Genomic DNA, 138712 nt, shown 5'->3' with positions numbered 1-138712 from the left:
CTGCTGAGAATTCAAGTGAGGTAAGGACTACAAGATATCCACTAGATTTGAGGGGAGGTGGCTAACAGCACTAGCAGTTATAGCTGAGTGATGGAAATGGAAAGAACATTGAAATGGGTGGAAAAGTAGTAGAAACACAAATATGGGCTCTTCATTTATGACAGGTGACACATACACCAATGGAGGAAGGACAGACTTTTTACTATACAGTGCTAAGACTATTGGCTATCCAAGGAAAAAAGTGAAATTAGACCCCTGCCTCACTATACACGTAATCAATTGCAGGTAAATTGAAGACCTAAATGTGAAAGACAGAAATATAAAGCATTTAAAAGAATATCTTCATGACCTTGGAATAGGAAGAAATTTCTAAAGAAACTAAAAACCCTAACCAAAAAGGGAAAGATTGATTAAATTCAAAAACATCCATTCATCAAAAGAACTAAAGGACGGGCTATAAACGTGAGAAGACTTGCAACACTTGAGCAACAGAGACAAGTGTCTAGAGCAGCACCGTGTGGTAGAATCGGCTGTGCAGTGGAAATGTTCTCTGGTTCTGTCCTGTCCTATCAAACGTTCTGTGAGCAGGGAAGTGTACTGTAGTTCCCTGCTGTTCAATAAGGTAGCTGCTAGCCACATGTGGCTATTGAGTATTTGAAATATGCATAGTGTAATTGAGGAACTGAATTTTTTTTATTTTATTAATTTAAATAACCACCTGAGACTGGTGGCTAACGTATTAGACTGCAGAATTCTAAAATATGTGAAGAATTCCTACAAATCAGTGAGAAGAAAGTGTATAGTCAATGGGGAAAAAAGGCAAAGTCTTGGAGAGAAACATTCATGAAAGAAATCCAAATGGCCAATAAACCAATTAAAAATTACCCAACCTTGTATTACTCAGGGAAATGCAAATTTAAAACAATGAGATACCATTCTACACCCATTAGACTGACAATGTTGTAAAAGCCTCACAATGCCGAGTGTTAGTGGATCGGGACCCTCCTCTCCTACAATGGTGAGGATGTAAATTTGTAACCTATCTGAGAAGCCATATGGGATTACATAGCCAAGTTGAAGAAAGGCATACTCTTATTACCAGCAATCCCACCCCAGGGTCTGGAAGTGCTTACATCTACCAGGATACATGTACGAAAATGTCCATGGCAACATTGTCAGTCATTTCCCAAAGCTGGAAACAAACTAAATGCCCATGAATAGAAAGGATAAATACATTATTGAATAGTCATATAATGATAAACTCTACAACAAGAAAAATGGACAGATAAGAGCGGCAAGCAATGACATGGATGTCCTTACAGTATTGAGTGAAGAGAAAGATAAATTATTCCTACAAAATGATTCCATCTACGTAGAGTTCAAATCAGACAAAACTAACTATATATTTTAGCATGTATACAAAGACAACAAAACTGTAAGAGGGGGTGGAAAGGTCCTGATCGGAAAGGGACGGTCGAGTGTCAGGGAGGTTCTATTTCTTATGTGGTGGTTACCCCAGTGTGCACTGGAGAACTGTTCATTATGTGGTACAAAGAAGTTTTATTTCATTACGTTTAAAACATTTCTAAAAGAGTAAAAAGGAGATGAGGAAGTGGAGAGTGGCACTAGGGGTACAGACAGCTCTTGAGACACTTGAAGGGAGGAGAGATTGAGACGTGGAAGAAAGAAAGAATTGTTTTGTGTGCTTGCTTGTTTTAATGAAAGTTCCTAAAGCAGGGGCTTTCCAACTTTTAGTCCTCAACCCACAATAACAAACGTTATTTTATACTGTGACCTAGTATGCACATATACTGGGTTTTATTGAACCTAAGACTCCATTGACTAGAAGAGGCACCATTATTTTATGTACCATTTTTTTAAACAGTCAATCAAATGATGAACCATGCTTTCTTATCACTTAGAAGTTTTATTTTATTTTATGTTTATTTAAAGCACTTTTAGACTTACATAGTTTTTATAACATAAGTGAAATACGTTGGTGTTGGTGTTCTTAAAACTTCTTCACCCTGCGTCCAACTTTTTTGTGTCAAATGTCAGTATCTAAATTTCCCCCTTTGTGCCCTCAGCTACTTGTTTGATGGAACATCTTAAAAGAGTGCACCACTGGAGTCTCCTGGATTTTCTTCCAAGCCACTAACATCCATTCTGCAAGGTTTGATGTTAGCACTTTCTTTATCTTATGTGTCAACAGAAGCCTTTCAGAAAACAACCAGGCTTCTTATTCCTTCCTTAAATTGTCCTTAAATATTTTGCTGACTGAAATGAGTAGTTGCAGTGATGCAGTCCTGGCACCCGGACTAACAACCCAGTTCACATGTCACAACTACCACCTGGCTGAGAGCAGTTGTAAGGTACCATTCAACTGTAAGTCCTATCCTCTCCTGATTCCAGAAATGTTCAAAAAAAGTTTTTTAAATTACATCTGAGACTCAACAGAGTGTAGTGCATTCAAAAAACATTCCATGCATGATGTACTGTGATATATAATTTTTAGTACTGGTCACAACCCAGTAATTCATTTCATGGCCCACTAATGAGGCCATTGCATGCAAACTGGACAGTGCTGCCCTGGGGCTCATCTGAATGCTGGTGAGAGGAGTCCTGAGTGGGGAGGGGTAGGGACAGGGGCGTTGGCAGGGGAGAGGAGAAGGTGGGAGGGCTGCGGTCAGAAGTCCTGGGGGCTGGCGCTTCCTCAGTGCTTACGAGTGGGAAGAAGGAAAGGAAAGGGAGAGGGAGGGAGGTTGTAAATAAAAGAATGAGCTTCTGAACCAATATGATTTATTTTGATTCACTCAGATTAATATTTCTGCATTAGGTTTTATTCACAACACTCAGTTTTAACAATATGCTAACCAGAGCAAGCTGCTTAACCTCTCTGGACTTGAAATTGGTTTTTCAAAACATGAAGGAAAAAAAAACTAGAGAGTTCAGCCCATGCTGGCCATTCTGTCTGGGTACAGTCCCAGGAATTCTGACCCTTTCAGCCCGAACTTGGTCCTCACGTAGCCCAGCGGCATTCCTCTCCATGGGGTTTCCAGGAGAAGCCGTAGGATGTACAGTTTCCTCCCTGCAGCAATGCAGACACTGAATTCAGGTGCTATGAAATATGCCTATCTGTGAGAAAGAAATCTGGGCTTTTGGGGGGAATGAAGGATATTTTAGTTGGCTTGCTGAGTTTGGGCTGGTGCAGGGGGAAGGCCCAGGGTTTATTTGCAGAGTGTGGAACGCTGAGGCCTGAAGAGATGAAGCGTGCTGTTGAATCCCAGCACGCTTTAATATTAAATATTAAATTTTAATAGTCAAATGGTGCCATAATATGTACTTACAAATATTAAGTGAAAAATCTAGCGTATTTCTTACCAAAAATATGGAAAAGCTAACAAGTTTGCCTAGAGAAATCAAAATTTAAAAAATCAAAAGGTACGGGGCCGGACTGGTGGCACAGTGGTTAAGTGTGTGCGCTCCGCTTCAGCGACCCGGGTTCGGAGCCGGGCGAGCACCGACGCACCAGTTGTCAAGCCATGCTGTGGCGGTGTCCCATATAAAGTAGAGGAAGATGGGCACAGATGTTAGCCCAGGGCCAATCTTCCTCAGTAAAAAAGAGGAGGATTGACATCCAATGTTAGCTCAGGGCTAGTCTTCCTCACAAAAAAAATAAATAAATAAAAAATATAAAAATTAGATAAAAAATAGAAAGGTAAAATGAAGTGATGAAAATTGATGGTGGCGATAGCTGCATAGCTCTGTGAGTACACTAAAAACCATTGAGTGGTCACTTTAAATGGGGTGAATTGTGTGGTATGCAAATTAAATCTCAATAAAGCTGTCACCAAAAAAAATTCAAAAGGTAAGATACTGCCTCCCAATGGTGTAACTGGCCTGTAATTAGCACTTGAATGCTTTTTGAATGAATAAGTAAATGAATGCATAGCAAATGATGGCTGCACAGTCCCGGGAGAAAACGTTTAGTCAGGGCTCCTTTTGACTTTGAGAAGACTTCAACTCAACTACCTGCAGGACTTTAAGGCTGACTTCTTCACTGGAGGAGAGTCACAAATATTAACTCCATGTATCAAGTTTTGTATTTTGAATTGTTCTGGGGTTTTTTTTGCTATTTTTGAAAAAGGGATTTGTGCTTCCTAAAAGTGTCTATAAAATTTTTTTGAAATGTTTCTTAATTAAGCCAATATTACTGGGTTTATCAACATTTCTAATTTTGCCTCAATCTATAAAACAAAGTTCAGACTTGAATTAACCCACAAGTTGTTCTCATGGCTCATTGAGTTTATGTTGGTAAAATCTTTCAGCCTCTCAGAATAAAGCCATAGGTAAATATAACGAGAGACAAGATACTGCAATTCCTACGTGAGCTAAGAAGAATAAAATGAAGCGATCTGGGGAGATCAAGTGCCCAGAAATGCACTGGAGTGTGCCGTACACTTAACCTACTTCACAGTCGTCATCTTTGTTATATAAAACAGAGAAGTCGAAAAAACCGCCTCTTAAAGGACAGAAAACTAATGTCTCCTTAATTAGAAACATTTCGCTTTAAACTTTTTTTTTTTTTATTGGTGAGGAAAATTGGCCCTGAGCTAAGACCTGTTGCTAATCTTCCTCTTTTTGCTTGAGGAAGAGTGGCCCTGAGCTAACGTCTGTGCCCATCTTCCTCTATTTTGGATGTGGGTCACCACTACAGCATGGCTTGATGAGTGATGTATGTCTGCACCCAGGATCCGAACCGTGAACCCGGGCTGCCGAAGTGGAGCACGCCAAACTTAACCACTACACCGCTGGGCTCGCCCCTAAACTTTTTTTTTTTTAATCCTCAAAAAAGAATGAGATCCCTAGATTCCAGTGCTATTGAGAATCTGTCACCTCCAAAGTTTAGCTCACTCTTTGGAGAGCTGCCTTCATTTCTTCCTCTCTCTTTTCTCAGTCAGTTCCCACGTCGTTTTCAAACCTCATGCCTTTTCTGTCCTTGCTAACAGTTCCCCAAACATGATCATCACTCAGTATCTGACTTGAGACTGTGAAGGGTGGGATCCTACCACCTGAGGACAAAGCACAGGCCGGACTCCAGCGTGTGGCTCCCAGCGTGGGCTCTAAAGACAACTCTTCCTCTGCGTTCTGCCGTAGCACAGTGCACCATGAGTCCTGAACAGTAAGGACAGAGCTGCTGCGGGCTCCCTTCCAGCCGCATCCAGAGCACACAGAGGGCCTGCTGACTGCAGCTGGGGAGTCCCGAAATGGCCTATTTGTGTGCAGTGCCCATCCGCAACACGATCCAAAACAGCACCATTATGAGGACGCCTGAGATTCTCTCATCAGCTGCAGCACAGCCTCCTGCTGATGCCTCTCCTCCTGCTCTGCTGAGCTCTGAGCAATATTTAAATGAATTGGAGACGGGCCAGGAGTTAATTTCCCTTCTCCTTTTCTCTATTTTTGGACTTATTCTCCCAGGGCCTTATGTTCTGGTGACATAGTTCTTACAACCAGTAGTTAGTACATTCCTTTTTGAAGGTTCTGTAGCTCTTCCCTCACTCCCTCCATCCTTTCACCTTCTTGTGAATGATGAAGAAGGTGAAATGGGAAGGGTGATTCCCTTGAGGGGGAGGAAGTAGTTTCTCCCTCTCTCTGCCAGGCGTTTATTCTCTGTGGGTCCCACGGTGTTGCAGCAGGATTGGCACTTAGGTTATAATCAATGTTAAATGAAAACAAATTATGGTAAAATATTAAGGGACTCTTTGGGGCAATATTCTTTTGAGGTCTGGGACATTTGAGGTGGGCAGGGGAGGAGGGGAGTAGATGGAAGAAAGAAGTAGAGGATAATAATAAAATTTACCACTTATAGAATATATACTGTGTACCAGGCATTGTGCTAGATGCCAGAGATTCGGTGATAAATTAGAGCTGGTGGGGCTGGCCCGGTGGCGCAAGCAGTTAAGTGCGCACGCTCCACTGTAGCAGCCCGGCGTTCGCCAGTTCAGATCCCAGGCGCGCACTGATGCACTGCTTGTCAAGCCATGCTTTGGCAGCGTCCCATATAAAGTGGAGGAAGATGGGCACGGATGTTAGCCCAGGACCAGTCTTCCTCAGCAAAAAGAGGAGGATTGGCAAATGTCAGCTCAGGGCCGCTTTCCTTAAAAACAAAACAAAACAAACAAACAAAATAGAGATGGTGTTCAACTGGTATCTCCATTTTTCAGTTAACAGAGAGGCCTTGCTCACAGTAGCTACTCAGAATTGAATTGAAATGAATTGAAATGTTTGCTTGGAGGTTGAATGTCAGCATTGTTTGCTTAAGATCTGCCTGCTTCTTGTGTGCACAGCAGTTGAAGAAATTCCTATAACAGTAATACCATGGATCAAGCCTATTAATGAAAACCAAATACCTAAAATGTTTCTAGCAGCTCAGCTGGGGTGATGTAGCAAACACCCTGTCTACTGATGCGGTATTCTATATGTTCAAAGAGGAAATGTTAGGTGTGGTCCAGGAATTTTAAGATAATGTAAAATATTTCATTACATTTAGCACTACTTCAACTAAACCCTCTAAATATTCATAGGTGGCACCCACTTCTAGAAGAAGTTATCACCACTGTTTGATGTAGGGTGAATAGTTCATACTTCCAGATTTGTTCACCTGGGACCTCCATTTTCCAGTTAACAGAGAGGCCAGCCTTGTGAATAGTAAGTACTCAGACATCTGAAATGTTTGCATGTTGGTTGTAGACTAACAATGTTTGCTAAGCCTGCCTGATAAGTTGTTTTGTTTTTTTCTTGGTAAATGTGCCCAACAGTTCAAGAAATTCCTGTGAATATTAATGCCCTGGATCTAGCTGTTATGAGAGGTTCGGGGATTTGATCGGAGACGTAAAAGACACTTTCCGCTCCAAACAAATGGACTGAAGGTATATTTTATTATATAGAGGATAGTAAAGGCGATAGTCTGCAAACAGATCTGAATAGGTCAAATATTAAGAGGGAAAAAACATCAGCCCAACTGGAAAGGGAAAACACCCACATTGGCTGAAGAGAAATGACACAAATCAACCGGAAAGAGAAATACCAGGTTGACCGAAAAGAGAACACATCAAATCAATTACTTCATATCAAATCAATTACTTCACATCAAATCAGTTACTCACAACATCCACGCCCCACTGCCGGGAGAGCCCTGTCAATCGACGCGGCTGGGCAAGGATCACACGTCCTGGGCAAGGTGTCCCTTCCACAGGTGGAACTCTCACCGGGGCTCAGTTTCCAGCAGTTTTTATACCATCAGTAATGTTCAGAGTAAGCAATTACAGAGTTTGCAGAGCAAGCATTTAGTGTTTCCATGCACAAATGGTTATCAGTGGCGTACGTGCACTGAGCCCCCTGGCTAACGTCCCAGCCCAGTAGTTGTGTACGTGCATTGTTCTCTTTGGTTATCGTCTCAGCCCGGCATAGATGGCCAGTCCATCCCGTGCTACGACGCTCCAAGAGCCTTGAAATGTTACAACTTGTAACTCTCTCCGTGGGAGAAGGGCCAGTTCCCACCACGCAGAAAGCAGCTTTTATATTTCTTTTTGTGCTGGTGGCTGTAGGTCAACGGAGCGGCCAAACATGGCTGTACTCATGTCAAGACACTAGCCTATTAAGGAAAAACAAATTTCTTCTCTCTTAAACTCAGTTTATTTAAAACAATGCTCAAAATCAAGTTTTATAGCAAATTTCAGCACTTTGTCTAAAACTTAACTTTTATTTTTGTCATGCTATACATTATCTGATCTGATGATCTCTACCCAAACAAAGCCAGAAAATTGGCATGGCAAAATATTTTCCTTAATCATTCTTGTACTGCTTTAAGACCACATATTTTTATATTGGAGATATATGTCATGTTTTTCTGCCACTTTATGTGCCTGACCCAACCAATGGGAAAGTAGCTGAACTTCCCAGCTATGTATAATATACAATTCTGACATCATGCTGATCCAGCAGGATAAGCGAAAATTGGCTGGCGTGCCGGAGGCTCAGTAAGACATGATCTTCAGAGGCTAAGAGATAAACCATACAGAGACTCACCCCATCAGCCTAGTGTTTAGGGGTACAGAGGTCAGGGGCATGCTAGAATACTCCTGCAAGGTAAAAAAAAAAATTTACTACATCTGACATCCCTCACCACAAAGAAAGAAACCTCTTTGGATTCTGGAGGTGACACATTCCACCCCCAGGACTACCCCTCCAGGTGACACAAAAGTCTCCCCTGTTTGAATGGGGCCTGGAGCAGGAAGGAGCTTTTCAGCAGGCTCAAGCTGCAGGCAAAGCAGCCCTGCTTGGGCCATATGGTTCAGCAGGCCTGAAGCTATGGAGGTGTCAGTGGTGGGGAAGATGCAGTAAGGAGCTCCAGGACTCTCCAGAGGGAGAGTCACAATGCAGGCTCAGGGTCTGGAACAAGTCTGTCCTATCTGCTACTTGAAAAATAGCTCCTGGGGCCAGCCCCATGGCATAGTGGTTAAGCATACACGCTCCGCTGCTGGCAGCCCGGGTTCAGATCCCGGGCGCGCACCGAGCCACCGCTTGTCAGGCCATGCTGTGGTGGCGTCCCATATAAAGTGGAGGAAGATGGGCACAGATGTTAGCCCAGGGGCCAGTCTTCCTCAGCAAAAAGAGGAGGATTGGCATGGATGTTAGCTCGGGGCTGATCTTCCTCACAAAAAAAAAACAAGAAAAAGAAAAATAGCCCCTGACATGCTACAGTGCTCTGGAAGAGACTGAATGTTTGTCCATGGACAAGTGGCCATGCATCCAGAACTGCCTGTCATGACCTGGGTTCTGTCAGACTCATCAAATCATAGGATCAGGTGAGCCCAGAGACAATCTATCATAAAATGGAAATGGTACATTTGGATCGACCCCAAGCAGGAAAAGAGGGTACAAGTAAGCCACCCCCTGCCACCTACCATGATTGCACCAGTACCCCTCTCTCAATTTACGTGAATAGCCATATGGCTGGGGGTGGTATGTCCCATACGACCAGGTGAAGCAGAAAGAAAATGCCCAAACTTGATTTATGATGGTTTGGCTCAGTGAGTAAGGTCAAGCCAAAAAGTGGATGGCAGCTGCATTGTAGCCACACTCAGGAGTGACCTTGAAAGACAGTGGAAAGGGCAAATCTTCCCAGGGGGCAGAACACTGGGCAGTGCACCTGATTATGTGCATTGTATGGAAGGAAAAGCAGCCCAAGATGAAAATATATACGAACTCATGGGCAATGATGAATGACCTGGCTGGTTGTGTCAGGGAACTGGAAGATCACGAACAAGGAGGTCTGGGATACAGGAATGTGGATGGACATAGGGGATGGGTACAAAGTGGGAAGATCACTGAAGTGCATGTTATACTCAACAGAAAGCATCTACCTCGGAAGAAACACCAATCAACTACATAGAAAAAATGAGTCAGCCCATTGATCTTAGCCAGCCTTTTTATCAGCTATCCCAGAACTGGAAAAATGGACATACAAATGGGGTGGCTATAGTGCCAGAGATGGATGCCTAACATGGGCCCAATCGCATGAACTCCCACTTACCAAGGCTGATCTAGCTCCCACTGCCTCTAAATGTCCAGCCTGCTGGTGATTGAAACCATCCCTGAGCCCCCAATGTGGTGGTATTTTTTTATGAAACCAACCAGCCACTTAGTGGCAAGTTTACAGCATTGGGTCTCTTCCATCCTGAAAGGGTCCACAATTTGTCCTCACAGGAATAAACACTATTCAGGGAAGGATTGCCTTTCCTGCCCACAAAGTCTCAGCCAGCACTACGTTTGGGGGCTTATGAAATGCATGATCCACATAGCATCCAACCAGGAGACCCACTTCACCATATGACACCATCCCGAAGCAGGCACAATAGAGAACTGGAAGGCCTGCCCCTGGCACAGCTGAAGATTCAGTTTGGAAATATACTCTGCAAGAATGAGTTGCCATCTTCCAGGTTATATGCACTGAATCTAAGGCCTCTTAGTGTCTTCAATAGAAAGGATTCAAGGGTCCAAGAACCAAAGGGCAGAAGTGGGAGTGGCCTGCTTACTATCATTCTCCATGACCCACTGGGGGACTCTGTGCTTCCCATCCCTTCTCCTTTGTGCTCTGCAGAGTCAGAGGTCCCAAAAGGAGCACACCCTTGCCAGGGGACACAACAAGGCCCCATTGAACTACAGGCTATGGCTTTGTAGTCCATGTGTCCAGAGACCCACAGGCAAGGCAACAAGTCCCCATCTTGGCAGGAGTAATTGGCTCTGAGCATCAGGAGGAGGCAGAGCTGCTGTCCACAGTGAGAGCGGTGGTCACTCAGGTGGTCCACTTGGGCACCTGTTGATACTCCCTAATTGTGACCATGAATGGTCAACTGCAGCAACCCAACCTGAGAAGGTTACAATTACCAGAGAATAAGACCCCTCAGAAATGAGGGTTGAGGCCGCACCACCAAGTCAGCCACCAAGACTAGCAGAAGTGACAGTTGAGAGCAAGAGGAATTTAGAATAGATAGTGGAGGAGGGAGCCAGTGTGTGTGAGTTGTGGCCCTGAGACCAACAGCAGCAACGGGCTGTGGTTTGTCTCACTGACTTCCCTGTTTCAGACACCCCTTTGAGGTGAACATACACAGGCACCCTGGAGGAGCTGCTTCCCAAACAATATGTAAAGTGGAGACTGGTGGTGCAGGAGACAGACTGGGCTGCTAGGGTGCATCCACTTGCACCTCCCTCCAAGAGAGAACTTGCCATTCAGTTGTAAGCAGGGCAGTTAGCTGACCTTGACATTCGAGCCATATTGTCTTCTGATCCATCTTAGCTTCCGATCTGAGGCCATGCTCTGGCAGAGCAGCCCCCAGCCAATGACTGGGCATGACCGTGTTTGCCCAAAGTGAGACTCCTTTAGCTGACTGTCTTGGCTTTGGAGCTCCCATTGAGTTGACCAAGACTTTATCAGATTTATATCATATTTGAGGGCTCTCCCTGCCCAATCCTGCTTCCTTCCTCCTTTCCTTCCATATGTGTCCGGCCTGCATTATGATCTGAAAGCTTTCTCTGCTCAATTTTGCTTCCTCTCCTTAAATCTTTCACAAGCTTTACCCCTTGTATTTGTTTCCTAGGGCTGCCATAATAAAGTACCACAAACTGGGTGGCTTACCACAGCGGCAACTTATTGTCTCACAGTTCTGGAGGCTAGAAGTCTGAATCAAGGTGTCAGTAGAGCCATGCTTTCTCTAAAGGGAGTGATCCGTTCCATGCCTCTCTCCTAACTTCTGGTGGCTCCAGCTGTCCTAGTATTCCTTGGCTTGTAGCCACATCACTGCAGTCTCTGCCTCCATCGTCAACAGGGCATCTCTTCTTGTGTCTCTTCTTCTCATAAGGACACCAGTCATACTGGATTAAGGGCCCACCCTGCTCCAGTGTGACCTCTTCTCAATTTACATCTTAATTACTTCTGCAAAGACTGTATTTCCAAATAAGGTCACATTCACAGATACTAGGGGTTAGGACTTCAACATATATTTTGAGGGGGACACAGTTCAACCCACATCCCCCCAACGACCCACTTGTACTCAGTATCTGCTTCTCAGAGGCCCCAACTAATGTAAAAGGTAAAAAGGTGGGTGATGTGGTCAATTCATTTTACACAGAGAATTATTTACTCATCTAGAGGAATGCATCATGTTTGACTTTGTTATTTATTATTTCATTAAAGCCCAGATACTGTTGTGGGAGATCAAGATTTGGCTACCCTGAAATATATCTCTTTACCTTGATTGTTTTCTCTGAGGGACATTTGACCTCCCCGACTACCTGCTAAAGAATTTGACATAGTAACTCCTTCCTGGAACAGATCTTCTATCTGATGGCTGTAATATAATGTAAAATAGATGTTACAATAGAAAAGGCACCAACAAGCCCATGTTATGTCTCTCTGGCCACATTCTCTGGATGGCCCTGCGAGGAGTTGCCAGAAAAACATTTACGTTTATAAGGGAAATCTCCATTTGTAAAGGTATCTCCCTCTCTGTATTGGGGAAAGGGGGGGATGGCCTCATTTCTAGAGACTTATCAATGTGGAAGGTGAGGCCTTAAATCTGCATAATAACCTTACTCTTGTTTACTGTGCTTTAGTGGTAATCTCCTGTAACTGACTCCCCCCACCCCCAACATCCTCCTTTGTCATTGGCTGAACATGGTATTTAAGACGAGAATTCTGCTATTGTGTTGAGAAATGCAGTGTCCCTGCTTTCTCCCATGTATACATGTTATTAAACTTGGTATTATTTTCTCCTGCTAACCTGTCTTGTTAATTATTTGGCCAGCCATAAGAACCTTAAAGAAAAGGGCAGAGGGAGATTCTCCCTCTCTCCCAACACTGTGAAGCACTTTCATGCATAAATTTCTATCAGATAGAAAAGATAGAAGAGGTCACAATTTTATTGCCCTGTAGGACATTAACCAGTTTTGTATTGTAGGGGGGGAAGATAAATCCTCTACCCTCTCTAGGTCCTTCTGGCTGGCCTAAGAATTAAATTGACATGAGACAGAATAACAAGAAAATCAAACAAAGCTTTATAACATTGTATACATGGGAGAAACCTGGGAAAACTGAGCAACTCGCCAAAATGGCCGAGCTGCCAGCTTAAATATCATCATCAGCTAAAGACAAAGGAGGATGTTGGGGGTAGTGGTTTGGGACTTCAAAGAGGAGAAAGGCAATTCACATGGAAATGGAAAAGCGAATGTTTGGTAAACAGAACTTTGATAAGAGTGGGCTTAGCAAGGATCCTCCCAAGCTACTGATACCCAGAGTTATCTATGGTGATGGCCTGTCCCGGGGACTGGCCTTTTATCTTAAATTCTTTCAGGCAGTTAGGGGGAAGGTCAAAGTTTCTGTCAGAGTCTTTTGTTCTTGAAAATAATCAAGACAAAGAGACATATTTTAATGTGGCCAATGCTGGTCTCTCACAGGATCTACTAGCAAATTCATTTCAGTATTCCTTGGACTAGCTATGTTAATCTTATTCCTCGAATTCTCCTTTGAATCAGATTTGTCATCTTACTGGTTGCCCCATTAATGACCAAGTTGAATAAAATCTTTGACATGTGTTTATTTTATATTTGTTTGAGAGTCATATTTTCAACTTACTGAAAATCGTACTTTAACATCCCTAGACCAGGAGCTCACCTCCTGCCCCCTTCATCCCTTCTCCCAGGAGCCTTTGGCATTCTACACTGAAAGAACAAATGTCTGTAGGCTAGCCTGTCAGAAAAACACTAGCCCATAATCCTGACACTGTAAATGCTTTATGCTCAAAGATGACAAATGTGTTTTATCATCTGCTAAATCTATGAAGTTGACGACTAGTAGGAAATTAAAGAAGGCGACTTACAGATTTGTTCAAATTCATAGATTTTGCATGCTAGAATAATGAGCTACCTACATTTTGAAAAGGCTCTACTTTCTAATTCAGGCCTCCCTGTGACAGGTAGTATACCCATTTTTACAGATGAGGAAATTGAGTCTCAAAGACATCTAAGCAGTTTAGCCAGTCTCAGAGCTATCAACTGGTACAGCAGGGACTCACGTCCATATTTCTAGCCTCTATATTAGCCATCTTCACACCTCAACTGCTGAATAGTGTTCTCTTCCTAAAATTTGTGACACACACATGTGTCACACACGTGCACACATGTTGCAATTATGTGTGAATCTAATAATTATACATATACAGAAATAATGTGACATCTACCAGGAATTTCTAAAGTAAATACCACCATTATTTCTCTATATCTTAGCACAACATAAAGATTTTAAACTGTAAAGTGAATCATGTTTCTTTATAAAAGGGTAAAATATTCTCATCACCACCAGCTTTTCATTCTGCGAATATATGGCGTGGCAGTTAATGAGCCTGGAACGCATGCCCTGCAATTGGAGACGTGGAAGACCAGCACCTGACTCAACCTAAAAAGCTGAAGCGGGCTGTGTGCACAAGATGAGAGTGGCTGTGTTGGGATCAGCCTGCAATCCCAGACTTTGACAGGGCAGGGGTGCATAAATGCTTCCTGTGGACTAAGTGTGGGTCATGCCAGAGAGAGAGCTCTCATGTGGTCATCTCGAGCCCTATAGATAGGCTGCAAGATGCTGGAGGCCAAAGCTGGATTCCTGAGGGCGGAGGAAGGAGGACCAAGTGAGCATCCTGAATAGAAATGCACCAGGGGCCGGCCCCGTGGCGCAAGCGGTTAAGTGCACTCCCTTAGCTTCATCAGCCCGTGGTTCGCGGGTTCAGGTCCTGGGCGCGCACGGATGCACCGCTTGTCACGCCATCCTGTGGCAGTGTCCTGTATAAAGTGGAGGAAGATGGGCAGAGGAAGATGGGCATGGATGTTAGCTCAGGGCCGATCTTCCTCACACACACGAAAAAAGAAAGAAATGCACCAGCCTGGATCAGGGGAACTAGGGTCCTCAGCAGTAGGACTCTCTGAGGATCCCGAGGTATCAACCACTGAGGGTAACTGACTCATTAGTCAGTTCCAAATATCTGCCCCATCCAGAAGGTAGAAACCAGCCTGAAGACCATACCAGTTCAAATAAGAGCTTTCTTGGGGCCAGCCCTGTGGTGCAAGTGGTTAAGTGTGCGCGCTCTGCTGCGGCAGCCCGGGGTTCGCTGGTTCGGATCCCAGGCGCGCACGGACCCACTGCTTGGCAAGCCATGCTGTGGCGGCATCCCATATAAAGTGGAGGAAGATGGGCATGGATGTTAGCCCAGGGCCAATCTTCCTCAGCAAAAAAAAAAAAGAGGAGGATTGGCAGATGTTAGCACAGGGCTGATCCCCTCACAAAAAAAAAAAAAAAAAAAAAAAAGAGCTTTCCTACTCCTCCCTCTCCCCTTTACCAGCACTGGAGGGGGTCCAAGAAACTGCATGGTGATGGGGGTGCAGGAAGACTGAGAGAGAAGAAGAAGCCAAAGGCAAGACAGAGAAATAGCAAAGAAGTCAACCACATGCCCTGATACACTTTGGGAAAGGGAAGAAGATTTGGTGCCGAATCAGAACTGTTTGTTACCTAAGAAAAGTAGAAAATCTCTGCACCTACCTGACTTTTTTTCCAGGAAGAAGGGAAGATTATTTCTGCTCAATAAACTTTATAAGGGCTGTGGGAGACAAAAATGAAATTTAATTTTGAGTATTTTACAAGAACTGCTTGTTTAACATACCAGTTATATGCATATTATACATAATATGTACACATATATACATAGTAACTGAAGACATCCAGTAGGAAAGAAACCTGTTTAGCTTTGCCTTAACTTGCTTAAGAAAAATTATCCAAAATTTGGAAACAAGCAAAAGGGGTTACTGGGTGTTATTTCAGTGTCCAGCTCAAAGTTTCTAACAAGCTTGCTAGAAACCTTTGTTTGACTTGCTACTTAATATTGATTAGGATACTTTACAACTCTAAAGGAGATTAATTTGAAGAAAGCTGATAGCGCAGCAAATGATATTTGTCTTAGAATAAAGATAACCCCCCAAATTATCATTTACTGCCCTGTGGGAAATTAACCATGTTTGTATCTAATGTAGTAATCTCATTCTACATTTTAAAAAAAGTCTTTCCTGATTAACAGGTGGACTCTTGTTCCTCAAATGCTCCTTGAACCAGCTTTACCATCCTGCCGGTTCTCTCATTAATAATGACTTAGTTAATAAATCTTTGATATTTTGATTTTATATTTGTATAAGATAGTCACGCTTTGTAACTTTTTGAAAATTATACTTTAACAACTGTTTCCAAAATTTATTTAGCTGGAGAAAAACCGCTAGCTTTTTTTCTAACCTCATTTAAGCCCATTGACATCCGTTGGAACTATATTTCAAGGAATCTGCTTTGGAAATCTGCTGCCTAGGCTGTCTTTTAGACAGGAGAAATAAGGAAGTGCATGGTTTGTAAATAGGTATGATGATCCTTATGATTAAGCCAAAGGAAGATTTCATGCAGTCCAAAAAAAGACTAAAAAGTGAGACAGTTTCTTAATTCACATATTCCTCCCAACCCCTAATCATCCCTGAGAGTAGAATGAGGTACTGCTGTTTAGGAAAATACAACTAACATACACATCCTAATTTCAAATATTTAATTAGGTATTTGAACCTTGGTATGGATACATGTAGGAATATATGAAGTTTTTTTTTTAATTAAAAGATTAAATTAAATTAAATTTAATTTAATTAAAAAAATTTTTAATTAAAAATTTAAATTGGAGCCTACTTGGAAAAGACCAATAATCAAACAGATTAATATTAAAATTATAGGTAAGCACATCATCCAATAAGAATCGCCCAATGTTCAGCTGGTGAGCCAACTGTTTTCATTTGCAAAACTGGGATCATACTGAAGATGCTCTTAATGTCATCTCCTTTTTTCATTTAATAATATATCATTAATATTTTCTCTTGTCATGAAATACTCTTCTGCATGATTTTTGTGTGTGTGTGTGAGGAAGATCAGCCCTGAGCTAACATCCATGCCAATCTTCCTCTTTTTGCTGAGGAAGACCGGCCGTGAGCTAACCTCCATTGCCAATCCTCCTCCTTTTTTTCCCTTTTTCTCCCCAAAGCCCTAGTAGATAGTTGTAGGTAGTAGTTGCACATCCTGCTAAGTTGCTGTATGTGGGACGCCGCCTCAGCATGGCTGGAGAAGCAGTGCGTCGGTGCGTGCCCGGGATCCGAACCCCAGCCGCCAGCAGCAGAGCTCAAGCACTTAACTGCTAAGCCACAGGGCCGGCCCCTTCTGCATGATTTTTAATAGCCTCAAAGTAGTCCATTGTAGGGAGGCAACATTATTTTATGCATCTCCAACTGTGGGCCGTTGAAGTTGCTGCGCATTCCTAACACTTTCTTTAGGCTAAGTTCCCAGAAGTGGAACATTAAAAGGAAGTATATTTTTCAAGTGTCTTTTTTTTTTTAAAAAAACATGTTGCCAAATAGTCCTCCAAAATGATTGTACAATTAAGAATTCCACCAATAGGTGTGTGAGTGTGCTATTTCATTACGTTCTCCACAATACTAGGTATTGTATTTTTAATATGTTGGTTCATTTAATATATTGGTTAATTTAATAGAGAGAGATTGGTATCTCATGGTTTTAATTAGCACTTAATTGCTAGTAAGGTCGATACTTTTTTATATTTTTTGGCCATGTTTTCCTAGTTGCATGTTTACTTTTCCATATAAACTTTAGTATCAAATTGTTTAGTTCCACAGAAAAGATTATTGGTATTTTTATTGAGATTGTTTTAAATTCATAAATTAACTTACAGAGAATTGATGTGTTTATGATACTGAGATGCTCTATCCAAGAACACTGGATGTATTTCCATTTGTTTAAAATCCATTTTTGTATCTTTTAGAAATGTTTTAAAGTATCCTCCTATAAATTTTGCACATTATTTTTATGTTTCTTCCTAAATATATTTTCTATATTATATTGTCTAAATGGTAATTCTTATGTATCTGTAGACTTTTAATTTTCATGTGTTGTTATTATATTTTGCTACCTTATGAAACTTTTTTTTGAGTCAGCTTTATCATTGATTCTCTGACGCTTTCTAGGGATACTCTCATATTGTCTGCAATAGAGATAGTTTTACTTCTCTTTTACCAATCCTCTTGCCTCTAATTGATTTCCTTTTCTAATTTGCATTGGTTAATACCTCCAGTATAATGTTAAATAGTGACATAGATACTGGGATCCTTTCCTGTTCCTGATCTTAAAAGAAATGCCTCTAGTGTTTCCCCTTTAAGTAAGATGGTGGTTTAGAGCTAAGATAGATAGATAGATAGATTTTTTATCACATTAAGAAAGTATCCATAGTGCCGGCCCCATGGCTTAGCGGTTAAGTGCGCGTGCTCTGCTACTGGCGGCCCCGGGTTCGGATCCCGGGCGCACACCGACACACCGCTTCTCTGGCCATGCTGAGGCCGTGTCCCACATACAGCAACTAGAAGGATGTGCAGCTATGACATACAACTATCTACTGGGGCTTTGGGGGAAAAAAAAGGAGGAGGATTGGCAATAGATGTTAGCTCAGAGCCGTTCTTCCTCAGCAAAAAGAGGAGGATTGGCATGGATGTTAGCTCAGGGCTGATCTTCCTCACAAAAAAAAAAAAGTATCCGTAAATTTTTATTTCCTTGGTGCTTTTTAAAATCAGGAATAAGAGTTGAATTTTGTCAATGATTTTTCAGATTCTATGAAAATAATATTATTTTTCTCCTTAAATCTGTTAGTATGATATATTATATTAATGCATTTCCCAATATTGAACCAACCTTGCATTTCAGGATTAAATTTTATTTGGACATGATGCATTGTTTTCTTAATGTGGTATTAGATTCTGTTTACTAATATTTTGTTTAGTATCTGTTATGGGCTGAATCGTGTCCCCCTAAAATTCATATGTTGAAGTACTAACCCTACTGGGGGTACTGGCCTCAAAATGGGACTATATTTGGAGATAAGATCTTTAAAGAGGTAATTAAGTTAAAATGAGATCTTTAGAGTGGGTCTTGTAGTCAAGTAGACCCTTGATCCAACATGACTTTTGTCATCAGATAAGAGGATATTTGGACAGACATGCAGTCAGAGGAAAGACCATGTGAGGACACAGGGAGAAGGTGGCCATCTGCAAACCAAGGAGAGAGGCTTCAGAAGAAACCAAACCTGCCGACACCTTGATCTTGGACTTCTATCCTCCAGAACTGTGAGAAAATAAATTTCTGTTGTTTAAGCCACCCAGGCTGTGGTATTTTGCTATGGCAGCCCTAGCAAACTAATATGGTATCTTAGCCTTGATAACCATAAGTGACATTGGTCTGTAATTTTTTTTGTATTATTTTTAACAGGAATAGGTATCAATGTTATACTGGCTTTATAAAAAGAACAAAAGTTTTTCTTCATTTTCTATGTTATGGAACAATTTATGTAGAATTATAGCTATTAGGTCTTTAAAGGTTTGATAGAATTTCTCTGTGGAACTATTTGAGCCTGCTGCTTTTTTGTGGGGAATTTCCTTGATAATTTTCTGTATTTCTCCTATGAAATTGGCCTAAGTTGACTAGAAAGTTCTGGTGAAGAGTAGTTTTTTATAAAATTATCTATTTCATCAATGTTTTCAAATTTATGTGCATAGAGGTCTACAAAGTAGTCTCATGGTTTTATAAATTTCTTCTCAATAGATGTTTCCCCTTTGTCATTTTTAATTTTGTATATTTGTTGGCTTGCTACTTTTTTTCCTCTTGATTAAGTTAGTGGTTTGAACACTTTATTGATTTTTACCCCCAAAACCAGTATTTTTAAAGTTAACTATATCTGTGTATTTTGTTTCTCTATTCTCCATATCATCAGTTTCTGCTTTTATTTTTATCATTTCTTCCTTCTGCTTTCTTTTGCTTCACTTTTTGGTTCTTTTTCTAGTTTTTTGAGTTGAGAATTTAATTCATTAACTTTTATTGTTTTACTTATATTGATGTGTTTAAGGCCATTGATTTTCTTCTGATGACTGCTCTAAATGCATCCTGTAGATTCTGATATGTGGTGTTTTAATTAATTAATTTAAATAATTTAATTAATAAATTAAATTAATTAAATTCTGTGATTTCTCTTTATAATTTCCCTTTTACTCAAGTGTTATTTAATAGAAAGGTTTTTTTTTTAATTTCTGATAAAAGCTTCCTTTTATCTTCTGATTTTGTTATTAATTATGAATTTTATTGCATTGTAATCATAGAGTGTGGTTTGTCATAATTCTATTTTATAGAACTTATGCTTTTTTGTGACATAATATATGATATATATTTTGTGAATATTGTTTGGGCGCTTGAGAGGGACTCTATTGTTAGGATGTGAAGTTCGGTATATTTCCATAATATCTCCCTTATTGATTTTGTTGTTTCGCTTTTCTGTATCCTTATTTAATTTTAGTCCATCTTGATCTATCTTCTACTAAGAGAGATGTGTTCAGGTATGCTCTTGTTAGTGTGCTTCTGTTTCTCCTTGCATTTCCTGCTTCTTTTGCCTTCCAAGAGTGTCTGATGTTATATCATCATTGGTAATTGTGGCTTTTATTTATTTATTTTATTATTATTATTTTTTGGTACTTTCAAAGTTTTTCTTTGTTTTATTGAGGCAACATTGGTTTATAACGTTATATAAATTTCAGGTGTACATCATTATATTTCGATTTCTGTGTAGGCTACAACAGGTTCGCCAGCCAAAGACTAATTACCATCCATCACCATACACATGTGCCCAGTCACCCCTTTCCCCCTCCTCCCACCAATCTTCCCTTCTGGTGACCACCAATCTAATCTCCGTATCTGTGTCTTTGTTTGTTATTGTTATCTTCTATTTATGAGTGAGATCATACAGTATTAGACTTTCTCCCTCTGACTTATTTCGCTTAGCGTAATACCCTCAAGGTCCATCCATGTTGTCACAGATGGCAAGATTTCATCTTTTTTATGGCCGAGTAGTATTCCATTGTGTATATATACCACGTCTTCTTTATCCATTCATCCATTGATGGGCACTTAGATTGTTTCCAAGTCGGGGGCCGTTGTGAATAATGCTGCAATGCACATAGGGGTGCATATATCTTTACTTGTTTGTGTTTTCATGTTCTTTGGATAAACGCCTAGCAGTGGAGTAGCTAGATTGTATGATAGTTCTATTCTTAATTTTTTGAGGAATCTCCATACTGTTTTCCATAGTGGCTGCACCAGTTTGCACTCCCACCAGCCGTGTATGAGAGTTCCCTTTTCTCCACATCCTCTCCAACACTTGTTATTTCTTGTCTTGTTAATTATAGCCATTCTGATGGGCATGAGGTGATATCTCATTGTAGTTTTGATTTGCATTGTCCCAATAATTAGTGATGTTGAACATCTTTTCATGTGCCTACTGCCATCTGTATATCTTCTTTGGAAAAATGTCTGTTCATATCTTTTACTCATTTTTTAATTGAGTTGTTAATTTTTTTGTTGTTGAGATATATGAGTTCTTTATATATTTTGGGTATTAACTCCTTTTCAGATATATGGTTTGCAAATACTTTCTCCCAATTGTTAAGTTATCTTTTCATTTTGTTGATGGTTTCCTTTGCTGTGCAGAAGCTTTTTAGTTTGATGTAGTCCAAGTGGCTTTTATTTTAAAATGTGTACTTCTTTATGTTTAGTGCTTTTTTGGCTTGAATTCTACTTGGCTGATATCAAGATCACAGAACTTGTTTTCTCTTGTTTCCATTTTGCCATCCCTTTATTTTTAGCCTTTCTTTTACAGACAGAGTAGAGTTGATCTTGTTTTGTTAGACAGATGGGAAATCTTTTTATTTCATAGATTAATGAAATCCATTCACATTTATTTATTTTTAAATTTTCTTTTGGTATTTAGGAAACTCTGTGTCTTTATTCTAGAGCTTACTTTTGGACTGCTGTCTTTTCTGATTGTAGTTCCCTTTTGCTTTTTGATTTGTCTGTTTGCATTTGTGTCCTTTGATCCCTGTTACGAGACAACAATCAATGAGCTTGTTTTGCTTTTTCTTTCCCTCTCCCTTCTCCTCCTATTTCAGTTGCTTAAATTTTTACTTAGAACATATTACATTTATATATTACTATTTCAGTCTCATTCTCCAGTTGGTTTGGTCTTAAGTTGAAACTAAGTATTGTTCAGTGCTCACCATCAGTCCTTGTGCTAAAGGTTTCTCAATCATCTCTCAGTTGAAGTTCATCCTCTAATACACTCCTCAAGAAGAGGTCATAAATTCAGTATTTCCCAAGCTTTTGCATGTTCAAATCAATTTTCTAGGGCCGGCCCTGTGGCTTAGCGGTTGGGTGCTCGTGCTCCACTGCTGGTGGCCCTGGTTCGGATCCCGGGCGCGCACCAACGCACTGCTTCTCCAGCCATGCTGAGGCCGCGTCCCACATACAGCGACTAGAAGGATGTGCAGCTATGACATACAACTACCTACTGGGGCTTTGGGTGAAAAATAAATAAATAAAATTATTAAAAAAAAACAAACAATTATCTATAGTCTTGATACTTGAAGGACAATGTAGTGAGTTAAATAGTGTCCCACAAAAAGAGATGTTCAAATCCTAACCCCTAATACCTGTGAATATCAACTTATTTGGAAATAGGGTCTTTGTAGACGTAATTAAGAATCTTGGGATTATGATTATTATGATTATTATTTATTATGATTTTTAATCAATCTTCACATCCAGGAAAATATTTTATTTCTCCATTTTATTTGAGTCTTCTTATTTCTCCCTGAGTAAAGTTTTATTATTATCTTCACATTTGTCTTGCACATTCCTTTTAATTTGATTCCAGATGTTTCATATTTTTATTGCAATTATTAATGCCATTTTTTGGCAGTGTATTCTCTCCCTTCATACACAGGAAAACTATTGTTTTTGTCAATTTTGGATTCAGCTACCTTGTAGAATTCTCTTATTGCTTCATTATTTGTTCACTTGACTTTCTTTGGTTTTTTAGCTAGACAAGACTATCATTTGCCTGTACTGATGATTTTATCTTTTTCTTGTGGATAACTACATCTTATTTATTTTTCTTGTCTCTTCTATTGGCTAGGACCTCTAGCACAACATGTAACAATAGCAGTGATGACTGGCATTTTCATTGTATTTCTGTTTTAGATAAGAATGTTTCTAGTGGTCCACTGTTAAATATGATGTTAGCTGATGTTTTGATATAGATGTTCTTTTTCAGGGTATTGCATTGTGTAACGTGACCATTTTATTCTTATCATGTTAGTTTAGTAATAATATGGTTTTTTAAGGCTTTTAATATTCTGCTGGATATGATTTGCTGTTGTTGTATTAAGAAATTTTGCATTTATATGTTGATATTTGTATTTGCTTTTGTGGATATCTTTGTTAGACTTAAATATCAGGGATATTGAATTTTATAAAATGAATTAAGAAGTCTATCTTTTTATATGCTTTGGAATAGTTTATAGACCATGGGAATTATTTGTTCTTTAAAAATTTGAAAGAACTTGCCAAGTGCATTTTTCTCTTAGGTATCTTTAAATTTTTCTTCTTTCTTTTTTTTCCTACATAGAAGTTTATCTTTTCTTGTTTTCTTAATTTTTATCAATAATTTTAACTTATTTGTGAATAGATGGTGAAAAATCCAAAAGTTACGCAAAGATACATACCGTTACACCCCAGTCATTCTCTTCTCCCCAGAAGCAACCACTATTCCTTGTGTATCCTTCCAAAGATATTGTGAATATATAAGTGCATATGAGTGTGTCTATTTTTATTTTTATTTTTTACACAAATATAGCAGACTATACACACAGTCCTGCACCTTGCTTTTTTCATTGTACATCTTAGGGTATGGTTTCAAATTGGTTTATGTAGAACTGCCTCATCTTTTCTCTTCCATTTCCTGGATGTACCCTAATTTATTTAACTAATGCCCTACTGCTAGACTGTAGTTTCCAGTCTTTTGCTATTATAAACAATACTGCAATGGACATCTTTGCATATATTTATCATTCCACGCATGTGGGAGTATATATAGAGCTTAAATTCCTAGAAGTGACATACCTATTAGAATGACTAAAATCCAAAACACCGACAACATCAAATGCTGGCAAGGATGTGGAGCAACAGGAACTCTCATTCATTGCTGGTGGGAATGCAAAACAATACAGTGACTTTGGAAGACAGTTTGGCAGTTTCCTACAAAATTAAACATACTCTTACCATGTGATACAGCAGTGGTGCTCCTTTGTGTTTACTCAAAGGAGTTGAAAACCTATGTCCACAGAAAAACCTGCACATGGAATGTTTACAGCAGCTTTGTTCATCATTGCCAAAACTTGAAAGCAACCAAGATGTCCTTCAGTGGGTGAATGGATAAATAAACTATGGTACATCCAGGCAATAGACTATTATTCAACACTAAAAAGAAATGAGCTATCAAGCCATGAAAAGACATGGAGGAACCTTGAATGCATATTGCTAAGTGAAAGAAGCCAATCTGAAAGGCTACATACTATATGATCCCCACTATATGACATTCTGGAAAAGGCAAAACTATGGAGACAGTAAAAGGACCATTGGTTGCCAGGGGTTAAGGGGGAGGGAGAGATGAATAGGCAGAGCACAGAGGATTTTTAGGACAGCGAAAATACTCTGTATGATTCTATAATGGTGGATACGTGTCATTATACTTTTGTCCAACCCATAGAATGTACAACACCAAGAGTGAGCCCTAATGTAAACTTTGGACTTTGGATGATGGTGATGTGTCAATGTAGGTTCACTGGTTGTAACAATGCACCACCCTGGTGGGGATGTTGATAGTGCAGGAGGCTATGCATGTATGGGGGCAAGGTATATGGGAGCTCTGTACCTTCCTCTCAATTTTGTTGTGAACCTAAAACTGCTCTAAAAAATAAAGTCTATTTTCAAAAATCCTAGAATGATATTGCAAGACTAGAGGATATATGCATTTAAAATTTTATTAGATACAACAAGTGCTTTCCATAAAAATCGCAACAATCTACATTCTCATCAGCATTGCCTATGTTTACACCTCCCCCTCTTCAAGACAATGTAGTCAAACTTTTTGATCTTTGCTAAACTGATAAAGGAAAAGTGTGTCTGCTTGCCATTTTAGTTTTTATATCTCCTATTATAAATTAGAACACCTCTCTCCTTTTTTCTTTTAATATGTTTGAGCCATTTGAATTTCCTTTTGAGTGACCTGCCAGTTGATTTTCTTTGCACATTTTTCTATTAGGTCTGCACAGAATTTCATAGTTAGAAAATCACAAATTGGGGTGGGAATAATGGTGTTGAAGTCTCATACTTTGAATTAAAAAATATAGTTGTCACACACCTCCTAGTCAACCTTAAATCTGTAAGCATGAGCTGAAACTAGAACAGAATGAGAAAAGTGCTAGGATATAGGTAATTTTTCTATATGCCTGGGTCCAACCTCAGACTCTCTTTTCTTTTTTTGGTGAGGAACATCAGCCCTGAGCTAACATCCATGCTAATCCTCCTCTTTTTTTTTTTTTTTTTTTTTGCTGAGGAAAACTGGCCCTGGGCTAACATCTGTGCCTATCTTCCTCCACTTCATATGGGACGCCGCCACAGCATGGCCTGACAAGCAGTGCCTCGGTGCGCACCCAGGATCCGAACTTGGGCTGCCAGCAGCGGAGCGCACTCACTTAACTGCTTGGCCACAGGGCCGGCCCCCAACCTCAGACTCTTAACATAAGAAAAAATACTGTACCTAAATATTATAAAAAGCATAGAATCAGGCTCACTGTCTAGTTTCATTTATTTTGTTTTTGCAGAGTAGTCCTGAGCTACATACATTTCATTAGGTTCTTTGTGTAGCCTAAAATCTGGACAGCTGTTGAACGTACCTCTGGTAAAATAAAGTGTTGTAGCAGATATGATCTGCAAACTGACTGTTTAGAGTAGCCTGAACAACTCAGTTGCTTTTGTGGCCAAACATGAGTAAATGGACAAATACTGATCATCTATTGAGGTATTATTATACAAGACATGAATGTTAGGCATTTGTAATGCTTTCCTACAGCTGCCTCAATAAAATACCACAAACTGGGTGACTTAAAACAAAAGCAACATGTTGTCTCATGGTTCTGGAGGCTAGAAGTCTGAGATCAAGGTGTGGCAGGGCCATGCTCCGTCTGAAACCTGTAGGGGAATCCTTCCTTGCTTCACCGTAGCTCCTGGTGATTTGTTGGCTATCTTTGGCATTCCTTGGCTTGCAGCTGCATAACTCCCGTGTCTCTGTTTGTCATCACATGGCATTTTCCCCATGTGTCTCTGTCTTCACATGGTGATCTTCTTATAAGGATACCCTACTCCTACTCCAATATGACCTCATCTTTTTGTGTGTGTGTGTGAGGAAGATCAGCCCTGAGCTAACATCCGATGCCAATCCTCCTCTTTTTTGCTGAGGAAGATTGGCCCTGGGCTAACATCCATGCCCATCTTCCTCTACTTTATATGGCTCACTGCCACAGCATGGCTTGGCAAGCGGTGCATCAGTGCGTGCCCGGGATCCCAACCTGCGAACCCTCGTGCTGCCGAAGCAGAGCACACGCATTTAACTGCTGCGCCACTGGGCCAGGACCATAAAGGGAAATTTTTTTTTTTTTTTTTTGGTGAGTAAAATTGTCCCTGAGCTAACATCTATTGCCAATCTTCCTGTTTTTTTTTACTCGAGGAAGATTCACTCTGAGCTAACATCCATGCCAATCTTACTCTATTTTGTATGTGGGTCACCCCTACAGCATGATTTGATGCGCAGTGTATAGGTCCACACCTGGGATCTGAACCCCTGAACCTCAGGCTGCCAGAAGCAGAGCACACGTACTTAACCACTAGGCCACTGGGCTGGCCAATATGACCTCATCTTAACTAATTATATCTGCAACAACTCTATTTCCAAGTAAAGTCAACATTCTGAGGTACTGGGGGTTAGGATTTCAACATATGGACTGTTTCTTTGGTGGGGGGGGCGGGGACCCAATTCAACCCACAACAATCTTTCTCTGGAATCTTTTGGGAGAAGGTGAGAGAGAGAATGTAAAAGCCAAAGATGCTGAAACCTTGTACACACATTGCATTCAGCTTGCCAAGAGATAAAGTTACAGCCTCGCATTCACTGTAAGCACACAGTGCAGACAAGTTACTGCAGAGGCTCTTACAAAGCACTTCTGCCTCATGTGGATTCTGCCCCTTTCCTGGTTTACACTTCCCTGGATTGCATGCTCCCCCTTCAGCCATTGCCCTGCCACCCTGCCCTTGACAGGATGAGCTGCAAGCTTGAGTTAAGAGAAAGAGAAATGTTCAAAGAAGGGTCAAATGACACCCCCGTCAGATCACAGACTGCAGGCTGGGGAGACCTTTGTTTGCTTCTGTGCCGTTGTGGTCCATGGGCCCCTCCCGCTGTCCATGGGAGCTCCCTTGTCACCCTTTGAGAGGGACAAGAACCCACAGGTGGAACTGTTCTTGAAGTAATCCCAAGTGCTCTCAAGTTTCAGCCAAAAGACGTCCTTTTTGAATTTGACACCTCCTGGCTCTAAACCTAAGAGTCTATTCACTGAGGGCCAGATTTTACCACTTGGTTCAATCACACCTCCACCGAGATCCCTTTCTTTCTTTCTGAGGGCGGGATTTGAACTTTTGCTTGTTGTCTCAGAACTAATGTGCAGCCTTTCCTTGCTCTTTTGTGGTATTTGGTACTATTAATCCATTCACATCTAAGTGGTTTACTTCCTTCTTTCCCAAACACACCTTAGAGCGTCTCTTGCCCTTTTCAGCAGCCAAGGAATTTCAGCCTAATTTCTAAAAAGGCAGTGAGAAGTTATCCTTATTTTCAAATAGGAAGGGAAAGCTCATAGTAATGCAAAGCAGTAACATATATATATATTACATGTATACATATAGATATATAAAAAATATATATTTATTGCTTTGAATTACTATGACCTTCTCTTCCCATTTGAATATATATATTGAATATATATATATCCACACACACATATATCCACACACACATATATTTAGAGTAGTCATGCTTTTTTTGGGGGTGTGATGACTATGTAAATCCAGGTGATCTTTCTGCCAATATTTATTCCCTTTTCCATGCCCCTATTGTATTTTTTTAAAAGAGCCATGCACATTTTCTTTAGATTCTATCTTAGTAAATAATTCTTGCCTTGTATATTATATGATAGCTGGGTGGGATTTTTTTTAAGCATGACATTTTTGTCGGAGATAATTATTTTCAGATTATTATCTGACTGAGTTTTAGAAATGCGAACACACAGAGTTTTGTTTTTTTTATCGGCTACACTTGAGTTATTTTTCTGTTGACTCTAGGCCCCAAAGAGTGCGGCTGAAAAAGCCTGGTGAACCTCACACTGGTGAAGGCAGAAAGCAAAGGCCAGTCCTGCCTTCCCCAGCCCTTGCAGCAGCAATCATTCCCTGGAAAGTGGGAAAGAGAAAGTAAGAGGAAGGTTAGGTTTGAGCTGAAATTGTCACTTTCTCTCCAACTGGGAGAAGGTGAGTCTTCGACATTGCTTCAGCTGGGCCTAGAGGAGAGGAAGCAGACGCATGATGTGGGGTATGAGGCACTATCTCCGTTCTTTTCAGAAATCACCTAACAAAATCTTTCCCAAAAGAAACATGCCTACTCATAAATCGGTGGAGTCGACTTCAGTCTACACCCTGCATTCTAGAACTTAGACACCAGTGGAGTCCCCCCAGGTTACCGCTAACCTAAGTCTAGTAATCTGGGGGGACTCCATTACCCCCTGGGTCTAAGAGGTTGGAATTTAAAGGATGGCATGCTTCCTATTCACAGGGGCATTTAAGGCATGATTTTATCCCGTACTATCTATTTCTATTATCTTCCCCTCAAAAGTCCTACACTCCTTACTTAACCTATAAGGGCCCCCAGTAGGGTGAGATAAGTGAGGAACTCTCCTAGGAGTGCACTTGAACGGGGCCCTAAAAAGTCTCAGTAACCAAAATAAATAATATTTTAATGCAAAAATTTAAAAAACCAAATTGGCAAACTAGGCCAGCTGCTAACTGCCTGCTTTTGTAAAGAAGGTTTTCAGGTCTGGGATGAGAGTGAGAAGGGAGCGGCAGGATCGTGCAAGTGCAGGGATGGATCCTGCATTTGAAATTTTGATATATTGTTCATCATGGATTTTTTGCATTAATTTTGATTTTTAAAAGTACTGCACTAAAGTGTTTAGCTTGATTAATGAGGTTTTTGTTTTGGTCTTTTTCCGAATCCGTAAATTTTGCAACTGAAGCGAGTGCCTCTCACTAGCCTCACCCTAGTCCCGGCCCCGTAAAAATATTTACGAGTCAACAAAAATCCATCCACCTTCCTCAACCTCGACTCTCACAGAAGAACCAGGCTGGTCCCCTCACCGTCCTCGAGCGTACAGATGCCCCCACTACGAAGTGTCCTCGTCGCCTGTTGGGTTTTAAGACCCTCCCCTCCGGCTTTCCTTGCACGTGTATTAAAGTACATCGCACTCTTATTGGTCCTCTGCACTATAAGCAGCTTGAGTGCCTAGGTCTGCTTTTGCACTGAGGCTCACGTTGGGAAATGAAGTCTTCCCCTTCTCAAAGTTATCCAAATTTCACTATTCGCCAACCACCTCCTCCACAACGCCTTCCAGAACTGCACTGACCCGCAGCGACGTCCTCCTCCAGCAGTGTTCCTACGCCTCAGCCCTGTGCTGGACACCGGGACGTTGGGTAACAAAACCCGCCCCAGGCTGGGTGGCCCCGGCCGCAGACCTCGCCCCACGCCCTCTCCCGCTCTGTCCTCCAGCGGCATCCTTACGCCGGGCATCGTGTGATCGCGTCTGCGCGCTCCGCCCTGTCTGCCGGCGTAAGAAAGGGCTCGCCTCGCGTCTAGGTTCTTACTGGAGGGGACTGAAAAGCGCGAAAAAGCTCCCCGCGCGGCAGTGCGCAGGCTCAGCGGCACTTCTGCTCTGCTCCGCCGGGACCCTGGCAACTCGGGGCGCGCGCGGCTGCCGGGTGGTGGCGCTGGGGAGAAGGCTCCCGAGGGTGTGGGGGCTGCGGGGGGTGATGCAGGGCCCGGCGGGCTGAGGGGCGCGGCGCTGGACGGCATGGGGCGGGCGTGGCGGGGCGTGCGCGAGGGGCGCCGGCCCGCGGGGAAGGGTGACGGGAGTGACAGCGGGCGGGGCGCGGGCGGCCTCGCGTGCACGCCTTCCGCTCGGCCAGGCGGGGGTGGTGGACGGGCTCGGAGCGCCGGGCGGGCGGGCTGAGGCGCTCCGGTCGGACGCGGCGCCATGCGTGGCCCCCCTGCCTGGCCGCTGCTTCTGCTCGTGCGGCGGGGCCCGGCTGTCTGCGCCCCGCTCTCCCGGCCGCAGCCGGCGGGCCTGAGGACGGCGCGGCCCTGGGGCGCGGGGCCGGGGCTCCTGGGCGGTGCCAGAGCCGCGCGCCGCTGGGCCAGCAGCTGCCCGGGTGGGGGTCCCGACGGCCTGGGAGGCGGAGCGGGCCTGGCGCGGCTTTTGGGGCTGTGGACGCGGTCCCCCGGCGCCGGCAGGTGCAGGCTGCTGGCCGGGCTCGGTGCTCCCGGGCTTCCGCGCACGGGGCTCCCGGGCGGCCCAGCCGGCGCGGTCCGGGAGGGAGGCGAGGCCTGGCGGCGTGGGCCGGCGTTGCCTGCGGCCGCGGCGACTCCCAAGGACGACTCTCGGCTGCGGCCCGCGGCGGCCGGGCGCTCGGAGGCCCGGAAGCTCCTGGGGCTGACTTACCCCGAGCGCCGGAGGCTGGCAGGTAGGACCGTCTTCCCCTGCTGGCTGGCGCACCTTACGGAGCGCGTGGTCCCGGGTTACCAGAGGGGACACTGCGGGGGCGGCGGAGAGACTCAGGGCCAGCTGCAGCACCCGGAGGAGGGACGGGGTGGCCTTCTACCTGGGGAGTTCAACAGAGAAGTGCTGGACAGAGCGCTCAGCTCGCTGTAGCATTGTCAAGCCTTTCAGCTTAACGGAGAGTCTGTTCGCATGTGTGTTTTATGTTTTGTTTTCTTAGCTTGACACACGTTATACAAGTGGAGCAGTATCTCATTTTGAGAATCTTTGGGTCTTTCCTGCTTTGGCTTTGCCAGCATTCTCAGAATGAGCTGGGGGTTTTGTTCCCTCTCTTTTTAAAATTCATTCTAGCCAAAAAACACCCATTTTGTATTATGCACCTAGACTATTTTTTAAAAACGTTGTTTGCTTTAGGCAAGTTTATTAAACAGTCAACAGTATTTTTGCTATGTGAACGAAGTCTAAAACCCTTAGATGTGGCTCGTGTTTTTGCCTTCCTGTGTGGTGAGCAGGAAGTTACTAGGCACTTTTTGGAACAGTCAACAGTGGTCATGATCAGTGATCTGTGACCCCCCAGCAGCTTTGAGAGACTGTAGATCATAACCCATCTAAATCGTAGTTGAGGAGCCGCCCGGTGGCTCAAGCGGTTTAAGTGCGTGCGCTCTGCTGCGGTGGCCCGGGGTTCGCGGGTTCGGATCCGGAGCGCGCGCCGACGCACTGCTTGTTGAGCCGTGCTGTGGCGGTGTCCCAGATAAAGTAGAGGAAGATGGGCACACAGGTTTGCTCAGAGCCAGTCTTCCTCAGAAAAAAGAGGAGGATTGGCATCAGATGTTAGCTCAGGGCTGATCTACCTCACACACGAAAAATAAATAAAACATCATAGTTGAGTAACTTTTTAAAGAAATCAAAAAGAATTGTTTTAGAAACAAAATCCAGATAAACAGAAAGATTTTCTATGGTTCCTCAAATTTAGCTGTAAGTGGAGAAATGTTTAAATGCAAGGGCCTTGTAAGATCTAAAAGTTTTTGAGATTTTTCTAAATTTTCATTTCTTTAATAAATATTTATTGAACCCTCATTGTGTGCTAGGCCCTGGGGTTACTGTGGTGAACAGAAAGAAAGGTGGTTCCTGCTCCTCTTGGGGCTTCTAGCTTATGAAGGGAGAAACATTAATGAAATGATCATATGGCTGGAGATAGAACTGCAGCTGTGATGAGGGTGGAATGAGGGCCTGTGAGGTTGTCAGGTGCAACGGTTAAAACAGGAGACTCCTACATTCTCCGCTCTAAATCCATTGCTCCTGGAGAGTGCTCTGTGGTTTGGGCAGGTTGGTGCTGTGGAGGAGGGCAGTTAGAGTGGGAACATTTTACCTCTCACTGACTGTTAGAGCTTAGGGGGATTCTTGGTATCACTGAGGTATGAAGAAGACTATTTTGTCGCTCAGTTGGTTGTATGTAGATTTTCATGGAAATAAAGATCTTTTCCTGTCTTAAAATTTTGAGCCTAGGAGCTCTCCCTGGACTATGAGCTGCTTGAGACAGGGGCTGTGTCTGATTCATTCCTCTTTCTGTCTCTAATTCTTAGCATGTGTGTGGCACAGAGCAGGGGCTCAGGGTGCCTTCGAAGAAAGAATAAATGATGGTATGACCAGGCCCAGATCAAGGCCTAAATTTAGAGACCCCCAAGCACTGGAGGGTGTGTCCACCATTCCCATATGCAACTCAAAACATGAGGAAATCCAGTTTCATTTTGTTTCTGAAATATTAGATGTCAACAAGGTTTTTTAGATGTCAGGCTTTGCTGGTACCTGCACGTGCTCAGCCGTGTTGGGTAGCCCTGCCCTGCCTCTCCCATAACCATCGTCCCGGCTATGACCATCGTCCTGGTACTCTCTTGCCCTGTTCCCACATGTCCTGTCATGCTAGTATGTTGAGAAGACAGCCTAACACAAGGCAGGAGCTGTGCCTCCTTTTATTTAAGAAGGGGAGCTGTTTTGATCTGCTGCATTGAATAATTGTGAACATCTAATTTGAGGAGGTAAGTCTGGGGTTGGTACACTATTTTTTATTTTTACCTTTTAAATAGATCATAAATACATATTATATATTATGAGGAAATCTGATGAAAAACGCTTATTAGGACATATGGTTTCCTCAGAAGTCATTTTATATGATATATTGAAGCCAGTCTGGATGTTGGCATTTGTGGGAATAAGAGGAAGTGGGGTCCATCATTAATTTGTAATTTATCATCATAAGAGCAGCCTCAGAGGTTGGCACATCTCTTTGAAATGCAAGAGATAAAGAGCAGGTGTGTGCGTGTGTGTGTGTGTGTGTGTGTGTGTGTGTGTATTTTTTAGTCAAGAGACCAGAAAGACCAGAAAACTTTGATGTGAAGTGATTTGTAACAGAAACTTTAAAGACAGGGTCTACCATTTGAAATGTTCACAGACGTGTACTGAGAACAGTTTTAGCATTCTTTCCATTCCTCTTCTACAGGAACTGTGGTCCTCTAAGCTGTCCCTTTGCCCCTCTTCCCTGAGTCTTACTTTGTGTAGGAATTTGCAACTATCTTCCTACAGCTATGCCTACAAAGTTGCTCTCTAGTCTTTGTTTGCTGATAATTCTTCATCTTATCACCTTGGCCAGAGGAGTCGTAAAGGATGCAGGAGCTCACTGAGGAGCCCTGTGTGGACTGATGGATAAGAAGTAATTTGTCAGACCCCTCTTGCTGCACCTGGCAGATAGAAGAGACTACTGAGGGCTCGAACCATCCCAATGAGTTAGGGGCAGAAACATTGCATAAAGTTGGGTCTTAGGAGTGAGCTGTGGGCCCTTAGGGTGCTGTGAGGTTATAATGATGATGCCAGCCTGGAGATCATTTGTGTGGTGGGCCTCGGCATGCAGTGGCAGCTTGCCTTCCCCACGCTTCCCAGGCAGTTTCCTAGTTCAGCTGTGGAAGGTACACATCCACCTCTCCACACCCGTGTTTTCAGTTGGGGCCTCTGTGGAGGACTTGGGAGGGCGTCTCTCACTTAAATTACTGATAAAGGCTTCTGAGGTTTGAGATTAGGGCCCTTCTTAGAACCTGAGGCCTTCCGGGAGCTTTTGCTGAATTCGTAGTTATATTTTATGAAGATAGTCCGTGGAGTGACCAGAATGAACAAAGTGATAAAACCAGTGGATGCAGTAAGCGAGGAGAGGGCAAGTAGTGCTTAGAATGGCTGTTTCCTGAAGCCCAAGTCAGGACAGAGGTTCTGACAAGGACAATACTGATGGGACAGTGAGGTGAACCTTTGAGATTGAGACTGCTCCAGAGAGCCAGGGATGTTTGCCTGCTATGGAAATGCCATATTTCAGAGAAAACATTAACATTCTATAGCCATGCTGAGAAATGTGCTAGTCAGGTTGACTGAAGTGGGAAATACACTTAATGTATTCTAGATACACCAGATTTTGAAAGGACTTAGTATGAAAAAAAATGTAAGATATCATTTTTTATGTTGATTACATGTTGATTTTGGATATGTTGGATCAAATAAAATATGTTATTAAAATTAATTTTACCTGTTCCTTTTTAGTCTTTTTAATGTGGCAACTAGAAAATTTTAAATTACATAGGTGGCTCGCATCGTATGTCTACTGCTCAGCACTGTGGTTAAAGGCAGGCCTCCATGTTGTTAGTATGGCTCAGATGCCTAACTCTTCAGCACACACTGACAGCCTGGCCTTGCACCCAGAGTGCCAGTGCTCAGATCTTTGTTCTACAGATTACTCCGTGAACCCGAGAAGTTTCCCAAACTCTCTGCTTCCTGCTAGTCTGTAAGCCCCTCGTGTCCCCACTTCCTTCCCTGACCAGCTTGGATGCCAGGTTCCTTCTCCTCAGCCTCTTACCTGCACATTCCTCTACTCCTTGTTCCGTATGGTAACCACCTGCATCCACAAAAATGTCCTCTAGATGTCTAGAAACCAAAGTTACCTTCCCTTCCAAAGCTGCCTTTCCTCTCGTCACTTCTCTCAGAGAGTAGGACCGTTGTATGAACCCCTTTGCTGAAGCCAGAGACACGGGTCAGTCTTGACTCCCTGTGATGACAACAGTAATAAATAGCTAATATCTGTTGTTTACTGCATACTGGGCACTGTGCCAGATGCTTTACCTGTGTGTTTAATTTACTCGTCACAATGTTTCCATGAGGGAGGTATTATTTTTCTTGCCATTTTACAGGTGAAGAAGCTGAGGTGCAGAGAGCTTGAGTGACTCACGCAAGGTCAAACAGCCAGATGGCAGAGCTAGATGGTACTGACCCTGTCAGTCCCAACTTCAGAACCGGCCCTCCTCACATGCTTCCCAAATCCAACCAGTCACCACACCCTGTAGACGTGTAAAAATATCTTCAATTCTTCTCACCCTCCTTTATCCACTCTACCCTCACCCTAGTTCACCATAGTTCCCCTCTCGCCTTGAGCACCAAACAGCGTTCTAACTGTCTCTCTATCTGTGGTCGTGCTGGCCTCTAGTCCTCTCCTTTCACTCTGTGGCTGGAGTGGATCATTGAAAAACGCAAATCTGACCATAGCACTCCCCAACCTAAAGCCCTCTTAAACCTGCCTTGCTGCCAAGTCCCTATTCTACTTTGTAATCTAGATCCTGCTACCTCTCCACTGTGTTTCTCAGCACTCCTTCCTCTGCTCCACGAGGTCCCTGCTCCAGCGATGTCCTGCAGCCCTTCTGCTCCCTGGCCTGCCCTAAGCCCCAGGCCAGGCCCAGGCTGTTTTCTCTTCTTGGAATGTGGGAAGGTGAGGAAGATAGGTTTTGTCCCAGAATGTGGTTCTGCATTCTATGAACTAGGTGACTTTTGCAGCTCCCTTCCCTCTCTGTGCTTGAGTTTCCGCTCTGCAAAACCTAGAATGGGAGGGTTATTGGGAGGACTCAAGGAGATAATGCATATCAATCGCTTCAGGTGGTGGGGACTCACTGTTAGTGCTGCATCTTTGACAGTGGGGATGACAAGGGGGATAGCTGTACCTGCCTAACTTCAGATGAATCCTTAGAAGATCTGTCCCTTGTCCAGCAGGTAGTGGGCATGCTCCATGGCTTCCTCCACCCGCCCCAAACCTCTGTCCTCCCATGAGCTATCTTCCACAGCCCTTCTACCAGCAATCTACATTGTAGGTTTTCTTTCCCCTTTCTTTTGAAGGATGTTTCTTTCACTCTTTGACTGCCATGATTCAGTAGACTGAGGGTAACCAAAAGACACTTTAAGCTCTCTGTCAAGACACAGATAACAGAAGTTGCTGGGATCCCATCAGGCAAGAATCAGAGCAAGCAGAAGGCTTACCCCCGGAGAAAAGGTGGAGAGAATTTCAGGATTACAATGTGCTCAGCAAGTTGGGTTTAGGGAGGAATCTGAAACAATAGTTATAGTGCAAGTCTAAATTATTCATTAATGTCGAAGACAGTAATATATAATAAAACCTTGATTAACAAGAATCCAACTAACTGAAAGCTGAAAAAATCTTTTATTTTACTCTTGTCCACATTCAACTTGTAGGAGAAAGAGGCAAATGGCAATAAAACAAGATGATAATCTTTTTTTTTTTTTAATTAAAAGGATAAAGGGGATATCCTGGAATGAGTTTGGATTTAGTTAAATTCCTTCCTCTTTGTGATCATCCTCATTACTATGTAAGAACTAGTGTTCAGAATCAAAATCATGGGACATTTCATTCATGAAATAGAGATTCTTATTTTGGAATCATAACTTTGACTTAGAACTGGAGGAGGGAGGAGAAATGGACCTTTACAGCACTTGACGTACAGACTAGAGAGATTAGCTACCAGTGAAAGATGAAACAGAGGCTTTTTGGATTAACCTCTAGTTCCCCAGGACGCCTGTTTCTGGATGATGCTGCCGTATTGCTCTGTGTCCTGCAGAGCCCTGAGTTAGACGCTTCCCTGCCCTCTGGATGCTCAGTCCCTCTTGGCATTTTAAAACAAGACCCCGGTCTTACATCAGAAAGAAATGGCCCTTGGCCTGGTTCACATTATTCAGTTAAGTTGTGATTATGGGATTTGAAACCAGGCATGTGGACTTTCTGGCTCTGTGCAAAGGAGTCATTTCCACGTGGACCTTCTGAGCCGCCAGATCTTACGTTCCTGTTTAGGCTATCGAAGAACTTGGATACCCTTTTTTTAATGAATTTTTTTATTGAGGTCACATTGGTTTATAACATTATATAAATTTCAGGTGTACAACATTATATTTCGATTTGTGTATAGACTACGTGGTGTTCATCACCAAAAGTCTAGTTGCCATCCGTCACTGGACGTATCTGCCCCTTGATCCCCTTCGCCTTCCTCCCTTCCCCTCTGGTAACCACCAGTCTGTTCTCTGTCTATGTGTTTGTTTGATGGTGTTGTTTTTTTATCTTCCACATATGAGTAAAGTCATACAATATTTGACTTTCTCCATCTGATTTATTTCGCTTGGCATAATACTCTCAAGGTCCATCCATGTTGTCACAAATGGCAAGATTTCATCTTTTTTATGGCTGAGTAGTGTAGATATATACCACATCTTCTTTATCCATTCACCCATTGATGAGTGGTCTGATACACTTTTATGCCTCCTTTGCCAAAATTCAATTTACTCATTCACTCAACAAATATTTATTAAGCTTTTACTCTACGTGTCTGTCCCTGTAGACGGTGGGGATATAGCAGTGAACCGAACAGACAGCAGTCGTTTGTGTCCTAATGGAGAGAGAGACAGTAAACAAGTGAAGCATTTAGAGTACCGGAAGGGGGGAAGTGCTGGGAGGAGAATGGAGAGGGAGTGAGGCAGGCAGTGTTAGGTATGTGTATTTTACATTAGGTGGTCAGAGCAGACCATCTTGAGAAGAGGATATTAGATGATCTCAAGGAGGCAACAAGAGAGCGATGGTGTGAAATGTTGCCTACTTCAAAGGCTCATGTTTCTCCCAGAGCTCTTTGCCAACTAAATAACCAGTTGGCACTGAGTTGTTCTCTGCTCTTTTTATTAGGTTACATAAAAGTAATACCTTTAACTGAAGTGTTCGCATCAGGTAAAACACAAGGAGAGAAGCAGCTGCTGTTTGCAGGATGCTGGGAGCTCCCACCTCTCGGGGCTCAGTCCCATGCTGTGTTCCCCTGGGAGCCTCGCCAGTGACTCTAATGGTGGCACTAGCTGGTTCCTAACAAGACCAAACTCAAAAGGTACACAGTGGCACGCCTGCCCCTAGCCACCCAGTGCCACTCTTCAGAGGAACCTGTGTTACCTGTTTCTTTAACTCTCCCCGAGACGTTCTGTGCATATGCAGACTTGAAAGACCAACGGGTACTAACAGTGTATCTTGGTGGATTGCTTCACGTCGTCAGTACCTATAGAGTCACCTCATTCTTTTTTTTTTTTTGAGGAAGACCAGCGCTGAGCTAACATCCGATGCCAATCCTCCTCTTTTTGCTGAGAAAGATTGGCTCTGGGCTGACATTCTTGTCCATCTTCCTCTACTTTATATGGGATGCCACCACAGCATGGCTTGACAAGCGGTGCATCAGTGCGCACCTGGGATCTGAACCTGTGAACCCAGAGCCACCCAAGCGGAGCACGCACACTTAACTGCTACACCACCAGGCCAGCCTCTTGCCTCATTCTTTTTAATCACTGCACAATATTTATAAAATAAATGCTCCATGATTGATTTGACTTGCTCCCCATTGATGGATGTGTGGGATATTTTGAATCTTTCGCTGGTATAAGCAATGCCGCAGTGAACATCCTTAAATGTACGTGTTTGCACGCACATGTGGGAGAGTATGGTGTAAGTTAAGTTCATAGAGGTGGAATTGCTAGATCACAGGCAATGTGCATTTACATTTTGACTAGTGATCAAATTGCTTTCGGTTGCAATTGTACCAGTTTGCACACCCACTAATAGTGTAAGTGCCTCTTTTCTCCTAGCTCATCAACACGGTGTGTTATCAAACTCTGATCTTTGCCAATCCAGTAGATGAAAAATGTCATATCTTTGTAGTTTAAATTTGCATTCCTCCTATTATGAGTGTGGTTATCTGTGATGTGTGTTGTTCCTAATTGGACTTTCTCAGTATTTTCTTTTCTGATAAGACTCTATCCTCTATCCCCTCTCTCTGTTTTCTAGGTGTGTGAATAATTGTGTTCTTATTTTCATATCATGCTGATATTCTGGTGGTTTATTCCTCAAAGCAATAATATTAAGAAATAACATATCCCATGTATAATGGATGCCCATAACTGCTTTCCACAGGTTATTTAAAGTGTTTTGGAATACCAGACATCATCAAGGGCTTTACCTGCATAGTTTGATCTTCAAGCTAAGATGTAGTCAGATGCCAAGGAATAACAATGTATAGCACGGATGTAGGAAAATATCATGTGAGATGAACACCCAGACCAAGAGGCCGGGAGGGAGGCCAGAATGGATTTTCGTAGTTAGCTTTCAGTTATTCCTAACAAGGAAGAAATGATCAGACCAGGGTAATGCAATAAGTCCTCTTATCTGGATACTTGGATGTAGTCAGTCCCTCCCTGCAGTCAACCTGCTTGTTCTGACCCTAGGACCCATTGGGTTCTTCCGCTTAGTCAGGAGTCCAAGAGCTAAAGGGAGGAAACTCCTAGTACCTAAGAGCGACATGTACTCTGAAAAGCTTATCAGGAAAAGAAGCCTGGTGAACTCAGCACCCTGCGCCTTTGCTGAACCATCAATGAACCTGAGAGCTGCTTGTGTTTTCTAGCTGCGGTTGGGTTTCTGGCTGTGTCCAGTGTCATCACCATGTCTGCGCCCTTCTTCCTGGGGAAGATAATCGACGTCATTTACACAAACCCCACCGTGGACTTCAGGTATGACCTGACCCGCCTCTGCATGGCGCTCAGCGGTGTGTTCCTGTGTGGTGCTGCTGCAAACGCTGTTCGTGTCTACCTCATGCAAACCTCGGGTAAGAAAGCCCCTCGTCTTGGCTGAGTGCGCCATCCCAGAGGACACATACGGGAGTCATGTGGGTTTGTTTGGGCCTTGAGTTTCATGTGCTCCAGGCCCCAGTCTTTTCCTCTCTTCCTAACATCACAGTGGGGACAAAGCCTAGCATCTGGCCAGATGTTGGAGCTATGAATTGCTTTAGATCATGCGCTCTCTTCTCAACTCTCCTTTCACAGGGACTGGAGTTGAGCTGAGGGGGAAATAAGCTATTTGTCTTATGGGAGGTTAAAGAACAGGGCCCTTGGTCAGGAGGCTGGAGATCTGGGCCTTGTTCAGGGAGCCGCAGAAACTGTTTATCTACTCCATGCTTGTGTTTCCCTGTAGGAGGAGCTGGGATGATACCTTTACGGTGTCTCCATGTTGAGGCCTAGTTGTTAACACTGAGGTGACCACCACAACGATGATGGGGCCTGGATGCCCGACTCTAAGTTGGTTACTCACCATTTGCCTAATAAAATACTCTGTGGATAATTATCCAGGTCTTGCCATTTGAAAGTTCAATACAGAAAAGGATTGCCAAGGAGGAGCAAAATTAGCTTTTGAGAAGTTAATGTAGTAAAACTTTTTTGTAAATAATACTGTTTAAAAATCTCTCGGTCATGTTTATATTTATTTCATCACTGTGTCCTCCCCTCAACATCCGCAGTCTGTAGTTACTAAGAGAGAGTTAGTGCTTGTTCCTCGTACATACCTTTCAGTGTGCCAGGGCTCCAGTGAGTCTGTTCCCACGAGATCGACACAGGGCACCAGACGTGCCTCAGAGGCTGCAGCGCTCAGAAGGGGTGCTGACATTGGGCCAAGCTGCTGTCCCCAAGCTGACGCTGTTCCTGTTTGCTTTTGCAGGTCAGCGCATTGTGAATAGGTTGAGAGCTTCCTTATTCTCCTCCATTCTGAGGCAGGAGCTTGCTTTCTTTGACAAGACTCGCACAGGAGAATTGATTAACCGCCTCTCCTCAGACACTGCACTCCTGGGGCGCTCGGTGACTGAAAACCTCTCAGATGGGCTCAGGGCCGGGGCCCAAGCTTCCGTCGGCATTGGCATGATGGTATGTCTGCCCAGCTTCCGTTGGTACCTTCTGGTCAGGGCTTGGCCTGCGCCAGGTCTCTCAGGCATGAGATGAGCTCAAGGTGAGCTGTTCTCATCACTCTGTAAGCCTGTTAGCCAAGAGCACTGCCACAGAGGCTGCAGGGATGTGGAGATTGCTTCTTCCTGTGTGGCCTCCTACACCTTCATTTCTCCAGAATGAATTCTTATCTGGAGAGTGGACCATTGCATTTGGAAAAGATTACCCTCTTGCCTGGGTTTTCTGAGAATGTGTGAAGACAGAAAAGAGCAACAGGTGGAAGGAGCCCTGTGGGTGCTGAGCAGCAGGTTAGAGGAAAGACAGGAAGTTACACCCCCCGAAAAAGGCAGTGAAGCTACCATTGCTATCGTGACAGCACCAGGGGATCATTTCCTTTCCTCTTCTTGTAAGAAGGAGAATCAATTCCATCCTCCGTACATGTGAGTAGATCTGTACTCCTTTGAAGTGAGCTCTCTCCACTCCCACAGCCTTGTTCCTTCCTTGACTGAGTGGCGTAAGCACTGTCATGTCTGCTTGCCTCGCTTCTTCTAACTGCGTTTCCCTTCAGACCAGTGGTGCTGCCCAGGAGAAATGTCATGCAAGCAACACGTATAATTTTAAATTTTCTAGTAGCCACATTTTAAAAAGCAAAAAGAAAGATGAGATGAGATTAATTTTAATAATATATTTTACTTAACCTAATATAAGAAAAATATTATCTGTTCAACATATAATTAATATAAAAATTATTAATCAGATATTTTATATTATTTTTTCATAGTAAGATTTCAAAATCTGGTGTATGTTTACACTTATGCAACATCCCAATCCACGTGCTAAATTTTCAATGGAAATACTTTATCTATATTTAGACTTCATAAAATTTGCAGTTGAAAAAGTAGATGGCCAAACCAAGTTTTCCAGACATACCTAAAAGTTTACCAATCACTGAATGGAAATGGAGTATCGGTTTTTAAATTTGAATTTTAATTAATTAAAACTAAATAAAATTTAAAATTCAGTTCCTCAGTCGCACATTTCAAGTGCTCAATAGCTATCTATATGAGACTGTCATTTTAGACAGTGCAGTTCCAGACCCCTAGAATGAGGACTGCAGCTAATCCTTTCTCACAGGTGGAAAAGCTTAGGTTTTCATCCTCTCTGTGTCCCATGTAGCATTCAGTCTAGCGCAGAAGGGCATGTCAGCCTGTAAGATCTGACTTATGAAATGGAAAACACCTTTGAAATCTCATATATTCCTAGCCAAGAGAGGAGCAAAGCCCTAGAAGAAGACCTCTCCTGCACTAAAGCACCGTTTCCAAATATTAATGGTTCTGGGGCTCAGGAATTGTTGGAAGACTCTTTTTGTAACAGTTAAAGAGAGTTCAGTGTAGGTCAGATGGCTAATCAGAGGGGGCCTGTCTTAGTCAGCTTGCACTGCTGTAACGAAGTACCACAGACTAGGGTGCTTATTTCTTACAGTTCTGGAGGGTGGAAGTCCAAGATCAAGGTGCTGACAAAGTAGATTCATTCCAAGCCCTCTTCTCTTGTCTTGTAGGTAGCCGCCATCTTGCTGTGTGCTCACATGGCCTTTCCTTGGTGCTTGTGTGGAAAGAGCGGGTTCTTTGATGTCTCCTCTTACAAGGACACTAATGCTATCAGATCAGGGCCCCACCTTTATAACCTCATTTCACCTTAATTACTTCCTTAGAGGCCCCGTCTACAAATATAGCCACACTGGGGTTAAGGCTTCAGCATATGAATATGGGGGAGACACAAATATTCAACCCATAACAGGGCCTCATGAGGTGGCACCACTCGGGACCTGGTCATTAGCTCTGGAGGAACAGACATATTCTTTGTTTTTCATAAGCTCCCTGGACCTGACTTGTAGTAGGCCTACTCACAAGAACCTAATAATCTATATTATTAGTCTATACCATACTGCTAGTTTAGTAATTTACGTTGTAGGATCTTCCTTCCTACCCTTATGATGAGTTCCTGCTATTCCAGCACTCCTCTCTGGTGACAGGGCCCTGAATTAGTCTTCAGAAAGTGATTCCTAATCAGGGAACCAGAGCGCAGGGAGATGGATGGTTCTGAGACAGTCCACCCAGGTCCTAGGGAACCCGTTGGATGTTCCTCCCCACCACAGAGGACACCCCATGTGATAGTTTACTTGAGCTGTGTTGTATTCAGGTCCCAGAATGTAGGCCTGCCTTTATTGCATCGTTGCCCTGCATGTGTCCTGCTGGTGACCATCATCCAGTGCCCTGGACTACATGGGTTGTCTGCTCAGGGAGGATTGTTCCATAAGCCGAAGGGGCCAAGTTCATTCCTGCCTCAGGGCCTTTGTGCACTTGCTCTTGCAAGACCACGTCACACCTGAGGTTATTCTCTCTCTCTTTTACCTGTTTGCTGTCTAACTCCCACCTCTCCTCTCCTCTGGGGTGAAACTGCACAGGGGTCAGTGATCTCCCCTGTGCCTAGAATAGTGTTTGCTGCATTGGGGCATTCAGGAACGAGTGATTGAATGAGTAAATGAGTGAATGATTGGTTGCTTCATCCATTACTTTGCATTTCAGTCTGCAACTTTTCCTCAGCATTTTAGGAGAGCCTCGTACTGATTATACTATTTTCTGTGCAAATGAGATTTGGCAGATTTTAATATGTTGAAGAGATGCTTATACCATTTAAAATACAATCACCAAATTGCAAGATTGACAGGAAAACCCCACTATGTTACTTCTGGAAGTTGCTTTTTTCCTCTTGGAGCAGCTCCAAGTGTTAGGAGCCTCCTGCTTATGTTGAGTCCAGATCCTTCCTCTGGGACTTCAGTTCTCTGAGCCATGCAGACAGCTCCAGCTCTTCTTCCACTTGTTAGTTATGCCGCACCTCTGCCAAGTCCTCTTTCAGCTATTTGTGTTATGATGTGGGGTTTTTTGGTCTCTTTGCCATCTTGGTCATTTCGTTGGGACACATTACTCTGGTTGTTCAGTGCCCCTGAGGTGATCCAGGCTTGAATACAGAATTCCTGGTGTGGTCTGGCCAGTGTGGAGCAGAATGGGCCTTCTTCCTTCACACCTCTCCAACCTCCCCCTTCTCTGTTGTTGAACAGCCTGGTCTGACGTGCACAGCATTGGTAAATCATGGTACTAGCAATGGTATAGCGTTGGAGGGTAAAATATTTCCACCCCTTCGTCAGCCACTCTCTGTCACATTGCTCCTGTGTAGCATGCTGAATATTCATGGAGTTTTATGAAGATTGAAGATATCTGAAAAGTTCCACCAAAACAGGATGTGCAGCTTTGAGACAGCACCTTCAAGCCAGCCTATTAATTTAAACACACACACACCTTGACAATAGGTAAGGAGAATTTCTTGCTACTCTGTGTAACAAACACCTTTTGGCTTTTGTTTTTGACAGTTTTTTGTCTCACCTCATCTGGCTACTTTCGTTTTGAGCGTGGTACCTCCAATATCCATCCTCGCTGTGATTTATGGACGATATCTACGAAAACTGACCAAAGTCACACAGGATTCCCTGGCACAAGCCGCTCAGGTAAAGGCCCCTCCCCACCCTCATGGTCTCTACTAGACTGAGCTCAGAGCCGAGGTACCAGTGGGCAGACCCTGAGGATGTGCTTAGGCTTTTCAAAAAGTACCTACTTTTCCTTACATTAGACTGCAAGATCCTAGAAACCTAAAATACTCTGCCTTCTAGACTAGGTTACTACTCACACCTCTGAGTAGATCTAACCTGACTGAACATTGTATGAACTTCTTACTTTTTATCATTGCTGTTTCTAATTTTTTTTTTTTTTTTTTTTGGTGAGGAGATCAGCCCTGAGCTAACATCCGCCAATCCTCCTCTTTTTTTTGCTGAGGAAGACGGCCCTGGGCTAACATCGGTGCCCATCTTCCTCCACTTTATATGGGACGCCGCCACAGCATGGCCCACCAAGCAGTACATCGGTGCGCGCCCGGGATCCGAACCAGCGAACCCCGGGCCGCCGCAGCGGAGCGCGCGCACTTAACCGCTTGCGCCACCGGGCCGGCCCCCATTGCTGTTTCTTATAGGATGAAAAAGCTAATTATATTTTGAAAATAGTTTCAGGATGACACTTTAGCTTTCATTAATTAATAAAGGTAGCTTTGCAATGCTGTCCAATATTGTCTTTTTAAAAATTAAAAATAATTGTTATATTTTCATGTTACAGAAACCATACATGTTTATAATTGAAAATTTGAATATATTAAAAAAAAAACACGCATAATCCTGTCTTAGAATTAACGTTATTAACATTTTGGAGTCTGTCCTTTTTATCTATCTGTTTTTTCTGCATAAAAATTTGTTTCTGGGGGCCGGCCTGGTGGCATAGTGGTTAAGTTCGTGTGGTCTGCTTTGGCAGTCCAGGGTTTGCAGGTTTGGATCCCGGGCGCAGACCTACCCCCTGCTTATCAAGCCATGCTGTGGCAGGCATCCCACATATAAAATAGAAGAAGATGGGCACAGATGTTAACTCAGGGCCAATCTTCCTCAGCAAAAGGAGGAGGATTGGCAATGGATGTTAGCTCAGGGCCAATCTTCCTTCCTTCCTTCCAAAAAAAAAAAAATGTATATATTTCTGCATCTATCTACCTACCGTTCTGTTTATCTTTCTATCTACATATACATATATATATATATATGTGTGTGTGTGTGTGTGTATTCTGTGTGTATAGACAGATATTTGTTTCCATAAATCGGATAGTTCTGCATATTCTGTAACCTGTTTTTGACTTAGTCATGTATCACGAGCCCATTTCCATTGACAGTGTCTTAAAAATGAGAACCACATTTTAATTTTGCCTTTGGAAATCTTGAAATGTGACCTGGGGCTGGCCCAGTGGCGCAAGCGGTTAAGTGCACGCATTCCACTGTGGCTGCCCAGGGTTCACTGGCCCGGATCCTGGGCGTGCACCGACGCACTGCTTGGCAAGCCATGCTGTGGCAGTGTCCCATATAAAGTGGAAGAAGATGGGCACGGATGTTAGCCCAGGGCCAGTCTTCCTCAGCAAAAAAAATGGGGAGAATTGGCAGATGTTAGCACAGGGCTGATCTTCCTCACAAAAAAAAAAAAAAAAGAAATCTTGACATGTGACCTTCCTCCTCCTGAAATGTATTTACTATTCTCCCAGCTAGCTGAGGAACGTATTGGAAATATAAGAACTGTTCGAGCTTTTGGGAAAGAAATGACTGAAATAGAAAAGTACACCAGCAAAGTGGACCAGGTGATGCAATTAGCAAGGAAAGAGGCCTTTGCTCGGGCTGGCTTCTTCGGAGCAGTAAGTAGATCATTTTGGAAAGAGTGAAAAGGGTAAATGTTATGATTGGGAGAGATTTTTATTCTGTGACTGTTGCTATAAATAGAAAATAATTCTGTTCTACTTCAAGACTAAGAATTACCTCCCTTAAAATATTTTTGTGAAAGAGGAGGAAACAAGTAAATGTAATTAAAGAAAAGACTGTGGGTGGTGAGACCAAAACAGTATGGGATGAGGCACTGATTCCAGACCACCTGCCTCTGCTTCACCTGGGAGCTGGTTAGACAGGCCAGTTCTCAGCTCCCCTCCAGACCTGCTAAACTGGAGACCCTGGGGTGGGGCCAGCAATCTGAGTTTTAACAGGCCTTCCAGGTCATTCTGATGCAGGCAGTTTGAGACCCATTGAGGATTAACTGAAATACTCAGTGTATTTCAAGAAGGAAGTATAAAAAATTGATCACAATGAACTCAAATAGGACACTGAACTAGAAAATCACCACAAGGGCAAATTCATAATATGTTCAAACTGGAAAGAGCTGTAGAGGTGATTCGATAATGGCCATGATTATTGAATGGGTGAACTGTGTATGTTTTTTTTTTTAGTTTAAATAAACTAAATAAAAATTTTAAAAAAAGAGAGAGAAAAGAAAAACATGGCTGCGCAGTGCATAGGAACCACGAACGTTTTTCTCTGAAAGAGGCTGGGAGATGGCAAGCATTCAGAGATTGTTAGACTTCTCTCCAAAAACAATGTTAGTGACCTCAGAGTTTGGGAAATAATTTTTTACTTCCTGATTTTTAAAACTGGGATGTCTATAGGTGCTTGTTACAAATGGGTTTTAGTTACCATTCACAAAGTATTCTTAAGAGAAAAAAAATTATGAAATGTCCAAAAATAAAGAAAGAAACTTTGGGAAGTTGTAGGCTGGTCATGATGGCCTGTAGTCTAATCATAGACACTAAGTACAGACAAGGATATGCAAATCACTGAAGGAAAGTCTTCAAGGCCAGAGGCCTTTATGGTACTTCCAGTTATGTAAAGCAACACACTGCAATTCCCAAGCCTTGAGCCATCCATGAAAATTAGCCTGCGTAGCTTCCAGGACACTGAGTTGAATTCAGAAACCATTAGATAAATGTTTACTCTCTTTCATAGAGAGAGGAGATCTAGAAAAGGAGAAGTCCTCTGTAGTGTAGCACAGACACAAACTGACTTCTCTTTAATGGGAGGCAAAGAGCCTGTTACACTGTGTATTTTTTGATTATGTCAGATAATCATAGGTTCGGCCACTGGATTAGTCATAGCATGAGTTTCATAATCGCCGAGCAATTGACACAGAGCTTTAAACGGTCCTTTCTCCCTGGAAGCCAGTTTATTGCCAGAATTAAGTGAACTGTCACTTTCAAAATAATAATAATAATAATGGCCATGATTTAACAAATAAGGAAACAGAGGCCCAGAGAAGACAGCACTTACCAGAGACCACGCACCTAACAAAGGTCAAAGCAGATAGAGATATAAGGCTTTAACTTCTCACTCCAGTCTCTGCTCAGTGCGTCACATTAGAATATATAAACACAGGGGCCGGCCCCATGGCTTAGCGGTTAAGTGCGAGCGCTCCGCTGCTGGCGGCCCGGGTTCGGATCCCGGGTGCGCACCGACGCACCGCGTCTCTGGCCGTGCTGAGGCCGCGTCCCACATACAGCAACTAGAAGGATGTGCAGCTATGACATACAACTATCTACTGGGGCTTTGGGGGGAAAAAAAAAACAATATATAAACACATATACCAGATATATATCTGTTTCCTCTAGTTAGAGAAGGAATCCTTAATATTATTTTTCTCCATTGCAAACTGAGTAGATTGAGTAAAATAGGAATCTGATGGGTGACTTAGCTTCTAGGTTTTCATGTTGATGAGATTATTTCCTTCAATATTGCAATATTTCAAAAGTATTTTTTTATTTTAAATTTAGATTAAAACTTAATATTTTAGAGAAATCTTGCTGTGATAGTTAAATGCGCAAAGGAAATTATAGGCCATGTTAATGCTTTTTGCGTTTTGGGACTTTTGTTCCCACCTAACTTCTGTGTTTTCTTCATTTGACAGACTGGGCTCTCCGGGAACCTAATTGTGCTTTCCGTCCTGTACAAAGGAGGGCTGCTGATGGGCAGTGCCCACATGACAGTGGGTGAACTCTCTTCCTTCCTCATGTATGCTTTCTGGGTTGGAGTAAGCATCGGAGGTATATAATTTAAATAGGCTGAAAACTGAACTTTCGCATTACTCCACCTCTCATCAGTTAACTTCAACTGAAAAAACATTTCCTAGAATGTTATTCCAACCTGACTTTGAAAGAAAAAATAAAGGCATGAGTGTGATCCTCCCGCATAGGTGAGCAGTTTCTTGGTTGGGAAGTTGAGGATTTTTGCAGGCCTCTTGTAGCTCGCTGAGCTCAGGGTCATGCTGGAGCAGTATTTTCCAACCTGCATGTTAAGGCAGCTTGTTCCTTCTGGTCATAGAATGGATGCAGGGAGGAGGAAGGATGGTGCCTAGCAGGTGCATACAGGAAACCCGCAGTCCCATGGTGGGGATAGTTCCATGATTGACAAATCACTGGGGAATGAAATTCCTTTTGTACAAAGTCAATCATGCTCAAAACTAGTGAACAATCAAGGAGTATTTATTATAAAGTGCATGAAATAGAGTTGCTTGCTTTTGTCAGTAATCTCTCAGAGTTCAGCTTTTATTGTCCATTCCTGGATGAAGGGAAGCAGGGTCCATGGAGGCAAGGCTGTGTGAAGTCTGTGGAGTTCTCTTTTCTGTACCTTTCCTGTGGCCTAGCCAACAAGGGGCAAATGATTTCCTGCTTTTTGTTATCCTCCCTTTTGAAAATTGAGACACAAAGGTTAGATAAATAGCTTGAAATCTGATGAACGGAACTTGGAACTCAGGTATCCCACGGTGTCACCTCAACCCGAGATTTTTATTTTCAGGGTTATGTGTCTACTGGTTAAAGGCAGAGGCATTTCCTTAGACATCTGCAGGCAAACGACAGTATTTTCTGCACTGAGATTTCCAGAGATCCCTAAAAATAGCACTTTAGTTCTGCTGGCTGGTCTTGAAGAACAACCTGAGAGGACCCCACGATGACGGTGTTGCTCTTTTCTGTCCGTGCCCTGGGTTGAGGCTGCTGGGCTGTAGGGTCCCACACCTGTGTGGTCATGTTCCTTTAGGTCTTCTGTCCTGCCTCTGAGTGGACTTGCCTGCCACCACTTTCCTTTCTGGCCTTTCTGTTCACATTCCACGCTTGACCAGTCAGCTCTCCTCCCTGGCCTCCCCTAATCTTGTGTTTTCTGCCACAGTTGACTTGATCTTGCTTAGTCCCTCCTCTCCCCCACCTGCTTTTTTCCATACTCCTTGACCTGAAAGAAGCCACCTCTGTCTGCCCTCGCTTTTGTCCTGACAGGTTCGCAACTGTGTCTTGCACAGAAATAGGTTGGAAACACAGTTCTAGTCCTCTGGTTACAGAAGGTGCTGCTGAGGCCTTCTGTGTGCAAGATTTTGGGGTAACTCGACTTTCTTAGCCACAGGCTCTCGTACAACTCTGGGCAACTGTCTTTACCATACCTGCCTTGTGGTAATGGAGGGAGGAGTACAAGTGTGGGTAGATCTGTAGGGACTGTTAGCACCAGAGTTTACACCATCACGTTTACAACCTACACAGGTACCTGAGGCTGTGGGAATTTATTTCAACAAGTTGAGTTGGATTTTAAATGCTGCTGTGAAGCTGTTTAATTCTGTGATAAATCTGCAAGCAAGAAATCCTATTTTGGGGCCGGCCCTGTGGCGTAGCGGTTAAGTGCTCGAGCTCCGCTGCTGAGGGCCCGGGTTCGGATCCCGGGCGCGCACCAAGGCACTGCTCGGGCCATGCTGTGGTGGCGTCCCATATAAAGTGGAGGAAGATAGGCACAGATGTTAGCCCAGGGCCAGTCTTCTTCAGCAAAAAGAGGAGGATTGGCATGGATGTTAGCTCAGGGCTGATCTTCCTCACACACACAAAAAAAGAAATCCTATTGTATTTATTAAATAAATAAGAATTTTTATAGGTTGGTCTCTGCTTAGAACAACATACTGAAAAAAATTCTATGTACATTCTCTCCTGAGAGACGGTCAGAAGTGCTGTTTGAAAAAAAGCACACTTAGTTACTTTGTACCAGAGAATGCTCTTACATCTTCCTGTTGAACCCCCTTGTCTTTTTTTCTTATTTTTTTATTAAGGAGAAATTCACATAACATGAAAGTAACCATTTAAAGGTAACATTTATAGTGTTGTGCAACCACTACCTCTATTTATGTTCATTATCCCAAAAGAAAACCCCATAATTGTCAAGCAGTCTATCTCCATTACCCCTCCCTCCTCCAGCCCCTAGCAATCACAATTTGCTTTCTGTCTCTGTGTACTTATTCCAAGTATTTCATATAAGTGGAACCATATAATATAAGGCTTTTGTGTGTTTGGCTTCTTTCATTTAGCGTGTTTTAAAAGTTCACCCACGTTGTAACATGAATTGGTACTTCATTCCTTTTTATGGCTGAATAATATTCCATTGTATAAATAGGCCACATTTTGTTAATTCAGGGCCATTTTGTTTTTGTTTTTCGGAGTCTAAACGCTTTACTATGTTGAACTGCCTCTAATTCTTTCCCATCCCTTTACTTCTTTCTTTCTTTTTTAAATTAATAGACTTTTTTTTTGAAGAGGAATTTTAGGTTCACAACAAAATTGAGCAGAAAGCACAGATTTCCCACATACTCCATGCCCCTACACGAGCATAGCTTCCCCCACTATCAACATCCTCACCACAATGGTGCATTTGTTACACTTGATGAACCTACACTAACACATCATCACCCGGAGTCCATAGTTTACATTAGGGCGCACTCTAGTGTTGTATATTCTATGGGTTTGGACACATGTATGACAGGTATCCACCATTATAGTATCATACAGAAGAGTTTCACTGCCCTAAAAATGTTCAGTACTCTGCCTATTCATCCTTCCCTCCCCTTAACTCCCAGCAACCAATGATCTTTTTCACTGTCTCCATAGTTTTGACTTTTCCCGAATGTCATATAATGGGGATCATATAGTATGTAGCCTTGCAGATGGGCTTCTTTCACTTAGTAATATATTCAAGGTTCCTCCATGTCTTTTCATCACTTGATAGCTCATTTGTTTTTGGCACCAATATTCCATTGTCTGATGTACCACAGTTTATTTATCCATTCACCTAGTGAAGGACATCTTGGTTGCTTCCAAGTTTTGACAATTATGAATAAAGCTGCTGTAAACATCCATATGCAGGTTTTTGTCTGAACATACATTTCAGCTCCTTTGTATAAACACAAAGGAGCGAGATTGCTGGATCATATGGTAAGAGTATGTTTAGTTTTGTAGGAAATTGCCAAACTGTCTTCCAAAGTGGCTGTACTGTTTTGCATTCCCACCATCAATGAATGAGGGTGCTTGTTGCTCCCACATCCTTACCAGCTTTTCGTGTTGTCAGGGTTTTGGATTTTTGTTGTTGTAATAGGTGTGTAGTGGTATCTTGTTGTTTTAATTTGCAGTTCCCTAAGGACATACGATGCAGAGCTTCTTTTCATATGCTGTTTGCCATCTATATATCTTCTTTGGTGAGGTGTCTGTTCAGGTCTTTTGCCCATTTTGTAATCAGATTGTTTTCTTATTGTTCAGTTTTCAGAATTCTTTGTATATTTTAGATACCAGTCTCTTATCAAACATCTTTTGCAAATATTTTCTCCCGGTCTGTGTCTTGCCTTCTTATTCTCTTGACAGTGTCTTTCGCAGAGCAGAAGTTTTTAAATGTAATGAAGTCTAATTTATCAGTTTTTCCTTTCATGGATCGTGCTTTCGTTATTATGTCTAAAAAGTCATCACTGAACCCACGGTCATTTAGGTTTTCTCCTATGTTGTCTTCTAGGAGTTTTATAGTTCTGTGTTGTACATTTAAGTCTATGATTCATTTTGAGTTAGTTTTTGAGAAGGGTGTAAGATCTGTGTCTAGATTCATTTTTCGCCTGTGGCTGTCCAGTTCTTCCAGCTCCGTTTGTTGAAAAGACTGTCCTTGCTCCATTGTGTTGCCTTTTGTCAAAGGCCTTTTGTCAAAGGCAACACAATGTGTTTGCTCTTTTGTCAAAGATCAGTTGATTATATTTATGTGGGTCTGTCCCTGCCCAATGCATTTTTAATTCAATCTGAAGGTTTCAGTCCACTGTATCTTGCACAAATATCCATGAATATATGCACAAATATACCTTAGAAAGAATATTTGAATTGTATTGTTTCAGCTTCCTCACTGACGGAAAGTGTTATAAATGTATGTTCTGACAGTTGATATGGACCAGTGTACTTGGAGTTTGTTTGTTTTAAGTCATTAATTAAATCACAGTTCAAAGGTGACTTTAAGAAGAGATTGTTGGAATATTTAACATTACCAAATTCCTTTTCAGTTTTTAGGATAGTGAAAGTTTTATTTGTTGAGTGCCTGAAAGGGAGGTTTGATTTTGTGGATATGAATTTAAAATGAATATTGGGATATTTTATATTCCTTTAAAGTATGGAATGAGCATTATATTTTATTTGTATTGCTATGTTTTTGACTAGGTAGACTTTCTCTGTAACACTGTGATTTTAATTCAGTGGTTGATTAGTATGACTATATGCATTTGTAAATTCCCTGATCAAACATTAAATCCTTATTAGAAATCAATGAAATTGGAGGAGGAGAAGCTAGAGGAAAATAAGGGTATGAGACAGAAGGAATTCTGAATATGGATTCCCAGGTAGCTGCCTCAAATCCTTTTTTGGAAATAACCGATTTTATATTAAAAGCAAGTTATTGTTACTGTTCCCAGAGGGATGGGAGCGCCAGGTGGCAGTTCCCTGGTACTAGTGATGGATGTGTTTATGGCTTTGCTTCTTGTTCTCAGGTCTGAGCTCTTTCTACTCGGAGCTGATGAAAGGATTGGGTGCTGGGGGACGCCTCTGGGAGCTCCTTGAGAGAGAGCCTGAGGTTCCTTTTAATGGTAGGTCTGAAATGGGTTTGTTCTTTGCTGGGATTAAACAAATGTGGCTTTGGACAGGTAGACCAGCTCCCTGCCCTACCTGTGAAGGACGAAAATGACAAGGATGTCATCCCTGCCACATGGCAGGGACAGGGTCATCAGAGGGGCAGGCAGTGAGGGAGGAAAGACAGTTTCCGGGCGCTGCTGCAGGGCCTGAGGATGTCCCTGGAAGCGTGGAGGCTGACCACACGGTGTGCTGTCCACTGTTTACCCCCTGCAGGTGATTTGTTACCACCGATGGCAGGAGGGAAGCGAATGCAGTCCAGGGGTGCAAATAGGAAGGGTCCGGCCAGTGCACCAGCTTTGTCTTCCTTAGTGACCCTGATGTTTTTGGTTAGGAGGGAGTGTGGCAGGAGGAAAGAAAGAGGGATCACACATATCAAAGCCTCTAAATTTCTTGGCTTTTGGGGGTGGGGTGAGGGAGGCTGGTACTAACCGGCTAGAGCTGGCTCCTTTATCAACAGCTTCCCTGGAAGGTAGTAGTCGGAGCTGTGTGGCCTGGGCCAAGGAGTGCAGGCTCAGGAGAAGTGGCTGTGAGCAGCGACCACTCCCAGCCACTCACTGACTCCCAGGACATTGTCGGTCAGCCCAGGTCAATAAGTGAACACCCAGTATTCTCCAGTATGATAGGCTGGAGGAAATAAGCCCAACTGAGAGAGATTGAGCAGCTTCTTGCCAAGTCAGTAGTGAGGTGACACTGGGACAGAACAGACCTCTGACCCCCTCTAGCTCCGTGGCAGTTGTGCAACGCCCACCTGTTTATCATCATTCTCTGAGGACATTTATTTAGAGTAGATAAGATAAACCCTGGACCAAGGGAGTTACAGAGGCAGTGGCATAGGGAGAAGGCGATTGGGTTTGAAGCCTGGCTGCTCCAAGGGTGGAAGCTGCCTCCACTGCTCGTCAGCTTAGGCAGGTTGTTGTCTCTGAGCCTCAGTGTCCTGTCAGTAAAATGTGGACAGTCACTTCTACCTCTCAGGTCTGGGAGAATCAAACAAGACCGCTTAGGTACAGTGCCTTGTACAGAGTTGGGGCAGGGCAGGCCCCGGTAAGTGTTAGACAGAGGCCGCTTCCTGACTTTCCCGTGAAGAGCTCATACTCCAGGACTAGCTGTGCTGGGGCCGTCACCTATGGTCAGACAAGTGGGAGAACTGAGTTCAGCTGGGAGTTTGATCTTTGTCTTAAGTAATAAGGGTTCTGTCTTGTTTCAGAGGGGGTCATTTTGAACAAGAAGAGTTTCCAGGGTTCTTTGGAGTTTAAGAATGTGCACTTCGCCTATCCAGCTCGCCCGGAGGTACCCATATTCCAGGATTTCAGCCTTTCTATCCCATCGGGATCCGTCACAGCACTGGTTGGCCCGAGTGGTTCTGGCAAGTCAACAGTGGTTTCCCTCCTGCTGAGACTGTATGACCCCATTTCTGGTGAGTGGTTCACCACATGGTAGGATGGGAGGACTCCCCTGAGCCCTTTTCCTCCTGTGTCCTGAGAGAGTATCATATTAGGCCAAGACCTTGTAATGCGAGAGTTCTGCGTGCCTGAGGGTTTCTTCCCAGGAAAGAAATCCCTTAAACAAGTGTCACCTTTAGGGGTATGACAGCTCGTACAGAAGCCCCGTCAGGCATTTTGTATATTTCATGTCTGACCTCTTCAAGTCCAGAGTGACTTCCTGAATTCTACCTACTCATCTCCCATGCTGGTGTCTCCTTCTGATGCGCCCCCGTCCTGGGATGGGGCGGGGGAGGCTGCTCAGCAACTACAAGAAGGTGCCTCCTGTGGAATAAGGACCCCTCTGTGCCCACTACCAAGCTTGTGTGGGACCCGAGGAGCTCCCTAGAAGCCCTCTGACTGCTTCTGCCCATGAGCTGCTCGGGCGTCTGTGCACAAACGGGTCATTTGATGGTCAGTGATTCACTTCCGTGTGACTGCTCCATTGAAGCTACTTTGAGGTAGTGGAGATTTTCTTAATGGATTTTCCTCATTCTGGTTTTTATTTTATTTTTAATTGGATTATAGCATCTTTTTAGAGCAAAGAACATATTATTTTACTTCTTTATATCCTCTTTTTTATTGAGATATAATTATTATATTAGTTATATATATAGTTATATTGAGATATAAATATTATATTAGTTTCAAATTGTACAACATAATGATTCGATATTTGTATATATTGAGAAATGATCACCACGGTTTGTTAACAGCCGTTACCACACGTAGATACAAAGTTTATATCCTTCTTTATATCAGAGCCTGGAGTAGATATTCCATATATATTGATTTAATTTTGGATTGAGAAAACAATGATGTTCCTCAGAAAGAAAACAACTGTTAATAAAAATCAAATCATGAATTTAAAAAGAATATGTCTTTTGGTCTTTGTACCTGTGCTTTTTGGTTAAAACAATATGAGAGCTGGTTATGTGCTGGATAATTATTTGACTCACAGATTCTGACCCTCAGAATCACCAGCTGTGTTAAAATGGATGTTATTACACTGCCTCTGGAGTCACTGTATTGGTTCACTCTCTACTTTCTAGAAAATTCTGAGTTTAGAAAAATCCTAGTGAGGAGGATGCAAATCAGGTCCCACTATTGAGTCTGTAGTTTCTTCATCACAGTGAATAGATCAAGGAGGAAAGAAATGACACGTCAATTCCTGCCTGTAAGGCACTTGCACATTTAAGTCAAAGACCTCAAGTTTTTGCCAGTTTATGAAAATCTACAACTGGCTTGTATAATTCCACACTGATAACTGAAAAGAAATGGCATTTCCTATGTTAGTCACTATCGTCATCGTCACCAAGCATTACTGAGTTCCCTCAGTGTGTAGAATTATTTCTGTTACCTAAGGTCACAGTTACATCTGGTTATTTAAAAGCTCTGCCGCAGTATCAGTCAGATTCTTGGTTGCAAGTAACAGATTCTCCACCTAAGTTTATGCAGGAAGGGATATTTTAAGGAGTAATAAAAGAGCTCAGAAATCACTGGCAGGGTTGAACTTCCAGGACACCTCCCAGAACTTCACCGCAGAACCAAGCCTTCAAGGTAGCTGCTGATGCTGACATGATCAGGATGCTGCCGAATTAGGCAGCCACCGTCATGGGCACCAGCTTCAGAACTGTGACACCTCTGCCGATGTTTGTGCCAGCAAATGGACACCTCCCCTCATTTTGCCCCTCTCTCACCTCTCTTCCGAGTCAAAGCTTTGCACAGGTGCATCTTCTTGTGGAGCCTGAGTCACTCTAGGGACACTCTCTGCGACCTCTGCAGGAAGGGGATCTGGGTGGGTGAACCCGAGGGCTGGTCAGCTCGCCACTGCAGGGAGAGTAGACATGGACGATCCAGAAAGTCCCTTTTAGCTCTGAAATTCTGTGGAATATGTTGGTTTTAGATTCTGTTTAGAGATTTTGAGTATACTTTTATTCTTTAAAGAACTGAGTCTGGAATTTTCCCACCAGATCCTCTCTATGTTTACATTAGTCATTGGCCCCATGATGCTCAGTGACTCTCTCCTTTCCTCTCTCTAAGGAACTATCAGTCTCGATGGCCATGATATCCGTCAGCTAAATCCAGTCTGGCTGAGATCCAAGATTGGGACAGTGAATCAGGTAGGAGGAGAGGGCACCATTTCCGTGTTACTCTTTCTCTTAAAATTGTTTTTGTCATTTGTTTTGTTCTTGGTCTTGAACCTCTCAAAAAAAAAAGGAATGAGAATTTTCCAGATGTATTAAACCAATCTCACATGGCAGGTTGTTTAGGTTTGTAAATAGTGCTGTTTCCCAAAGACCTTAAACACTTGAACCAGGTGAAGCACTGACTTTTTATCAAAAGCTGGGGACCAACATGATTTTGTAATGCAGGTAGTCTAGAGGATGGGGAGAAAATGATATAACTTGTTAGCTTCTACTGACTCTTCCCCAGTTCCCATTTTCATTACCAGCACAGTCTACTGTTTTGCATAATAGGTTTCAGGGACAAGTGAGCAAAGACTATGGCAAGAGCCAGAGTCTCCTTGCAAAGAGGTTGTGGATTTCAAGGCAGAATATCGATGTAATATGGTCGCTTTGATGAGGCTGTTTTCATAAGACCAGTTGGTGCAGCGAAATTTTGACACGGCTGTTTATATTTTTCTTACCAGGCTATGTGCACAGCAGAGAAACCTGAACTCCCCTCATTTCTGAGCCTCTCCCTCTAATGAACTTCCCCTCAGACCCTACCCTCCCCCCACTCCACTGGGTGAGGGGCCAGCGGGGCAGTGTTGGGGGTTGCTTCGTAGTGTAAGGATATCAGTGGTGCATATTATTTAGGGATGGAGAAAAGAAGCTGGAAGTTTATTTGCTTTTTAGGACCATTCCACAAGGTTCTGTCAGATGTCATGTTCTCATCTGGTTTGTGTCTATTTCAAAAAGTAATGGATAGAGTTGCATTCCCCCTTTGTCCTAAGTGGGAGGCAGGCAGCTGGAAAATGCAGATGGGCTTGGGGTCTTCCAGTGCCTTTCAATTCCTCAGGGAGGGAACTCGAATTACAAAGTGCCTACTGTATGCCAGGCACTGTGTGGGTACCTGCTGTGGGATCTCATGTCCTTCAGTGTGGTGGGAACTACAGATGAAGTCAATCCTGTTTGTGGTAAAATATGAATTTTTTAAAAATCTACTGGGTGAATTTATGGAGAATGAGGAAGTAGAACCAAGAAAATAGTATATATTCTTTGGGAGCAATTTAATAGTTTCTTAGATGTAAGAACAGTACTAAGCTCCACTGTATTTATTAGACATACTTGAAGTCTGTTTTGAAATTTGCAATGAATATTTTTTTTTTTTTTTTTTTTTTGTGAGGAGATCAGCGCTGAGCTAACATCAGCCAATCCTCCTCTTTTTTTGCTGAGGAAGACGGCCCTGGGCTAACATCTGTGCCTATCTTCCTCCACTTTATATGGGACGCCGCCACAGCATGGCTTACCAAGCAGTGCGTCGGTGCGCGCCCGGGATCCGAACCAGCGAACCCCGGGCCGCCGCAGCGGAGCGCGCGCACTTAACCACTTGCGCCACCGGGCCGGCCCCTGCAATGAATATTTTTTATTTCCAATTTGTAGGAACCAATTTTGTTTTCTTGCTCGATTGCTGAGAACATTGCTTATGGTGCAGACGACCCTTCTTTGGTGACTGCTGAGCAGGTAGAGAAAGTGGCTGATGTAGCCAACGCCGCTGCTTTCATCCGAAATTTCCCTCAGGGATTCCATACGGTGGTTGGAGAAAAGGGCGTGCTCCTTTCAGGTACCTTTTTGTTACAGTTTTTTAGCAAAAACTCTGTACTCCAAAGAACTCTCCAAACATTTCATATTGCAGTATTATTTTCTAATTAGGCTCTTATCTCTAGAGTCGATGAAATTAGCCTTTCCCCTTTCTAAAATCCCTTTTGTGTGTGGACAGCTCTCCAGGTTCCTTCACTTTCTACCCTAGAAGTGTTCCCAGATTCCCGCTGAGTGTCCCGCTGAGTCATACTCAGCCACAGCAGCTTTTTTCTCGTCTGAGAAAAGATGTGTTTGGCAACTCGAGATTGTCAAAAGTTGTAGAAAATGAGGCAGATACAAGGCGGCAGGATGATTTGTCCAGGGAGGCAAGGACTGTGATTCAGGAACAGAATCAGGAACAGAGCTTGAAAGAGTGCCTTATTCCCCACGTTGACTTTATATGTTAGACCGTGGGTCAACAGACTTTTTCTATAAAGGGCCAGAGAGTAAGTATTTTAGGTTTTATGGGCCACATGTGGTCTCTGTCACATATTCTTTGTTGGGTGTTTTTTAACAACCCTTTCCAAGTACAAGAAGCCCTCTCAGCTTGAGGGCCATGACAAACAGCCCTGGTCCAGAGTGGCCCACAGCGTCGTTTGCCGTGCCCGGTACTAGACGAATGGAGGACGCACAGTCGAGGCACAGTCACTATTCCCTGTGACATCAGAGCACATCTAGTGGATGGTAGTGCATTATGGGTGCCGCATTTTTGGGAGGGAAAGAGAAAACTTATTTTCTATTGCTTTAGAGTGCAAAAGTGGGACCAATGAGTAGAACATAAAGAGAAATAGATTTTTGGTTAACAAAGACGTTTTTTCAATACAAATGTTGAAATGTGCTCCCTTCCACGATGAGCTCTGTGTCACTGGAAGTGTCTGAGCAGAGGAAGTCAGAGTGAAGGCTGCCAGGCTGGACAAGAGCAATAGTCCCTTCCAACTCCAAACTTTTTGCTTGAAGTTAGACCACAGAAAATTTAACACAAAAAGTGTTTTAAGTTTATTGTGTATGATTTTTTTAAACTATAGGCACTAGAGGAGAAAATGTTTTTGATAGATTTGGAAAGTTGCAGGGGTAGAGTCGCACATTGCTGTGGAAAAGTGAACTGCTCCCACATCTCTGAAACACGTCCTTGGGCAGAGAACCAGCTTAAGCTGCTCCTGCTGAAGTTCTTGAGCACTGAGGCGAGGGCCTGGGAGCCACCTGCACTCTGTCCGACGAGCACATCACCTTCCCCCTCGGAACAGATTCCACGTGTCCTTCCCTCTACCGGGATTCTCACGCTCCATTTCAGAGTGAAATAACCAAAGGTTTCAATCCACACATGCTTTCTGGGAGACAGAAGGACATCTAGCATAGATTCCCAGTGCACTGATTGGCACCGAGGATTCTCAGAGCTGACCAGAGCCCTCAGCTGGCTCTGCCCACCTCCCTCAGAGCACTCAGGCCCCCTCAGCACGCGATGTTCGGAGAGAAAGGGCCTTCCCTGCTTCCCCCATTGTGAGCACGGGGTTGCGTGTTTGAGGACAGCTTTTAGCAGCACCGCACATTTCAGCTGTAAATGACGGACTTCTTTTAGATGAAATGATATGATGTCTAGCAATTACTGTCAATAAGGATGTTCAGCCAATAAAATCAACTGAAAAGGAGTGTTTTCACCACCAAAAATAGAACTAAGTTTTCTAAACTGACTAAGTTGGAAGGAGCGAGTCCTGAGTACCGCTGAGACTTGAGCAGTTCTAAGTTAGTAACGAGTTGTGCCCCTGAGGAAAGGGGACGGGAGGTGAGACAGAGCCGAGGCGGGGGAGTGTCACAGACTTGCTGCTTACCTCCGTCTGTCCTGTCTACATTGCCCCCACTCCCACCCCCTAGTTGGCTCCCTTGCTTTTAGTAGAATTTGAGTTTCAAAAAGCTGGGGTTAGAGTGGCCTACTCTATTTGTTACCCCAGTTTCATACATATACAAGAACTACTATATGTGCCAGTTGTTCCCTGGGGCAGGGCAAAGAAGAGAATGAGACGGGAATGGAAGGTGTCAAGAGCAGTGGTCTGAGGTTCAACAGTAGAATCACAAATCCCAGCATCACTGATGCCCTTTGCTCCCATCCGTTTCATGTATGTTCAGAAACCTGTACATATCTTGCGTGTCTGGTTTCCTTGCTACATTGGTTATTCTGTTAGGGGGGCAGTATGTGTAATGGTTAAAAGCATAGCCCTTCACACTGTGTAGGGTCAGACCTCAGCTCTGCCACTTACCAACTGTGGGACCTTGGACAGGTTATTCTGTGCCTCAGTTTTTCTTCTATAAAAAGGGAATAATGACAGTATCTACTGTATAGGATTTTTTTTTAAGATTAAATGTGATAATACATGTAATGCATTTAGAAAATGCCTGGTGCATAGAAACTCCTCAATAAACGTTAGCTATGATAATAATTGTTGTTTTTGTTAATTTTGAGGTCAGTGAGGAGACAGTATATTTAAAAAACAGGTTTCTGTTCTACCATCTGTCCCAGCTATGACTAACTGGAAGAAGCTACCTTCAGATTGCCACATGGCTTGTCAGAAAAGCCTATTACCAAGAATCTTTGTTAAGACTTTCAATTTAAAAAATATATTGTCATTGTCAGGTGGGCAGAAACAGCGGATTGCAATTGCCCGTGCTCTGCTTAAGGTAAGCCTGAAGCCACTTGGCTGGGTTTTTTTGTTATTGTTTTTAATTAGGGTCCTTGCAATTTTAATTTACTATTTTTTTCTGCCCCTTCCCTTTTTTTTTTTGGAGGGCACAGTAGGTATATGGTTGATAGTTATGGTGAAAGATGAGTTGAGAGTTCCACTGAGTGCATGTCTTGCAAATTTAACAAGTATATCTTGGATATTAGGATCCCAGTACTGTGCTAGGGTTGTCAGAGGAGAAAAGCTTAACACATGGACCTCGCATCAAGAAGCATACAGTCTTAACCAGTGAAACAGTGATTATGTCAAAGTATCAAAACAATAAGTACACTTACTTGTATAATCTGTAATCAACTGCTAAACTGAATAGTACGGATTTGACATACTGGACTCCTCAGAGGAGAGGGAAAAGCCATTTCAGCTGAAAGTCGTAGACATTGGGTTTTTTAGGAAATGATAACCTTCCCCTTTGTCATATAACTACTCTCCTCAGATTTATAGGTGATTTTTTAAAAAACAGCTTTGTTGAAGCACAACTTACATACCATAAAATTCACCAGTTTTAAATGTACTTTTCAGTGATTTTTAGTAAATTTGCAGAGTTGTTCTCAACCATTGCACAATTCAATTTTGGAACAATTCTATCACAGCTGTTAATAAAAAGATTCCTTGCAGCCATTTTCAGTCTTTCCGCATTCCCACCCCAAGCCCACCACTGATCTACTTTCAAATGTCTGTCCATATTTGCCTTTCTGCACATTTGAGGTAGATAGAATCAGACAAGTTGTGGCCTTTTCCCTCTGGCATCTTCTACTAGTGTAAGGTCTTTGCAGTTCCTCCTTGTTGAGGCCCGTGTTAGTACTTTATCCCTTTCTGTTGCTGAGTAGTAGTCCTTTGTATGGATATACCACAGTTTATCTGTTCACCAGTTGATGACCATTTGGGTTGTTTCCAGCTTGGGGCTATTGTGACTAGTACTGCTCTGAATGAATGGTGTATAAGTTTTTGTGTGGACATATGTTTCATTTCTTGTGGACGGATTCCTAGGGAAAGCTAGAATTTAATGTTATGTACATCAGCTAACTCTTATTTTTTCTCAGTTTTAAGGGATACTCCTAACTAAACTATAAGCAGGACCTTGAGAGTCTAATCTCTATCTCACTCGCTTTAGATCCCCGCCTCGCACTGTTAGTTGACTGACCAGCAGGGTAAAACTACTATAAACAATACCCAGTCCGATGATTACTGTGATAATGGTTTACAATCATCTCTAACTCTTCCATGTATGTACTTATCTCAGACACTTATGAGTTTGTGTTTTTCTCTTTCTGTAGCAGCTTTATTGTGATATAATCCTCATCCTATATAATTCACCCACTTAAAGAGTACAATTCAGTGGGTTTTAGTGTATTCATAGTTGCACATCCGTCACCATAATCAATTTTAGAACATTTTCATCACCGCAGAAAGAGACCCTATTCCCTTTAGCAGTCACGCACACACCCCTCCCTATTTCCCCATTGATCACAGCCCCACTAATCTACTCCTGTCTCTATAGATGTGCCTATTCTGGACATTTCATATGAAGTCATACAATATGTGGCATTTTGTGTCTGGCTTCTTTCACATAGCAGGATGTTTTCAAGGTTCATTCATGTTGTTTCATGTACCAGTACTTCATTTCTTTTTATTACTGAGAGTTTGTGTTTTTCTAATAAAATTATGTTTTCTTTTTAATGTTTTTCCTTCTTCAGAATCCCAAAATTCTTCTACTAGATGAAGCAACCAGGTGAGGATATCTTAATACTATGTGTAATTGTATTAAGCCAAATTCTTCCTTTACCAAAAACGTATTATTCTGTACTTCAAAGTGATACAGCTTAAAAATGCCTTTTTCCCCCTTACACTTTAAAGTGACCAAGTCTGAATTAATAATGGGAGGCAGTGGGAGGCAGTAGATAGGCTAAGTCATGAATTGAGGGTCCTAGTTTCAATCCAGATACGTTTGTGATGACTCCCTGATCACTCTAATCAGCAGCTGTGCAGAATGCTGTTCTGCTTACGTGACAGTAGTTCTATGGAAGTCAAAGGTCCCAAGCTTCTTTTTAATAGTATCTTTATAATATAAAATGTATATAGTAGACCCAAGAAGTTGCAATTTTGATCATAATAAAAAGTCACTGCTGGGGCTGGCCCCGTGGCGTAGCGGTCAAGTGCATGCTCTCTGCTGCTGGCAGCTGGGGTTCGGATCCCGGGCACGCACCAACACACTGCTTGTCAGGCCATGCTGTGGCAGCGTCCCATATAAAGTGGAGGAAGATGGGCACGGATGTTAGCTCAGGGCCAGTCTTCCTCAGCAAAAAGAAGAGGATTGGCATGGATGTTAGCTCAGGGCTGATCTTCCTCTCACACACACACACACACACACACTCTAAATAAATAAATATTAAAAAAAAAAAGTCACTGCTATTGAAGGGCCACTGTATGTATAACAGGAAATATATGAGTATACAGTATGTGTGGCACTGACATCTTTGCTTTCTCACATGGGTTTCCCTTTTAAGTGCACTGGATGCTGAAAATGAGTACCTTGTACAAGAAGCTCTAGATCGACTAATGGAAGGAAGAACAGTGTTAATTATTGCCCATCGTTTGTCTACCATTAAGAATGCTAATATGGTGGCTGTTCTTGACCAAGGAAAAATTACTGAATGTGGGAAACATGAAGAACTGCTTTCAAAACCAGATGGGATATACAGAAAATTAATGAACAAACAAAGTTTTATTTTAGCATAAAGAAGCAATTACTGGTAAACCGAATACAAAGACTTTAAAGCAAAACAGCATTGCAGGAAAAAAAAAACTTGACACAGTATGAAACCTGTAAATCATACAAGTTATTTGAAATATGCCTGTTTTTTCCAAAGTGTAAAATATTGTTTTGAGATGTACCTATTCTCAAGACCTTTTTATTCAGTTTTAATGATTGTAACTTTCTAAATGTCTATAGCACTGAAGTTATTTTCAGGTTTTGTACTTTCTTTTATCTTGGAATATTTTAATTAATATAGCATGGAACCTCATTTTTTTTTTTAACCTGCTGTAATAAATTGAAGCTGTTGTCAAATGACAACTTTTAAAAGGGAATTATAAATAAAAAGCCTAATTATTTTAGGCCAGTTTGCCAATCACTGTGTAATTCTCTTGGTAGTATTCTACCTACTTTGGGTCTGATTTTACTAGGTAATGTAATAGAAGATGAAAATCTAACTCTTTTTTTGTCCCAATAATCTCATGAGGCAAACCTGACTAATATGCATACAGAAATAGTTAATGTCACATGGCCAGAAGGGGACATTTATATTACCCATCTCCTGTGTCTTCAAAGGTGTGAGAGTTTAGGAGTGTGTTCCTCTGGGATGAGACTGTGTTTGGATGTGTGCAGTTTTCAACATTTTGGCACATGAGAGCTTGATGAGTTTTAAAAAGGGGAGAAGCCCCATCCTTTGAATAGGAAAACTTCTATTTTCATTATTCACATATTTGTTTTCTGTGAATACTTTGGAAAGTGAGGCATGAAATGCCAAGTATTATCAAGAAAGGTGGAAAAATTAATTTTATATTTAAGTTGTCTAAAGGCATGTATTTTGAAAATTATCTTTTAAAAATATAGAATTCTTAGCCAAATTTTACAGCTTTTTATTAGGTAAATACTTTTGAAATTTCATTCAATGAGGCTAAAATCCAAATAATATAACTGTAATTTTCGACCTTAAAACATCTGAAGAAAGTTTAGAATTCTTGCTATTCTACAGAATATCAAGAAACCTTAAGAACTTGTCACTCTTCTGAAAAGAGCACAATAACGCTTTTTCTTTTATTCCATAAATTCCTAAAGTAATGCTGACAACCACTGGATTTGCCATATTTCATATTAGTGCTGTTAATTTGCTGTTGCCTCAAGAAAAAGTGCTTTTTTTACATTGATGATGCCAGAACCTAAGCAGTAACTATGTTGATGTAATTAAAATGGAAGATTTCTCATGTACTAAGTATTCATTAGTTCCCTGATTATACTGGAAAAAGAAACCACTATTTCATGATAAGCATGGAATATTTCATTCTACATAGGGGAATTTTTTAATGAATAAAATGAATTCAGTGAATGAATGAACTCATTGTTCTTTAAATCGTTAACAGTACCTCTGTGACAATCATTTTAACGAGCTTTACTTGTATTCTTTATAGTTTGCTATTATGGTGTGGTTCTCAGCAGACGAAACACAATTACAAGGTTGGAATCTGGGGGAAATCTCTTTGTGCCATAGAAGCATTTACAAAATTGAATTTGATCATTATATTTTATTTTCTAATACAAGATGTTCAATTGTGTCTTTAGGTAACGTTTTATATCATGGATTAAAATTTATAGTGAACTTCAGCTGTGTCTGTCACTTCTTGTAAAACTTTTTACTATATTCAGTAGTAGAATTGGCTAGAATTTGGCTATAGAGACTCAGAAATAAAGAAAAAACTAACATTACAAATATAGAAAAGTGAGTAGTAAATACAAGTTCCATGTTTCTCCTCCTTATCTAAGATAGTTAATGCCCTCATTTGTTTACTATTTATAAACATTCTGTTTAGTTGCTTCAGTTCAGTAAATAAGTATCCCCTACCCCCACCATGGATAAGGAATTGTGCTCTTGTCTGGCACAGAATCTGCCCCCAGGGGTCTTCTAGTTTAGAAAGGAAGGTAAGGCAGACACAAATTAACTACAAGAGGATAGCTCAGTATCACAGAGGTGTTGTTGGCAACACTGTGTTTGGTACCACGTTTTTGTTTCCAGAGTGTTTGCGTATGTTACCACATTTGATACTTTGACAATCCTGTAATTTAAACAAATTCCTGTCATCCCCATCTCACAGATGAGGAAAGAAGCATGGGCAAGTTGTAAGTTAATTCAGCATTGAGGCTGTATACAAGAAGATACTAGGGAACAGGCATGGGCCAGATCATGGGGGTCCTTCAATGCCATGCTGAAAATCTGAGTTTTCATCCTACATGCATGGAGAGCCATTGAAGGATATGTATGTTCATGTAAGCAATTTAGAAAATAAACAAAAAAGATTTAAATCACCTGAAATCCTACATGTGAAGATAAAATTTCGCCTTATAAGCTTAGCATTTTGTTGTCCACTCTCCCAGGCTCATCTCTGTGTGCAAGGTCTCTGACCTTGGACCTGACTAGTTCCCAAGAAATAATCCCAAGTTAAACCATTATAGGCCAAACTCTTGTAAGTGCAGTTTTATAAAGTGGGGCTGCATTTTGGGAAATCCACTGTATTCCATAAAAATGCCAAGGCTGTTAGAAAATAGATGAAAACAAATGTAAATGTTACAAAACATTATATTAATGAAAGAAGTACATGAAAACTACACTGTAAATATTCCTTTGGGGGTTATATATCTGAGGCATCGTGGAGTTTCCTTGGCAGTCTCCATTCATTCAACTCATTCCATAAACATTTACTGAGCATCTTCTGTTTTGTCAGTTCCTGTGCTAGGTGCTGGCTGTGCCTCCCTCACGAAGCGAGTGCAGGAGTCAGCAAGCTGCACCTGCTGCCTGTTTTGGATGGCCTGCAAGCTAAGGATGGTTTTTACAGTATTAAACGGTTAAAAAAAGTTAAAAGAAAAATATTTAATAACACATGGAAGTTATATGAAATTCACATTTCAGTGTCCATAAACAGAGTTTCGTTAGAACACAGCCACACTCATTCATGAGCAACTGTAGAGCCTGCAAGCTGGAGATTCCTACCCTCTGGCCCTTGACAGAAAGAGTCTGCAGACCCCAGAACTGGTGAAAACAATATGCATCCTTCACTGCTTGAAGGGCTTTTAAACTACACTGATGGGCCGGTCCTGTGGCTTAGCGGTTAAGTGCGCCTGCTCCGCTACTGGCAGCCCGGGTTTGGATCCCGGGCACGCCCCAACGCACAGCTTCTCCGGCCATGTTGAGGCCGCATCCCACATACAGCAACTAGAAGGATGTGCAACTATGACATACAACTATCCACTGGGGCTTTGGGGAAAAAAAGGAGGAGGATTGGCAATAGATGTTAGCTCAGAGCCAGTCGTCCTCAGCAAAAAGAGGAGGATTAGCACAGATGTTAGCTCAGGGCTGATCTTCCTCACACACACACACAAAAAACTACACTGAAATTGAGTTACCTCAGAACGTTCCATTGCGATTAGATGAGAATGCCTTGAAAATGATTGGGCATGGGTAGTTTCCATGATGAGTTCTTCATTGTTCCCTTGCCTGTCCACTTTAATAATATCATAATTACTGTGTTGCTGAGAATGGAATTCTAACAGTTCTACCCCATCTGCAGGAAATAATTCTGGCTACTTTCCTGTTGTCAGTTGCAGTGATTAGTCCCACATAAATCAAAGTCTGGTCTTAATTGAAAGGGCTGTATTTTAGGAAGCTTGTACAGAAGGAGGCATCTACGAGCTGAGTATCTCACACATGTACACATGTCTATACTTGTGAGGTATTTTTCTTTTTATTTTAATAAAACAAAAATGGGCTTATATGGGACATACTATTTGTTAACCAACCTGCTTTTTTTATTTGATAGAGTATTTTCCTATACCTTTAAGTATTCATTAGACACATCCACATGTATTCTTTTTAATCATATAACATTCTATAATGTTAATATACTATAAATCTATCATTGGACATATATCTTGCTTTCCATATTCTTTGCTATTATAAACAATACTACCTATATATCTTTATGATTTCTTTGATTTTTTTCAGATAACTTCTGAAAGTGAAATTGCCAAGTTAAAGAGCATATACAAATTATAAAACTTTTTAACAGACTGTCCTCTTAAAAGACTGTACTAATTTGTAATCCCACCAGAAGTGTATACAATAATGCCTATTTCCCCACAGCCTTTTCAACGTGAGCTATTTTCATTTTTTAAAACATTCCTGCTAATTCAACAGGCAAACAATGCTGACGGGTGGTTTAATTTGAATTTCTTTAATTGCTAGTGAAGTTGAAGATCTTTTCATGTATTTTTGGTCATTTCTAGTCTTTGATTTAGTGCTAGTTCATGCCCTTCATACATTTCCATTTTTTCTACTGGGGTAGCTTGCTTTCTCTTACTGATTTTCTTTGAAGAGTACTATTTCATTAGAAATATTTTTTTCTTCAGCTTGTTTGCCTTTCTGCTGTGGTTGTGTTTTCTGACATCCACAAATGTAGTCATATCTATATTATCTAATTCTCACAACAAGTGGGTACTAGTAGTAATTTAACAGAGGCTCAAAAAGGTGATTTGAAGCAAGTCCCATTTAATTCCAGAATCTATACACTCAATTAATATGCCAGTGGTTATGGCAATGTCCCCAGACAGCAGCGTCAGCAACACCTGGGAAATGCAAATGTTAGAAATGCAAATTCTCAAGCCTCAGCCCAGACCAACCAAGTCAGACACTCTGAGGATGGGGCTCCGCAATCTGGCTTACCCCAACCCCTCCAGGTGTTGCTGATGCATGCTTAAGTTTGAGAGCCCCTGCACTACACTATCCTGTCTTCTAGATTTCTAGTGTAAGTATCTACACTTACACTAAAATAAGGTAAAAAGATAAATAAGGACATGGCAGGCACTAGGAAAAGGTAGCACTCTGGGGAGTGGTAAAGAAGCACTCATGCTGCCCCAAGGTGTATGTCCTGAATATCTTCTGTTCCACTCACCAACTTCTCCACTGTATACTCCAGGAGGCCGCCCTCCATGGACTGTGCTAGTGTCCTCCTCCCTCACACTCTGGCCTCCAGAGGTGGCTGGAGGCCAAGAGAAGAGTGAGGTCATGATACTTACATCCCCAGTCTCCTTCCTCCTGGGATGCCATGGGTTGGCTGCATCTCCCAACCCAAGGCCATGGCTCTGGCAGGTGGCCTTTTTTCTCAGGTTCTGGTGACACCTTCCTTGGCTCATTTGTTGTTAGGAGCCTCAGGGCTCTACACTACCCCTAATATTCCTGTATTAAACTCTCTTTACTCAGCTTGAGGGTGCTGTTTCCTCTAGGATCTTGTTTTATAGAGCCTACAAGGCCCTTCGTGGCCCCTCTTTCCCCAATTTCCTCTACTGTTAGTCATTTGAGGTTGGTTTGCTTGTTTAAAGTCCCTGGAATGCACCAAGATCTTGGCTGCTTCAGGACCTTTGCCTGAGGATCCTCTGCTTAAAATACTCTTCCTCCTATTCTTTGCCTGGATGACTGCTGCTCGTGCTTCATGTTTCAGTTTAAATGTCCTTTTCTCCCAGAGGCCTTCGTAGATTTTCCTCCAAAATTAAGCACCCCCAGTTAGTCTCTATCATATACCCTGCTCTTTTCTTTCACACTGCACATCTCAATTTGTGGTTATATACTTATTTGTGTTCATTTGTTCAGTATCTGTCTTTCTCATTGGTCTGTGATCTCCATGAGGGTAGGGCCCATGTCTACTTCAAGAGGGAAGATGGCCAACTCATGTCCAAAAGAACAATCTCAAGGGGGCAGAAGAGCTTATAGCAGTTATATAGGCTGGTGGGTTACAGTGGGGGGTGGGGGTGGGGTAGGAATGTTGAGCCTCTGGTGTTACAGACTGGGAGTCGCCACACCAGATCTTTCAGTTTTCATTGATGATGGCTATCAGCATAGACTCCCTGTTCGGGGGTCATCACATTCCTAAGGAACTCAAAAGAACAAAGTTATCATCTTATCGCAGCTGGGAGGTACATGCATAATCAGGGGTCATAAAATCTACAGAGCAGTTAGATCTCCTGGAGGGTGCAGATCCAGCTGGGTTAGTTAGTCAGAGGTCATTCAAAGTTACAATAGGGTTTCTTTTCTACAATATGGCTTCCCTCATGTCAACCTTGTCTTGAGCTGGTATCAGCAGGTACTCGATAAATCCATAATGAATGAATGACTCATAGTGCTATCTACTCACCATTCTTCAATAGTCATTCCAGCTCCTGCAAACAGCAGCTTTTATAACTGCATGGTGGGCAAACCACTAGCCAGTCCAACAAAGCCCAAGAACAAATCTATCCCACCAATACCCTCTCAGCCATGACTACGCTCCATTTCTCATCTTACCCCTCCCCCTCCTCCACCAAGTAAGAATGAAACAAGGAGGAAATGCGCTACGTTGTAAGAGCTATAAGACTCAAAGACAAGCTGCAAAGTTGGCTTATAAACCTGGGTGGGAGAAGGAGAAAAGCAGCTTGTCTGTAGAACCGTGGTGAGATGACTGCCCTGATGCTATTCATGTGCACAAATGGCTTCCCCGGGGAAATGTCAACAACTGACACCCACATTGTGGTCTCCCACATATGGATATGCCAGTGTTTACTTAGCCATCCCCTTATTTCAAAAAACATTTAATGGAAGGCTAATGTACCTGTTATGGTGTGCACAAAGGTAACAGCCACTGTGCCTGCTGTTAAGACATTTAAAAGGAGCTATGTGAGAAACGGTTATGAAACAACTATTATGCAGAGTAAAAATATTATAAATAGCTCACACACCGGAGCACAGGGGACAAAGGATAAGGGATACATAATTTTGTGGAAGGCTTCACTTAGAAGGCAGCACTGAAGTAAGACTTGATGCATGAGGTAGAAGCTTGTTAGGCAACAGGGGAGAGAGGGTGTTCCAGGAGAAAGAAACACGTGGAAAGGCATTGGAGGAGGTTACGAGTTTTTTTATTCTTGGAATGTGGAGTGCAAGTGGGAAGTGGTGGAAGTAGAGTAAGGACAGAAAAGCCAGTCAGAGTTAAGTCGCAAAGGACCTTGCAAAGGAGCTTAGTAAATTACCTATGGACAATGGTCAGCCACGAGAGCATTTAGGAGCCCAAGAGCAGCTTTGGGTTTGCCTTAGTTCATTCTGTTGGCAGTGTGGAGGACTGCGTAAAGTGACTAGACAGAGGCAAGGAGACCCAAAAAAGAGACTAAACACTAAAAAAGAGGGAAAAGTTGAGTACCTGAACCAGGGCAGAGGCAGTGCCAATGTGAGCTCTACTGGAGGTTCCCCAGGAGCTACAACGTCCCAGGGTGCTGCAGTGGAGGTAAGTGTGAGCAATGACTAGGATAGAACTCTTCTTTTTGCCTTGGGCAATTGGCCAGTTTTACCAAATGGGACAGAGGTGGTAGTAGGATAGGAATCCTAAAGGGAAACATGAATTCAGCTTGTGTGTGCGTGTGTGTGAGGAAGATTAGCCTTGAGTAACACCTCCGCCAATCTTCCTCTATTTTGTATGTGGGATGTCTCCACAGCATGGCTGATGAGTGGCATAAGTCCGTCACCAGGATCCAAACCCGCGAACCTGGCCGCCAAGGCTGAGCGCATGGAATTTTAACCGCTCCGCGACGGGGTCGCTCCGAATTCAGCTTTTAACAGGTGCATTGCGAGGAGTCTGCAGGACACCCGGGTGAAGGTGTCCACGAGGAACTGTTAGGAGCCTGCGGGTTTGGAGCGACATCTGGGTTAGAGATGTGGACTTGCGGTCACTAGCGTGGATGAGACCGCAGAGTTGAACGGAAAAAATGACAAATCTAGAGAACAAATATAACATTGACTGTGAAACCAGTGTCAGCTTCACAGTTTTTCTCCCTTCTTAGATTGGACCAAGGAACGAACACTTTTCATTTCCCAGACGCTCAGGAGAGACCAGCGCGCAGAGACGCTTCGCGTTTAAGCTGTCAGAGGGCCAGCCCCACCCACTGGCGTCGGGAAGGGCGCCTAGCCCTCCAGTTCTACTTCCACGGAGCTCCGGACTCCGCTGCTCCGGGCCGGAAGCCCGGACACCTGCCTCACACTCTCCGGGGACGACCCCTTCGACCACGCCACGACCCCTTCGACCAGGCCCCGCGTCTCGGCGCTGAGCTTTTACGCCATCATCGTGCGCCCTCCCACCCTAACCCCGCCCCGCCCCGACCACGCCCCGCGGCTCGACGCTGCGCTTTGACGTCTTCACCGCGCGCCCTCCCGCCCCTGGGTGTTCAAGCTGGGCGCGCGGGCAGCGCTTCGGCCCAGCGGCTGGAATCCGCGCGCTCCCTATCGCCTCTCCTTCCATCATGTTCCCGGCCGTCTCCTCTCCGCGGACCCCGGGGCCCGGGGCCCGAAGAGGCCCGCTGGGCGGAGTCGGGCCGGGCTCCACGCCCCGGGCTACAGGCAGGAAGGGTCTGGCCTTGGGATCTGCAGTCAGCTCCCCGGTGCTCTTCTCGCCGGTCGGCCGGCGGAGCTCGCTGAGCTCTCGGTAAGTGATCGTCCCCGGTTGGGTCTGGCGACTGACAGGCTCACGGGCCTCGGTGGGCCTGATGGGGTAGTGTCTCCGGAAGCCTCCGGGACCTGGGGCGGCGGGGGGGAATGCCCAAGTATTGGAAAATAGACCTTCGCCACGCTTGCGAGTCATTTTAGCCTCACTTTGACTAATTCATCAGTTGAGTCTTCGCTTTGCACTTTTCATGGAATTACCTTTATGTAGAGGTGAAGAACTGGATTTGAATCAGTAGTTACCTGCCTCCTTCTTACTACCCCTGTGATCTGGTGTAAGTCACTCATGATGCTCTTCATCTGTGAAATGGCGAAAGTATCTGACCTGAGCCTGCTTGACTAAGGCCAAAAGAGTCAATATGAAATGCCACTACGCAGATGTAAAGTGATGGTGAGAATAAGGTGATGGTGGGAATGAGGACCTCCGGCCCTGAAAATCGTTGTCTATATGTCTGACATACTAACTGCCATTCATATCTGCTGATTGGTAATTCTATAGGGCTTTTAGCTACGGAAGTTAACTTTGTAGCTAAATTAATAGGGAAAAGGCTTTCCATAAACAGTGAGGTAAGAATAGTTTTGTTACCAAACAAAAGCGTGGCTCACCAGCCCACATCACCTGTAGAATCATGCTCCACACCCTCCCTTTCATAATTAATCTAGAACTGTAGAAGGTAATCGTTTCAGAGTAGTTTCCTCTGAATTCATCTATCAAAAATGAATTTCCTCCCGCGGAAAAATGGTGATATTGGATCTTGAATTTACAGTTAAAATTTATAAAATTTTGGAATTGTTTAAAGGAGAAATGATTTTTAAAGAATACACTGTATCCTTGACTTTTGCATTTTGAAAAGTGCTCTTCAAAGTGTTGATTTTGTCGATATCTTTTGCTCTTTTGAGAAAAGACAGAATAAAGGTCATACTTTATTTAATGTGTTTTTTTAAGTCTCTTTTTACCTTCTGGTGATCATTTATTCTTATAATAGGACATAAAGCTCTCCACCACTCTATGTGCATCTCATCATTTAATCTTCATGATAAGAGAGAGAATAACTTTTATACTGGTAACTTTACATTGCTTGTCTGAATGTTAAGATGAAGGGAAGAAGGAAATAAAATTTCTACTGCTTTATCTGCTATTAAAGACCAGGTAACAGCAGATGTTCATGACTCTGTTTAATTTCTGGCTTAATTGCACAGATCTGGTAGATTCTTATAATTGTAGAGCTGATGAGAGCTTAAAAATAACCTAACCCGGGGCCAGCCTGTGGCTTAGTGGTTAAGTGCGCGCGCTCCGCTACTGGCGACCCGGGTTCGGATCCCAGGCACGCACCTACGCACCGCTTCTCCGGCCATTCTGAGGCCGCGTCCCACATACAGCAACTAGAAGGATGTGCAACTATGACATACAACTATCCACTGGGGCTTTGGGGAAAAAAAGGAGGAGGATTGGCAATAGATGTTAGCTCAGAGCCGGTCTTCCTCAGCAAAAAGAGGAGGATTAGCATGGATGTTAGCTCAGGGCTGATCTTCCTCATAAAAAAAATAAATAAATAAAAACATAACCTAACCCAATGTTTGTAAAACATTTTTGACCACAGTGTATGATGAACTTTATTTTATATTGTATTTTGTTTTTCAAAAATGTTGATCGAGACCCTTAAAATGACCTGCAGTTTGAAAAACACTGATCTAGTCCAACCTTCGTATTTCAAAGCTAAGGAAGCAGGATTATAAAGAGTTTAAGTTAACAGCATGCATCTCTAAACTACAGCATAAGAGTCGGAGGCCAAGTTTTCCTAAATCCTGTTAGTCTTTTTTTTAATGAAAAGTACAGTTAATTACACAGTATACAGGAGCCAGAGTTTTTTTCACTGTTACAACTCATCTTTCTTCTTATCAAAGATAGTCTCTTTATTGTGAAAATATATGTATAAAAATTAGAATAATGGAAAATTTTAACTTATGGGTGAAGTAATACGGTCTCTTTTCTTTAGAGGAACACCTACACGAATATTCCCACACCACTCTGTAACCGAGTGTGTAAACTATGATGTAAAAACGTTTGGATCTTCACTTCCTGTTAAAATCATGGAAGCCCTAACATTGGCTGAAGGTGGGTGTCATATTTCATTTGCTTCTATTAGCAATTCAAAATAAAGCCTAGGTCTAGCATGGAGATTGAATTTTGTGCTTTCTCTGGCATATCTTCACCTAAATGGGGAGAAAGGTAACCTATTTGGTTTTTCACTGTAATTGAGAAATTTAATAAATTTGAGAAGCAGAAGGAGTTCATTCTAGCACAAATTAAATCTTTAGTGGTTGTTAAGTACTGCTTATGCAAAACTCAGTCCAATTTAAAAAGTTAATTGAGTATATGAAATTTAGCTTTTAAAAAAACCCAAAAAACTAGTGCCTCACGTTATTGGGTTTAATAATGCAGTAAAATCAAGTCTTAGCTCCATTTCTGGATCCTGTGTAGTATCCCAGAGACTGTATGCACAAATTCATGATGTTATCAATGTGGTGTACCTTTAGAAGATTCTGTTGGCAGAGAATTAGAGTGGAAATTTGGAAGATGTAGTCAACACAAGCTTCAGAAAAGCGACATTAAGGATGAGGAGTTGGGTGACTGTGACAGCAAAGTTCAGAGCATCCTCGTGATCTGCCTAAATCATTTTTATTAAGGATTCAATTCTAGATCTTTGTGATTTTCTGGAACTGTGTTTTTAAATTACAGGTAGTAACTGAAACCAGTTTAGTGGTTCATAACCAGCATTGAAAAAAAAATGAAATAGAATGCAAAATATCAGAGTCTATCTCATATCATAATGTTAAGTAACTTTTGTTTGCTTTATTTAAATTGTGTGTGAATGCATCATGATCTAAAATGTATTTCATGCTGTGAATGACAGTCAAAAAAGTTTACAGTACTCCATTCTAGAAAAAGGCATATTTCTCATCAGCTTGAACTTGCACATCTTGCCCGTTAAGTCCTTGGGAGCTTCAAGTACAGTTGTTTTCAGACAACTAAACTTCTGCTAACCTCTGTCATGTATTGTTTCTGTTTTAAATATACATAATATATTTTTCTTTTCCCCTCTAAAAATATATATAGTATGTATTGTATTTTCCCTCTAAAAATTTCAGCTTAAATTGCATTTAAACCTTTTAACATACTCCTGGTTCATGCCATCAGACTATGTTAATAACAAATATTACACAGCCTCAGAGGAGAGAGTCCCTAGAAATCAGGATGTGTAAACTGAAGAGGTGTGTAAACTTGAAGAACTCTTCCCCACATGGAAACCTACCAAGTACTGTGTGTTAAGTCAGGGTCCTCAGGGGCTCACCACTAAAGGATTTGGAGCTGCTGTAGTGCTTTCAGGAAAAGAAAATACTGAGCAGATGTTTCACTTCAGCGAAAAGGCCACACTTAGCCTAGGCATGATTTGATATGTTAGCTTGTACATTACTGATGCCTTTTATTTTGCCCTTCTACCTTGCCTTTAAGCAAAGAGCAAAGCTCAAATTAATTAAATTTAGAAGACCATTAACATGTTTACAGAGGTTTACCACCAATGCTTATAACAGCAATATACTAATTTAGTTTTGTCGCTTAATATGGAATGTAACCCTTTATGTCTCCATAGAATGAAATAATTTATCATACTTTCAAAGAGCTCTTATTTGAAAATGATGTTCTTTTGAAGGAACATGATTTTTCTTTGAAATGTTTTATATATTTAATGAGAGGATTTATTATTTGTGTTGCATTATCAAAATAAAATTATGAGTGTCAGTAAATATTATAGAAAGTAAGATATCTTTTTATAACAAAAATTTAGAAATATTAAACTTTGGCCTGAAATATACTTATTGCCTTTAGATATATTTATAAAAGTGTTTATCAAAGTTAAATAGATCTCTTGTTTTGGATATTAATAACTCTTGAGTTATTGAAGAGTATTTTTTGTTGTGTATTAATTTTTTTTGTGTGTGGTGATTACTTTTTTTGGTGAAGAATATGTCAATAAAGATTTTGGTATGAGGAAATTTTAAGTTTTTCTTATTCATTCTTTAAGAATAATTACACACCTCATTTTCTTTAGTTGATGATCAGCTGACTGTTCACATAGATGAAGGTGGATGGGCTTGTCTGGTCTGCAAAGAGAAACTCATTATTTGGAAGATTGCTCTGTCACCTATTACTAAGGTAATGGCTCTTCAGAGACCTGGAAGGAGATAGATGAGAGGATTACCAGTTGGCTCTTAATTTTTACCCTAAACTTTTAGAGCTGTTGGAGAACAGTAATCTGAATCTACTGGGGATTTGGAATCTATTGGGGATTTGCATTTTCGTAGTGATGTGAAATACTGAGCATGCATATGTACTTGTGTATTGGAAAAAAGTTTCACCCCTTTAATAATCTTAAACAAGATCCATGTTATTTACATTTAATAAAATTAGAGACATTGAAATTTTTAATGAATGTCATGCTAATCAGTCTGCCTAATGAATTTAAGACTAAATGCCATCCACATAAGCTGATGAACTGAGTTTATGTCTAAGAAGATAGGACTGTGTTTCACTGAATCTACTGAATGATGCTTAATAAAATAGGAAAAAATAATACCAATTTTTACAATTGCTAGTTTAACTTTCAGTTATCAGTATCTCACACAGGGGTTATCATTTGTATTTTAGTAACTTAGCAACCTCTTTTTCTATCTGTTCCAGATCAGGCACACTGTCTTATACCACTCACTACTCACTGGGCTCTTATTCCTTTGGTACCTGGGACTTCTGCTTACCTAAACTCTTCATGTCTGCTAGCTTCTGTACTGCTGCTGCATAGAATATAGTACTTATAGTTAGGAGCATAGGTGAGGGAGAAGTCCTGTGGGCATCATGAGTTAGCAGAGGGAAACTGATATTCGGCTGAGTCTAAGAAATATTTTCTAGGCAACTTGGTATAATTACTCTGTAGTCATGCTGATTTTAAATGTCAAATAAAAAGTTAAGACCAGACTGGGAAAATTCTTTAGGAAGCCTACACACTTATCTTAACCAACAGACTTTTTAGTCCAGGAAGAGATTGGACTAGTTGTTATTCAGGATCTAGTCTAGCTCTTAAGTTTTCCTGATTCTATATCTCTTAGAATATTTTGTTTTAAAATTACTGAAAGCCATGATGAAAGCATCATCAAAAAGATATGAGAAGGAAGAATATTTGAAGAATGGTATTTCCAGCAATGAATCAGAATCTAAAATATGCAGAGAAAGGAAATAGTGAAGTTAGATGTATATTCAAAAAATTGGATTTGATGCGAAAGATTTTTTGTTTGGGTTTGTTCTGTAGCTATCTGTTTGCAAAGAACTTCAGCTGCCACCTAGTGATTTCCACTGGAGTGCTGACTTGGTGGCTCTCTCTTACTCTGCTACCTCAGGTGAAGCACCTTCTATTCAGGTAGGTGACTTAAATGCTTATTTAGATACATATTTTTTTAAATAACGGAGTTCTAAAGTTGGAGGAATCATCAGCCCGATTCTGAGGTATAACTATAAGGCTACAGGAATCAAGACACTGTAGTATTGCAAATAGGTGGACACATAGGGCAATGGAACTGGGTACAGAGCACATATAGAGACACATGTGAAGGTCAAGACCTTTCGATCTTTGACAGAGGTGCAAAAGGAATTTTGTGGTGTCAGGATAGTCATTTCAGTAAATGGTTGGAATCGTTGGTCATCCTTATGCAAAAAAAAAATGAATTTCCCCATAAACCTCATACGTTATACAAAGATTAACTTGAAGTTTATAAAACTATAAAGCTTTTAGAAGAACACAGGAGAAAGTCATCGTGACCTGGGGTTAGGCAAAGAGTTCTTGGAAATCACCGAAAGCATGATGCAAAAAAGAAAAAGATAGACGGGGGCTGGCACAGTGGTGTAGCGGTTAAGTACATGCGCTCCACTTTGGCAGCCTGGGGTTCGCAGGTTTGGATCCCGGGCACACACCAACGCACCGCTTGTTAAGCCATGCTCTGGCTGTGTCCCATATGAAGTAGAGGACGATGGGCACAGATATTAGCCCAGGGCCAATCTTCCTCAGCAAAAAGAGGAAGATTGGCATCAGATGTTAGCTCAGGGCTAATCTTCCTCAAAAAAAAAAAATGATGTCAAAATTAAAACCTTAGCTTTGCCAAAGACACTGACTAGAAAATGAAGAGACAAGCTACAGACTGGGAGAAAATATTTATAAATCATATATCCAACGAAGGACTTGTATCCAGAAGGTAAAAGGACCTCTCGAAGCTTAATAAGAAAACAAACAACCCAATTCAAAAATAAGGCATAGGACTTGAACAGACACTTTACCAAGGAGTATATAAGGATGTCGAATAAACACATGAAGAGATGTTCACATCATTAGCCATTAGGGAAATGCAAATTAAAACAATAGTGAGATACTGTTACACGCCTATTAACAATGGCTAAAATAAGAAGTGCTGACACTACTAAGTACTGGCAAGGTTGTGGAGCAACTGGAACTCGTGCATGGCTGATGGGAATGCAAAATAGTACAGCCACTTGATTTTCACTTTCTTATAAAGTTAAAATATACTTACCATATGACCCAACTATTTCATTCCTGGCTATTTACCTTAGAGAAATTAAAACTTCTGTTCACACAAAAAATAGTACATAAATGTCATTGCAGCTTTATTTGTGGTAGCCAACAGTAGAAACAACCCAAATGTCCTTTAGCAAGTGATTGAATAAACAAACTGATTCATCCATAGAATGGAATACTACTCAGCAATAAAAAGGAATGGACTACTGATACATGCAACAACCTGGATGAATCTCCAAGACATTATGCTAAGTGAGATAAGCCAGTGTCAAAAGGTTACATTCCATATGATTTCATTTGACATTCTTAGAAAGACAAAACTATAATGATGGAAGTAGTGGTTGCCAGGGGTTAGGATGGGGGAAGGGTATGACTGTAAAGGGATAGCATTAGGGAGTTTTGGGGGCTGATGGAACTGTTTTGTATCCTTATTGTGATAGTTACATGAATCTATACATGTGTTAAAATTCATAGAATTGTACCACAAAAGGAAAGTCAGTTTTACTGTATGATAATTTTTAAAATATAAAAAGAAGGCATTTTTATTTCTGATTTTTACTGAATAGTAAATTGCCCTGGTTTCCTTATATCGATGTCATTAGACTCCTAGTTTTTGGGTCCTTCTTTTATTGTGTATTGTGCTGAGTGTTATGATCTTATTTTGAGGCTGTTGCTGTCATGGTTGCCACCAGAGAAGGATCCATCCGCTATTGGCCAAGCCTTGCTGGTGAAGACACCTACACAGAGACTGTTGTAGATTTGGGAGGCGATAAGACTTACAGTTTTCTAACAGCCGTGCAGGTATACAATGGATATTCTTTTATATTTATTGGAAAGCTGTGATGTGGCTTGGAAGTGGGATTTGAATGACTAAAAATGTGGGGTTTTGAACAGATCATACAGTTCAGGGAGGGATCAAAAAGGAACAAGAGAAGAATGTAAGGATCTTGGATTTGAACAGTTAGACAAAGGGAAGCCCTTCTCATAGGACTCTAAAATATCAATATTGGATAGTAACCAGTGTTTCAGAAATATTTTACGAGAGTCACTTAAAAACTCTTAGATGTTATGAAGAATGCTTTGCTAATGTATAATCTGCAGGTTTACCAAAGAAGTAAAATCTGATACTTGATTTGTTGAACTTGCAATATGGTGAACCTGTAATTTAAAAATCAGAATAAAAAAACAAAACCTGAATAAAAGTTTTTCTATGTAGAATTAATACTATTAAGTGAATGGATTCGTAAGTAAATTTATTTTAATAAAAAACACTGTTCCATTTTTTATTCTTTTAGGTTTGTTTTAAGGTACAGATGATTTTTCTCTGTATCAAAAGCATTTTGTGTTACTTTTCTTTATCTTAGTGTTCGATGCTTAACTGACCTAATCTCTCACAATATTTGTTCACAGGGAGGAAGTTTTATTTTGTCCTCATCGGGAAACCAGCTGATTCGGCTGATACCTGAAAGCTTAGGAAAGATTCATCAGCATATCCTGCCTCAAGGGCAAGGCGTGCTTTCAGGAATTGGTCGGAAGGTTTCTTCTCTTTTGGGAATTTTGTCTCCTAGTAGTGATCTCATAGTAAGTTGTTAAAATCACTTTGTTTTACAAGCTTTGTTCCTTAGTGAAGTCAATAAGTTGGAAGTTTCCTGTGAAGTTGGTATTGCCTCTGTAGGAACAGTAGTGTGCATGAAATAAAACCTTTGATCTTTTCAGTGAAGCATTTTTATGATGCTGATCAAATGAGTTCATGCTAACCCTCTCACATACCCTGTAACATTAATATTCTTAAATCACATAGATTATCCTCATAAGTACATTCCTTGAGTACTCATAAGTACTCACTTTTGTTTCTTTTCTAGTTATAATCTACATTCCAATTTAACGGGACTACTTCTCTGAAGACCCTATAACTTTCCCTCCTCCCAATTCTGCTCTTCCTGGCCCTTAGGCCTTTATACTTCTGCCTGTGGAAATCCTACCTTGCTTTCAAGGTCTATTTCAAGATCACTCCTTCCTTTGAATCCTGAATGAAGAATTCTGCTAGAATTATTAATCAAATAGTCATAAAATATATGAAATTTGAATTTTTTTTTTGAGGAAGATTGGCCCTTGGCTAACATCTGTTGCCAATCTTCCTCTTTTTCTTTTTTCTCCCCAAACTGCCAGTACACAGTTGTGTGTGATAGTTGTAGAGTTGTAGCTCTTCTATGTGGGACGCTGCCTAAGCATGGCCTGATGAGCAGTGAGTAGGTCTGCGCCCAATACCAGAACCAGCGAACCCCGGGTCGCCGAAGCAGAACGTGCGAACCCAACCGCTTTGCCACTGGGACAATCCCTGAAATTGGAATTTCATAGAAAAATATTTCATTAAGATAGGAACTTAATAATCTATAAACTTGACTTTTTTCTTCTCTCCATACAGCTTTCAGGTGTCCTTTGGGATAGAGAGAGATCAAGCTTTTATAGCCTGACAAGTTCAAACATCGGTAAATGGGAATTAGATGATTCTTCAGAAAAACAAGCACATTGTTGGGATATAAATAGAGCACTGAAGGAAAACATTACTGACGCTATTTGGGTAAGGAACAATGATACTCATCTCTAATTTACGTTTATGTTTATATGAGAATGCTACTTCCTTTAGTTTTATTTATTAGAACACATTTCGGTGTAATATGCAAGCGCAGTTTTTAGCCATCAGATAAGCAGAAAAGGGGTGCTCAATCTCTAGAAGTATTGGAACTTGCTGATTTGCTTAATAATTTTTAAAATGTATACATTATTCATTCAATAACTGAGCTGCTGTGGATGAGGCACTTTAGTAGGTTCCGGGGATACAAAGGTGAAAAGAAATGATTCTTATATTCAGGGAGCTTCCATTATTGTTATTTTCACGTAGGGATCTGAAAGTAACTATGAAGCTATTAAAGAAGGAGTCAACATTCGGTATTTGGATTTGAAGCAAAACTGGTAAGCAATTAATTTATTGTAAAGAATCTAGTTAGTTGTCTGGAAAAATAAATTGATGTTTATTATAAAATGATGAGCAGTCTTGCTATCTGTTTTTCTAATGCTGATCTTATCATACTATTACACCTTACTAAGTGGTTTGTGTTCTTTATCTAGAGATGCTAGTTCATTTGAGAACTATAGGCAGTTCTCAACTTTCCGCTGTATGTCCTTGCAGTAGTTGTCTGCTAGTTAGAGACGCATCTTTTCTGCTATCACAGGTGGACCTTCTCTTTCTTCACTGCTAAGAGATGCCTTCCCTGCTGCTGTGGGTGCTCCATGTTGTCATCCTTCTCCTCTCAGTGGAGATACCGGGCGCAGTTCTCCAGCCCTTTGTTTGTTGCTGAAGGAGCTTTAGTAAACCTCTATTTGTGGCATTCTTGGGTAAAGGAAGGGTGAGGGGAGGTTTTGGCAGTACAGGTTAGAACTCAATCATGGTTTGTACTCAGAGTGAATTTCCTCTTAGAAACAATGCTCTAAGTGGCGCTTCAGATTCCAGGTTAGTCTGATAAAGCTACTTTACCCCATATTATTATTTAGCTTTAACACCAAAGGTCATATGGAACTTGAAAACCATTTGTAACATGGCTTCTATGAGAAAGTTCATAATGAGTGCAAATATATGACTTATAGTCCTTCAAACACAATTTACCAGAAGTTAATGACTATTTGTATGTGTTTTAGAGTAATTTAGTTTAGTAGAACAAATTCTACTTGTTTCTTGGAAGGATGTTGAGTTTTGCTGTGTAATTTTTCTTTCTTGGGCTATTGAGACTAGCAGTAGGATCCTTCTTTACAGTTCCTGAAAAACCTTGTATAAACTATCAGAGGTAAAAATAATAGTATATATTTAATTTCCATGAACAGTTTAATTAAATACAGTTTACCTGTTTTAATTTATCTTTACTAGACTTTCAGAAATTTAGGATTGCTGCTAGGACACAGCCCATTGTGGGCATGTGATGGGGACATTTTTTCACATACAGTTTTCAGAATGGAGACATGGGTTGAGAACGGAGAAGAGAAACATGCTTATGAATTGCTCTACTGGGTCAGACCCAGGGTTCCTCTCCCCAGTATTGTCACGCTAACAAGATTCTTGTGAGACACAGCTCTCATTCTCCTTCTTGACCCTCCTCCCCACCTTTTGTCCAAATTATCCAGTTATCACTCTCTTATATCCTCAAGGTCTGGTGACTCATACAGAGTGTTCCATGTTTGGATGGGTTTCTTCTGTTTAAGAATAGTGTTTGTCTTCCTGCTGCTCATTGATACTCATTGATTCGTTGCTCATTTTGGCCAGAGCTGCAGCCTAGGCTTATATTTTCAGTGAACAGGCTTAAAAGTTCTTTTATAGATTTTTACTGACACAAAGCTCAGATAGCTTCATTTTAGATGTAAGGTTTGGATTTTTTTAAATCTTAAATGATTACCTTGTATATACTCACATAAAAATTTGTCAGATTTTTACTGATTTGCAAAATTGTGGTTGTCTTCCTATCATCTTTACTACCTAAAATAGCTTCATGTTTTTTCAGACATGAAGATTTTTTTATAGAGATGTCAGATAAAACTGATCCTAGGACTACTCTCTAAGGGATCTTATTTATTCGATGTGTCTCCATGACTCAGTAGGCACCCCTTGTTGCACAGTGATACATTCTTTAGAGTAACATCAGTATAGAGCCTTGCTATAGATATAACCAACTATACGTCCCTACTTGGTATGGAGGTGAGGCTCTCAAGACTGCATTTTCTGAGACCTCGCTCAGTTCCTTCTCATGTGCAGTGTTCTTATACATCATCTATTAGCTCTTTAGGTCACTGCTAGTCACAAGTTTGGGCCATTATCCTTGGATTCCTTTTAAGAGTCCAAGTGAAAGCGATAAGGCTGGGGAGCTGGGGGAAGTGAATAGTGGAGAAGGAAGATGAGAGCCATATTAGGATTGCTTGATTTGAAGTGGCGTGTAATTTAGTCACTAGCTCAGTTTCTTATTTTTAGCTGTCAGTAGAGGGTGCTTGCCTTCCTGTTAATGTTTCTGAGACTTGAATATAAGTTGCTAATAATGCTACTAAATGTTTTGGAAGGGTTGAGATTAGAGACTATTTAATTCTGTGTGGGGGGCAACAACTTTCATAAACTTAAGAGGAGCACATAGCTTTAAGATGGAAAAAGGTTTGTTTTCACATATACGGCAGCTTGAAATTTCTGTAACTCATTGTTAAAATTAAAAACAAAATGTTTTGCCCCTGGACAAAAGTAAGCTTTAAAGAACAGATTAGGTTGGGGTTGATACTCTTTTCTGTGAAGGGCCCAAAACTAACTATTTTAGGCTTTGGGGGCCGTGTGGTCTTCATTGCAACTACTCTACTCCACCTATGGTAGCATGAAAGCACCCATAGGTAATACACACGCAAGTGGGCGTGGCTGCATTCTAGTGAGCTTCATTTACAAAACCCACCTGGGCACAAGTGGCTTGAGGGCTGCACTTTGCTAATCCCTGCGTTAGATAATTTGTTGATCTTTTTCTTTTTAAGTCAGATTTATTCAGCTTCTTAGGTACAGTAAAATTCACCGTTTTTAGTGTGTAATTCTGTGAGTTTCGACAAAGGCGTAGTCCTATAACCACAGTCAAGATACAGAACAGTTCTGTCACCCCCAGAATTCACTCGTGCGCCTTTGTAATCAACCCCTCCCTCCACTTCCAGCCCCTGCTAACCATGATGTGTTTTCTTTCCCTATAGTTTTGCCTTTTTCAGAATGCCATATAAATGGAATCATATAGTATAAAGCCTTTTGAGTCTGGCTTCTTTCACTTATCATAATACGTTTGATATTCATTCAGTAGTTTCTTTCTTTTTACTACTGAGTAGTAGTCCATTATATAGATTTTACTAGGGTTTGTTTATTCGGTAGTTGAAGGATACTGGGTTGTTTCCCGTTTTAGGCAATTATGAATAAAGCCACTGTAAACATTTGCACACAGGTTTTTGTGTGAATGTAAGTTATTTCTCTTGGGTAAATATCTAGGGGTGGGATTGCTAGGTCATGTGGTAAGTATATGCTTAACCTTGTAAGAAACTGCCAAGCTGTTTTCCAAAAAGGCTGTGGATCTTTCTTTTTCATTGATTAGTGATGGGCTCCTGATTTTGGCAGCAGCATGGCACCCAGCAGACAATCCATGTCTCATTTATTACTCTCTGGTAACAGTAGAAGATAATGGCTACCAAATGTCAGATGCAGTGACTGTAGAAGTCACTCAGTATAATCCGCCTTTTCAGGTAAGATTTCTATCTGTAAGTTAAATTACAAAGTGACAATAACATTGAGGGTTTTTTTTTTCCCTAACCATTACATTGCAGGGTCAGATTCTTTGAGAGATGATTCATCTATAGGGCTTGGAACTATTTTAAAAGAGCTAGTTTATAGACTTTATAGACACTGCATTTCATTTGCCATCTCAGACTCATTCCTTTGCTCATCCTTAGCTGAAGAGAAATGCGAGTGGAAGCAACTGACAGCAAGCAGTTTGTTTCTTCTGCTCTAGCTCTGTGAAGGGATTATCGTCATTTCTGTATTATTGAGTGGAAAGAAAATGATGATGATGAACTACAGAGTGGAAAATAAGGAAACCTGACAGGAATTGGGGTTTGATTTTGAGCCCTGTATATTACAGAAAAATCTCCTTTTTGCTCAAAGTAGCATTATATTTGTAGGCAACAGCATTATATAATCCTTAAAGTTCATGTAAATGATGAAAAGGTAAGATCTCTCGTTTTAAGCTTTTTAATAGCAATTAAACATATTGTTTGGGCCGGCCTGGTGGCTTGGCGGTTGGGTGCGCGCGCTCCGCTGCTGGCGGCCCGGGTTTGGATCCGGGGTGCGCAGCGACCCGCCGCTTCTCTGGCCATGCTGGGGCCGCGTCCCACGTGCAGCGGCTGGAGGGATGTGCAGCTACGGCATGCAGCTGTCTACTGGGGCTTTGGGGGGAAAATAAAGAAATAAATAAAATCTTTAAAAAAAAAAGTTATAAACATATTGTTTAATAACTATGATGTTCATGAGGGAGAACCGTAACAGGTGTGAATTCGTTTCATTTAACCTCAAGTTGTATCTAATTCTGTTAAACCCTTATTCTTGGTATGACTTGTTTAACTGAATACTATAAGGAAATCTTTTAATTTGTTGTTTTATTCCAAAAAGAAATAAACCTTATCATGTATTCTGATAATGCAAGAAAAACAGTATTAAAATTTTTCAGACAATGCAAAAGGGTATAAAGAAAACAATTTGAGAATTAAAAAAACATAGAATCCCATTTTTACTGTTTTGGTTGTAAAATTACTTCATATAATAACAAATAGTATCTCATTTTTAGCATTTGCTAATTTTGTCATTTAATTAGGTCTTATTTCTATTTCTGGTTTTATATGTGAACAAATTAACTCAATTTTCTTGTGCTTGATATAGTGACAGTGAAGTAAGAACCTAAATGTTTATCAGGGATCATTAATAAAGTATTTACCAATTTTAAAATAAGTAATATAATTAATCCTTTTATTTTCTTTCTCACATTTGTTATAGGCTTCTAGTTAAAATCTTAACACCGTGGAAATGTTTTCAAAATTTGCTAGTTATTTGCAACTCAACAAATGATTTCTCTAATTGCTACTTATAAACTTATTCTGTCATATTTTGTAAATCATCTCATGGGTAGTGTTTAAGTTTTCACAAGGACAATCAGTGAATTATCATTTTATGATTTTTATGAGATAGTGTACAAAAATGTGATTTATAAAATAATGCAAACAAGTATTTTTGTTTTAATTCTCATTAAATGTAATCTTAAATTTAATTTTCAGTCTGAAGACTTGATTATGTGTCGGTTGATGGTCCCAGACTTTTCAAACCAGACTGCCTATCTGTATACTGAAAGTGCTGTCTATGTGTGCTCCACAGGAACTGGGAAGTTTTCTCTTCCTCAGGAGAAAATTGCCTTTAATATACAAGGTACAGTAGCAGTTTTGGAAAGCATGATTCTGAACTCATTAGTCATTCTTAGTAGTTTTTGTTCTCTTTCCATAAATATTACTTCAAAAATGATTCCTACAAGTGTTACTGAGACATTCAATACCACACCTGTAGTAGCTGAAATCACAACCCTGCTGAAAAACCAAGAGGGTAGTAGAATTCCCAAACTGTTACATTTATGGTCAAAAAATAACGTTTTTCCCAGAAGAGGCCAAGAAGGAAAGACTGATGCTAAAAGAAGTAATTGTTTATTCCTAGTTAGTAAGAGTGACTTATTCAAGTTGATGTTCTTTAAATAAGTTTGTCTAGACCCCTGGATAAGAAGAGTCCCAGGTGCTAGACTCATGCAAGGGTACTGGAAAAGGGGTGAGTGGTCAGGGGGAACCAGCCAGGAGTGAAAAAAAGCCAAGCAGATAGTCTAGTCAGGATATTGATCTCAAGGGTTTGTGCAGAGGGCAAAATCTAGGTGAGGCAACAGGATGGAATCCAGATTTTTTCTAATCCCAGCACAAGAGCCTTGAGTATGGGTAGGTAGAACTGAGCAAGCTTAGAATTTTGTTTTGCTCATTGGCTTGCTCAATAAGTCAAGACAGAATTGGGCAAGAGGACTCCATTGGATTGAAAAAGCTCTCTTCTGAGTTTTGCAGAATGAATAATTGTTTTTTGGCTTACCATACTCACTGCTTTCTTGCAAGGCTAGTTTTTATTGTCCTAAAGCTAAAGGGCACACAGCTGCTACTTCAAATAGCAACAGGTTCTTGACATTTGATCTGGGATTAAAAAGCTGGGTTCAAAGTAGAAGGAATATTGTAAAGGAAAAAATATGTTCTTAATATATCAAGATGATTTTCTGCTTAAGGTGGTAGATTTTAGAAAGCATTTTTTAATGTATATTTGATTGTATATTTTTCTTTCTTATAGGGGATAGTATTTTGGGAGCTGGTTCCTGTGGTGGTATTCCTATCTTTTTTTCTAGAAACAGTGGATTGGTGTCTATTACTTCGAGGGAAAATGTGTCTCTGTTAGCAGAAGACCTTGAAGACTCCCTAGCATCTTCAGTTGCTGGACCAAGCAATGAGGTAACATAGTTCCATAAGGTTTTTAAATTTTTGTCAGTGTATTTCCCACAAATGTTTAAAAAAATCAGATAGTTTTAAAAGAGTTGTGATAAAAACATTAGTTCTTTTATCTCCCTCGTCCCCTTTGTGTCCTCTTTCCCAGAAGCAACTACTTTTAAGTCTTTTACCTGTTTCTTTTGGTGGTGTTCTCCATATTTCTAAGTAATATGCATATATTGCTGTTTCATAGTTCACCAATTTTAGACATCTGTTGATTTCCTATTATAGAAGATGAGGATTTGGGGTAACTTATATTCCATTCTCTGCCTTTATCATCCCAGTGTAAATTTTTTTTCCTTTGTAATGGTGATGTGAATATTGTTTATGGTTCACTGAGTCAAGTAATGTACTGATTACATTTCTTTTACTATACAACTTCATGTGATTCTTGGAGTATGTAACAGACTAATTTTCTATTTGCTTACTTTTCTTTAACATCTGGCTTAATCTTCCAAGACCCTCCAGCAGCTCTGTAAATGCCTTTCAGTATAGTTTTCCCCATAGTCAAATCTCCAAACTCTCTACGCCTACTGTCATCCTGGAACTTTCCTTTCCATTGTCCTCAAATCCTCTCCGGCCCTATCCCTGCGCCACAGGGATTTGCCTCATCTCCTCTCTGCTCCGCCAGTTGCCATTCCTACTTCTGGTTTCCATCTTCATGGGTTGTAGTTGGAATCATAGATGTTTTGGTGGTTGTGTTTGTTTTTCTTCTTATTATCCTGGGATGATTTTTGAGAGGGAGAGTGGTAAAAACCATCAAATTTTTTTCTGTCATCTTGAAACCTAAAATACCCTGATCCTTAAGATTGTTGATAAAAATCTTTTTTTTTTTTTTTACAGGAGACTCAGATCTCTTTTACAGGGGGCTAAAAATAGTTAATACTGTTTGGGATAATTTCCATTTGAATAGTATGTGAAATATAGACTGTTTCTGTAATTTAAAATTAAAATGATGTGGTACAATTTCAACAGAAAGTAATTTATTTACTTTTATAATCATGTGGTTTTTGTAATACTGCTGTATGTCTGAAGTTATTTGACAGTATTCCATTTCTTTTAAAGTTTTCTAAATTCTTGTTCAAGCTTGAAATCAACCATTATGCTTAGTAATATACATTGTGATGAGTCACATAAGAGCAAACCTATAAAAAGGTTGTGTTGGTTATGATGAAATCTCCAAATAATTTTATTCGCAATAGAATCCGTGAATTATATGTACCCTTTCTACAGGACTTTGGTTGATCGTTGGTGCATTTGTCTTGTTGCAATAAATGTCTTAAATACATAGACCATTGGTACAGAGGATAATGAACAGCTTCTGTGTCTGTGTTGTTGCTGTCATAGGCAGGTCCAATTTTTAGTCCAATAATTAAGAATATTTTGATACCTTCACCTCTAAATTATAGTTTGTTATTTTACAGAATATGGTTTTTGAGACCTCTACAAAGAATGAAACCATAGCCCAGGAAGATAAAACCAAATTGCTAAAAGCTGCTTTTTTGAAATACTGCAGGTATAACAAGTTTTTTAAATTATGGCTTATTTTATGTCTGAGCACACATTTTACTCACATATGCTACTTATTTGTTGACTGGCAGGAGCAAGTTGGAGGAGTGGTACCATCAAGGAGAAAATGTTTTTCTGAGCTTTAGCACTTTAACAAACTGTTATCCTGAACTTGGTAGTCACAGGAGGGTTCCAGCTAGGCTAGGAAAAAAACATGATGTAACATACCCTCTCCACTTAATGAAAAACAATGTACCATTAAAAATGATGATCCCAGGGGCCGGCCCGGTGCCGCAGGCAGTTGAGTGTGCGCGCTCCGTTGCGGCGGCCCGGGGTTCGCCGGTTCGCATCCCGGGCACGCACCGATGCACTGCTTGTTAGGCTGTGCTGTGGCGGTGTCCCATGTAAAGTGGAGGAAGATGGGCATGGATGTTAGCCCAGGGCCAGTCTTCCTCAACAAAAAAAAAAAAAAAGAGGAGGATTGACATTGGATGTTAGCTCATGGCTGGTCTTCCTCACCAAAAAAAAAAAAAATGATGATCCTGAAGATTGCTTGCAAGCATCTTTTATGTGAAATGTTAAGGGAAATAAGTTGCACGCAAAGTTTTATTGGTGTTATAAAGGAATTAGTCTTGGCCTATGGGTTGGGTTTTGCTGTGTACGAAATCACCACAGAACTTGGTGGCTTATTTACTAGAGCTCGTGATTCTGCAGTGTGGCTGTTGGGGCTGGGCTCAGGTGGCCATTTTACTGGCCTGGTCTGAGCTCACTCATTGTCCAGTCAGCTGCCAGCTGTCTTGGCTAGACTTGCTCACATTTTGGGGGCTCTAGCTGGTCAACTCTGTCTGTTTCATGTGGCCTCTCATCATCTAGCAGGCTACCCTGGCTTTGTTTACAATATCTCAGGGTTCCAGAAGAGGCAGGAGAGTAAGCCTCAGTGACAAGTGCTCTTCATGTCTTTACTTGGGTCACATTTGCTAATATCCCATTAGCTGGAGCAAGTCACAGGGGCGAGCCCCCAGTGGGAGGGCGCTCACAGGGAGTGTGCTAAAGGGACGGGAATAATTGTACTCAAGTCTGTCATGTTTGCTGACCTGATACTTCTGGTTTTAAGGCAAATTCAGTCATTTCAGTTTGTCCTAGACATGTATTCTGCATATCAGGCATTCTGGTACCTTCCTTAAAAGGTGTAGTTAAATTCATATTTGAATAAACACTCGGGGAAATTGGGATCCAGCCCTTGCTTGCCCCTAGTTAGCTGTGTGAGTCTTTGGACAGATTGCATAACATTTCTGGAGTTCTGTGTCTTCTCTGTGAGGTGTTCGGTGGGGTGGCAGTTGGAATGTATGAAGGATTATTAGTTTCTCTAGCAGATCTTTGTTTTGAAGAAATATTCAGGGTTTACTACCTCCATTTCCTGCAGTTCTTAGCTTATGATCCCGTAATCCCACGCATAGTGGTGTCTGATGCGTAGTGGCTCACTCTCACAGAAGGGTTAACAATGAGACTGTATAGTGCTTTACAGTTTAAAATTCTGTGCCATCATAATGATCTACTGAGCTTGGCTTCTTGTCCAGAAGAGGGCACCATTGGACAAGTTTTTGGGTTCTGTTTTTAAATAGTATTTTTTTGTGTGTGAGGAGGATTAGCACTGAGCCTATATGTGTTTCCAATCCTCCTCTTTTTGCTGAGGAAGATTGGCCCTGGGCTAACATCCGTGCCCATCTTCCTCTACTTTATATGTGGGATGCTTGCCACAGCATGGCTTGATGAGCAGTGCATAGGTCCATGCCCAGGATCCGAACCTGCGAACCCTGTGCTGCCAAAGCAGAGTGCGCGAACCCAACCATTATGCCACCGGGCCTGCCCCCTAAATAGTATTTTTTAACCTTGTTCTGTTGCTTGGTGTTCAGTCTTACTGCCAAGATTTGGATTAAAATGCTGTGATTTTGTCTTGCACAAGTTTATCCTTTAATTAACAATTTTATCAGATTTGTGGCATTTCAATGATAATGGAGCAAGTCATCATGGTCATTGTATTAGTTTCCTGTGGCTGCTATAACAAACTACCACTAATTAGATGGCTTAATACAATAGAAATTTATTGTGTCACAGTTCTGGAGGCCAAAAGTTCAAAATCAAGGTGTCAGCAGGGCCATACTCCCTCAGACGGCTCTAGGGAAGAATCTTTGCTTGCCTCTTTCCTAGCTTCTGGTAGTTCCTGGCAATCACTGGCATTCCTTAGCATGTAGGTGCATCACTCCAATTGTCTCTATTATCACATGCCCTTCTTCCCTGTGTGTCTGTCTTCATATGTCCTTCTAATAACAATACCAGTCATTGGATTTGGGGCCCATCCTAATCCAGTATAACCTCATCATAACTTAACTGATCATATCTGCAGAAATCTTATTTCCAAATAAGGTCACATTCTGAGGTTCTGGGTGGATGTGGATTTTGAGGGGGCACTATTCAACCCAGTATAGTCATTTTTCTAAAGGTTTTACAGCGAAGATTATTAAGCACGAAAAGGGATCCCTGACCTTATGTCCTGAGAATATAGTAACCTTAGGAGCAGTGTCACTGGGCCTCTAGCACAGCTCTGTCTTCGACTTATCCTGTTCAGCCTGGTTGAAGTACTGTGAGGTTAACAAGTAATCATTTCTGGGGTGGTGTCAGCCAATTGTGTTAAAGAATTAGACTCTTCACAAGTGGAATTGTGGTACCTTTAAAGCAGAATTTCTCAACCTCCTCACTATTGACATTTGAGGCCAGGTAATTTTTTGTTGTGGGGCTGTCATGGATATTATAGAGTGTTTAGCAGCATCTCTGGCTTCTTCCCACTTGATGCCATTAGCTTCCTTCTCCTCAACTTGTGACAGCCAAAATTATCTTCAGACATTGCCAGATGCTCCCTGGGGGGGTCAAAATTGGTAGATAGCACTCTAAAGTGTTATCTATTTAGTTTTTTGTTAAGGTAATGTTGCTATTTTTATAGCATGGTTTCTTTGAAATTAATTTTTTATTATTTTGGTTTTCATTTTACTTAATGTAAATGTAAAATCTTTTGTTCATGAGAGTTTTAAGAAACTTATTCTGTTGATTAAAATAGTTGATTATTGATTAATGTTGCCATAGTCAACTTTGTATTCCCATAGCTTGTAGCATAACTAGGTTTCCATCTTCAACTTGGCCTTTAACACTTTTAGGCAGTTTTCCTGTGTTTCTCCAGTCAGCTCCATCTCCTGTTCTACCAAGAGACCATTTCAACCCTTTTCTAATCTCCACTTTCTCATTTCTCTACTTTCCCTCCCACACTTAGCAGATGACTTAGCCTCCTACTTCACCGAGATAATAGAAGCCATCAGATAACAACTCCCTGTACTTGCACCTACAAACTTACCTGCACCCCAACTGCTTTTCTTCTTTCCCTCCCTATAAACTAAGAAGAGGTGTTTTTCTTCCTAAGGCTAATCTTTTTGTCTTTGTTTTGAATTCCACTGTTTCCTGCTTCCCTTGAGACTTGACTCTTTCAGTTCTTCCTCTCCTGTATCTTTGACCTTTCTTGTGCTGGCTCCTTCTCATCAGCTGTTAATCATATTTAATCTGCATTTTTAAAAAAGACGTGTCTTTGACTTTGTGTCCCCCTCTGAGCTATCACCCCTTTTGTTTGTTCCTGTTTGTAGCTAAACTACCCGAAGGGTTGTCTGCATTTGCTATTGTCTACCATATTTTTCTCTCTACTCCCAGCATGATCTTTTCTCCTTCTTTAGCTTCATTTGCTGAAGAAACATAGCTCTACCATGCTCTGGGTCATTATATACAAATGAAGATTGTTCAAAAGCAGTTGTGTATTCCACAGGCACCTCAGTTTCAACATATCCAAAACCGTGCTTGTCTTCTCCAAAGCTGATGCTTTCCTTTCTATCCCCTGTGACAAGTCCTGCTGTAATCTGTTCAGTTGTTCAGAGCAAAAATGTGGTAGTCATCCTTATACGTCGGATCCAATGAAGTGCCAAAATTTACCTCATAGACCTTTCTTTCTCAAACCTGTCTACTTGTCTCCTCTCTCCACTGCAGCTACTGTTAGTGGAGACCACCATCTTCTCCTGCCTGGATTTCTGCAATAACTTCCTAACTGGGCTTTTCTCCCTCCCGTCTGATCCCCTATCTCCATATCATGGTTAGAGTGATCTTTTGGAAAGATAGAACAGATCATGACACTTCCTTCTCAGTGCCTTCCCCCTGTCCTTAGGATTAAGTTCAGGCTCCATAACATGGATTTTTTACTCTCCTTTAGTTGGTGGTATTTCTAAGAGGTCTGCCCTGGAAGCTTTCTTTCCTCTCTCCTCCCTGAGAGATCTCATCCTTCCCCATGGCTTCTCCTGAGATACAGGCATACTTGCTTACAGGAGTGGCATGTGCTCTCTATGCCTCTGTGTGCCCTTCCCCATATTCACCCCAGCCTCGCTGCACCTCTTCTTTAGCCAGCAGGTCTGGGCTTAGCCACCTCTTCCTTCAGGAAGTTTTCCCTGCCCCTCTCATGGTTTCACTTTCCCTTCTGTGTGCTCTGTAGCCCTCTGTTCTTTCCCTGTCATAGTGTGTGTGTAACTGCTTATTTAAGTGTCTGACTCCTCATGACACTGTATACTTTGTGAAATGTTGGCCTGCTTTTTTTTTCTTTTGTGAGGAAGACTGGCCCTGAGCTAACATCTGTTGCCAATCCTCCTCTTTTTGCTGAGGAAGATTGGCCCTCAGCTAACACCTGTGCCTATCTTCCTCCATTTTTGTATGTGGGATGCCACCACATCATGGCTTGATGAGTGGTGTGTCGGTCTGCGCCCAGGATTCGAACCTGCGAACCCTGGGCCACCAAAGCGGAGTGCACGAACTTAACCACTACACCACCAGGCTGGCCCCATTGGCCTGCTTTTTAATGTCTTGTTTGTCATTCTGTCTCCAGTGCCTAGCATATTATAAGTATTCAACATATATTTGTCGAATTGATGAATGCTTGGTAGTCATCTCCCCTTTAAATAAATATTATTAAAAGTAATTAACTTCGAGCTAAAATAAGGGACTGTAATTTCACAATCAACTTTTTCTTTTTTTTTTTTAAGATTTTATTTATTTATTTTTTTCCCCCCGAAAGCCCCAGTAGATAGTTGTATGTCATAGCTGCACATCCTTCTAGTTGCTGTATGTGGGACGCGGCCTCAGCATGACCGGAGAAGCGGTGCGTCGGTGCGCGCCCGGGATCCGAACCCGGGCCGCCAGCAGCGGAACACGCGCACTTAACTGCTAAGCCACGGGGCCGGCCACACAATCAACTTTTTCTTGGTGAGCTTTGAAAATGTTTTGACTCTTTTAATACTTTTGTTTTCTAATTTTATTTCAGAAAAGATGTAAATCATGCTCAGATGATGATTGATGAGCTGTTTTCCTCTCCCTCCGACTTGGATTCTGATTGTGAACTGGACAGAGCTGTCACCCAAATCAGCGTGGACCTGGTAGACGACTACCCAGCCTCTGATCCACGATGGGCCGAGTCTGTTCCTGAGGGTAAGAGCATTCTAATTTTAATATTATGGAGTGATCTGTTTTGAGAAGAATATTCTGATTTATTAAAGTGTCTCTCAAAGCATAGTTTTTAAGTTTCTGAAACAATTTAATATTACTTCAATATTTTTTAAAAGGTTGTAACTTTCCTTTTGGTAGATTTTGAAAAGGGCTCAGAACAGATCTACATACTAGAATAGAAACTGAGGGAACACTGGAGCATATCCTACTTGTTCTGTCTGAAGCAGATTAATTAGCCCTACTTAGTTTTCTCAGCATTTATTTCTAGAAGGAAATTGGTGGCCTAGGTAGGCATTTGGTACTTATTAGCCCCCCAAATTAAATAATTTTGGCATAATTGCTGTATTTGGCTAATAGAAATGATAATTTCCCTGAGAGCGGCAGTGAGCAAATCTCAACATGTAAAGTGGGCGTCTTATGTCTTTCTGCCTGATGCTTTCTTGCCTGCCCTGATGACTGTCCCTTTTACACTTCCACCGCAGCATCAGGGGCACTCGGGGAGTTCCCAAGTACCAGGGAACTGTCTTAAACATCCATTTCTCTCCCTCATTTCCTACTTAGCAAGTTTGCTAAGTCTCATTAGAGACTTAGGAAGAAGACATCAGTGCTTACCTTCTTTCTTTGAGTGTTTCTTTTGAGCTGTCAAGCTTAGAATGATATATATGATTAAACTAATAATAACACATTTTGTGTTTTGAATAAATACAGTATGAATTGTATCAAACCCCTAAAATTTTCCTCTGTATTTTTTTTTTCTTTTCTTGGTCGGGAAGATTAGCCTTGAGCTAGCATCCATTGCCAATCCTCCTCTTTTTGCTGAGGAAGATTGGCCCTGGGCTAACATCCGTGCCCATCTTCCTCTACTTTATATGGGACGCCTGCTGCAGCGTGGCTTGATAAGCAGTGCGTAGGTCCGTGCCCGGGATCTGAACCTGGGAACCCCGGGCCGCCGAAGCAGAGTGCACGAACTTAACCCCTAGGCCACCGGGCCGGCCCCATTCCTCTGAATTTTTTAAACTCTTGGGTAATGTTATAAATATTGCATTGAACGGTTTGTACTTTCCTTTCGTATACAATTTTCTTAACTTTTTATTTTAATAGCAGTAATTATTGTAAAGCTGGTATGTTGTGTGTTTAAGTTTTGTTATTGTGTTTCAACAGAAGCACCTGGGTTTAGTAATACATCACTGATTATTCTTCACCAGCTAGAAGACAAGATGAAAGCCCATTCTTTCCTCATGGAGTTTATTCACCAAGTAAGCATCCCAGTTGCTGTGAGCAGGGTTGGCTAGGACACCTGGCTTTGCTATGCCTTTTGTCAGCTCTCTCCAGGACAGTGGGAGAGCCTTTCTCTCTTATTCTGAGGGGTTTCATTGGGCAGCGCATGACTAGTGATTTCCATTTTCTTTGCTGACTTAAAAGTAAATAATCCCAGGTCTGTGTGGAGGCCTAACTCCAAGTATAAAAGCTGCACTGGAAATAAGATTAAAAGAAGAAAAATAGTGTATTTTAGCAGAAATGCTGTTGCAGCTTCTCTTGTAACATCCTATGATTACCCTCCTTTTCATTCAGATTTCCTGTGCTTTTATGTAAAACTTAGGTTTTTCTGAGTTAATTTTGTATTATTAGAAAACCAGTGAAGAATATTAAAACGATGGCAGATTTTTATATATAGATTTTTCATGAAGTGCCATTAGAAATAAATCCTCATTTGGAGTATTCTTTTTTTGAGGGGATATCCCCCATTTATATTGAGCCTAAATTAGAAAATGTTTTCGCTGCTGGACAGAATTATTACACACAATCACCCATCTGTGCCTTGTCGATCAGTAGTGCTCCCAGATATTATATATCCAAATGAATTAATTTAATCCTGTTTTTGCCTATTTTTTCCAAAATCAGTAATGCCTTCAAATTAAAGAGAGTCTAGTCAATGCTGCCTAATAGAACTTTCTGTGGTGATAAGAATGTTCTGTGTCTGTGTTGTCCAGTACAGTAGCCGCAAGTCATGTGTGGCTACTGAGCACTTGAAATATGGCTGGTGCAACTGAGGAAATAATTTTTTTTTTTTTTTTTTTCTTTTGTGAGGAGATCAGCCCTGTGCTAACATCCGCCAATCCTCTTCTTTTTTTTTTTTTTTTTGCTGAGGAAGACGGCCCTGGGCTAACATCTGTGCCCATCTTCCTCCACTTTATATGGGACGCCGCCACAGCATGGCCTGCCAAGCAGTACGTCGGTGCGTGCCCGGGATCCGAACCAGCGAACCCCGGGCCGCCGCAGCGGAGCGCGCGCACTTAACCGCTTGCGCCACCGGGCCGGCCCCGAGGAAATAATTTTTTTTAATTTAATTTTAATTAACTTAAATTTAAATCACCACTTTGGTAGATAGTGGCTACTTTACCAGACAGTGCATTTCTAGATGATTCCAGAAATATCTTGACTGCTCCTAATCCCACATTCTGCTTCAATTTTAATGCATGGTTTGCCTCCTGTCTACTCATTCATTGAGTCTCTTTTTTAGTGTTTTAGGTGGGCTGTAGATTAATGGGAAAAAACACAGCATTTTCTCCTGATGTAATTAGTTAGTCAAATGCATCAGTTAACTATTAATACATTAAAAACTACCCCCAAACGTGGTGGATTAAAACAATTCTGTGGATTAGCTTAGCGGTTCGTCTGCTGGTCTTACTTGGGACCAATCGTTGAACTGTATTTAGGGTGGGTGGAGCTGGAAGGGCCTCAAGCTTCTCTTGCCTGACTGGCAGTTGGAGCTGGCTGTCAGCTGGGGCCACTTAGTTCTCCTCCGCTTAGTCTCTCATCCTCCTTTAGGCTAGACTGGCTTCCTGTGTTCTCAGGGTAGCACTCCAAGGAGATGAATTTAGAAGCTGTAGACTTCTTAAGGTCTCACCTCAGATGTCACATAATGTCACTTCCACATTGTGACACTGGTGCAAGTCACAAGGCCAGCGCAGATGAAAGGAGTTGAGAAATTGATTCTACCTCTTGATAGGAGGAACAGCAAAGTCACATTGCAGAAGGGTGTACATAGTGGGACGAGAGGAGTTCATGGCCCTAATATACCGCACTGAGGACGCACTAATTTATCAGAGCTCAGAGAGTTACGGAGCATGAGCAGTTACAGCATCTCTTGGCACAGCCTCTCTGGGCTTCAGAGACCCTAGTGGAGTCATATAGCTGTTAGTAGCAGTGTCCATTGCAAGGTACTGTCTGGGTAGATCTAAAAATCCCATTCTGGCCATGCCTTTATATTTTCTTTAATATTTAGAGCTCATTTCACTGAAGAATTTACATTAATAATTGGGAAAAAAGGTGTAACTAGGTACTTGTATCTAAGGAAATAATTCTGAGTGTAAGGCTCATCTCCTTCTCAAGCCAAACGCAGCACCAGCAAGGCCATGGCTTCATTCCAAAGGTGACGGGAAGTAGTATCAGTGCCTCAGGACAGCGTCTTGCCTCTGGTGTTCTGGTGTTGAGGGAAGCCTGTGTCCTCACATGTAGTGTGGAGAAGCAGCAGCAAGGAGTTCATGTGCTCCTCTTTATTATGTGGCTAGAATGATGTTAATATGTAGTTGTTGCCTTCCTGGCAGTGCTGCAACTCTGCAGCAAATAAAAGCAGGCGGTTGGGAGGCCATCACATAAAAACTACACTTTTGTGAGGGAACTAGGAAGTGAATTCAAATCAGGAAGACTATGTAGCTCTTATCTTAAAATAACCAGGTGAACTGGTTGAATAAATTAAGACAGATTGATTCAGTGAAATATTCCACCATCGTTAAAAATGAGGAATATTTAAATGTGTTGCAAAAAAATAATATGCTATCAAGACAAGATACAGAATAATATATATAGTATGACTCCTTTTGTGTTTTAAAAAAGATATCTCCTAGCATAAATACTGTAAAAGCGTATAAAGATATGAAGGAAACTTAACTGCAACTACGGAAAGGAGAAGAGTGCACTCTGGACTGGGAACGTGCACCTCTCTGTGCTGTTACATTTCCTAACCATGCGCATTTACTGTTCATGCCAGTGGGAATTCTCTAGGGATTTGGATTATGAACAATAAGGTAGATGATGCAAAGGATTAAAGACTCTCCCACCCTCCCCGTGGCTTTAGGGTTCTGGAAATCAGTTGTTGAAATGGAGACTGTTGAGTTTGTAGTTCCCAAAGGTCTGGAATCTAGGGGAGTTCACTGATGTAGATAGAAAAGGACAGTTTTACCATTTTGATAACCATAAACAATAATTTGAGAAATAAGACAGGTAGAGACAACAGTAGTAGACAGAAACTCTAGAGTGACTCTAATCTTAGAACAGAACATCCATACTTTCTTACAGGTGTTAATGGCCCTGGCTGAATTATGTGTGTGTTAGAAACAGCCAAAAGGAGAGACAGCTAGAGGTACTTGCTGGGGGTGAGCTAGGGCTGCTGGCTCTCGACCCGTTGTGCTTTTGGTAGAAATATGACTGCATTATTTTGTATGTTACTGTAAATGCTTTCTAAGAATATGTGTTGTCTTTTCACAAGGTTGGTTTATTTGGACGTCTAGGCACTTTTCCAGTAAGAGGGATGCCGATGGCAACTCGACTATTGCTCTGTGAGCATGCAGAAAAGTTGTCAGCTGCTATTGTTCTCAAGAACCACCACTCCCGGCTTTCTGACCTGGTGAACACAGCGATATTGATTGCTTTAAACAAGAGGGACTGTGACATCCCATCCAACCTGACCCCTGCAGACGTCTTTTTTAGAGAGGTAAGATAAGTCTTCTTTCTTCCCTTAATGTGGCTTCTTAGAGCTGTGCCATTTACTGATCATGCCCCAAGCAGGGAAAAGATTGAGGACAAAGGATCTTTTGAAATTTTAAATTGGACTTCATATTTTTTGGGTAAATTATCAAGAGTATCACATATTTCTTGCTTTCCCTATAAATTAGAGCTTGCAAAATTGACTAAGAAGTTCTCCCTGTTGTGTGCTGGATGTTTTCCTTTTGTCTCTTCAAATCCACTCTTGACTCTGCCCCAGGAGGGCATCTTTGTCAGTGGGCTCCCTTACCCTCTGGCTTCCTGTTGGGTTTGACAAAGGTTAGGCACTATCAAAGGTTAGGTCAGAGGGTGGGGTGGTTATTCCCCTAGCTTCCTTCCTTGCCTGCTTCCACCGCAGTTTGCTGTGCCCTCTGTCAGAGACCACAGCTCCTATCTGGCGGCTCTCTCCACATTTTCCATAGCTATTCCCTCCCAGTGTCTCTTAAGGCCTGGACTTAATGGTGGCTTCCCCTGTAGCTAGCCCTGGGTGCTGTGCCATCCCTTGTTGGTCCCCTTGCTCCTGCCCACACCTTTGTAACCAGTCCCTTCACTGAACTCTCCTCAGCTACCTGCTGGATCTTGCTGTACACCTCGCTTTTAAAATCAGATTTATTTTCAGAGGGAAAGAAGAACCTATAAACTTTGGAGGCAGAGAAGATTAAGATGCTGGCCAGCTGGTGGCAGCTGGACATGGTAGTAATAGTACACAGCTCTTGTACTTGTGTGATGCCTCACAACCTCATGAAGTGGCAGGGGAGACTTTATTCTCTCCCTTTAAAGATGTCCACGCTAGAGCCAGCCCTGATGGCCTAGTGGTTCAAGTTCAGCGTGCTCTGCATCAGCGGCCTGGGTTCAGTTCCCGGGTACAGAACCACACCACTTGTCTGTCAGTAGCCATGCTGTGGTGGCAGCTCACGTAGAAGAACCAGAAGAACTTACAATTATACACAACTATGTACTGGGGCTTGGGGGTAGGGAGTGGAGAAAAGAAGGAGGAAGATTGGCAACAGATGTTAGCTTAAAGCGAATCTTCCCCTTCAAAAAATTTTTAAAAAAGGTGTCAATACTAAGACTCAGGCTGATTGTCTTCACTAAGACTACAGATCCTGGTTTTGAGCCAATTTTAAGCACACAATTTCAGGCATGCTAGTAGGTTGCTTCTGGAGTTGATAGTCCTTAACTAGGACTGTCCCTTCTGCTTTTGTGGCATTATCTGATTTTAGAAACAGTGCTAGGTCTTCCCCGAGCTCTGTGAAATTTGGAATTGTTTTTTGCATTTGGGGAACTTTTAACAGTATTTGGTGCCTCGAATTTTATTTCTAGCCTCCCACAGTCTAGGTATAGTTTAGCATCTAAACTATACCTAGACTGTGGGAGGCTATGCCAAGAAATTTCTTTATTTCTTAATATTTGATGTGCTGTAACCTAAAAATAATTTAAGACACTGAACTACATTGATTCCATACATGTATTTAGTTTGAAGAATGCCTTGTTTTTATACATTTGGGTTAGTCTTTTTTCTAGGGACTGTAAGACAAAGCACTTTTTTGTTTTATTTTGTTTTAATCTTGGAAATAAACCTAAAATCTGAACAAAAGAGAAAAAAGCAGTTCACCTTAAATTTTATGATCTAACCAATCAAACTGTTATAATTTTTGTGTTCTTTTTGTCTTTATGGTAAAACAAAGATTTTTTAAAAAAAAAATTATTATTATTTTTTATGAGGAAGATCAGCCCTGAGCTAACATCCATGCCAATCCTCCTCTTTTTTGCTGAGGAAGACTGGCCCTGGGCTAACATCTGTGCCTATCTTCCTCTACTTTATATGGGACGCTGCTACAGCATGGCCTGACAAGCAGTGCATCGGTGTGTGCCCAGGATCTGAACCTGGGCCGCCAGCAGCAGAGTGCACACACTTAACTGCTATGCCACGGGGGCGGCCCCTAAAAAAAATTATTAATGACAAATCATATGAAAGAATTAAGCAAGTCTGGTTCCTTTTTCTGCACTTGAATCAAAGTGCAAAGCATGCTAGTTAATTCACTGTATGTACATTTATCAATTAACTGAAAAAAATTGGAAGAGTCTGGAAATTACCTGTTGGATACATAATTTGTGAGTAGTGCCTTAGGAATATGATAGAATAAAACTAAAAATGTGATTAGTTCCTCAAAAGAATGCTTCACATGGAAAATGGTAATGTTTAAAGAGTGTTTAATCACTATTTATCTTAATTTCTTATGACTTTTACTGATCTTAAGCTTCCTTTGGGTGTATGTACTTCTAAAGGTCCTCCCACGTGGCATAACCATAATAAGAAGAGAGAGCTGGAAAGAAGAAATGCATGAATATAATGAAATATATATACATGAATAATTTTTCCTTCTCTTTACCTGTCCATCCACTAGGGAGTGGCAAATTACATTACCAACAGATATTAGCGTTTTAAGAGAAGAGTTGGTTAACCCAAATCAGTCTCTGGTTGGTGGGCTATATAGGTGAGATATGATCTGACAGCCCTGATAGAAAGTAAAATAGTACAGAACCTACGTGAGGGTGCAGTCTCTCCACCTTTTCTCCAGTTTGGGAAGTAGCCTGGCACCTGCTAGGGCTCTGTAAAGCAAAGTCACCTGCTTAACCGTGTTGGTACAGCATATGAGCAATACTTGAAACCACCGAATATGTAACTCACATGATAAGGGTGTTTAGTGGGTGTTTTGGCATTTTATTTGCTTTTATATTGATTTCTGCCTTCTATGTCATATATGCTTTCATTATCTTTTTCATGTTAACAGTATAAAAAATTCTTACGTTTAATCTTACAAATTATACGTGCCGAAGGTTTCTTGCTATGGCTGTTAGGATGCCTTTGACTAACATCAGAAATACAAAAGGAAGAACAAGGTTTGCAAGACAAAATGATTTTGTTTGGGCCACATTTTGCATGTGTATATGTATTATTCCTTTAACTAGTTTGTAAGCTCCTTGAGGGCAGCAAATCTGATTTCTATTTCTTCTTATCTCTGAGTGCCCAATACTATGCGAACTTTAAGTAAATATCCACTTAATAAATAAAGGGGGAAAAGCTTAACCATGGGCTGAAACTGGAAACAAATGTTTCAGTGCTTAATAACATTTTTTCACCATTACTTTCATGTGTTAATGACCAAAAAATAGAAAAGAACAGTTAGAAGTTATATATTTAGTTATTTTTATATAGCTACTGCTAATCTACAAACATTTCTATTGTGTCTAAAGAAGAGGAATTCCTCAAAGAAAGAAATTAGCAAGTTCATTAGTTTGGGTCATTATTTTAATCTATTGGTTCATTAGTTTAATTCTATAGTTTCGGGTCTTACATTGTAATGTGATGTCACTTGTAACCTAGTACTATTTAAAGGTGGCATTGAGTACTAATAACTATAATAAATAAATATTTCAATTATTTAGTATTTAAGTAAAAATCTACCTGATAACAATCCAGAATTTGCTTATTTATAAGAGTTAGTTATTTGGGCACGCTAACTTTACAAGTTAGGAGATTCTAACTTTTCTTGGTTTTTAAATTTATTTTCACCATTAACTGTTTTCTTCTGACTAAAGAGCTGAGGGTATGACTGAGAAAAGCCCATTGAGTAGATTCTAGGTAGTTGTAACTGTTATCCATCACTGTAATTTTCGTTACATATATGTACTCCCTCAGGTGTCCCAGGTGGATACCATCTGTGAGTGTTTGCTGGAGCATGAGGAGCAAGTCTTAAAGGATACATCATTGGAATCAGTTGAATGGGCTGAGGTGGTGATCAATGTGAACAGTATTCTCAAGGTACAAAAGTATGGTGAGGATTTTGGCAAATCAAAGCCCAGAGTGTGGATAGTAGAGAGAGTGGTTTCTGTATTCTTACTCTGTATCACCAATAATTTATAAGGCTTTAGCCATTTGTTAATTGCAAAAAGTTAGAAAAATATCGGTCATTTTATCAATCAGTTAACAAACATTCTGAATGTTGCCCTTGTGCATGTTAAAAGTTTCTATAATCTTGAGTTCTGTTTGGTAGAATAAACCTTTTATTTGTGGAAGGATATGTATGTATATCATTACAAATGTATTAATGTAATTGTCTAAATAAGTCTCTATGTTTTAATTACTCAAAAGCTCACTATTTATATTATTGATTAAAGTGTCCCATTTAATTTTAGCTAATGGGCTTTGTGTTAATAGTTTTCCTACTTTGGTTACTATAGTTTTCCAAAATTGAGGTTAAATTTTGGAGTAAAACAAATTTCAAATGCAGAAAGAACCAAAAAGTAGTCCTACAGACCTGTACTGAGTATTTTTTCATGTTAATAGACTTTGAGGTTTCAAATTACCTTTAGAAATACTGGGATTCATCACTTTCTGCATGTGATAATACATTTCATTTTTTTCCAGGATATGCTGCAAGCTGCTAGTCATTATCGACAAAATAGAAACTCCTTGTATAGAAGACAAGAACCACTAGAAAAAGAACCTGAGTATATTCCTTGGACAGGTGAGATTGTAAGCACTGAACCCAAATATACTGATTCATTAGCAGTTGTTCAAAGTATATTTCTAGTGATCCATCATTTTTGGAAGCTGTATTATTCCCCTAGTACAGGTTTGTAAGTGAAGTGAAAAAGTGCCATCTCCAAAATGAGCAATTCTTATGAATATCACTTTATTCCCTTGGAATAATTTATAGATCTCTCTATAATTTATTTAACCAGTACTTGTTATGCATCTGCTGGGTTTTAGTGCGTATAGTTATTCATAGAAGCAAGTCCTGGCCCTGGAGGTATTGACTATATTTTATGTTGATTTAATATAAGAAAGTAAGCAGAGTAGTATTAAAGGAATTGAGAAGGAAAAAAGGTCATCTTTACCTGGCTTTGCTGAGGAAGTCTCCATAGAGAAGATGGGGTTTGAGCAGAACATAGAGAGGTATCAGCTTAACCCCTGTTTGATTTATTTTTCCTGCAGCAGTGAAGTGATATAATTTTTAGGCAGTTGGTCTTTCCCCTAGTCATTATAGAACCCTTGCTTACCATGTTATTTTGTGTGATTTCACAGCAACAGGTGGTCCTGCTGGCATCCGAACAGCAATAGCACGCCAGCATGGGATTGTCCTAAAAATGGTCTATCCTCAGGCAGACAGCAACCTCCGAAACATTCTGACAGAGCAGCTGGTAGCACTGATCGATTGCTTCCTGGATGGTTATGTTTCTCAGCTTAAGTCTCTGGACAAATCCAGTGATCAAGAAAGATATAACAACCTGGAAATGGAATACCTGCAGAAAAGATCAGATCTCTTATCTCCACTTCGTAAGTGCATGATATTTAGTGAGGGCTATGGGTCTTTGAATTTGCAGAACAGATGAAGGAGTCATATCATTAATGCAGTGTATTCAGTGTAATATCATTAATCCAACTGTAACCAAGAACTGAAAGGGGGCCAGCCCGGTGGTGTAGTGGTTAAGTTCAGTGCGCTCTGCTTCAGCGGCCCAGGTTCGCAGGTTCGGATCCCGGATGTGGACCTACGCTGCTAATCAAGCCGTGCTGTGGCCAACGACCCACATACAAAATAGAGGAAGATGGGCACAGGTGTTACTCAGGGCCAATATTCCTCACCAAAAGAAATAAAGAAGAACTGAAAGCAAAGCAAATATGTGTGTTCATAAACATAAGCTTTCTGTGGTCATTTATTCAACCTTGTTTTTGTTATTTACCAGGGACAAGTACCATAGATAATGCTGAAGATAATTAAAAAATAAATAAATTAACAAGTTGTGGAGACTGCCCTCAAAGAGCTTATCACCTCAGACCTTTGCATGAATAACTGCAGAGTAGAGCGTGATGAGGGCTCTTAGAGGTGCAGAGAGAACGGTGTCACTGTCCAGCAAAGGACATGTTATTTTCAGTTAGGATTAGGAAAAGGAGCTTATTTTACTAGAACATGAAGGAAGGGAATAGCATCTTAGTAGGCAGTGATGAGGCAAGGGACTAAATTTACATCTTTAATGAGTTTATGTGGATTATGAAACTAAAGGCCAGTAACTGGAAAGGTTTCTGTTCTATTATTTTTAGTATACAGTATGAATAAAGGTAAAATTTCAAGTAATATTTTTTATTACATGTTAAGTTCTCAATAACAGGATTTTTTTCCATCTGTTCTTACTTCCACAGTCACACTGGGCCAGTACCCGTGGGCTGCTTCGTTAGCAGAAAAATACTGTGACTTTGATATCTTAGTACAAATGTGCGAGCAGACTGACAACCAGACCAGACTCCAGCGCTACATGACCCAGTTTGCTGATCAGGTAATGGACACTGGGCACGTAGGCAATAGATCCTGTAGTAAGGCTTTACCATTTCAGATCTTACTTGGAGTTTTTGGGAGATGATACAGTCTTTTTCTAGTTAACTTAGATACTAAGTTGTACCTTATGTTTCTTTGTAAATTGGAAGACAATTCTTTATATATATATTACTGAAAGATTCTTTGACCTTTGAAAAATACGTTAAAACTTTTATTTCTATTCTTATATTTTCAGTTATAATTAAAAGTACTGAGGTATATGAATATTGGTAGAGTTTTAAAAATTTGGATAGAAGATCTTGGGAGCATAGGATGCTACTTTTAGAGAGCTCAGATTTCCATACATCTAAGATTCTTGTTTTCCTTGTTTGACATCATGTTTCTTATTTTTTAAAAAAGTTCCTGTTATGACATTGTCTAGGTGAATTTAAGTTGCTCCTTAAAGCCAGTTTGTTCAGTCAGTTGATCTTTATGTAAAAACTAGTTTTTTTCTTACTATAGAAGTGACATTGTATAAAATTCAGAAAACCTCTATAAACAAAAAAAGAAGATAAAAAGTCATTCATAATTCCACCACCCAGAGAAAACCCTTTTTAACATTTGATTTATAGTTTTTAGTCTTTTTACTCTAAATTGTTATAGACAAAAGTTTTGTCAACGGCTTATTTCACTTAATACATCACAAATATTTGTCCATATCATTAAATATTCCACAACATTATTAATGGTGTTATGGTATTTCATGGACTGGATATAACTTATTTGATCAGTGCTGATTGTTGGACATGGCTTATCTAGTATTTCTAGTATTTCACAATAGTGCTAAAGTAAATACTTTTGTGCCTGCCATGATTTTTATTCTTTTTATGGATTCTAGTTCTCTATTCACATTTTCCATCCATTTTTGCATTGTTTCTCTTATGTTTTTAATATGTTTAGTAGTTATTTTAACGTCTTTTTGTGCTAACTCCAAAATCTGATCATTGTTAGGTCTTCTTCTGTTGCCTGCTTATTAGTCATATTTTTCTGTTTCTTATGTCTTATAACTTTTTTTACTGTGTTTTGGACATTGTGTATGAAAGAACCATAAAGATGGAAATCAGTGCTATTTTTTTATTATACTCATTTCATTTCTGGTTTCAAAAGTCTTATGGGACTGATGTGTTCATTGCAGAATTCCCTCTTTAGTGGAAATATCTCTTAAGCGCTGTGAGACTGCAGGCCATTTTAGTCTTCAAACTTTCCAGCCTAGCCTCTTACCACCCCAGCATTCAGCAAACATCTTGTGGGGAAAACCAGCTGGGTGTTTGGGGCCTCTCTAGGTTTTGATTTATCATGCGAGCCCACATGGTCATCCGGCACAGAATTCTACCCCTGAGAATCTTTCATTCTTGAATAATAGTCTCGGCATTGTCCAATAGAACTTTCTGTGATAACGGAGATTTTGCTCATATGTGCTGTCTGAAATGGGAATCTCTAGCCACATACGGCCGTCGAGCACTTGAAGTGTGGCTAGTGTGACTGAGGAACTGAATTTTAAAATTTTAATTAAGTTTAAACAACTACATGTGGGCAGTGGCTACCATATTGGACAATGCACATCTAGATTCTCTGCAGTCTTGAGCAAAATCCCCTTTCTGAATGTCCTTATTTGTCAAATAAGGTGATTGAATTAAGTGATTTTTGAGGACCCTACAATGTAGGAGATTAGTATTTAAAACAAGGTTTCCATTCTAGAGTCTAAGACCTTTGGAAGAAATTTAATGTTTTATTATCAGAAATGTATTTTTTTAAATTGTATTACTGGATTCTTGGCTCTGTTATTTGTAGAACTTTTCAGACTTTCTCTTCCGTTGGTATCTGGAGAAAGGAAAGCGAGGCAAATTATTATCTCAGCCCATTTCTCAGCACGGACAGTTGGCGAATTTTTTGCAAGCTCATGAACATCTCAGCTGGCTACACGAAATTAACAGCCAAGAATTAGAAAAGGTAAGAGGGATTTAGTTATATGGAGCAGATTTAGGCAATTTTTTATTTAGTTAGTTTTTAATTAGTTTAGTTTTTAGTAATTAAAATACTACTTACAGATTATTTTAAATGTGTATCTCTATTCTCTCACATAATTTGAATAAAGTATTCTTTTTGATTTATGATGGTATTACCATTACTTATACTATCTCAATAAAAACATGTAGCCCATTATGGTTTGACTACTATTACAGCAAAATCAAACACAAAAATTTTATTAACATATAAATAACAGTCATTGGCTTTTTTTTGTGATGAGTATTTTCTTATAATAAAAATGTTCAAATTATGAGTAAAAACAGTACTCAAATTAATTTTAAAGTTTGCCATGACAGGATGTTGAAGTGAATATATAATTATTATGGAGCAAGTGTTTTATACATATTTCTTTTCCCAGTAATTAGTGTGGGTGGTTGATATTTTATTGTGTAATTACTGTCAGTGTAGGGTACTGATCAGTCTTGAGGTTTGCTCATATTAACTTGATCTTTCATTGATAGCTTAGGGGAAAAAAACAAGTTTGGATTGTACTTAAGTTTTATTTCAACTTGAATTAGTACCCAGGATCTTATCAGTTTTCATATTTTGTGTATTATAGGCTCATGCAACACTTCTGGGTTTGGCAAATATGGAAACTCGTTACTTTGCAAAGAAAAAAACCCTTCTTGGCTTGAGTAAATTGGCTGCATTAGCTTCAGACTTTTCAGAGGATATACTGCAAGAAAAAATTGAAGGTAAAAGAAAGAATTTGAACAAGAAGACATACAAATCAGTGATGCTATCAATGAACTCTTGTAATGCATTCCTATTATCATTTAAGGGGAGCCATTAGAAACAGGACCCATCTCTCCTCTAAGAGGAATGCTTTCTATTCAATGTCCTTAGACAATTACTCAGTTATATACTTGGGATTCTCTTTTTAGAGAAAAGTAATTTGCATTTTAAATAAGAATTCCTAAAGAATAAATTCAAATGATTTGAACAAAGTACTCACATTACACCGTTAGTGACTCATATTCTAAGAACAAGAAGAACTACAAAGAAATCTTGACCTTTACTCAGTGAGTTTGTTGTAGGTAGTGGTAATTCTGAAGCTGTTGGTTTCAGAATTCAAAACTTTTGGTGTCATAATTGTGAAACTGTTTTGTGTATACTGTAGGTTGATAAAAATGATTGAATATATTACTTTTGAGAATCAAGGAGAAGGAAGATATAAATACAGAAAGAAGATGAGGAATAACCCTGTATTATTGCATTTGAATTGGAGATATCAGATGGAATCATGATTGTTTAAAAAATGTATTTCTTGGCTCTGTCCACTGAAAAGGCCTAAAAGCAGTGACACCCCAGTAGTATGGGTATACCTAGACCCATATTTTGGTTTCTAACTACCATTTCTGAGTAAAAGGAAATAAGGGCTTATTGAAGAAATAATCTTTGGGAAGTCTTGTTGGGCCAGAAAGCAAGGTTAACATAGAGATGTAAAACAACACAACAGCTCCCACTGGCCAAGTTTGGGGAGGATTTGAACACCAAAAAGAATGATGGTAAAGGATTTTATTTTACAGTTTAAAAAAGAAAAATCTGGGGCTGGCCTGGTGGCGCAAGCAGTAAAGTGCACGCGCTCTGCCCTGGTGGCCCGGGGTTCCCTGGTTCGGATGCTGGGTGCATACCGACGCACCGCTTGGCAAGCCATGCTGTGGCGGCGTCCCATATAAAGTAGAGGAAGATGGGCATGGATGTTAGCCCAGGGCCAGTCTTCCTCAGCAGAACAGAGGAGGATTGGCATCGGATGTTAGCTCAGGGCTGGTCTGCCTCACAGGGTGAAAAAAAAAAAAGAAAGAAAAATCTGTAAATCCACAGATGCCCAAAAGGGGAGGGGTCAGTGAAATGCTTCTTTACAAAAAAAGAATGCCAATAATAAATGTAGAAAAAATGTTTGACTTGGGAAATCACCATTTTGCAACCATGGTGAATAATTAGTCATCCAAGGATGCTAAAACTGTTGGGTTTAGGGGTTAAGGGAAGAGGATATTCTCATGTTTTCAGAGTATCATTACACAGATCTAGCAGATAACCATCACGAGCAGTGAGGCAAACTCACGTTACATACTTCCTGGAGTGAGGTAATGTGGCAATATTATAATACCACCTGTGTTACATTCTTGCCAAAAATGTGCAGCCTAAATCTAATCACAAGAGAACAATTACATAAATCCTGCTTTGGGGGCATTTTACAATACAGTTGGCCCGGACTTGCAAATTCAGCCACATGGGGAAAAAAAATGACAGGAGGCTGTTTTAGATTAAAGGAGCCTAAAAGCCATCACAACCGAATGCAGTGTGAGATTCTTGATTGACTCCTCAGTCATCCCCCAAATAACCAAAACAATGATAAAACTTTTTGGGGACAACTGGGGAAATTTGAACATACTTAACATTAGATGATATTACTGTACTGGTGTTAAATTCTTTAGGCCTGATAATGATATTCTGGTTGAACGTCTTTGTTCTTAGGAGATACATACTGAAGTATTTAGAAGTGAAATGTCGTGATGTCTCCAACTTTCATATAATTTAGAGGGGGAAGCGTATAGGTAGCTAGGTAGGTAGGTAGGTAAAGCTAAGTTGGCAAAATGTTAACAGCAGGTGACTTTAGGTATACAGTGCACATCGTATTCTTTAAAATTTTCTGTAGGTTTGGAATTTTCAAAATAAAAATTGAAGGGAGAAACCTCAGCTATGTGGTCAGGGGTGAGGTATATGCAAATATGGGTATTTGGCTACAAGGCTTAGCCACAGACTCCAACATCTGAGGTCTGGATTCAAATTATACTGCTGTCGTTTTTTCCTCAGAGGAGTGGGTGTGGTAGAATCTGGACAGAAATGGACAGATCTGGTTTGAGATATTTTCTCCAGCTTACTAGCTTTGTGATTTTGGGTAGCTGATTTACCCTCCGTTTCCTCATCTATAAAATGGGTAGTTGTAAGGATCAGAGGTACTCTGTGTTCCTTGAAAAACATGTCTTACATATACTAAGTATGCAGTAAGTCATAGGATTAGCATTTAACTTTTATTATTAAAATTATTTTTCACTGTTTTGGAGAATCTTCCTTCAACCTTTTATTTTTAAGCACTAGTAGTGCCTGTTGTTCTAGAGAAGTGTGTGTATATTCTGCAAGGCTGGGTGATAGTCTGAAAGGGGAAGCCATGTTTGAGCCTGGCTACCAAAATTAGATCATGTTACTCAAAATATTTCAACACAAGGCTTTATTATTTCTCATCCCGTCCCCCGCCCCCCAGGTATCATTGGAGCTCTGGTCATCATTTTGAATTTGATCATTTCTTAATTTCTGCTTTCTTAACACAATGGGAATATTTTCAGGTCTCAATAATTTTCTACAGACTGTTATCACAGTGTATCTAATTGTAGGGAGCAGGTTTTTAAAAAATAACTTTCTGGTTATATAAATAATTTCTTATGAAAATTTGTAAATCATAGAAAAAACACAACAAAAAAATAAGTTGTCTATAATCCCACCACCCCAGAGATAACTACTATTACTGTTTTATGTACCCTGCCAGTCTGTTTTTCTACCTATGGAAGTTGCACAAAAATGTTTTGTTTAATTTTTACAAAATTGGGATCATGTGGAATGATGCCAGTATTTGAATGAGCATATTTGTGCTTTGATCATTCCGTTTGGCTGTGACTGCTGTGTTTGTGAGGCTACATAGAGTACTCAACCATTTTTCCCTGCACTCCAGCACATTCTCATGGGCGAAGTCAGGTAATGGGCTGCAGCCTGGCTAGTTTATAGTAAGTAAAAGCCCCTCTCACCTCCTCCTATAGCGATAACCGTTGCTAGTTAATAGGTTTGGCACATAATCATCCAGGTTTTGTTTTTCCTGGAATATACCCATAGTGGCTTTTAAATAGATCATTTCCTTTAGTGAATGAAATTATAGTAGAAACTCTGCTGGGAAGAGTCACTTAATACTGAGTTACCATAAAATGGGACTGAGAAACCCCAGATTTGGGGGACTTGTGCCTCATGAAATGAGCATCTCCTGTACAACTTCTTCAAGTAGGGTGTATTTTCTTAGCTCTTCTCTCCCCTCCTAACTATTTCTGGCTTCTGTGATAATTCATATGACTTAGAGCAAACCATGAATATGCTTTAATATAATCAGGAATCAAGAAGAAGCAGAATTAATAACATTCTAAGATCATTGAATAGTGATGAGATTCCCTTTAGAGATGTTTTTCTTTTTGAATTCAGATTTGTTTTATGACAGAGCAAAAGTGAAAGTTTACTCCCTCTCATTTTGAATTCTAGAAATGGCTGAGCAAGAGCGCTTTCTACTGCACCAGGAGACCCTACCTGAACAACTGCTAGCGGAAAAACAGCTAAGTCTCAGTGCAATGCCAGTATTGACTGCACCGCAACTCATTGGCGTATGTGCTTCAAATCCTTGCACCATTTCTTTGTCTCAAAACATCCCCGGTGTTTCTTGGGCCATGTAATATAGTTCCTAAGAGGGGTCATCTTTCCAGTTCCTGTTTGATAACTTTCCCCTAGAATAAGTTATTGGAAGCTGTTTGAGAGCAGGATGCCACTTAGCAGAAAGCAATGGATCAGCCTCTGCTTGCCCATATATCTCCACCTGTTCCTAAAGATACTTATCCAGGTGACCAGAAGAAATTACTTGTATTTTGCTTTTCCAGTATAGGACAACTATGTACCATGAGATTCATTTCAGGCTCTTCCATAAGAAAAATAGTTTAAGGAACTGGTTTACATAGGCTATATGTACAGTCCTCTCCCTTTTCCTTTGCAACATAACCTGTTCCTAAGGCCATCGCTAGGTTATGGGCTGCAGCCTAGATAAGATAGTTTTGGTGTTATGTACATTTGTAGCCTTAAATTTACTTCTCTTCTTTCCTTTCAAGAAAGCATTTCAAATACAAGAGTGATGTCATAGGATCACCTTGAATTTGCTCTAATTATGTTAAAAAGAAAGCAAACAATTAAAAAACTTAAGTATTTTACCCATTATTAGTAACAGATTTCCTATAATTGAGCTCACAACGGCCTTTCCTAATAATAGCATATTTAATTTAAAAATCTAAGATGCTGTTGCTTGTAAGACTTACCATTATTTTATGTATCACTGAGAAGGAAAAAGTAGTGCCAGTTTTACTGTGATACACCATCAATTTTAATACCACATTCCAACTGTGATACACCATCAATTTTAATACCACATTCCAATTTTAGAGATTTTAACACTGTGGAGAAAAAAGATGTTCAGAAACAATGAAATAAAGTATTGTTTTTTAAGTGTTAAAAGACAATGAAAACAAGTAGATAGTTTTTTTCTGAAATGGTTTGAGTATTGTCTTTTGCTGTTAAAGGATCATGTGCAATATTTAAAAATGAAATTTGTGGGCCGGCCCTGTGGCTTAGCAGTTAAGTGCGCGTGGCTCCACTACTGGCGGCCCGGGTTCGGATCCCGGGCGTGCACCGACACACTGCTTCTCTGGCCATGCTGACGCCGCGTCCCACATACAGCAACTAACTAGAAGTATGTGCAACTATGACATACAACTATCTACTGGGGCTTTGGGGTAAAAAAAAAAAAGGAGGAGGATTGGCAATAGATGTTAGCTCAGAGCCAGTCTTCCTCAGCAAAAAGAGGAGGATTAGCACGGATGTTAGCTCAGGGCTGATCTTCCTCACAAAAAAAAAAAAAAGAAATTTGTTATATTTTAAATAGTTGGAAAAAGAAGATAGGAAAAATTCAAATTGATATTTTTAATAAGGCAAGTATTTTTCTAATGATAAAATTACAGGAAATTTGAAGAATACAGAAATGAGTATATAGTCAGCTATGATCTAACCAATCAGGGATAACCACTGGTAACATGTTGGTCTATGTTTTCCTGTTTTTTTTTTTGTTGTTGTTTTCCTGTTTTTTAAGTAAACTGTAGACCAACTGCATGCTTCATCATAGGTCTCTCTTTTTTTTTTGGTGAGGAAGATTGTCCCTGAGCTAACCTCTGTTGCTAATCTTTCTCTTTTTGCTTGAGGAAGATTGTCCCTGAGCTAACATCTGTGGCAATCTTTCTCTATTTTGTATGCGGGACGCCGCCATAGCATGGCTTGATGAGCGGTGTGTAGGTCTGTGCCTGGGATCTGAACCTGCGAACCCCAGGCCACTGAAGCGGTGCAAGCAAACTTAACCACTACACCACTGGGCCTGCCCCAGTCTCATTTTTTTAAAACTATTTGAAAGGGAAACATTTCAAAAGCATTATAGCCAGCTTCAAAAGTGTAAGGGCTGATGCCGGCCCAGTGGCATAATGATTAAGTTTATGTGCTCGGCTCTGGTGGCCCGGGGTTCATGGGTTTGGATCCCTGGCGCGGACCTATGCACTGCTTATCAAGCCATGCTGTGGCAGGCGTCCCACATATAAAGTAGCAGAAGATGGGCACGGATGTTAGCCCGGGGCCAATCTTCCTCAGCAAAAAGAGGAGGATTGGCAACAGATGTTAGCTCAGGGCTAATCTTTCTCACACACACAAAAAAGTGCAAAGGCAGCAGTTTATTGCAAAGAGTATGCTCAAAAGAATACTGAAATGTGTATACTATCTTGAACCTAAGAATATAAATTTACTGACATTTTAAAGGTCTATATACCAAGTTATGCAAATTAATTACTGATTAAACATATGCATATTTTAAAAGACAATTTATTATGAGGTAACTGGAGTATAATTTCCAAATTTGACACTGTTTTTTACTATAAAAATACCTACAACTTACTTGAAAGACATAATGACTTCTTTTCTCTAGTCTTGGTTATATGATTACTTAAAATAATCCTCAACCTTATTTTAACTTACTATAGCTATATATCTGTGAAGAAAACAGAAGAGCAAATGAATATGATTTCAAGAAAGCTTTGGACCTGCTGGAATATATTGATGAGGTAAGTCAAATCGCTTGAGGTGATCACAGGCGAGTGTCACAATTTATATATGGTTTTCTGTAGAATTGAATACATATAGAAAGAGAAAAAAAATACCTCTTTTAGCCAATTGTGAAAATGTGTTAACAAAAAAGACTGTCTAGTTTAGCTACCCCTAACTCCTGGAATACATATAGCTCTTTAGAAAAGCTGTCAAGAGATTCCATTTCCTGGTAATTCTCACACATTGCCAGATGTCTTTTTCCATGCACAAATAAAAAATGCTGCTTTTCAAAGTCCTAAGATATTTTTTCCCTTTCATTTATTGTTATTATTTGATTCTCAATCTAATGTGTTGCTTTATCAATTTATTCTTCATAGTATTCACCCTAAGAACTGTTTTACCTTCTTTGAAAAAAAAAGATTATAATGAAAATTCTGTAGGATAAATAGTTGGCCCTGCAGTTGAAAGTAGTTTGGTAAATTTTAAAAACGTGTTGGTTTTTACATTACCTTGTTTAAAATCTTAACCATCTCAAGGTTCCTGATAAAGTCAGATTTTCACAGAATAATCAGAAACTAATTCACACAAGATTATTAATTGGCTTACTCTTTTGAGTAGCATTAACATCTTGAAGAAAGAGAAATTTTTTAAAATTATGAATTAAAGTAAAGCAATAATATTTATGCAGAATTAGGAGTTGACGTAACTCAAATTGAAGCATGTATTTTTTAAAATCAGAACTTAATGAAGATTTTTTGTTTTGCTGTGAAGGAGGAAGATGTAAATATAAATGACCTAAAACTGGAAATCCTTTGCATAGCTCTTCAGAGAGATAAGTAAGTTCTCATAGCATGAATCTAAGGTATGGTTTTGGAAAAGGACTCTTTAGGAAGATTATGATATCATAAATAAATGATTTTTTAACCTAATTGTACTGTAACTATGATGAAAATTTTAATGGTTGCATTAATAATCTTAAAATTTTTATTCAATAATTAAGGAATAACTTAAGGATTAAGGGCCACTGATATAATAAAGCTCTACTTTTGATTTTAAAATATAGACTGTCAGTTTGCACAGAAATATGTATGTTCCTTATTTTCACTGAAGTCGGGCCAGTTCTGCCAAACAAGACTTGAGGCTACATTGTTTTTTTTTTTTTTTTTAAAAAGTTATGACAATTTGAGGATCAGTGGCCTCTTCTAAGTTATTTAGACCTCTTTTTCAGTCATCTCCTTTCTGCAGAGGAGAGTTTCCATCATGGGAATGGTAGTGTTAGGTAGTGGTAAAGAAAGACTGAGAATAATCAGTTGGAGGATGGATTGTTTCCAGGAAAAGAATTTTAAAGAGACCGTGACTTGAGTGCTAAAAGCCTTCCCTGCTTACAGTTTTCCTTTTTCCTGTGGTGTTGAGAAATTGCAGTAGAACTACTTTTACTAAAGCATTTCTTCCTCTGATCACTCCCAAATAGTTAAAATTGTTGTTAAATTTGGTCTTGGAGGTCACTCTCTGAAGCATCTAGCTCTGCCTACTTGATTCTCCTTCCTAATCATAAAAAAGTATGCTGACATTTGTGGAATTCCTTGTCCTGGCTTCTTGTTTAAAAACTTTAAGGTATCATGTGTCATATGTTCTTTGGTTACTACGAAGCAGTGGTTCTGTGTGTTTGTATTTCAGTAGTAGATAATCTCAACTAAAGAAAACTTAGCATTGTACTGGATGCTGGTTGCCGTTTTACTTTTATGAAAAACAGAGTATGTTATAACATATTGTAACTATTGTAACTACTCTGAAAGATCCCACTTTGGAGTCCTTACTAGATAGTTACTTACAGAATTTTGGGGGGAAAGATACCTCACTACTTGGTTTTGACATCAAATACATGATAGTTATATTGGGTGAATAGCTACCTATGTGTAGCATCTTATATCTAATATAGAGACTCTAAGTATATCTAACATTTAAAGCTCCCTTATTTAAATAATTTGAAACAGTATCGCAGAACTCAAGATTCTCCACTGCCCTACCACCGTCAAAACAAAACCACAATAGCAAACAGAAGTCATTTATTTTAGATTTGTCCATGATTTCATTTTCCCTTCACGGTGATTTTGTTTTCTAGCTGGTCCAGTTCAGATGGTAAAGATGATCCAATTGAAGTATCTAAAGACAGTATATTTGTGAAAATCTTACAGAAACTTTTAAAAGATGGTAAGTGGTTTGTTAATATTGGAAATTATGATATCACTCCTCAGTTTTAGAAATCTTAGAATAATGGGGATTTGCCAGTGTGTCAAATGCCAGAGTGGTTTAAGATTAAACAGTATCATACTCAGAATTAGAAAGATTTGTTTAAAATACAGTCATGCACTGCATAATGACATTTCAGTCAGTGACGGACCCCATATATGATGGTGGGGCCATAAGATTAGTACCATAAAGCCTAGGTGTGTAGTAGGCTATACTATCTAGGTTTGTGTAGGTACACTCTATGATGGTCGCACAACGACGAGATCACCTAACGATGCATTTCTTAGAGCGTACTCTCCTCATTAAGTGCTGCATGGTAAAGAAAGGGCTTTTTTCCTCCTCCTCCAATTGGGGGAGCGTGTGTCAAGGTGAAGTCTCCATCCACGTGGGTCCTGGGTGACTGCAGTGGACGAAGTCTCCATGCTGATTCAGGGCAGACAAGGAGTGGATTCAAATGGTGGTTGTGATACCAAAAATCCATATGAAAGAAGTAATCGTTTCCTTTAGTTTTTCAATTCACTCTTGTGAAGATTGAAAACTTGAAATGAGATATAAACTTTTTTGGTATACCCCCTGCTAAACTGGCCATACCATGTTTAAGAACAAATTACAAAATGTTTTTACAAATCCATTTTGGACATTAACACTCAAAAATTCATTTTAGGAACAAAATAAAAAAGAAACAAGAAGGGAGTATGTTTTGCCTATGTTTTGTACCCAAAGAAGTGAGCAAAATTCCATTTGCTGATCAAGATATAAATAGGTAAAGAAGCTTTTACAGATAAAATGCTTATTCTCAGGAAGAAAGATGACTTTCACTTCTTTTCATATTACTGGGAGCTTACTATATGGAGAATGTTAGACTAGCGATGAGAGATTTTGCACATTTTATACATAAAAACAAGTGTGGCTCATATTTATTATAGAATTATTAGATCAAAATATGTGATGCTAAATTCAGGCAGTGTGCAAAATAGGCTAACCTAGTGTTTACCAATCTTTTCAAATATAAGGACAGTCTCCTTAATACCAATTGGAAAAAATACATAATGACAAAAAGCTATTTTAAATTCAACAGTCCTTCTAAATGGATGTGAATTTTATTCATTACACTGACATTTACACACATTGGAAAATTTCCCATACAAATATCTCCAAGATACATTATTTAATCTACATAAAACATGTCCAGCCCAGTACCCCATACATAGTCGTCACTCAGTAAATATTTGTTCTTTGAATGCCTAGAATTATTTTGCAGATTCATAGCCCCAACTCCTCTGTAATAGATTCTATTCTGCAATTCTGTATTTTAGACTCACTGGCTTAACCAAGTGAAATGAAGGGGGTCTCAGAGAAGTACTGTGGGACTAACCACACCCACCAGTGCTCTGAAGTTGAAGAGAAGTCAGCTCTCAGTGTTTGCGTTCCAGAAGCTTTCATCTTAGAGCCTATCTGTGTTGATCTCCTGGCATTACTTTTCAGATTTTTAGTCTCTTTTATAACTAGTCAAGTGTAAATGCAATTGTATGACTAGATTACTTGGAACTTGCCTCAGCATTGACCTGGACTTTTATTTATGAAAATGGAAACTTGGTCACCCCCACTGACAGTAGATTTAATGAGTGCTTTCATTTTCAAAGATGAGCAAATAACACAAAGGTTAACTAAGCCTTTTCATCGTCAAAAAATAAATAAAAATTAAATGATGAAGAAAGGAATGTAGCAAAAGAAGATACCTTTTGCTTGAACATACTTGAAATTCAGAAAGAGCTAAAATATATCTATAAAGCTTTTTCTTTTCTGTATTTGGAATTGAAGACATAACTGGATATGGTTGGTTTCTCTGTACTGTTATAGAGATTCTTCACTTGAGCCTAATAGGTTATTAGAAGGCATTTGGACCCAAATCTGATGCTTTCCATGAAGTTAGTTCTCGTACAAGTCCCGCAGAACTGAATTGTGGCTAATCAAGTATTTAGTGCTATTTAAAGGCGACTTTGCCATTTTTGCTATTCTTAGATTATAAATCAAGATGGAAAACAGGAATAGAAAGTTACAATTTTACAAAAAGAATTAAATTTTGACCAAAGGACAAAAACAAGTAGCAACTATTATATAAATACATATTTTAAAAAGATATATATTTATTATAACAGCAAGCCAAAGACATTTATTTTTGGAACCTTTTTAATAATATAGCTTCCATGTACAACAATAAATGTTTTTAAAGGACAGATTCTGAAGGTGGAGAGATGTAGATAGCCTCACATTGTATTTCATAGGCTTTGACAGCCTGACAATTACTTCAGCCTGTGGGATGAATTCATCCTGCAGATATGTTTGAATTACCTACATGGAGCTTTCCCATTTGTTTTTACAAATTGTTGAAGTATGTTATACATATGGAACAAAATGCACATATCATTACCTGGAGTTTAAAACTTTTTCTAATTAATCACCTGCATTTAATATTTGAGAAGAGTTCTTATTTATATATCTCAAAGCCTTGTTTTCTGACTTCTCTTAAAAATCAAAAGATTTGCCTACACCAGGCTGAAATATTTACCTGGCACCAGTCAGCTGGAGCTGATGAGCGCTGCCCCCTTTGGATGGGCGTTGGCTCTACGTTTACCAAGACCCTTGGGCCACCTTCCTCATGCTGCCTACCAGAGCACTGCAGGCATTCGAGTTTCTACCCATGCTCCAAAGAAAATGAAGGGTCCATCAAATATTAGGTCTAAATAGAGGGCGTGCACTGTAAAAATAGAAGTCAAGTAAGACGTTAAGTTTCTTTAGAGAATTGGTCTTTCAGAAATTAATGTGATATTTTCACAAATATAATACTATTTTACAGAGAAAGCCTTTATTGAAAGTATGTTAATTGTTAATAAATGATGCATAAATATTTTGGATTTAGTCTTATAACATTTATTAACCCAGATTTTTATTATATTACAATTAAATGCAAAATATGGTGCTAGGCAGTGTGAGGGTATTAAAAAAACCCAGTATTTGATTTTGAGAACCTTATGGTAACATAACAAATTATAAAATATTGTCTTATTAATTTAAAAATTTTCCTCCAGTTTTATTTATCAAATGAGAAAATTGTACATACTTTTTTCTAACGACACAGATCTCAATTTAAAAAATCCATTTAATCAGTGCTCATTGGCTTTCCAACTCTATAGAAGACTGATGAAGAAATGATTCTTCCACCTGTCTAGTTTTAGATTTAAACTATAATACATTTTGAGATACTGTAGCTAGCTTGCATGACAGTATTTCTGCTAAATTATTTCCCAAATAGGTGAATGTATAATTGTTTAAAATACTGTGTTCGTGGCCGGCCCGGTGGTGCAAGCAGTTAGGTGCGTGTGCTCTGCTGCGGCGGCCCGGGGTTCGCCGGTTCGGATCCCAGGCGCGCACCGATGCACTGCTTGTCGGGCCATGCTGTGGCGGCATCCCATATAAAGTGGAGGAAGATGGGCACGGATGTTAGCCCAGGGCCAGTCTCCCTCAGCAAAAAGAGGAAGATTGGCAGATGTTAGCTCAGGGCCGATCTTCCTCACACACACAAAAAAAACAAAACTGTTTTCAAGTGATTATTAGTTAAAAAATTCCACATTGGAGGAATGATTAACTGTGGAGAAAAATGAAAATATTTGAGATCTTATTAAAGACTTTAAATAGATTGGCTATTTTGACCACTAATGGGAAAAAACACTCAAGCAGCCTCTTCTTTAGAATATCATACTGTTAGACCTACAAGTATGTTTGACAGATGGAAGGAATTTAGAACAGAGTATTTCCCAATAGCAGAGTGACGTCATATTTTAAATAGAAGCACAGGTGTTTTTATCATCAATCATCTTAATTCATTTGAGAGTTTCACGAAAATAAAAATGCCTGTCTCTGTTTGTGTTTGTAGGCATTCAGCTCAGCGAATACCTACCGGAGGTGAAAGACCTATTACAAGCAGATCAGCTTGGAAGCTTGAAGTCCAATCCTTACTTTGAGTTTGTTTTGAAAGCAAATTATGAATATTATGTCCAGGGACAAATGTAACTTTTTCTAAAAATGGCCATTGTTCCTGAAAATTTGTGTGTGTTATAAAAATTTTAGGCCTAAGCATCTAGAAGTTTATAGTTTTATAACATGTATTGCTGAGTTTTTTATACTTTATTTGGAGCTACTGTAAAACAGCTGTGTAACTATAGTTTTAGTTTTTAGTTGCATGATATTTTCTCTCCTCCTTTTTTCCATCTGAAATTTATCAGTTGATGTTTCTGTACTTGCTACTCTTTCTTGTTAGTCTCACTCCATCCAGGCTTCTGGAGTTCTTGTCCTGGTTCTGGCTACTTGTATGCACAGATCACTTCTAGGCTTCCATTTCTATAACTCTAAAAGTGAAAAAATTGCACTAGATTGTCTCTGAAATTGCTGTGACTCTGGATATTATGCACTGAAGAGAATCTGGAGTGTTTGGTATCTATCTTGGTTAGGGCTAGTGGGAAATATCTAGTAAGATAAATGTCAAATTTTGCTGACTTATTATAGGACTAAAAGATAAAACAGAGTGGGCCTAATTCATGTGAGCTTGATAACTGATTAATTCATTGGGAAAATTTTAAAGTTTTCTACATAAATAATAGAGTATTAATGAAAGTATTTTAGTGACTAAAACATATTTATGTGGCTTTCTAACCTATCTGTAAGTTCCATATAATAAGTGTATAGTATTAGTATTAGTTGCAGTCTTTCAGTATGGGGATTCAGTCAGCTTCATGTATTTTCAGGATGATTTACACTGAATTCCAGCTTTACCACGGTCTGTCTAACTGATAGAAAGCATGCATAATGCTAGAAAGCATTATAGGTTTTCTTAATACAGCATCTGATTTAACTGAAAAGTAGTGGTTCTCAAAGTTTCTTTGGCCTGACCAATGTCATCACTCAGTTTTTATCTGGCATTAAATAAGGACCAGAGATTGGACAGGGAGTTGCTGGCACATTCAGACTTGGCCCAATTGAATGCTCGCTAAACAACTCACCTCAGCGGCTGAAAAGGTCAGCAGTTAAATACCGTGAGGAGAGTCCAGTTCCTGTTTCACAAAGTGCAGCCGTCATGCCCTCCAGGCTGTGAATCGGCCTTTGACCTGTTCAGGAGAACGGGTTAATGGAGTTGTTTACGTAAATAATCAAAGGGGGGAAATGAGGAGCCTAGTCTTTTTCTCTTTGCAGCTTGTGTGGTGGGACAGCATCAGGGTCCAGGTTAGGAATATAGTGAGGGTGCCAAGAGGAGTTAGGAAGAGGAGCTTGTCAGAGGATGGATCAGAAATCACTGAATTCTTGTGTTAGGAGATGAGGCTTTGGTTTTGCAGAGACGTTAGCAGTTCTCACCAGTATGATCCTGTCAGGTAGTAATGTGCTCTGGGGACACAGGATTGTGCCACCCTCACATGCCACCACAAACCTAATTATCCCTAGTGTGACAGGAAAGCCAATCTGATAATGACCCTGGCCCTGCTGATTCCGTGGTTGTAAAACCACTCTCTCAGAGTGTCGTATCCTGATCTTACTTTGAGGGAGGAGAGGGCTCGCTCTTCTAGCTCTGTCTCCTAGAGTCAGTAGTTATAGCACCAAAATGGGTGAGTTTTTAAAAATTATTTTAACAGTAATAGTGAAATTAAGGCATAAGATTTTGAATAATTTTTTCTTCTAAATTTTAAAAATCTGTTCTACAACAGTCTTTTATCAAAGAATTATTGATTTTTATATAAATTGAGTAATTGATAATGACAAATTATAATTTGTGCTTTAAAGGTGAGCCTGTTTTCTGAGGAAAGAGAAACTACTGATTTGGAAGAGGTTTTTTTCACTCCTGTCTCTGAATGCTGTTCTGAAAGTTGCAGTTTGTGGCTTTCATTAAATCAAATAGTAAGGTTGTGATTTTAATAATGAGTAGCAGCGTTGTGTATTGGAATGTTGTAAGAATTTGTGAATGTGTCAAGGATTAAGGCAGAACTTGAGATACACAGTGAGAGACCTGCTGAAATCCTTAGTGAAGTAAAAGGCTACTGATACCCTCTGTTTTAGGGATTTTGTTTTTGAAGAGAACTTTTAAAAATTGAATTCTGTTCCTTTTTTCCTTTGGGATCTGAATCATAGTTTTCCTGAAGCATCACCCACTGAGCGTGCTGGGGCTATGTAGGAATCAGGGTGTGCGCACACTTCCCCTCTGAGGCAGATGGTCTTCTCCAGTAACTCGAACAGAAGGAAAGCCACTCCGTGGTGACGTTAGACTCGCTCTCACTCTGTTGTGACCCAACACACTTGTATATTTGGAGGCTGATAACTACAGAAATATTAGTGTAGCCCCCTCTACCTCTTCCTGGACATTTTATTCAGAGGATGCCTGAGGAGAGAATAGCTCTACATATTTCTATGTAAAATCCACTCATTAAATACCAAAGCACATTTTAAAAAATCATCTTGTATAATTTTCAAATTAAAAAAATACTGTAGGGCCAGCCTAGTGGCATAGCAGTTAGGTTCATGTGTTCCTCTTTGGTGGCCCAGGGTTTACTGGTTCGGATCCTGGGCGAGGACCTACTTACCGCTTATCAAGCCATGCTGAGGCGGCGTCCCACATAGCAGAACTAGAAGGACCTACAACTAGGGTATACAACTATGTACTGGGGCTTTGGGGAGAAAAAAGAAAAAAAAAAAAGAGGAAGATTGGCAACAGATGTTAGCTCAGGCCCAATCTTCCTCAAAAAAAAAAATACTGTAGAAAATGTGAAACGTACTTTTAAAAAACGTATATGGAAGAAAATAAACCCCTGTAATCCCACCAGCCAGAAATAACTTCAGTTACCATTTTGAAATATATCTTAGAATGTTTTGGACTGTGCATACTATTATATTTTGTAACCTACTTATTTTGATGTGAGATTGTGAATATTTCTATGTATCTTTAATCCAGTGTTTCTCAGCCAGTTTTTCATTATTACTCCTCCTAAGGAGACTTTTTAGACAGTTTTTTCCTAATCACTCCACTCCCCCATCACCGACCCTTGTGAAGTTTAATACCACAGATAATGCTGTGTATCTTTTTATGGACCATGGTCTCTCGAGGCCACAAATCATTGTAATATCTAAGATTTTTTCACCCCCCTCCCCATCAAGAGCCAATTTTTCCCTCTCTTTGAGAATGCATGTGTTCAGTATTCTTTAAGATACCATTTTTTAATGACTGCAGGACACTTCACCATATGGCTGTACCATAATTTATTTAAAAGTTCTCTGTCTTTCCGCCTCTGTCTCACTCTTTTTAACAAACTTAAAACACTTGAGTTAATGGTTTTGGTGGTTAGGTTTTTTGGGGTTTTTTCCATTTTAAATAATACAAGAATAAATCTTTGTACAAAAATCTTTGTGCACTCCAAATACATTTAAAATTACATTGGCTCTTCCTGCTGAGTTAATGATGACGTTGATATGTGTTTAGTGAACAGTTTTAATAATTTTTAATATCCTCTGCTCACCTCTCGTACCTCCTCACCCCTCTCACCTCCTCCAAACACTTAGAAGAAAGATACTGTACCATTTATTGAGTGTTTCTTATGTCTCAAGCATTTACCTAGTTTTAATCTTCAAATCAGTCTTAAGGAGTAGGTGGTATCCTCAGTTGAGAATGCTGAGTCTTTCTGGAATAAGGAGTAGGTGGTATCCTCAGTTGAGAATGCTGAGTCTTTCTGGAAGTGACCTGCCCAAGGTCACATAGCCAGTCAGAGTGGTCAGCATAGCCAGATATGCTTTACTCCAAAGCGCAAGCTTTTCACTAGTTCATTATATCGGGTGTAAGAAGGTAGTGGGGGAGGAGAGAGGACGGATCCAGTAGAGTCATCAGGCCCTGAGAGATGGCCAAGGCAGAGCAAGTCCCCCAGTGAGAAGACCCCCAGCAGAAGATCTAAGCCGTCTTCCTGACTGCCATGGGTTGATGTGACGTTTTCAGATGTGTGGCTTGTGAGAAGGAGTTTGGTTTCTTCCTTTACCCACCTGGTCACTGAAATGTGTCTGACTGAGTGTTGCCAGCCAGCCCCACTCACTATTCTCTTTGAGACTATAGATGATAGTTGCAGAAGCAGCCATGACTTCATTTCAGGATGCCTTTGGCCCTTCATTGGAAAACATCCCTTGAGGATCTGTTATGTTTCCAGAACCATTCCAAGTGTTGGGGAGGATTAAAGGAAGATAGAAAGCAGTCCTTGCCCCGCCCTGCCCACTTATAGTGGAAGGAAAGGGTTGCCCAAGCCTCTGCTCGCCTGCTGGCTGCTCTGGGATCTGGGATGTGTTGTCCAGTTCAGGGAGCCTTGGTTTTCTTATTTTTAAAACAGAAATTAATAGTACCTATCTTATTTACCTCAGGATAGTTAAAAAAATTAATGGGAACAACATGAAAGCATATAAAGTGTTTTTACTAGTTCATGTTTAAATTCATAGGAAATCTGATAGAATACTGAGCAAGACTGGGATACACAGACATATGAGGAGTTGAGAGGACAAGGCTGGAGAGAAGGGAGGTGTGAGCATGCTGGCTGAGTTGAGGCAGGAGGGCCCTGTCAGAGCATCAAGACCTGAGGCTGCACCTGAAAACTTAGAAGCAGGAGCTCTGTGGAGATGCCCTACATGGCTGACCTTTACTCGGTGATGGTTCTCAAAAGGGTATGCAGGCAGTAACCCACTTACTCAGGCGAGAGCAGGGCACTGGTGTGCTCCCCAAAAGTGTACATGTATGGAGAGGGCTTTTCCACCCGCTCGTTCCCTAAGCCAATGAGAATTCACAAGACCAGAATGGGACTGAGCCCGGCCCCGTGGTGACCCAGCAGAGACTATTTAAAGCAGCCCTGACCGTGGGCAGAGAGCAGAGGTCTGGAGGCCATCTCCCTGAGGTTTGCTGCACTAGCAGGTCTCCATTAGTGTGTGAGTGTTTTGTTCATAGCTTTCAAATGTATATTTGACTCTAACATTCTGAGCTTAAAAGGGTTGGTCTGAGCAAGAGTTTTGAAAAATATTCATAACTCCATTCCCCTTTAAGATGTCAACAAATTCTTAAGTCTTCAGTGAATGATAGCATGTTTCCTACCTTCAAGGGCAAAATATAAGCAATTTCCCTTATATTGTACATATAGTGCATTTGCCAAGTGACTTGTTTCTAGTGTCTCCGTTGCCCACTGACACAGAGGACACAAGGTATTAGAAACGAAATGGAGTTGTCATTCATTCACCCATTCTCTAAAATAATTGAAAAAGCTAAAAACAAAACCACAGTAGCTTTTAACTGGCCCTCTGTGCTCACTACATAGGCTTCATACTAACCAAACTCCCTATTTTTTAGCTGACGTGCATCATTTTTAGGAAGAGGTGCCATGATGTGGGCTACAGAGGAGGGTTACATATGCTCTTACATCCCTCAAGAGAACCCACACCTGTCCCAGTTGCTGACTTCCACGGCCAAATGTGAATTGCAGCTATTTTGGGAACATGTAAGCACATCAGAAAAATGAGTGATTCCATTCTGGCTTGCACCACATCAGTGATGTGACATGTTACAGCACGTCACTGAGTTCATCACAGAAAATTGTTTCTCCTCGTGCCTTCTACAGCAAGGTTAGAGCTGTACTTGTCCCCCCAGAAAAGAAAAAAAGTGAGACAGGCACCAACTGGATAACCTCCTCTGACCTCCACTCTGCCTTACCATAAGTGGATCCAAATCCTTCTAGAAAATTTGAAAGGCATATCCCCATCTATCAGTGGTATAAATAGAAGCGCTTCAGCAGGCTCCGGTAGGTGGTGACTCCAAGGTGGACTGGGAAGCAGCCTGGCCTTGGCGAGGCCTCATCCTCTAAATATAAAGATGAGTGTGCGCAGCCTTTGCAGAAGGAAAAGTTGCTCCTCATCTTAGAGAGCAATGTCCTTGTCCTCCTTGTTGGGAGGAAGGACGAGCAAGGCCTCATCCAGTAAGAACACCACCCGTTTCCACCTCTGGGTCGTGGGTTGTGACCCTTGCCTTTCAGCCCCAGGAGAGAGACACTCAGCCCCACCAAGGATGTGGGGGTAGGTGCTCAGCTAGACGCATGGCAATCTGGGACGGCTGGGTCCGAGAGACCACCCCCAAAATTCACTCCATGAATCCCTGAGCGCGCTGCGCGTCACCCAGGCGGACAGCTCCCAGTGCCTTGGCTTTGTGCCCGGCGCTGCCAGAGCCAGTGCGGGAGACCCTCTCCTCCTCCCGGCCACTCCGCCCTTGCCTCCTGCCGCCAGTTGTCCGCCCCGCGACAGCTGCGCGCCCTCCCGCCGCCGGTGGCCCTCTCCTCGGTGGAGGTGGGGGCCGACTTGGTCAGCGCTCGGATACGGGGAGTTCAGGGGTGGGCAGGGAGAAATGAAGTTCACTGGGGAGGTGAGGAGGGTCGCCTTCCCTGCCTGGGACGCAGGCTGTGGCTGCTCCTGTCCTCTCAGGCCCACCACTTGGGCACGGCTTCCTCCTCCCTATGGCCGCAGGTGAGGGTTTGGGGGTCTGAGTAAAAAACTCGAAGAAGGAGTGAAATGTGGGAGGCGCCTGCCGGAGCGCCCAGTGCGCGCAGAGCGGACACGGGTGGAGAGGCCTTTCGGACAGGTGCAGCTCCGGGAGCGCAGGCGCACACACGAACCCACAGGCGCACGCGGTGACCCTTGCTCCACCCCATCCCCTCCAGCGGGCAACTGAGCAGGATCGGGAGGGGCCAACCCGCCCGGGACACACTCCATATACGGCCCGGCCCGCGTTACCTGGGCCCGGGCCAGGCCGCTCCTTCTTTGGTCAGCGCAGGGGACTCGGGCGGGGGCCCAGGCGGCGAACTGGCCAGGGGAGGGGGCTCTAGTGCCCGACAGCCAAATATGGCTCGAGAAGGGGAGCGACATTCCTGCAGGGCGGCGCGGGGGGAGCGCCCGCGGGCTATATAAAACCTGAGCGTGGGGACAAGCGGCCACCGCAGCGGACAGCGCCGAGAGAAACCTCTTCCCTCCGGCGGCGACCAGGGCCTGAGCCAGAAAGCAGCAGGTGTAGCCACCCGCCCAGGTAGAGTGGGAGTGGGGAGGGGACAGGGGGACAGGGCTCCACCTAGGGGAGCCTGGAGAATTCCAGGGTAGAGCCTAACCGACTCACTTGATCAGCCCCAGACCTGCACCCTGCGTGCTGTGCCTCGGTCCCCAGAGCCACACGCACTTTAAAGAGGAGACACTAGAGGATCAGCCTTTGGAAACATCTCCAAATTTATCCCCAGCCACTTTGGGCTGCTCTACCTGGCATTTAGTATGTGCCAGGTAGATTAAATGTTCTGCTTTAGTCGTCCCAAGGGCAATTCCCTCCCAACTGAGCACCAGAGCCACATAGAAGCAAGGGCCGCTACTCCCTGGGCTCAACATCAGCAGAAAGGGTGTGTGTTGTGAGTATGGAATGTCGTGGGGGTCTGGAATAGGCCATTCCTCCCTGGGTGCGGTGCCAGAGCCCTCCCCATGGGCAGCTTCTTCCACCCTCACACTCACCCAGCAAACAGGTATCGCTGTCCTTAACCCTCAGATGAGGCCACCGAGGCGCAGAGAGGGTGGGCGCTAGCATTTGGCTCTTGCAGCTGGTGGCCTGCAGCAAGGCAGAGAGGTCTCAAGGGACAATGTGCGTCTGGGTTCCCGGGGTGTAGAAATTATCAGTGTGGTCTCCACGACCCTGCGCCCCCCTCCCTGGCGCAGCGCAGCCTTGAGCGCAGGCCGGGTCTCTTTGGCGGCTCCCCTGGCCAGATGCGCACGGCTAGGGGCTGAGGGTGTCCATACTTCCCGGGGGAGAGAGGGCGCTCGTGCCGGCGGGGCCTCCTGCGCTGACTCGCCGTGCGCCTCCGCGGCCTTCTTGTCCTTGCAGAAACCAGACACCATGTGTGACGAAGACGAAACCACCGCCCTCGTGTGCGACAATGGCTCCGGCCTGGTGAAAGCCGGCTTCGCCGGCGACGACGCCCCTAGGGCCGTGTTCCCCTCCATCGTGGGTCGCCCTCGTCACCAGGTCAGGCTGCCTCTCAGCGGAGGGAGCCGGTCTGGGGTCCCCGCGTAGCCCAGCCTCGTGCAACTCAGAGCAGCGGTAACGTGTGCATCGTGTCTCCACTCCGCAGGGCGTCATGGTGGGTATGGGTCAGAAAGATTCCTACGTGGGCGACGAGGCTCAGAGCAAGAGAGGTATTCTGACCCTGAAGTACCCCATTGAGCACGGCATCATCACCAACTGGGACGACATGGAGAAGATCTGGCACCACACCTTCTACAACGAGCTCCGCGTGGCCCCCGAGGAGCACCCCACCCTGCTCACCGAAGCTCCCCTCAACCCCAAGGCCAACCGCGAGAAGATGACCCAGATCATGTTTGAGACCTTCAACGTGCCCGCCATGTACGTGGCCATCCAGGCCGTACTGTCCCTCTACGCCTCCGGCCGTACCACTGGTGAGTGCGCGCGGGGCCACATAGCCCAGCCCGCGGCTGCGCCCCTCCCCCAACGCCGCGCCCCAAGCCCGCACCCAACACTTTCCCACCCGCACAGCCAGCACCTAGTGGGGGCCTCGCTCCCACCGGCGGGGCCGGTCTGCTGCGGCCCGCGCCGGGTCAAGGGATGCCCGGAGGCCTCTCTCAGCCTCGCGCGGCGCCGCCAGCCGGCCGAGCCGCTCACTTGCTGCCGCGTCCCTTCCCTACCCCCCGCGCAGGCATCGTGCTGGACTCCGGCGACGGCGTCACCCACAACGTGCCCATCTATGAGGGCTACGCCCTGCCGCACGCCATCATGCGCCTGGACCTGGCCGGCCGCGACCTCACCGACTACCTGATGAAGATCCTCACTGAGCGTGGCTATTCCTTCGTGACCACAGGTGCGCGGCGGCCAGGGCACCCTGGGCGGGCGGGCAGCGCGGGCGGCCCTGGGCCCTGAGTGAGGGCTCCTCTCCCGCCTCTGCCCCCCGCAGCTGAGCGCGAGATCGTGCGCGACATCAAGGAGAAGCTGTGCTACGTGGCCCTGGACTTCGAGAACGAGATGGCGACGGCCGCCTCCTCCTCCTCCCTGGAGAAGAGCTACGAGCTGCCTGATGGACAGGTCATCACCATCGGCAACGAGCGCTTCCGCTGCCCCGAGACGCTCTTCCAGCCCTCCTTCATCGGTGAGCCCCGCCCGCCGGCCTCCCCAAGCCCCCGGGCCGCGCCCGTCCCCGCCTGTGCCCGCCCGTTCCCTGGGGCCCGTCCCCGCCACCGCGCCCGCCTGCTCACGCTGCCCCCTGCGGTCCCCAGGCATGGAGTCGGCGGGCATCCATGAGACCACCTACAACAGCATCATGAAGTGCGACATCGACATCAGGAAGGACCTGTACGCCAACAACGTCATGTCGGGGGGCACCACCATGTACCCGGGGATTGCTGACCGCATGCAGAAGGAGATCACCGCGCTGGCCCCCAGCACCATGAAGATCAAGGTGGGCGGCGGCCCGCGCCCTGCGCCCGCGAGTGGCTCAGGGGTGCGGCCCCCCACCTGACGCGCTGTCCGCACTGTCTTGCAGATCATCGCCCCGCCTGAGCGCAAGTACTCGGTGTGGATCGGCGGCTCCATCCTGGCCTCGCTGTCCACCTTCCAGCAGATGTGGATCACCAAGCAGGAGTACGACGAGGCCGGCCCCTCCATCGTCCACCGCAAATGCTTCTAGACCCCACCCCACAACGGCGCGCGAATTCTCCTCAGGACGAAAATCCGCTCAAGTTGCAGGCGGCTGACCTCGAGCCACCGGGCAGCAACTTTCCAACAACTGTCGCTGCTGCCGCCGCAACCCGACACAGTGTTTATAACGTGTACATACATTAACTTATTTACCTCACTTTGTTATTTTTAAAACAAAGCCCTGTGGAAGGAAATGGAAAACTTGAAGCATTAAACTCTGCCATTCTGTTTTGCTGCGCAAAGTCGTTTGTTGTGTTTACTTGCCGGGGGTGGGGAGCGGGTGGGGGGGACGGGAGGAGGAGGGACCCCATATTCTGACGTCACTTTTCACAATACTCCTAATGCGTGCGCTCCTGACAAGACCGTTAGTTAAATCTTCCCCTGCTCACGGTTTCCCACTCTGGGTCAGATCCATTCCCAAACACTGGCCGGCCCGTCAGTTGTGGCCCGACTTGGCCCTCTGGTGAGCGGTGAGGCGTCCCTCTCCCTCTGTCGGGCCCCAGTCAGCAGCCGGCCCCGGGGCGGCTGCGGGCGGGTGGCCCTGGCGCGGCGCAGCGGCGGGCGCTGACCGTGGTGCTGGGGCCGAGCGCCGCCCGCAGAGCGCATTTCCGCTCCACCCACGGCGGGCGTTTGCTCACTGAATCGGTGATCGCCCCTGAATCTCGAGATCTAACCGAAAGCATTGTGTTCTGCATTTAATGAGCTGGTTTTCATTTGTAAGTGAAGACAATCACTTCTCTTCCCAATTGGGAAGTCCTTTGCTTCGTGGTAGGTGACGGTGGTATGAAGAAGCGCCCCTTCCAGTATGCGGCTGGGGAGGAGCGGCGCCCAGAGGTGGGAGGAGGGCGAGGGAGGGCCGGACGAGCGCCCCAGAAAGAAGGACGCCGCACGCTGGGCGGGGCGGGCACTGAGGGCGCCCGGCAAGGAAGCGTCTGCAGGGAGGGGAGCTGAGACCGGCAGTGGAAGAGAGGAGGAAGCGAGGGAGAAGGAAGAGCCACCCCCCCAAGTTTTAAAGGCACAAATGTATTAACAGAGTTTGAGTTTCTACGGGGGAGCATAATATCTTTTTTTTTAAGTAGCTTATTGTTTCCTAGTCAAGAATCCCAAGAGCAGTAGTTCCTAAATAAAATAGATTCTGACTCCAAGAACAAAGTTTACAAGGAGAATTAACAAATAGCAGTTATATGCCACATACCAGTATGTTTAGTCTCTCCTTTTATGGCCTATTGAAAAGCTTCTGGAATCTTTGAGGCCTCCAAGGTAGGAATACTGCCAAATCCACATATCAACAGAATCAACCATTCAGTAGAATTTAAGGTTTTAATAAAACAAGTATATGATATCATGTCCACTGAAAACCATTGGTTATTGCCCCATCCAGGGTGGGTAACAATTAAAAGTGGATTAAATTCTAGTCTTTCAGAGGAATCCAGGTTTTATTGATAATAATAAACATACACATGCATATCTGAGCAAACACAGCACACACATGCACACAGCCTGAATTATTCAAGTAGCCCACAGCCTGGAAAAATGTCAGAATTAACGTGAGTTAACTAACTGTCATAGGAAACATTTTTTAACCAAAATCCCAAAACACTTCATTAGGATTTCAATTCTCAATACTCCGAATGCGTGTGCTCCTGACAAGACTGTTAGTTAAATCTTCCCCTACTCACGGTTTCCCCCTCTGGGTCAGATCCGTTCCCAAACACTGGCCAGCCGGTCAGTCGTGGCCCAACTTGGCCCTCTGGTGAGTGGTGAGGCGTCCCTCTCCCTCTGTCGGGCCCCAGTCAGCCCGACAGTTAGGGCTGTAAGGAGGTAAGTTAGATCCGTAAGGAGGTAATGACCCAGTTCTCCTGTGATCATAATCAGTAAATGATTCATGATCATTTAGAACTCACAGAAGTTTTCAGTGTAATCTGGTAGTATTTCCTCCTGCACCACCTTTGACACTATTCTTCTACTGAAAACGTGCAAAAATTATGAATTGTGTGGTTTCACTGGAAATGTGCCAAAACTAAAAATTCCCTTCCTTTTCTGACACTTCTCTAAAAAGAAACAAGCATCACACATTTTATTAGTGTTCTGTACCTTTCCTGCTTTCCTATTAGGTTGTGGTTATAGGTATGTTACCTATGTTAGTCCTGAGAGAGGATTTTTGGTGTGGTGTAGTAAAGAATGAGTCTTTTAAAAAATATGTCTAAAACCTGTACCAATGCTTGTGCTGGGTGAGGAGAGAGGTAATTATTTTCGCAGCTCTCTGAGAGCGTGTAGTAACGAGAAGCAAGAAGCCCCTGTGTGGCTGCAGAGTGCTTGGCACTAGAGCGAATAATGTCATGGCTGATTCTCCACTGAAAAGCCATCTCAGAGAATCAATTTTTGGAGCAGTGAGAGAATTGAAAACAACGAAACATTTCCCCCACCCATTGCTTGTGGTGTGTTTCCTTAGAGCTGGCAGTAGAGCTTGTCAGGGATCTAAATGCACTTATTTCCTTCTCACAGACGGTTGTTAAATTACCACCAATTTTCTTTCCCCACCAAATCTGTATTACTAGTTTCCAGTTGAAGAAAGAAGGGACAAAGAAGAAGATGGGAAGAGAGAATGTGCCGGGATTAAAAAGCGGGATTAGGGCTGAGTGGGAAAATGAAAGAATCTGGGACTGGGGTACACCCTAGGCTCTATCATTTAAAGCTTTGGAAATTAGAATTAGACCATGGAATTTCGAGGTCCCTCCCAGGTGCATCTGTCCCCTGACCTGTCACCCCAAATGGGACAGAAGCCACAAGAGGTTAATGAAATATTTTATTGCACATCTACTATGTGCAAGAGGTACAGAAAAGGCTAAGATATGGCCCTGTCCTCAGGAGCTTGCTGTCACGACCCCACTATCACCAGGCACTTAGGTCTTGACTGTGATTACCACAGATCCTGTTGGAGCTGCTGGCTCTGAGGGAGGCAGGGCTCACCCTGGCTGTGAGCCATCGTCTGATCGCCTGGAGACATCATGGCTGTTTTGCATCCTGATCAGCTCCTTGCCCTTACGAGGCTGGCTCTCCCCTGCACAGCATTGTTTTCAGACAAAGCTGGATGAGTTCCAGATATTGGTTCTTATGGGGAAATACATCCCTCATTGTGCTCAAGAAGGCCTGCCCCGCTGCTGGCCTTGGGGACACAGAGCAGCCCTGCCTCTCACCTGGCAGTGCCTCAGCCTTGAGGACTAGAGGGGGAAATCACCTCGTGCCACAGACTGGCACTGCCCATGTGGGCACTTGTGTGTTCAGCCTACCTGCCTGCCTGCCTTCCTTTCCTCTTTGTCTCATTTCTGTCAGTCATTTCCTTCCTGCCCTGCACTGTCCTTCAGAAGGCATCCACTTTAGCAATGTTGGTATGTCATAGTCCTTTTGAAGTTACCACAAGCTGATGATCTGTGCCTCCACTGAAGCTCTCAGACAGAAGCTGAAAATCTGGCTTTGATGGCACTCTGGTTAGGTAGTCAGCACAGTGGGAACATAGGGTTCTAGGTCCACCTGCATCCTTGTCACCCACAGCCAGAGCCACTCTCCCAAGCAGGCCATGGGCTTCAACTTCCACAGGTGGTATGGGATCGCAAAGGCAGCTGGAGGTTAGCCAATGTGAATGAGGAACATGGGGTGCTTCACCAAGGGTGGTCCTGTCACACAGGAAGATAGAGGGCCTGTCACTGGGTGAAGGAGCCCTGAGCCCTCTGAGTGACCCTGTCCCCCCTTATCAGTTTCTTAATGGCTTATCCTGATATTGAACGGTTTCTGGAGGTGATGAGTGAGTGAAAGAAAGATTGTGAAAGGTGCAAAGATGATGTTGGTGGTTCTCATAGGTGTCAATAGAATCAGGATTGCCTTTTGCAGGATAATCACTGGGGTTTCCTAAACCTCATCAGGATGCAGAGGGTTGCTGTCACTGGGGTTGGGATCTGCCTCAAGAATAGCAGATCTCCTATATATCATGGGTCAAGGGGCAGCTGTCAGACCCTTGGCTCTTTATCCCACCCCATCTTCCCTAATTTCCTTCATGGTACCTGTACTCAGTTCCTGTGGCTGCTGTAAAATTGAGTGGATTAAAATAACAGTAATTTTTTTTTTCACAGTTCTGGAGGCTAGAAGTCCAAGATCAATGTGGTGGCAGGGTTGGCTTCTCCTGAGGCCTCTCTTCTTGGCTTGTAGATGACCGTCTTCTCCCTGTGTCTTTGCTTCATCTTCCTTCTCTCCATGTCTGTGTCCAAATTTCCTCCTTACAGAACATCAGTCATATTGGATTTAGGGCCCACCCTAACGAATTCATTTTAACTTAATTACCTCTTTTAAAGACCCTGTCTCTAAATACAGTCACATTCTGAGGTACTGGGGATTAGAACTTCAACATATGAATTTGGGGGAGGGATACAATTCAGCCTGTAACAGGGGGCAACAATTGAACCCAATATTAACAAATCATGGGTTATGCGTCTCTTATGTTAATATTGTGTCCTAAGCCATATGAAGTACTTTCACATACATGAGCTCATTTAATCTTATGAGTTATCTAGGATCAGGATTATCAGTCCACCATTATAAATGAGAAAAGTGAGGCTTCAAGAATGAGTGACTTGCCTAAGTTTATAAATTAGTAAAAGTGGTAGAGCAAAGACTTGAACTTATAACTCTTGACTCTATTCTTTTAGTTTCAACTTTGATGTGTCCTTATATTTTACATGTATTTCTTATAAACAGCATATGGTTGAATAGTTTTTCCAGCCTGACAATTTTGTGTTTTAATTAAAACATTTGGTCCATTTATATTTAATGTAATTACTGCTATATTTGGGTTTAAATCTACCCTTTTATTTTGTGCTATTAATCCAGCCTGTTCAAAATCTAAAATTAATCAACACTTTTGCCCTTGTTGGACAATACGAGACCATTTGAGGACTGTCAATCCATCCATTTACTCTCCTCCTGACTTGTCACGTATTTTCATTCTATCTTTTTAAACCCCCAGATATTACTATTTGTTACATATCAGTCATGGTTTTAACCTCTTCAAGATATTATAATTGTTTTATACAGTTTAGATTTACTTGTATATTAACAATTTTCTTCACCTTTTTCTTCTTTCCCATGGGTCCCTTCCAAGTGGAATCATTTCCCTCCTGCTTGAAGCACAGTGTTTAGAATTTCCTTTTGTGAGGGTCTGTTGATTGCAAAATCTCTCAGTTTTTGTTTGTCTATATATGCCTGTATTTCTCCCTCATTCTTGAAAGATATTTTCTCTGACTATAGAATTCCTGGTTGACAGTTATTTCTTTTGGCATATTGTTGGTTAGTGAACTGGCTCCATACACAGAGGGCAAGGAGAGACTGAAGAAAGAGGCAGCCACTCCAGATTGGTAGGCGGCAGGTTTAATAACCAAGGAAACTTACATATGAGGCTTGTTTTGGTGGGCCACAAGACAAGTAGATCTCCGCACCTGCCTGCCAGAATCTTAAAAGTTTATATAGAGGTCTTAACGGAGTTCAGTCACATCTACCATCCAGATGTTCTCAACAACACCTTACCCTCTCAGGGCTGTGTCCTTGGGGCCACTTCTAGTGTGGGGAAGGCAAGTGGAAAGTACATTCCAGGGACAGGGGATGGACAAGGAGTCTCTGATTGCCCAGGTCCAGCTCTCAGGTCAACTGACAATCACATCCTCTTGATGATGTCCTCCAACACATATTGAAGATGACATTTCTCCACCTTCAGAGTGCCATTGTTGTTGTTGAGAAGTCAACAGTCTGTCACTTCTTTGAGGCAATCTGCATTTCCCTGTCCCCACCTCTCAGCTTTTTTTTTTGTTTTTTTTTAAGATTTTCTCTTTTTCTTTGATATTCTACAGTTTGTCTACGATGTACCTAATTCTGGGTTTCTTTTTACTTATCTTGTTTGGGATTTATGAGCTTTTTGAATATGTGTATTGGTGTCTTTCAATAGGTTTGGAAAATTATCAGCCATTGTTTTTCAAATATTGCCTTCAGTCTCTTTTTTTTTCCCCTCATTCTGCAGAATTGACAAATTCAGCTTCACCAAAATTAAAATAGCTGCTCATTAAAGGGCACCATTAAGAAAATGAATAGTCAAGCCTCATACTGGGAGAAAATATTTGCAAAACATATATCTGACAAAAGATTTGTATCCAGGCTATACAAAGAACCCCCACAATTCAATAACAAACATATTAAAATGCAATAAAATGGGCAAAATATTTTGAACAGACACTTCACAAAAGATACACAAATGGTCAATAATATAAGCACATGATCATACTCATTAGGATGGCTATTATCAAATACAAACAAACCAATAGAACAGAATAGCAAGTGTTGCAAGAATATGGAAAAATTGGAACACTTGAGCATTGCTAGTAGAAATGTAAAATGGTGCAGCCTCCATGGAAAGTGTTATGGCAATTCCTTGAAAAGTGAAAGATAGAATTGCCACGTGATCCAGCAATTCTACTTCTGGGTATATACCCAAAAGAAATAAAAGCAAGGACTCAAAGAGATATTTGCATGCCCATGTTCATGGCAGCATGATTCATAATAGGCAAAAAGTAGAAGCAGCCCAAGCGTCCATAGATGGATGAATGGATAAACAAAATGTGGTATATATGTACAATGGAAAGGGGAAGGAAATTCAGACACATACTACAACATGGATGAACTTTGAGGACATACACTAGGTGAAATAAACCAGTCCCCAAAAGACAAATACCATATGATTCCACTTACATGACATACCTAGAGTAGTCAAATTCATAGAGAGAGAATGTTGAAGGGTGGTTGCCAGGGTTGGGGGGAATGGGGAGATAATGTTTAATGGGCACAGAGTTTTAGTTGGGGAAGATGAAAATATTCTGGAAATGGATGATAGTAATGGTTTCACAGCAATGTGAATGTGAATGTACCTAATGCCATAGAACTATACACTTACAGATGGTTAAAATGATAAATTGTATGTTATGTATATTTTACCACAATTAAAAAAAAGATAAGCCCATGAAAAAGTGCTCAATGTTTTTAATCATAAGAGAGCGAGAGAAAAAATAAAAGAACAATCACATACCACTATATACCTACTATTCTGGCTAAAATTAAAAAGGCTGACAACACCAAAAGTTGGCAAGCACATGGAGCAATTGGAACTCTCATACTCTGAGTGGGAATGTAAAATGGTACACACTTTGGAAAAAATTTGGCAGTTTTTTATAAAAC

The 138712-nt window shown here is 41.5% G+C and overlaps 3 protein-coding genes across 4 annotated transcripts; all 3 read left to right on the top strand.

The window, feature by feature from the left end:
* The first annotated feature begins 29879 nt into the window (after positions 1-29879).
* ABCB10 (ATP binding cassette subfamily B member 10) lies at positions 29880-65452 on the top strand. The gene is made up of 13 exons (XM_058543073.1): positions 29880-30457; positions 39285-39485; positions 40370-40572; positions 44018-44152; positions 45772-45918; positions 48009-48144; positions 52914-53009; positions 54260-54469; positions 56577-56656; positions 58142-58322; positions 60966-61009; positions 62766-62800; positions 63576-65452. The coding sequence occupies exons 1-13, from the start codon at positions 29971-29973 to the stop codon at positions 63805-63807; spliced, it is 2187 nt and encodes a 728-aa protein (XP_058399056.1). The 5' UTR covers positions 29880-29970; the 3' UTR covers positions 63808-65452.
* Positions 65453-72079: 6627 nt separating this feature from the next.
* NUP133 (nucleoporin 133) lies at positions 72080-125131 on the top strand. Its single transcript, XM_058543071.1, has 26 exons — positions 72080-72336; positions 74351-74469; positions 76466-76569; positions 77717-77824; positions 79658-79792; positions 80402-80572; positions 81417-81572; positions 81894-81964; positions 85138-85285; positions 86867-87014; positions 87957-88114; positions 89575-89666; positions 95058-95221; positions 96401-96495; positions 99789-100013; positions 103767-103889; positions 104496-104595; positions 105156-105407; positions 106269-106402; positions 108232-108390; positions 109028-109163; positions 112771-112889; positions 115347-115427; positions 116182-116246; positions 117533-117621; positions 121595-125131. Exons 1-26 carry the CDS (start codon positions 72155-72157, stop codon positions 121729-121731), a joined length of 3471 nt encoding a protein of 1156 aa, XP_058399054.1. The 5' UTR covers positions 72080-72154; the 3' UTR covers positions 121732-125131.
* A 3557-nt stretch (positions 125132-128688) lies between these two features.
* ACTA1 (actin alpha 1, skeletal muscle) lies at positions 128689-131685 on the top strand. 2 transcript variants are annotated; one of them, XM_058543065.1, is made up of 7 exons: positions 128689-128785; positions 129620-129760; positions 129867-130191; positions 130449-130610; positions 130704-130895; positions 131023-131204; positions 131289-131685. In XM_058543065.1, the coding sequence occupies exons 2-7, from the start codon at positions 129632-129634 to the stop codon at positions 131430-131432; spliced, it is 1134 nt and encodes a 377-aa protein (XP_058399048.1). In that variant the 5' UTR covers positions 128689-128785; positions 129620-129631; the 3' UTR covers positions 131433-131685. The 2 variants fall into 2 exon arrangements, with proteins under 2 accessions (XP_058399048.1, XP_058399049.1); XM_058543066.1 differs by having other exon boundaries at positions 128697-128767.
* Positions 131686-138712: the final 7027 nt, after the last annotated feature.

This window comes from Diceros bicornis, chromosome 6 (assembly GCF_020826845.1).
Source record: "Diceros bicornis minor isolate mBicDic1 chromosome 6, mDicBic1.mat.cur, whole genome shotgun sequence".
Taxonomy (NCBI): Eukaryota; Metazoa; Chordata; class Mammalia; order Perissodactyla; family Rhinocerotidae; genus Diceros; species Diceros bicornis.
Note: the sequence above shows the minus strand (reverse complement) of the source record. Positions and strands in the feature narration are given on the sequence as shown.

Bases quoted from the DNA above. Each gene is read 5' to 3' on its own strand.
- ABCB10 (XM_058543073.1), top strand. From the start codon at position 29,971: ATGCGTGGCCCCCCTGCCTGGCCGCTGCTTCTGCTCGTGCGGCGGGGC. The intron at 40,573-44,017 runs GTATGTCTGCCC...TGTTTTTGACAG, and splicing joins CCGTCGGCATTGGCATGATG to TTTTTTGTCTCACCTCATCT. The intron at 53,010-54,259 runs GTAGGTCTGAAA...GTCTTGTTTCAG, and splicing joins GCCTGAGGTTCCTTTTAATG to AGGGGGTCATTTTGAACAAG.
- NUP133 (XM_058543071.1), top strand. From the start codon at position 72,155: ATGTTCCCGGCCGTCTCCTCTCCGCGGACCCCGGGGCCCGGGGCCCGA. The intron at 96,496-99,788 runs GTAAGCATCCCA...TCTTTTCACAAG, and splicing joins TCATGGAGTTTATTCACCAA to GTTGGTTTATTTGGACGTCT. The intron at 115,428-116,181 runs GTAAGTCAAATC...TTTGCTGTGAAG, and splicing joins TGCTGGAATATATTGATGAG to GAGGAAGATGTAAATATAAA.
- ACTA1 (XM_058543065.1), top strand. From the start codon at position 129,632: ATGTGTGACGAAGACGAAACCACCGCCCTCGTGTGCGACAATGGCTCC. The intron at 130,192-130,448 runs GTGAGTGCGCGC...CCCCCCGCGCAG, and splicing joins CGCCTCCGGCCGTACCACTG to GCATCGTGCTGGACTCCGGC. The intron at 130,611-130,703 runs GTGCGCGGCGGC...TGCCCCCCGCAG, and splicing joins CTATTCCTTCGTGACCACAG to CTGAGCGCGAGATCGTGCGC.